This window comes from Lygodium microphyllum, chromosome 20, assembly GCF_053477565.2.
Source record: "Lygodium microphyllum isolate KBCC chromosome 20, Lygodium_microphyllum_v1.1.10, whole genome shotgun sequence".
NCBI classification, from domain to species: Eukaryota; Viridiplantae; Streptophyta; class Polypodiopsida; order Schizaeales; family Lygodiaceae; genus Lygodium; species Lygodium microphyllum.
Window position 1 is genome coordinate 34,103,791 of NC_141154.1, and position 144,179 is coordinate 34,247,969.

The window sequence follows — 144,179 nt, forward strand, 5'->3', positions numbered from 1 at the left end:
TTAAATTCAGAAGCATTCAAAACTTGGAAAGTGTGGTGATGAAAGAGCAAGTGGTAAACCAAATGGTCAACCAAGGTAATCTTGATAAATATATGGAGAAGGTCGATCAAGCCATCGACTACAGCAAGTGCACGAAATTCATGTGAACTTTGATGTGAATAGGAACCGCGGCATCGTGATGGTAAGACAAGGAGGAGAGACTTGTAGAGTAAAAGTGGAGTTGAGCCTTGAAATAGTGGAAAGAGCACCAAGGTTGGTCAACAAGCCCAAGAGAGGCGGCCCAAAAGATATGTTTACATTATGCTAGGGATGGCTAGCCTAGCCGACATCCCCAACCCTGACATCAAGCTACAAGCAAAGACAATCCATGCTCTATTCTCCAATCAGAGGTACAATGCCTTGATGAGCAGGATTGGAGTGCCACTGCTCGAGAGCCTCACGGCCAAGTCTCTAGATGAAATCAATTGGAATGGCTGCATGCATAAGACCATGGAATCCTCAATGAAAGTGCTAGCCACAAGAGCCAGAGCAACAAGTGGGGAATATTTGCCTTCCACAATGGAAACGACAAGGAAAAAGCTAGCAACTAAGGCCTCCAACATAAGTTTCAAAGAGATGTGCTCACCACCATCATCTAGAACACTATTGGGGACATGGAAAAATAGGAAGTGGTAGAAGAAACCCCCAAGCACTCACTAGTGCATAGAAGATCGCCATTGCAATCACTCAAAAAGAGGGAAGCTTCATCACCCCAAGTCCAGCAACAACAAGAGACCTCGATTGAGAGAACCATTAGTGGGAAAGGGAAGGAGGGATCAATCCCATCGAGCCAAGGCGCAAAAAGAAAAATCAAGCTAAGCTTTCCAAGAAAGAAGAAAAGCATGGAAAAAGAAAACAATGAAGTAGAAGCCACACAGAAGGAATGGAAAGAATCAGACGATAAACAGAGAAAGAAGCAAGAAGGGAAAGAGGAGCAAGTAAGAAAGTGAAGAGGAGTCAAGAAGGGTGGAAGAGGAATGAAGAAGGAAGCAAATAGAAAACAAGAAAAGGCTGAAAAGAGAAGAAGATGAGAAAATGGCCCTAGCCTTGCAGTTGTTGATAGAGCAAGCCTCACGACCTAAAGAGCTCACAAGGAGAAGCGTAGGTGATGAGCCTGGCTTTAGCACTGTAGCAAAAAAAAGAGCTCAAGGGCCCATTATATCAAGCAAGGAAAAGGCCCCCGTGAACCCACCACCACCCGCCTTGATTGCCATGCCAATCACCACCTAGAAGACCTCAGAAGAAGGGGGAGTGGACCAAAGCAATGTGGTGGCATGGGTGAAATACATACTGAACTCAATGAAGCAACTTGGCCCAGTGCCCAATGGGACGGAGCCCCAATAATAGGGACAAAGAGACCTACTGCCATGGACATAGAATCTAGAAAGAACCCAAAGAAGTCCAAGGTCAAAGCATTCATAACTTCCATATACCATTGGCCATACTGGTAGTGACCAACTACAATGAGTACATGTAGGAGCTCCTAGGCGAACTTGAAAAGATGAAGGAAGATAGGAAGGCCGCCATGATGAAGTTGGAGAAGGAAAAGGATGTCTTTGTTGCCTACAAACTAGAGAAGACAAAGCAAATAACCATCTATTAAAGGAGGCAAGTGAATGACCTAAAGAAGGAATTAGAAGCTAGGAAGAAAATGGAGGTGGAGAAGGAAGAAGAAAGTGCAAGAGAGCTACAAGTGAAAAAGGTAGAGGGAGAGATGGGGCTAGAAACGGACTTCTCAAGCCTTATACATGGGCAAAAGGATATGCAAGAGCAATTTGAACAACTAAAGAACCTAGAAGAGGACCTCACTGAGGGGCTAAAGAGGATAAAGACACAAGCCCATATAGTGCTCCAAAAGGAGAGGAGACAAAAGGAATGAATACTGAAGAAACTACAAGAGATTAGAGCCTAGAAGGACATGGAGTCAGCTAAAAAGTTGCTAGAGGTGGAGAACTGACTCGTGGGAAGCTCCAAGAGTAGGAACAACTAAAAGAAGAGCTGAATCACCACAAACATGACAAGGAAAAGATGCTTCAATATGGAAAGAACAAGAAGAGCTTGTGACAACACTATCACAAGAGTTGTGTGATTGATTAAGGCAAGATGGAGGAGAAGACCGAGGCTTGGGAAGAGAGGATCCTTGGAAGAGTCAGGGATTTGGTTGAATGCCTTGCCCTAGCAGGAAGTAGGAGAACCATTGTTGGGGGTAAAGGCGCCTCCGCCTAGCCGCCCGTGTATTACTACACTGACAGTCACTACCACTACACACTCCAGGTGGTGGGCGCCCGTCACCGTCACTTTATTCTTTATTCTTTTAGTGACAGTTTGAATAAAGGAAGGCCCGGTCACACATTGTGACTGTTAGAGTTCCCATTTCTTGTCTCTCTCTTTCTTGCTCTTGCTCTCCCGCCATAGCTCTCGAGTGCAAGCTTCGATCCTTCTCACCTTTCAACTGGTATCAGAGCACGGCTTCCTGACTCTTGAGCTTGGCTCGTGGCATTCTCAGCTTCCCATCGACTCCCCACTCGCATTGGGTCTCCTTCCAGGCAGCCATAGCTCATTCTCTTGAGCTCCCGTCACTCCCTGGCTTCCCGAGCTTCTTCCTGGCCTATTGAGGCACCATCAGGGCATTGATATTGAGGTATTGCTTCATTATTTCACAGATTTATCTCAGTCCACAGGTCTAGGTAAACAGGGTTTTCACAGGTTGTGGGCAACCATAGCTCACACCTCTTGGAGCTTCCTTCACCTGGATCTTGCTTCCAGCCTATCAAACCTTGCTGAGCCTTGGTGTAGGCCTTCTTTGGCCCCCATTTGTGCCCCCTTTCGGCCCCATTGTTGACCCGTGAGACAACAAACCCCCCTAGCCAGCTCACGTTTTTTTTTTTGGCGCCTGTTTCAAAATCTGGCCCAAAAATCACTCTTTTTGTCATATCTCGAGTATTCGGAACCCGATTCAGGCAAGGTAAGAGTCTAAGTTGGGGTTTTGGCACGCTCTAGACGCGATGGTGATGTCAGATTTGCCAAATTCTGATGACAGAATATTCTTCAACAGATTTCAGGTCTGAAGACAGCATGTATTTGTATGCCTATGGCTTATGTGAGATGCATTCGGAGATGATTTAGCACAACCATTGACTGTTTTGAACAATCCCAAATCTGTTCAAAACAGGGCGGCCATATGTTACTTCAATTTTATGCTTACAAGTCTTGGCATTTGATGCCCGATTATGCCCGATTGGTATCTATACATATGGGAATGTATGCCTATGGTTTGCCTATGGATTTAAACTTGAATTGAGCACTGATTTGCTTAGTTTACAGAGGTTATATGCTGCTGGAAACATCAGGACTGAAGCTATTTATGCTACAGTTAGATTATGCCCATTGGTCACCGGGTACTCCTGGCTACTCGGTATGATGTCATGATGTATTTGAACTATGCCACATATCTTGTTTATGCTCCGGGATGCTTTCGAGCTGAGATTAGAGTTCGATTTGGGTTTGACTGTCACTTCTTTGCAACTGGCATTTCATCTATGACATGGTTTATGCCTAGGCTACCCAGTACGGGTTATGATATCTTGGTGAATACTTTATGCTTTGGCTGTGGATGGCAGTTGTTTGAGCTCGTCTCGACATTCATTTGAGTATTCCCTTGAGTAGTTGGACATTGACTTGGATTTTTCCGTTACGACTTGGCTTTTTCCATTACGACCTTGGATACTATTGAGGCATTGTCTTGGTTACCTGTCCTTGGTACTTTGACTTGGTTTACTTGAGCTATTGAGCTCGTTTATCTGCCTTTTGAGCCAATGGGAGCATCTTGTATGCTTGACCGACATTGAGCAGGAGGTTTCTGCTATTTTGAGCATTTTGCAAATACTTGAGACTTTGGGATCTCTTACACTTAAATGTTACATGGTTCATGCACTGATATCATGGAGTTGCTTTTGACCTGAGCTTGGGCTTTGCACTCTTGTAAGCATACACCTAGTAGTGTCAAGTCTTGCCAGTGTTATGTATACTTTGCATTGTTGTCCAGGGGGTATGCCTACTCACTGACGGATGCTTTGGTGACATGTTTCGGTGTTTGCTCAGGGTCTTTATGACTGTTTGGTGCTGATTTATGCCCGTTTATGGCTGGTCATGTCTTGGCTGTTATTTATTGACTTGGTGTAGTGATTTGGTCAGTAATTGCCTCTCACAGTACCCTGCTGTCATTTATTATAGCAAGCATATAACTCCAGACTGACATGGATTTTTCATGTTGAAATATTTTGAAATGATGTACTTCCACTAGTACTTGGTGGACAGTAGCTTTGGTTACACTTTTCTCGCCATTTTCTCTCGTTTTTGGTGATTTTTTTGTCATTTTCTACAGTAAACAGCAAGCAGTTTTGAACTGTCTCCAGTCTTCCAGCCTGCATTATGACGAGTTCGTCCACTGATCATGCTATTTTTAATATCACTAAGCTTGATTCTACGGATTACTATTATTGGAAGAGCCAGACTTTACAGGTGTTGATGCAGAAATCGCAGATCAAAACATAGACGTTGAGCGGGCATCCGCCTGCAACTATGCCAAATGAGGAATGACTTGAGCTTGATGAGTTATGCAAGTCCACTATTGTATTCTCTCTCACAGAACAAGTTCATTACAATGTATTTGAGGAAGAACAGAGTGTATGGCAGTTGTGAGATAAAATCAAGAATCTCTATGACAAGAAAAGTCATGTGAGTCAGATGTATTGGCTGAAGCAACTTATGGATCTGTGCATGAAGGAGAATGTGACTATATCTGCTCACTTGAGCCAGTTCCATACTATACTCAAGAACTTAACTTCGCAGGACATCACTTTTGCAAAGGATGTCACTCCTCTTTTCTTGCTTGGTACTCTTAATGAGTCATGGGATGTATTCCACACTACATTATGTGCCTCTCCTACTACCTTGAAATTATCTGATGTTGAGAGTGCTCTTCTGCAGGAAGAGGTTAACCGTAAGAATTTGGATGCCTCTCATGTGTCGCATGCTATGACAGTTAGAAGCAGGAATGATGGATATGGAAAGCATGGCAGTGGCAGTGGCTGTGGACGGGATTCTCAAAAATCTCGGTCCAAGTCTCGTGGGAAGCCACGTAGCAAATCCCGTGGCAGGAATGCAGATGTTACTTGTCACCATTGTAGGAAAAAGAGCCATATTAGGCCACAATGACAGAGATACACTCTATGTATGCACAATGTTGGCTCTTGGACTCAGGTGTGTCCTTTCCTGTGACACCTTGCCGAGAGTGATTTCATTCATACCGTACTATTTCGGGTTTTGTGCGCTTGGGTGATGACAGCTCTCTTGATATTGTAGGCATTGGTGATATTAGGCTACAATTTCCTTCTGGCAGCAGTTTTGGTATACAAGATGTACGTCATATACTTGCTTTGACATGCAGTCTCATGTCAACTGCACAGCTTGATGATGCAGGTTATCATGTATCTTTCGAAGACTCTGCATGGAAGATCACTCGTGGTAGACTTGTGATTGCGAGAGGTGCCAAGGCTGGCAGCCTCTATCCCTTGATTGTATCCGCTTCTTCCCTTGATCATGTTTTGTATGTGGGTTCTATCCCACATGTATCTCTTTGGCATGCCCATTTGGGCCATATGTCTTTGAAGGGAATGAAAATGCTTTTTGATTTGTAGTACTTACCGCCCCTTGATTATGCATGTTTTAATTCATGTGAGCATTGTTTTTATGGCAGGCAGACTAGGTCTATGCATAAGAAGTCTGGTAGGCCACGCATGAGTGAGCCCTTGGCATTGGTACATTCGGATGTCTGTGGGCCCATGCCTTGTCAGTCTATGGGTAGTGCAAAGTATTTTGTTACATTCATAGATGATTTTTCACGGAAAGTTTGGGCTTATCCCATTAAGCTCAAATCAAATGTCTTGGCTGTGTTTCAAAGATGGCTTGCATTGGTTGAGAACCGGTCTGAATATAGGCTAAAATGCCTAAGGACAAATAATGGGGGTGAGTATGTCTCACGTGCTTTTGAGCAGTTATGTGATGAGAGGGATATTAAGCATCAGTTGACCACCCCCTACACCCCCCCCCCCAGAATGGTTTGGCTGAGCGGATGAATAGAACCATCCAGGAGCATATACATAGTATGCTTAGCCACGGAGACTTACCACAGAGCTTTTGGGCTGAGGCAATTAGTACAACTATGCATATCATAAACATATCACCTTCTAGTCGTTTGGATTTCCAGGTTTCTGAGGAGGTATGGACTAGAAAACCTCCCTCTTATGCACATCTCTATGTCTTTGGATGTGAGGCATTTTTCCATCTGCCCAGGGCAAGAGAAGTAAATTGAATCCTAAGAGTGTCAAATGCATTTCCCTTGGTTATGGAGATGCAGGCAAGATGGGTTACCGTCTCTGGGATCCGCAGGCACGGAAAGTCATCCGCAGCGATGATGTAGTATTCCATGAAGACAAGATGCATAGACAGCCTGAGAGAGTTGTTGAGATCCGCAGGGTCATATTTCAGGAGGAGTAGAGAGCTCCCACACAGCCAGTTGGACAGCCTACAGCTGCAGCAGATGCTCATGGTCAGGGTGTTGGACAGGCAGCTGGGCAAGCAGCAGAGCCTTCGTGAGACGGTCTACTACAAACAAAGGTCCACCTGATAGATTTCAGCCCTCGATGCATTATGTCTTGGTTACAAATGTAGGAAAGCCTTTCACTTATGATGAGGCTATGCGCAGGGGTGACAGTCACTCCTGGGAGAGGGCTATGCAATCTGAGATAGACTCCTTGCATAAGAATGACACTTGGGATTTGGTTTCGTTGCCTACGTGCAAGAAGGCTTTGCCATGCAAGTGGGTGTACAAGCTGAAAAGTACCCCTAGACACCCCAAGCCGGCATACAAGGCTAGATTGGTAGCAAAGGGTTTTAAGCAGGAGCATGGTGTGGACTTTGATGAGGTCTTTTCTCCTGTGGTTAAGATGACCACCCTGCGCTTAGTCTTGGCTTTGGTTGCTCAGCTTGACTTGGATTTATACCAAATGGATGTCAAGACGGCTTTCTTACATGGGGACTTGCATGATGAGATTTATATGGAGCAGCCTAAGGGCTTTGCAGAACCTGGCAGGGAGCACCTAGTGTGCAAATTGAAGAAAAGTCTTTATGGCTTGAAGCAGGCACCTAGGGAGTGGTATCATAAGTTTGATGCCTTGACGCAATCACAGGGCTACAGCAGGAGTGCTATGGATCCGTGTCTTTACAGAAAAAAACCCATGATGGTTCTTTATTGATTTTGGTACTCTATGTGGATCATATGTTGATACCAGGGAAAGCTCATGATGAGCTACATGCTCTTAAGGCTCAGCTCAAGAAGAGCTTTGAGATGAAAGATCTGGGACAGGCCTCTCACATACTTGGTATACGCATTAGACGCGACAAGCATCAGGGACTCCCGGAGTACATTCATAAAGTCCTTGAGTGCTTTTCCATGCAGGACGTAAAGCCTATTCGCTATCCATTGCCTTCTTATGTGAAGGTATCACAGGCTGATTATCTGCAGACAGATGAGCAAAGGGCCGAGATGGCCAAGATTCCCTATGCATCCATAGTGGGCAGTCTTATGTATGCCATGATTGCCACTCATCCAGATATTGCCTTTGCAATTGGCGTTATAGCACGCTATATGGCTACACCTGGCAAGAAGCATTGGGATGCCGTGAAGGGTATCATGAGGTGCCTCAAGGGCGCTGCAGATATATGCATATGCTATGGTAGCCAGGATACATGAGTCATGGGGTACACTGACTCTGATTATGCAGGACATGCAGATAGTAGGAAGTCCAATTCCGGCTATGTATTCACCTATGCTGGAGATGTTGTTTCTTGGATGTCCAAGGTGCAACAATGCACGGCCCTTTCTACTACAGAGGCCGAGTCCGTTGCAGCCCCACTGAGGCTTGCAAGGAGGCCATTTGGTTGGGTCATTTGGTTGCTGACCTTGATATTGATGCTATCCCTACACTACATTCAGATTCTATGAGTGCTATTGAGTTAGCCAAGAATCCGGTCTTCCATGCGAAGACGAAATACATTGAGGTGAGGTATCACTTCATACGTGGGGTCGTTGAGGACAAGTCTGTTGATCTTATCAAGATCTCGACTAACCCGAATCTTGCAGATCTACTCACAAAAAGCCTCTCTACAAAGTTCTTTGCCTTTCTCAGGAAGTTGATGGGCATGGGATGAGATGACGTCTTTCCTCATCCTCTTGTACATGTGTACATGTTGTACTGTCTCTTTTCTTTTTCTTTTCACTCCTCACTAGGGCAGATTCGCCTTTAAGTGGGAGATTGTTGGGGATAAAGGCGCCTCTGCTTAGCCGCCCGCGTATTATTATACTGACAGTCGCCACCACTACACACTGCAGGTGGCGGGCGCTCGTCACTGTCATTTTATTTTTTATTTTTTTCGTGAGTTTGAATAAAGGAAGGCCCGATCACACATTGTGACTGTTGGAGTTCCCATTTCTTGTCTCTCTTTCTTGCTATTGCTCTCCCGCCATAGCTCTCGAGTGCAAGCTTCGATCCTTCTCACCTTTCAATCATGGGCGGAAGCAAGGGTAGAAGCACTGAAGGCAAGTCTAGAAGTCCAGCAACATGCCTTCCTAAACATAGTACTTCATGTAACTCATGCGGGTGATGATGACCTTGTGGAAGGGCTAAAGAGTAAGTTGGAGCTCTCAAGGAGAGCCATAAAATATGGGCTCCAAGAGCACATCCCAAGAACCATCACTAGCCTAAGCCTGGCACAACAGAGGTAGCTTTTGATGCAAGTGGGGCTCTCAAGACGAAAGAGATAGAGCAACTTGAAATTGGAGAGTAGGAAAGGTCAATGCCACCACTCCTAAAGAATGCTTGATCTTTGAAGCACAAGACCTCCGACCTTCCATTACCCACTTTTTGGATGAGTTCACAGCATGCCCTTACCCCGCTTTCCTTACCACTTGTAATTACATCTGCCTCTTACAACTTTTACTAAAACAAAAACTAGTATCCTAAGAAGAGCACTCGGCACCCCTCTATTTTGATATCAATGTAGAAATAGATAGTTGTGCAATGACCCACCTAATGTTAAGGGGACCGCTCTCTTGCCAGCTTTTTGCATAAGCCTTTTGGAAAATATGAATGATAGCAAGTTCTCAAAATGTAATCATCCTTTCCTCTCTACTATCCCTCTTAATGTAAGGATTAATTAAAAAAAGTGACATGCAAAGCCATGCATTCCTTAGCAAATCTCTTAGGTCCCCCCGAAATGTAACTGCAACAACTGAACAGCATTAGGAGAATGTTTAGTGTACCTCCCAATGTATCTCCCAAAAAAAAAAAAAAACAAAGAAAACAAAGAAAGACTCACACGAAGCAAAAGGAAAGGAACAAAGAGCTTTCTCATGTAACATAAGAGTGCCACAAACACTACACCCAAGGGTTCTCAAGTTAGATGCATCCGGTGACCTCGGTCGACTCGCTCCATGCCTAATCCCCTAGCCCTCCCTGTCCTCCCACTTCAAACTTAGGGCACATCGAGAGCAGGACACACCTAGGGAGTTTTGCGCTCATCTATGGTAGACCTATCTCCCTAAGTCACACCTACAACACCTCCCCTCGTACATAAAATGAGTCCTCAAGTGTGGGACAACACCACATGCTTCCCTTTGGTTGACCCAACTCCCAATCTCACTAGTATGGACACCGCGCGCAATGCACATTAAGGTAGCCACATCCCCCAAGTAGTGCATTTCCTTTTCCTTTTCACATCCATTTGACAATCCATGACCGACCCAACCACTGACTTCGGAGGCCCCCACCACCCACTCAATCTACTCTCGGCCTCCACAATCTCGCATTCATTTTGTGATGCTTCTTCTTTCCATCCAATCTCCATAAAGCCCCATCACCAACCCACATGGAAACCCTTCAAGAGCCCCCATCAACAAAGTGCCCGCAAGTGCCATGGGACTCACATTGGGCTAGGAGGGAGGTAATGTTAATCCCAATGCAAAGAAAGTTTTTAAAAAATCAAAAAAGATGTAGGCAAAGCGAAAAAAAGACGGCTTGGCTAAAAAAATAGAAGGAAAAATGCCAAAAGCCCATGGAAAACCTTAAAAATTCACGACAAGCGCAAAAGAGAAAATATGCATTTTAAATATAAAAGTACACCCTAAATCTTTGTAAGAGAGTGCCACGCTCCCTCTTGTGCAATTTGTAAATGTAGACAGGCATGGGTGAAGGCACAATGCAAATAGAAAGGAAATAGGAAAAGAGGACCTAGGCTAAAATGAACGGGCATGTAAAAAAAGGGATGGGTGCCCAAAGGAAATTAGGGTTTTGTATAAAATGAAAAAAGTGAATGAAGAAGCTCATTCTTGTGTGTGGCCAAAACTAGCTCTCCTCCTTCTCCTCCTCCTCCTCCTCTTCTTCTTCTTCTTCTCCGTTACTTGAGCTTGTGCTTGAGAGAGGGAGTGTGAGGGACTGAGGAATTGAGTGTGTAAGGGTGAGGTACTGTGGTGGAGAAGCTCTCCATCTTCTTATCCTCTCTTCTTCTTCTCTTCTCTTCTCTTCTCTTGTCTCACGTGCGGCAATGGAGCATGGAGCTTGGAGCTTGAGGATCGAGCTTACTTGAGCTTGCACCTTGGTTTGTGGAGCTACCGGCATGCTTGACGGAAGAGGTAAATCGATCGAGCATGGAGGTAATCTTACTACACTTGTAGGCATGAGAGCACGTACAGCTATATGAGAGGTAGGCATTGCACTTGGCTTGAAACACTTGAAGCAATAAGGGATCCATGGGTCTTGGTGGCGGTTAAGCGAGAAGCTCCCACAATCACCAAGTGCTAAAGTATTTTCTTTCACAGTCTAACATTTCTCCCAAACAAATAATGTGGTTAGCTATACTACATATTTAAGATTTTTTATATGGAAAGCAAAGATAATGTAGTATCAAATGCATTATCTAGAATATGGGCATGTTTCATTTCTACTATTTCTACCCTACACAAAGATTAAATTTAGGATATTCAAGAAGAATATTTGTTGGATGAGCACACACCACCAATATAATGAGAAAATTACAAGGTAATGAATTTGAATTTCCCAATTTCAAGTGGAAAAATGAACTTCATTGGTTCAAAGGGGAAAGTGTACTTGACTCCTCATACATCATTTAAGCAACATATATTACAAGAGATGTATTCTTCTCCTTTGGTAGGGCATACTGGATTATTTAAGAACTTTGGTAAGATCCATAAATATTTTTATTGTAAAGATGTCAAGGATTATGTAACACAATGCTTACCATGCCAGTAGAATAAAGACTCCAATTTCTTGCATACTAGTCTACTTCACCCATTACCCATTCCACATTGTAAATGGATTGACATAAGTAAGGATCTTATTATATGACTTCCTACCACTAAGCAGGGTTGAAACAAGATTTTTGTTATGGTTTATCATCTTACCAAATCAGCCCACTTCTTACCTACCAAAGTCTAGTATTCAACCAAGTAAGTGGCAAATCAATTCATGGAAGGAGTTTTTTTACTTCATGAGTTATCTATGAAGATTGTCTTTGACAGGGATACAAAATTCATGGGGAAACTTTGAAAAAGTCTCTTTACTTCCATAGGAACCAATTCAACTAAGCATTGTCCATCATCTACAGGTAGATGGACTAAATTGAAAGGGTCAATAAGTGGCTAGAGGTCTATTTGAGATACTTTTTTCACGATACATAGAATCCATGGGATAATTGGATTCATCTTGCGAAGTTTTGTTACAATAATACTCATCACATGAGCATAAGCATATTCCCATTTGACGTATTGTATGGCTGCAAGGTCCACGTACCTTCAAAATTGTTTTATGATGGAGTTGTTGAGAAATATGCAATCACACCCATTTATGTCTCTTTGTATGGAACAGCTAGACAAGGAACATGTAGCTCAATCTAGGAAGAGTTGCATGTATCCCATAGGCATAGTGTGGAAAAGTGCTAGCATCATGAAACTATACAAAGCAATGTACTTAACAATCATTTGAGGGGAATGCTATTGTACTTTGTACTTTCAATCTTGTCCTTGTCTACTCAATATTGTGTTTATGAGTCCAATTCAATTAATCTTGGAACCTAATTCACTTGAGTAACAATCAATGTGTCTAGTCTCAGTCATCATGCTTCTTGTCATTGACTTCCATCCTCCATAGCTAAGTCTTGCTCAAGGATCTGTGTTTCTCAACATGGTATTAGAGCCATGATGAGCTCAATTTAGCTCCACACACTACTTTTCCAGCTCTCCTCAACCTCAGTCCAGCTAAATTTCAACAAAAGTCTTTATCTCTTCACTCCATCTTCACCCTCTACCTCTTAACCTCCGTAGCCAACAGCACCTGCCTCACTTGGAGGGTTGAGATCTCTTCAATCACACCATATCTCACCATGATTTCTTTTGTGGACATCTTCTACTCTAGACACTTCATTCTATGACTTTACATCATGACATTGTGGTCTATCTGCCCTAGCATTGTGTGCTAATCATCTCATTGTCAAGATCTATCCTTCGTCTAGTCATACAACTTGTTTCGTGTGCCTGCGATTGATCCTATCGCTATAGGGCTTTGGAATCTTGGTTCATAAGCTCTCTCCCCATCAAGTATCTCTCAAAGTACTCATCTCTATGAGTTGTTTTCAGTTTTAAAAAAAACAATCACCTACAGGAAACCCTAAAGAGAAAGCCATGGCCACTCAGCTCAAAGCTCATTTTTCACTCTAGTTTCTCACTCATTTCAGTTCAACCAACCCACTGCCACTTTGATCTACTGCCACACTCACTGTTCTAGTGAGATTGCCACATCAAATTGTTGGGACCTAAAACGGGCCCAACACTGGCTCTAGGGCTCTAGTCGCGGGTCTCCTAAGCTCACCAAACCACCCTCAAGGCCTCGTGGCCAAAGAGCGTCTAGAGATTATACACTACTCTAAATCTTTAACGTGTTTGTATCAATTGCAGTCAAATGGTCTTGCCCTTTCCGACTCCATAGAGGGAGTATCCAAAAATACAAGTGATCAACACCTTGATTTACATACATAAAGAGTTCCTCTAGTAAAATGTTGTGGCTCTTATTGCTCTCCTACACCCTGGGGATATGCCGAACAACATAACCACAGTCAAACAACTGCAACAATTCCTAGGTTGTTTAAATTGGGTTAATTCATCTACACCCAACATTGCTTTGTATTCACAAGAATTGTATCCTTTATTAAGGAAGAATAACTTCCAATGGCAAGCAATCCATACTTTGGCCGTCCAAAATATCAACACACTAATCAGCAATCTTCCACCCTTAAGATTGCCATCTGGCAACCCTCTCATCCTCTATACGGATGCTTCAGATTCAGGCTGGGATGCGTCTCTCTGCGAAGAAGAATAATCTTCAACATTGTACCCATGCAGATACACCTCAGGAATATTCTCGAGCACTCAAAAGAACCACCCCTCCTACCAACGAGAAATCCTTGCCATGATTAAGGCCATCAAAGCCTTTCGCTTTTTCATCGAATTTGTCCCCTTCACTATCAGAAGTGACTTGAAACATATACCAGGTTATCTAACCAAAACAACACCAAATGAAATAGGAAACAAAAGATTAATTCAGTGGTCACTGTTTTTTTATGCTCTAGATGTCACATTCGAGCATATGCCAGGAATACAAAATATTGTAGCCGACCTACTTTCCAAAAAACCACCCTGAAGAAAAGGAAAAGTAAATTATTCCTGATGTACAATATTCCCAGCTGTCTTTAACAAAGTCAATTCTTTGTTCCCACCAGAAGGCATCATTGCTTTATGAGATACCCCACTCCCATCTCTTTTACGCATGAAAGCTTTTTGCTTCTCAAAGTTTGCCTATAAAAGGCTCCCATTGTAACTCATTGTAACATAACAAATACAGAGCAATACAAGAGCAGTCTTCTTTTACTCAGAGAGTTCTCATTTCTTGTCTTAACATAGAAGCTTCATATCGTGTTAACGTTCTGTCTCACTGTCTCCATACCTGCACTCGTAGCTATTCTGCATCACGTTCGAGTCTATCTCCCATTCAGTGTGTTCATTACCCGTATTCATTACAACAAAGGAAAATCTTACATTTTTCCAATAAAGACTCTATTTCCTCCTTACAGAGTACTAAGTCTTCTTCTTTCATTCTGAGATGGACAGCTTTTGTTGGTATAGCATTTGGCTGGATGGGTAAAGAGATGGCAAACCTTTCTCTTTTTTCTCTGTAGACCAAAGGGTCTTCGTGCATGAACTGTTTAAGACGTTCTTGCATGCTTTGTATCTTCTCAACATATTTTTTCATTTCCAGATTTATCCAGTGTTTTCTTGCATTGACTTTGCAAGGATCAATAGCTTTAGCTATTGAATAGACTGATGTATCAATTTTGGGCAATAGAGGCAGTTCTGCCTTTTTTCTTGTATGAAATACCAAAATGGTCTAACCAAAAGGTGTAGGGCACAAGGTGCTGGAGTATGTCCGTACCTATGAGGAGGTCATACCTCATTTGTTTCATAAGTTGGATTTCAATGGGTACTTTCACTTTGCCAAAATGTAGATAGGCCTAGGTAACATGGATAAGATAAATTTTCTTGTTGTTTGACAATTCCACTATAATTGGAGTGGTGGCTTTTATGCATTTCTTGGGGAAAAGCTCAAATGGAGCAATGGTTAGGCTTGATCATGTATCAAGCAAAGCATCCATATACAGAGAATTGTGGCATGTTTTTTAGTTGGACACATACCATTGGAATGGGTCCGGCAATATCCAAAGCATTAACTTTGAATGTCTAAGATTTGGCTATTCTGCTTTGGTTGATAGGGGTTGGTGATGAAGTACTAGAAGTAAGTACTAGAAGTAGCTTTAGCCTATGAAGTAGAAGGAATATCTTTAAGTTCTCTGAGGATAGCTGTTGTTCCTTGAGCAATTTCTTTCTGGCTAGAAAGAATCCTTCTGTACACTTTGCATAGTGAATGAATCTCTTGCTGCATTTGAGTAAATGCACTTACCATTTCTTCACCAGTTTGCTGTGTATTAGTTGTTGTAGGCGAAAGGGACTGTAGAAGCTGATGTGCAATTCTAGGTTGATGAATGTTCTCCAATTTGTGTAGCAGAAACATATTGGCTTGACTCTTGGTCTCTGGACCTAGGGTTCCTGGTTTGGGTAAGTCATAAGGGTTAGCAAAAAACTCTTGCCTGAGCTTGTTTTTATGCTTCTTGTGCTTGGATGAGAACGTGTCTGATGTATCTGAATCACTTGATGATTAGAAGAAAGCAATTTTTACCTGCTTTCCTTTTGACTTCTTTGAAATGTCAGATTTGGGATAAGAATTGAAAGCTGAACTTTTCTTTCTTACCTCTTGGAAAATAAGATCCATGGGCATTAACACGATGAAAACTTGAAGAACTGATTGTGTCTTCATCTGTTACTTCAGTAGCATCAAATGTTGTATCTTTTGTTGAAGAGTCTTTTGATTCTTTTGATGTATGCCAAGATTGAGAATCTGATTCAGTTTCTGAGTCAGTGATTGAAACACTTCTCTAGAAATGCATATTGACTTTGGCAGAATTGTTCTGCTCCTTTCCCTTCTTGGGACATTTGTTTGCAAGATGTGAAGAACTTCCACAAATGGAACATTTAAGATCTTTCTTCTTTGATTCATTTGGATATTCTTTGTGTTTGTATTGTGTTTTGTCTTTTGCAGGTCTGTATGACTTTTTTGAATGTCTTGAGTGTCTATGGTCATTATTATGGTCTTGTTTGTTGAAGAATGACTTGAAATAAGAGTAATTCCTGTGATACCTGGATGAGTGTCGATGCCGATGGTAGCGATGACTATCCTTGTAAGTATTATCACAGTTGCATTTTTCGCATCCAAAGTCCATGTCAAATTTATATGCATGCTTGCAAACTAATTGTGGGAACTCCTAATTTAATTGGGTCATCTTTTGGTGATGATAGACTTCTTTCACTGTATGCTCAATTGTCCAAATTATTTGTTCCACTGTCTGTGAAATCCCTGTTTTCTATTTTCATGTTTTGCTTTCAGTAAAAGGGGATTGGCTCAAGGAAAGAATAAACTAGGTTTTCTTTCATGTGCTTCTAATCCGTCATACAATAAATCTCTCATGTATATTAAATATTCTTTGTACATGCAAAAATCACAAAGCTTTGACTTAAAGAAAGCTTCTCTAGCTTCCAATACATCGTCAAGCTTATTTCCTACTAATTCTCCCAACAACAATTCAAATAAGATTTGCACGGGATCAAGATTTTATGCAATAGCCAATTTTACTTGGGGATGAATGGATGTCCACCAATGCTTGATACCTCCCATAAAACCATGGGTAATGGCATTAAGGATACCAATCCTGCTTGTTTGGGGTTTGTCAACTATCTTTTATCATGCATAGGCATACATCATTTAAATCAACAGTTCGATTTCTTCTCATGTCTTCCTGTCAATGGACCAGATAGGAAATGACCCAACTTTCTCACGTACTCCGATCTTTTTGTAGAAGTCATTATGAGAAGTTTTGGATGTGAAAGCTGTATTTATGGCATTCAGTGGTACAATTGCAATGGCCAAAGTAGAGTTACCTGGATGATGATGATGATGGGTATTCATCTGGGCTCTAAGTATTGAAGTAGGTGATTTGTTTGATCTGTGTGGATTGATGGGTGTGAATTCTTCTTCCATCACACTTTCACCATCTTCATCTGAAGATGTGATAGCATAAGCCATATTTTCTTGAAAGTAAGCTTCATCTCAATAATACCATACAAGTATTTCCTTAGAAGGAAGATTGGGTGGCTTTTGCTCTATGCTCTCACCTAAAAATCTGGATTTTAATCTGTTGTGAACATGGCGAGTAAAATCTTCATTGTCATATTCTTCTGAATTAATGCACATGGGCATTTGATCTAAAATCGTGTTTTCTTCTATTTGTCTTCTGAGTTTTTCTAGGTCAAGATCCAAGTCATCGAAAGTTGTTTTGTAGTTAGAGTCTGACCAATCTGAAAACATGAATTTCAAATACTCAGATAATTCCATTGTTGTAGAACCTGGTTGAATAGACTTTTGAAACAATGTTGGATCCTATGGTTGATGTGGCGGATGTGACCATGAACTAGTGGGTTGGCAATAGATATCTTGAATTTGTTGTAGAATATCTTCTGGGTAATATATATCCTGCAGATTTTCATAACACAACAAATCATTTTCAAGGAGTATTGGTGTGGTAGGGTCTTCTGTAGGCTAGGTGCCTTCTCCTGACGGTATAATCTCTTTTTCTTTGCCTTTGATAGAAGTGTCCATGTTCAAGGTACCAGATGAGTGCTCGAGAATATTCCTAAGGCGTATCTGCATGGGTACAATGCTGAAGATCAAAGAGAATTGTCAATATTTTATTAGGTTTCTTATCATTCCCTTCCAAACAACAATACTATTAATAGTTAATGTAATGCAATGATACATGTTTTTCTACATATGCATTATATTATTAGATACAAAATTTGTGATCATACAATAAAGTATTAGTTATATATTGAATACGAGCCTAGTCACAAACCCAAAAATAATTGTCTTTTTTCTATTTTACTGATATTTGTAATAAAATAAATATGAATTAGATGCATGATCCCATTACTATATCTTAAATTGAGCTTGTAAAATTGAATGAACGTAAGGACATGACCACATTCCTTATGATGGACTTGTTCTGCTCAACTTGTGAATAACCCTATTGAATCACACAATTTTCTCTGTAAACTTAAAATTTACTAACCTTGAATGTACATGAGTTACATATTTTCTTAAAACTAATCCTCACAAGCATAATACCAAGTCATAACCTTCTCTAATCAATTATTTTGACTTGAAATGCTATTGGATTTAATCTTTAGAGCACAAGAATTAAGATATACAAATTCAAGTAAAATACTAACTTCAACTCCACCATCAAGAAAAACTTATGTTCCCTATAGAATTTTCTAGCCATTGCAATTCTATGTTCCCTATTTTTACACCAAAGCTCACAATTTCAACGGGCTTTATTATCCTCTTTATCAAATCCAACACATTATGCTTAACACATTAGGGCCCTATTCCATTTTGTTTCTCCCACTTAGGCCTCCGACTATTAGGTCCTATTCTTGATGACTTGGTTTGAAGGCCTGTCATTTCATAAATATGATAGCACCGCTTCTCCTTGCATGCCATTGATGCGAACCCTATAGACTTCGCCTTCTTTAGAGAGCTAATCATTATCCCATCCATCATCTTTCTTCTGTTTAATCTCAACAAAACCATCGTAGTACTTGAGGAAAGCATGGCCAATAGTATCTATGAGAAACAAATCCCAAAATAAGTAGAATAAAAAGCAAGACTTATAAGTATGTGCAATTGGTGGATACCATCACCTTTTTCAAAACTTCCCCTTCATCTGGAAATCTCCAGTATTGAAACACATCATCAGGCCGGTTACACATAGCCATGGATGCCTAGTTTCCAAAAAAATTTGAGTGTCCATTGGCTAATGTGTAGCGATTTGATTTGCTCTGCTTTTTTCGATTGGCGGACACTTCTGGGCCAGGGATCTCCCTCGCCCAAAAAAAACTTTCCACGCCCACTAACTAGATGACAAAGCCTTTACTTAAACTTTTCCCCCGCCCAGAATTTTTTTCCGCGCCCACTAACTAGACGACAAGGCCTTTACTTTTTCAAAAAATCCTTGCGCCTAATAGGATTTGAGCCCTCGCCAATGGGGATGAGGCTGATCTTTAATAACCACTAGGACATGACACTTTTGGTGTAATAAAGCGTTGCTTTGATGTGTAAAGAACTGCACAGACTTTTGTGGGCGGGCACGAGATTTAGCCCTATGTGTAACCGCCCTCATTCCAACCACTATATTTCCTAGCATGTTCGCTACCCCCTAGGGACAGCTTAACACAGTTGCATCAGATTTGCAGAAATTTCTTATGGAGCAGCAATGGAGGAGAAAGTTTTTAAATCCCTAGAAAGTTTTTAAATCCCTTAAGTCCCCTATGCAGTATGCACCACTCCTAAAAAACTAGGAGAGTTGAGCCTCCCAAACCTGTAGACACTGGCCACTAAACTAGCAACCAAATAGGTGGCTAGGAGTCTAAGCAGGGAAGAGGACTAGATAACACTATTGTATGCTGCCACCAAGAACTTCCAAGTTGTAGGATGCCCAAGGTGGAGATCAGGATACAAGGCATATAAACTCTTTAGGAAAGGAATAAGAACCTGGGGGGGCTTATGGGACAATGAGAACAAAACCTGGCTGGCTGAAGAAGAACTCAGGCAGGCTTATCAACTAAGCTAAACAGATTTGGGGCTCCTAAGGGACAAAAGGATCATGAGGGAACCCCATCTCTGTGTTGCCATTAACTTAAATCAGCCCTTCAATCACAGACGGATATGTTTAGAGGGGGACAAATCTCTGCTCCCCCTTCCTGATTTAATAAGCAGCATCTCTCCATTATGCAACAAACTTAATGAAAGATGGCATATTGAATGGAAGCCAGGAATTACAGATTCACGAATCTGTGGCCCTGAGCCATCCAACCCAAAATGTCGTTTGATGTGGGTAATAATTTTAAAAGGTCAGTGAACTAATGACAGAGCTATGAAGGCTAGAATAGGTAATGGCATATGCCCACAATGCAACATCCAGGTAGAAACTATCCCCCACCTATTTATAACATGTCCACAAAATACTAACATCTTCTGTTTTCTGCAGGTTCTGATAATGCCTTTTCACCCCACTAGATTGACATGGAAAGAACTACTGCCGGGTGAAATTTATGGAATTCCTCCAGCTGTGTGGAATTGGATGAGAAGCTACTACTTATACCTGGAAATACAGAAATAAAAAGGTGTTTTGCAACTCTAATGAAGACCCTTTCTATGGTTTTAAAGCTGATCTGTTTTTGCAGGGTGCGGTGGATTCTTACATGCTTCAGAAGCTCCATGAAGCAAACCAAGAAGACAAAGCTGTGAAGGTTGAAAAGGTGGAAGAAGTGGCCACTATTCTGCTGGAAATAAAGAAAAATTTGTTTGAATGGCATATAAGCCTTATGGGAAAATAGCTGCTTGTATATGGTTACCTTATGTTCAGGAGGTTCCCTGTTTTGAAGCATGCTCCAACTAACAATAGCTGTATAACTTTACATTTTACTTTTTAAATATATATTTTCACACTTCCTACCAAAAAAGAAAAAAAGAAAACAGAGAAAACTGACAATTCTTGCATGGTTGTAAGAAATGGAAGCACACACATGCACGCATGTGTACACACGCATGACAACGTTCTTTCAGCCTCATCATACAATTTAGTTCCAAGAGCATTTGTACATGTATTGGCCTTCAGTGCATTGTTTACACCTTTTAATGAAAGGAAAAAGATGATCCATAAGATCTGGTACTCAGACTTGAGGTGACTCATTTCACACAGCTGCAACATCAGTTCGTTAACTTGAGGTACACTTACTGCTTGGCATCAGTCTACACCAGAGCCACTCATAGCAGAGGTAGACTGATTGTTTACCTGCAGCTCCTCAAAGAGGCTTCAGATGAAGTCCCAGCATTATTTAAACCTCCATGCTTTCACTATAAGCAGCCTTACAATCTGTGATATGGTAATAAAAAAGAATGTGTCAGCCCCAGAGTCTGTATATGTTCGAAGGGCAAAGTCAGTTCTGTTGACTCACCATTGTTCTGGATCACCATTACATCATTGACTCCTCCATACACCTTTGATCCCACAAACTCAAGGCCTGATGATGTCACTATATAAGGGAATGAAATTATGTCTGATATAGGTGATTTTGCTATTTTTAAGAAGCGTTGCCCTACATAAGATGCAGGACATTGTCAGTAAGAGCCTTCAAAAAGCACTTTCTACTGTTCCTTCAAACCCCTTACATGCACAAATCTCTTTGTTCTGTTAGCTGAAAGGAGAAACAGCAAAGATGAACAGTACACATGCCATGTTAACATGTTGAACAAGATTTTAACTCGTTACTCCCCAAAACCCCCCCCCCCCCCCTTTCTCTCTCCCTCCTGCTGAAGGGATATGCCAGTTAAACATGTTAATTGAGAAAGTTAGGAGGAAACCTGATAGTGATTCCAAAGTAAGCCGTATGTTAACTGAATGGGCCCATGTGGTTCCAAGTGCAGCAGTAAGCTGCAACTCGAGGTCTTCTTGCAGAACTGAATCAGCACCTTCATCAATCGACAAAGTAATATAAAACTAGCAATAAATCTTACTTGTAAGTCAAAGGTTGACAACTCTATACTCAAATACACTTTACTCCTAATAAATTTCATTCATGTCTCCTAAGAAATATATCATGATTTGGTGAGAAGTCAGTTCATATACCTCTTATACCACTTCTTGATCTGACCTGGTTGGTAACTACCACTGGAACACGAAATGACTCAGCAATATACCTATGTCATGACACAATAGTTCTAGATTGTTTGTGCAGATTCACTGAGTTTCCAAATTTTTACTACCAAGGCTTACTTTTTCGCACAGCTGCAAAAAACTAATAATAAAAAAGTTCTACCTTATGGGACGACAGTGCATGTGGGCATTGCCCTACAGGAAGCGTTAGTAATTCTCTTGAATTTTGTATGGTTCCTTAAGCCTCAGGGTGGTCGAATAATAGCCACCTCTTGGGCTCCTCAAAGACACTTTCCACATAGTTCTATGATGGATGCATTACAGTAGATCATTCGATCACTCTATAGCTACTGTATACCCAAGGAAAGCTTATTCTTCTATGATTAACAGTTTCTAGAGTAAATCATGTACCTCCTCTTCAAGCATAGACACAAAAGACACTGCTTTGAATTGCTCTAGGGGTCTAGGGATATGGAGGAGAGCCGTCGGGTTGGTCTTTCATAGTACAGATGAGATTACAGATTTGAGAGAGACTACCTTCGATCGCACATAGAACCCAACATGTCATAGTTACATGGGATCAGAAATGGGGATCGGGATGGAAACAGGGATGGCCATGAATTGTAATTCCCTAAAACTATATAGTCACGTGAAACGGTCATTGGGTCCAGAAATGGGGACAGGGGAATGCAAAAATGGCCATTCCTTGTGATTATGCAACAGGTAGGTATGGGGATTCTCATTTCTGGTCATCATTTGGAAACACAATTGGCATGGTTATCCGTATTTCGGAAGGCTTTCCCAAAAAGAATAGACTGGGAAAAACTGTCACAGATGGGAGCTAATTGCTAGTATTATTGCTTGATCCTTTTTTGAAAAGCCAAAAAAGGTGTGACTAGTTACAATACTCAATATAGAAAACAACAAAGCGCAAATGCTCAACAATCTAGCTAAAGTAATCTGCAAATCAAAATCCACTTATATATATGAACCTTTCAAGGGGATCTAGGGGGAACTGGGGGTAGAAGGCATGGTGGACTGTAACACCACAGATGGTAGCCATCCTATAAAGTGAAGCACAGGCCATAGCCACCCCAGTTGTAAAGGAACTGCTGCCAAAGCTCCCATCGGTGCCAACAGTCTCCCTGTAAAACTACTCCCACAGGCCATGTGGGGAGTGGATAATGGATCACCAAAGCTCTACCAATATGAGATACATCAAGAAGCTCTCACCACTGGAAATCATCTGGCAGCATGCCTTCTAAATGTGCCACCCTATGATGCTCCCGACGAGTCCCCATACATCCGATCGCAATGTGGGAGACTTCAATACCTTGCCGATGGGTGAAGCCTCCAGGCCCACCACTAAACATGAGCCAACCTCAATGATGAAGATCGTATCTTGTATCTAGGCCTCATCCAATAGTTGGTGGCCCACTGATTGACTGCCAATGAAAGCAGCGTCCCCTCCCCCACCCCCCGGCCCAAAAAAAAAGAGATACACCACAAGCTAGGTACTACTCGGTAGCAAGCACCTCTCCACACTTGTCTACCTTGCATGAACATGCATTGATATACCCATAGAGAGGCACCTCTAACTCTCCCCACAACATGCATTGATATACCCATAGGTGAAAACTAAGTTACCCACCCATACCCTGGCTGCATAGGCTCTCAATCATGAGGGACTAGCGAATCCACGCCCATGTAGATTTTTCTCCACACCCTAACTAAATAGACAAGGCCAACCTCCCAACCAGCCCATTAGATGTGCATGTGCTCCCCGAGCTACAATCCCATACCTACAAACTCTAGATGACTGGTAGTCTATCAATCTTTTCGAAAACAAGAGCCCTCTGCTCTAGGACCTTCCATAACTCTACCAAACTCATAGCAAGTTGCATAGAAAGGATGGTCTTGGTAGTGTAGTTGGTGTATTACCAACATAAAACATTCAATTAGCTCTTTAAAACAGCCCCAAAACAGTAAATTACCAAACTTCCCTAGAGACTATGTCTACCCCATAAGCTAAATCCGAAATGAGGGCAAATCCACATCTATAAATAGAAGGCTGCCTACCACTCGGTCTCATCCTTCTTTTGCAAATTGCTGGTATCCAAGCTCCACTACTCTCCACCTTCGGCAAATACGTCAATTCATGGTGCATCAAGATTACCCTCAGCGCCTCAGCCCCAAGTGACCTATCCAGGCAGTCCACATTACTGCATTTTCTCCAAGAGAGTTCCTAAGCCTGTTTTGCACAACCTGCCAGCTAATGTCAGTCCTAAATCCGTATTTTCTGCTCTAGGGACCTACCTGCCAGCTGACAAGATCAGATCAGCAGTCGGTATCATCTGCCCAATTTTTCAGTGTTCATTGTCTTTAAGCTACTATCCACCTCTGTCCTTTGTTGTACATGTGTATCTATCTTTGGCGCGTGAGTATTTCTTTACATGGTATCAAAGCTAGGTACTCTCTGAAGAAACCAAAGTCTTGATCCAAAAGCTTGATATCCAAGACAAAGAACTTTGAAGAGAAGATGACCTCAAACTCGTCCTCGCCGCTTTAGTCTCATGGACAACCTTTGCCAAGAACCGAGAAAAAGCAGGTCTCTCAGCTTCGTCCACAAGATTCCACTAGAGAAAACATGCGATACAACTACAATCTAGACTCTAGTGTGTCATAGTGGCATCATGTATGTGGATACAATGATAGTAGATACATAAAAGAGAGAGACCTATGAATCTACGATGAGGCATCACTATCATCATCATCATCATCATCATCATGAGAACTGTCTGAGTGCTCATCAAGAGAGTCAGAATATGACTCCTCGGCATTGGATGATGAGACACTCTCATACTCATCCTCACTGATGAGGTTATTGGCTCCCTAGGTTGCAACTATGTAGGTAAGGGAGGGCATGTCATCATGAGGTACGAGATGTGAGCTACTAGAGCCCCGCTTTACATATGTTTGCAAGCCACTCGAACCACCCCTCCTTGATGTTGGAGAGCGCCGAATGACCATGCCCGTGCTACCACCTACTCAAACTCCTCGCCCATGAGCACGCTGACTGCGAGTGTCACGAGTATCTGTTGCTATAAGCTCTCTATAGAGCTCTGCAAAAATCATCTCCTCCTCCTCGTCCACCTCCTGATGTACACTTCAAACAGTGTCGCCCGTCAACTTGAATGTATAATCATTCACCTATACAATGCACATAAGATTGTAAATGCTAAAGTCTAAATTGTAAAGTATAAACTTCAAAGTTTAAAACAACAAATTTTAAATTTTATGATTAAGTGTTTACCTGGTTCAGACTACCCATACTCATCATAGCCCTCATCATATGTAAGTTAGTGCGGTGATACACTAGCTGCTCTAACTGTCATGTGCTAAGCTAATTGTGAATCTTTGTGTGAATGAGAGAATAGACACCTCAATTTCTCTCACATACACCTAAAGAGCCCTAGCTAAGGGCTGACGGGTCCCCAATGCGTATCCAAAGTTTTGCCACCAAAATAAAGGTTTCACAAGTATCTCTCTCCTCCAACAAGTGGGAGAAGCAAAAGCAACATGTCCTCTCTCATCCACATAACATCCTAGCCTCACTAGCACTGCATTGTGGTAATCCACAGGGACCAGAGGAGTCAAATAAGCAAGCTGGTCCGAACGGAACTCTCTATCATCCATGACCGTCGGCGACTTGTAGGCCGGATGTACCAATGCGGCAAAACCATGGATGGGCTTATGCATCCATGCCCATCTCCTCCCTACTATCTCTAAAACATGTGTACGTTGTGTTGCTGTGATCACTATACAAGCACATGTCTCCACCAATGCTGCTCTAAAGAAGTGAACGAGAAGGCCCATGGTGGACCCCTCACAATCACTCATATGTAACACTATAAAAGGGAGTCTGCCATAGCTTGCTGGTCCATCCACTAGAGCTCCATACCCAACATGGAGATTCTCTGAGGTGGATCTTCAGAACAGCACCAATTTTAAAGAAATACTCGAACACCAAAGCTAAACACAAGTGTATGACAAAACATTAAGTGATAATGGAAGAACACAAGGTGAAGTATAACTCAAAGACAATGAATGCTAAAGGATGAATAGGATGCTCAATGTAGTATACACACTATGTAGAGTAACCTCGAACTCTGGAGTCTCTGAAAGTGACGGGGGAGAGAGATTAGCTAGAGAGGTTGTCATACTTTAAATAGATCTCAAAACACAGTTGACAGCCTCTGTATGTTATCACCAGTAATAAACACAGATCTTTGTGTTTGGATTAGGTTGAAAGAGGCAGTGGCAGCTCGAAGATTGTGGGCCACAGGGTGAGGATGAAGATGATGATGTAGGCGCCTGCTGCTGTGATTGCAAAACACAGTCACTTTCTGCTTTTATAGATGAAGGCGATGGCTGATCTGATGTTGTAAGTTGGCAGGCAGGCCCATACGACAGAAAATGCAGATTTAGGGCTGATGTCAGCTAGCTGGTTGTGCAGAGCAGACTGAGAAACTGTTGGCTGCAGCAAACACAGCAGGGTGGACTGCCTGGACAGGTTACTTGGGGCTGAGGGCCACCAGCAAGGTTCTCATAGGTGGTAGGCGAGGGGAGGAGTTTTGGCTGGAGAGATCGGTCCGACAGGGCTGCCCCTTGGCCCCGTACCTATTCCTACTCTTTGCAAAGGCGATGTCTCACTTCCTCAAGTCACGTGTGAGCGGATTACGCGGCCTCCGACTTCTAGGGAAAGAGGAGACTAAGTTATTAGACTCAGAGAATGCAGATGATGTAGCACTCTACATAGAGGACGATGAGTTGATGGTGGAGAGAGTGAGGCTGGCTCTTGAGGTGTTATGTTCTGCAACGGGATCAAAAATCAACTGGCGAAAGTCGGTTGATTTTCTCACAGACCTGGACTCTAGCACGGAGTAGGGCATTCACCTGGGATTTAGGTGGGTGAGCAGAGGGCAGACCATCCGGTACCTAGGGTTCCAAGTGGGACTCGACATCACTCTCGCCCAACAGTTTCTTCCAATCCTCGATTCTATTCAGAGGAAGCTGACCTACTGGAGCACGGCTCGCCTCTCACTAGCCGGCCGAGCCGTGGTGGTTAACCAGGTCCTCCTAGCAACAGCCAAGTACATCGCCCCGTGTTGGTGCTTCTCCTCATCCTACGTAGTGCAGCTTCGCCGCCTAGTGCGAAATTTCCTTTGGTCTGGGCCAGACGGCTCCAGGGATTCCAGGGCCAAGGTGGTGTGGGCGACCATCATACGTTATCGGTCAAAGGGAGGGCTTGGGATCATAGACCTAGAGTATTAGAGTATGGCCCTCTTGGGCAAGCTAGTTGTCCGTGGCCTCACACCAAGAAGGCAGACCTGGAAGGTCCTATTGCAAGAGGGTCTTCAGGATTGTAGACCGACGCTTGGTGCTGAGTGGAGGCCGTCCTTGAGATGGATCTTCACGTCAGCCCAAATCACCCCCCTCCCCCCGATCACCTTTCCTACACAGCTTGTTCCGCGTGTGGCAGGGCCTTCGCAAGGCCCTAATCCAAAACCCCCCAAGCTGCCAGGAGGACATAGACCGTTAGCCAATGATTTAGAACCCCTAGGTCAGAGATGGGGAAGGGACACAGATTGGCAAGCACCCCCACATCCAGTGGGCTCGTTGGGAGGCTGGCCCGGCTCGTACCATCAGGACATGGCAGGAGGTGTACAGGATGATAGACGAGGAGGTGTTGCAACCAGTATCATGCTACCAAAGAGGAGTAGAGTTGAGGAGAAGGGAGATAGACGCAGCACTACTTGAGGAGTGGTTTGCTCCACCGATACGAGAGCCGATAGAGCCCAGAGAGGTATGGGTTGCTAGGTTTTCACCAAAACAGGCATCCCCCTACAGATGGCAAGTAGAGTGGGCGACGCTCCACCTGGGACTTTCTTAACCGTACAGGAGGGGAGAATGGCTCTTAACAGAGGGCAACAGGATGAGGGGATAGTTGTCCTTTCATGGAAGAGGATCTAGGTGATTGGCCTTCAAGGAAAGACATGGTGGCTGGACCCTTTTGTCTTTTGGCGGGAGCTCAAGTAGTGGCGCCTTTGGATCTCGGAGGATAGGCCACTTGATGAGCTGGAGTGGGATCCGTGAGAGTGGCTATGGCCGGCCACTGTGGTCGCCAAGAAGCCACCAAGGTTCCTGGAGTACACTGCCAAGATTGGCAGACACGTACTGATGCAAGAGGATATAGAGTGGACGCCATCACGTAGCAAGCACTGGGCGGAGCACAACATCAGGGAGCCTTTCTGATAGACCTTCTGGCACCGCCTATGGGATAGCTAGAGATCGAGGGTATCGTATTTTTTATGGCTGGTGGCACATGGAGGCTTGGCGGTGGAAAGTTAGCTTGCCCAGATGCAGAAGGAGGAGGTTGTAAACATTACACAAAACAGCCTCTAGAAAACCCAAAGCATTGCATTTAGTCGTGTGAGGTGGCACAGCTCATGTGGAGAGGAGCATGCCGCATCCTTCGCCGTATAGCACCCAGCATTGGATATATCTCATGGGAAGCTTTCTACTGGCAGGCGGTCAGCCAGGGCCGTCACCTTTTGTATGAGGCCAGGATGCAGAATACGATATTCATTATCGAGGCAAGGTCGTGTGCAGTGGTCGGTTTGGAGACTCTACCCATCCGCCAGGTACTGGAGCCCACAACAGACTACTCTGAGGTATGGGAGATCATAGGGAGTCTTACTAGTTGGCATATCTGGAAGGCACGATGTCGGCTTTCGGCAGAGCGAGACTTTCACTACACGCGACCTTAGCAGAGCTCTGGACCTCCATCATCCACTCTCTCCATGGCCAATGGGATCAGGTGCAGGGCGAGTCCAAGGCTTATTAAGAGCTTCGATGTCATTTCATGCGCACTTGGGGTAGCCAGGACCTATTTTTCATGATGCAAGCAAGCAACCCTAGATGGCGATACACCCCCCTCCATGGCTTCTTGCCACCATCCCCCCCAGACCGCCTTGAGAGGCTTGTATACATGATGCATTTGTGACCTTCATCAACTCCAACTTGTCTGTTGAGCATGAGTATGCCGTTGTAATCAATTTTTTTGAGTAATATAGCCAGCCACTTGAGTCTCCAATCTTCTTCAGTTAATCATATTTACCACCTTATGATCAAGGACCATTCATGGTTGACCATTACAGATAACGCACTTTGGGGAGTGCACAAAACTAAAGCCTGGTGGAAGCTCACAATCATGAAAGGATAGCATAACAAGATGTCGTTCAAATGCAAGGTATTCATTTGGCACATATCAATGAGGGGTCTTCCCCTTGCTTCGGCTCTTTGTCGCCAAGGTATCTCTAATGGCAACTATTTCTTCTATACTATTGCAACGGAATCTTCCCGTCACCAATTTATCTCTTGTCCTTTTGCTTAGAAGATCTAGCTTCTCCTTTCAAACATATTTGGCATGCTGTGGAGGGCACTAGGATGTGTTCTTTTGATTGGGTCTTTCGTAAGCCAAAGCATCATGGTCCGCTACAACCTCACATGAAGATTCTATTTCACTTTCTCAGATTTTGGGGCTGATAGCATATTTGGGTCACACGCAATGCATTCGTTTTTAATGTTGCATCAGGCATACAAAATTATGTGGCCAAGCATAAAGGACTTCTTCCGTGGCAACTTGATCTTATTCACCATGCCAATCCTTTGTCTACAAAAGATTTAGTACCTTAGCATCAAGCTGTCTCTTCAATAAACCTACCCTGATTTTTTTACTCCGTATTTTCACGTGTTGTTTGTAAACAAGAGTTGAGTTTATGCATGATGGCCTAGAGTCATCCTGCATCTTCCAATCATGTAATCTTGTATTTTTTCCGTAATTAATGCAACTACCTATTACGGAAGAGAGAGAGAGAGAGAGAAAGTAAGAAAGAAAGAAAGTTATATTAACGTCTACAACAGGCCAAGTTGGCCTATGAGACCAAAATGTTGCATACAAATGTCTGGGAGATTTCAAAAGTCCCAGTGAAGCTAACATTTATGCTATGTTGAACTAGATTGAGTAGGTACAAAATGATATCTGGACTAGATACAATCTAGAGGTACTCCCAGTGCGGTGTGGAACGCCTCCTGGGGTGTTCATTCTAAGATGTCCCGCATGGGTCGGTCTAGCATGGAGAGGCAAAAGCGGCAGGGCAGGGCCCTCCGATGGCGGCGTAGTATCCCTTGTATCTTCGACCAGTGTCTTCTGCGGGGGCGGGGGCCGGCGGGGCGTGGTCCTCGGGCTTTACCTCTCGCTGTGGCTATTTCTAAGGTGGTCTCCGGGGGCCGAGGGGGCGGTTGGGCTGGTAGGGCCTCGGTGGTGGGGAGGGTAGCTGGTATTTGGTAGAAGTCGTTGAGTGTGCGTTGGTTGGTGGCTCCTTGTCTTTGCTCCGTGGTTCGTAGGAGGTGGTCTCTGTGGCGTCGTATTTCCAGTAGAAAGAGCCCCAGGCATCTCTGGTCTTTGAATTCCATCACCTTGGAGAGTGGTCCGAATCCTTCGCTGAATAGGCAGTGGAAGCGTCCCCGGATTTCGTAGTACACTGGGCATTTACAGATGTAGTGTGTGTGAATGTGTGTGTGTGTGTGTGTGTGTGTGTGTGTGAGAGAGAGAGAGAAAGGTTGATGCTTGAAAAAAAGAGACTGGGGAGGTGTGGCCAAAAATGCCCTATTTTTACTTCATACGAAATCATACTAATGCGTATTGTATCATACCGTATGGATTGTACCGTATAGATCAGTCCGTACTATGTATGGAGACAACCTTACTAAAGGGATTATTGTGTCTAGAGCACCTACTACGACGGCCTTAATCAATTATGTAGATGGTCAACTCATGGGATTTTAGCAATAATATCATAAACTTATCTATATTTAGGGATTCAGAAAAAGGAACAAGGGAATGCTTAGACTTGGCCCTTGCTAAAACCCTAAGGTTCATAGTGTGCCCTCACAAATCATCTAGAGCATAGTCTTAAGATACACGCACATTATTAATTATGTGAACTTAATGTTGACTTAAGTAAGGGGACTAGTAAGGGCTTGAGTGAAAGCAAGAATTTGCAAGATTATATTACTTATGAACCTATAAACTATTGGATTAAGAACCATAGGGCTAAGGCAACCTTAGACACCTCTATAAGAAAGTGAAGATCACTATCAATTGAAAAGGCAAAGATAAGAGATAGCTAGCCCTACCAAGCCATAAGCAATAAGGATAGATATCTAGTTGGATGAAGGTCACTACAAGCATTTAAAAAGAACCTTATCTAATCCAATACCCAATATAGTTTTGCAACGATTCAACCCCTCTCTAGGGTCATGGAACCTACTTTGAGCCTTTGAGATATCGGATTATAACTCAAGCACAAGAAGGTAGGATAGGTGAGACACCTCGAAACTAGTCTTGTGTTCTTGCTTTCTTGGGTTGAAAAGAAGGATACATGGTTAGTTAGATCAAAGTGGTCAAAAAGACAAGGTGAGAGATTGTTACCAAAGCAAGTTGTAGCTTCTGAAAGAGTACAAGTCTATCCAATCTCCCAGTAATTGTGCATTTAACCCAACATTTTGGTTGTGTTTTCAGGACAAACCACGGTGCAACCACTGAGGTTCTCACACTCCTACCATGTGGTGGAATAGGAGACTTGTCCGCTTGAGTATGGATGGGATCAATGGGACATTGATCATCCATACTCATCACTTGCATGATCCGAATCACAAGCTCTCTAGCTCTAGTGAAATAGCAAAGGCATTAGCAAGAAGAAAAATTTTGATAAGAGGGTTAAGATAAGTAAATAAAATAAAAGCAACAAAGTTCTTATGACCTAATCCTTATAGCTCACAATAAATCCTTCACATCTATCTTTCCATGGAGAGACTCTTAAATGGAACTCTCGAATAACTTGAACTTCACGATTTGAGGCAAAGCCTAGGGGTTATCTAATGAAGAGTAAAAAAGAGAAAATCACTAAGGACTAGTCTATTTCCGATTAGTTCAAAAGAGAATATGAATCAGGGACTTAAGAAAAGATTTTCACATAGAAAAACCATTCTTAATTCTAGATGTTCTCTAATGAAGAGAGAACGTTTAAAGCTAGTAAAAAGAGAGTAAAAAGAGAGAAACACTAAGGACCAATTTGTTCCCAATTAGTTCAAAAGAGAGTATGAATCGAGGACTTAAAAGAAGATTTTCATATAGAAAAACCACTCTAATTAAGAGATCTGGTTCAATGCCTAAGAACACTTATTAAGACCAAACATAGGACTTTTATTAAGAGGTATCTTAAGGGCTGCTCAAGGACCTGCAAAAGGAGCTAGTTGAGGTTACTGAGTGCCTTTTATCCTCTTGTGCTTGCAAGGATGCATTGTCATGCAATGATTGGAGTGGTGTGAATGTCTTATCTTAAAGTGGAGATAGATACTTTCAAAGGACTATTTTTGTATTTCACTTGGCTATTCTTGGTTGTTGTCTATTTTGATTAAAGTGACTCTTTGAAGAGGAAGGTATTCAAGTTTGAAGACCATGAAATGATCAAACGAGTGGAGGTTGCACGGCGAAGTTGCCCTCAAGGTCCTTTGCCATGTTACTAGTGTGGCGATGATATATCCCAAAAGGGCACTCACCGCTAGGGATATTGGCCAATGGTCAAGTGGTAAAAAGGCCACTATACAGGAAGGTTGGCTTCTATGGCACCCTAAAAATGAGAAGTGTCGTAGATATTCTCATGTATGTCCCAAGATGGGGACAAAATCTTCATGGGTCCAACATATGAGGATGTAAGACTTGATTTGGGATAAATGGGTGTTAGTCCAAAGAGGACCGAAATATGAGCCTTACAAGGGCTACTGCCTATCCAAAAATGAGAAGCTCAAACCTCTATTTGTGCAAACAATGACTCCAATGCAAGAACCCTCAATATCTAGCTAGCCCATACGGCTCACCTTGCAACGATAGTCTCATGATCTCGTACATGCGACAGTAGACTCAATCCAACTGAGGTGCACACACCTCCTTTTCAACCATGGGTGTCAATGCAACAACTTGCAAAGGTTGATTGGAGCTCTTATCGAACAATTAGCTTCCTAGCACCTTAATGGTTTGTATGCAATCCAAGGTATTGGACAGATTCCCATTGTTACAATACATAGGAAAATTATCACGCTTGAAAATTATCATGCTTGAAAAGGTTTTGTATGTGTCTGGCATAAAGAACTTACTTTCAGTTTCGACCATTGCATGTGTTAGTTTTGTGGTTAAATTTCAGATGGATCCATGCCGTGTCGACAATTGTAGTAATAGGAATGTATTAAAGAAGAACTTATATGAGAGGAGAGCATCAAAGGATGCATTATAGGGTGATATCACCATCATAGATGACATGGAGTTATGGCATGCTCAATCTGGATGTCCATCTTCATTGTAGCAGTTTGTTTCGCTTGAGAAGCAAAAATATGGTGCTTGATCTCCCTCCATTGAAACCCCCTACTCATAATGTACGTGAGAGTTGTGTGCTGGGCAAAATGAATCATGTTTTGTTTCCCAAAAATGGATCTATGCGAGCTGATCAATAATTATAGCTTGTGCATAATGATGCTTGTGGACCCATGCATGTCAAATCCCTCTAAGGATACTTGCATTTTGTTACCTTCATTGATGACATGACCTGTCATTGTTAGGCATATGCTTTGAGGCACAAATCAAAATTTTTTGCATGCTTCGAAACCTTTTTGGCAGAAACTACCAAAATACAAAAGTCACAAGCAACATTTGTAACAGTAAAATCTAATTTTCATAAAATACAATGATAAATAATATGATAAAGCATCCAAGAATTGTTGCTGCAAAATAGCCCTTAATTTCATGAAGTTTGCTTGTGGTTACTTACTTCAATGCTGCTGCCTGATGTCCCAGCGTAACCTGCCTTTTTGATAATTCCTCTTGCATATATTGACTACCTCACCACAAAATTAAGATCAAAACTTGAACTCTCATTGCATGATAGAATCAGATACAGAAAAGTTAAACCATGAAGTTGAGCTTAGCATATTGGTAAAAAGAAAAACGAAACCTACCTCTGCATAAGTGCTGCAATGCTGTCAATGATAACCAGTTTAACTCTCTTTTCTATAAGAACTTCTTCAACTGCTGCTAAACTGACAAAACCAATCTCAACAAAATCAGAGGAAATAAGAATTAGCAACAGCATGGGCTGGTCTTTCTTACCTTACCATAGATACTCTATGCACCTTGATACAAAGTCTTCCAGAGAATAGGGATGATACACCAAGACACGATTAGCCAGCTGAAAAACATGAATTCACAGCAGTTACGTATGCTGTTTGTTACTATTGGTGTCATTTATTAACACCAGTTGGTGAAGTATGAAAGAGTGCAAAAATTGACTTAAAAGATAGATGCTAAAATAAGCACAATGGGCAGTATATTATATGATAAGCATTTGAAAAAATGCTGACTGTAAGTTACCCTAAAGGAATCTCCAAATCAAATCTTGAGTAGAACTTCTCCATGCTATCCTGCACTAATGCTCACCCACTCTGTAATTTCTCAACATCAGATGTTTTTCCTGAATTTCCTTCAGTTACATCCTTTGTGTCGTGTGCACACCCTGAACTTTCTTGCTAAAGTTAGGAAAATCAAAATACATATGTACAAATTTCAATAGATGTTCACAGTCTACACCAGGTGAAACTGAGTTAAACAAGTATGTGCACAAGATTTTATAAGATAATTGCTATCATCCAACCCTGATCATCTCTCATCATAAAGAATCACTAGATGGTCTCCTAACACAGTAATTGGGTAATGAGATTTGTATCCCTTGTTTGCATGCATTTTTCATTTCTCCCAAGTTCTTCATAGTCATTTGCAGCCTCATTATAAGTACCATCTTCAAGAATCAAGCTGCCTCCACCTAGCAATGAGCAGCCTGATTGTAGAACCCAAATGGCCTATACAAAAGACAACTTATGAGTCGTGACTCTGCTGACATCAAACACTTGCTGCACTTCCTCAATGCAACATTCCATCAAATGCATGGCTGAACTTACAGCAAATAACAACTGAAACTTCAAAAACCATAGTTTCTCTAAAACAACAATGTCAGATTGAAACAGGAATTGGCCCACGCCCATTTTGGATTATCACTTGTATTAACAAAAGGTCTAAACAATCTTTCAATAGTGTCAACAAATCGCCAATTTAAGCACAGATTGTGCTCCTCAAGAATCGTCATTAGTTCTTTACTGGCCACCCGTGGCATCTTTTCCAAAATGCTCAATGGTGGCTGTCTCAATCACATGTTAAGCATCTATTGTTCATTCCTCTATCAAAAATTGTCACTCATGGGACTCTTTCAATGTCAATAATATCAGCTGTCACGATCATCTCCTATTTGTAAGCCCTTCATTGACATAGTGAGGGACATTAGAAGCCCTTTCCAAGTTGGTCCAGTCCACTTTTAGTCACTATCCATATTTTTGGTCTGTTCACTTTTCTTCTGGATCTCAGATACTGGTGAGGTCAGGAAATAGTCAAGGGCCGCCAAGTTGTGTGCGTGTTTATTGGGACAGCCTATCAGATGGGCAACTATGCCTTGTTCATAAACTTTTCTGATTGTATATTGCCTTCATCAGCTCCAGTGTTTCAGAATCTATTCACTCTCTCAGCTTCACATGCATTTTGACACGGTTATGCTAGAGTGCAGCAAATGCAGAAGCGTATGATCAGATTGAAAAGGACATGAACACACACACACACAGAGAGAGAGAGAGAAGCAGTATAACGCTGAAGACTGCAGACTATGAATGCTGAAGAATGAAGAAGAATCTATATAACGGGCTGTTGAAGTATCACCAGCTGGAGCTCTCTCTCTAACATGCAGAAAACTGAATGACTGTGACCAATGGGCTGAACTGCCTAAATAGGCAAAAAGTGCAACATAATAACAACCAGGTCGTCCAGTCAAAACTGGCCATCTGCTGCCAAGTACAACCGACTGCAGCCCAAAACTGGCCGACTGCACAAGAGATGCAGCAAACAACTGCATGCCACATGGTATGCCTTTCCGCCCTGACTGGCCTGTCCAAAACACTGCCCAAATGCTGGTGACTGCATACAAACTGTCCAACTACTCCAAACTAGGAAAATCTGTCCTAAACTATCTTGACACAGCCTGCGCCCATGCTGGGGATGGCCAATCTATAACACCCCCTCTCAGATCCTAGACGTGGCATAAGCCTCAAGGATCTGGAATGCTAACAAAGAAAGGGCTAAGGAAGCGCTTTAGGTAAACAAATCTGCCACATTAATCCTCAATCTTACAATACTCCACATCTATAGTTCTGTCCAAGAGCTTCTAACAAATGTAGTGATATTGTATCTCTGTACTTCATCCTAGCATGAAACACAGATTCCATGCCAAAGCTATGCAGCTCTCATTGTTGCACAAAAGTGTAGTAGCTCCAGGCTATGAACAACCAACCTCCTCCAACAACCGCCAAAGCCAAATGGTCTCACAAGTGGTAATACAAGCCGTTCGATACTCGACCTCAATAGATTATAGGGCAACAGCGGGGTGCTTCTTGCTATGAGATAGCACCTGTACCCGAAATGAAGCAATAATCTATCATTAACCACCTATGGTTAAATCTCCAACCCAATCTAAGTTTGTCCAACCTTGTAACACCAAAGCCGAACCATTTGCACTTGTTGGATAAAATAGACCAAGTTCGAGAATCCCCCTCAAGAACTGCAATATTCTCAATGCAGCCTGGCAATGAGCCTTCTTAGGTTCACTCATAAAGCCTCCAAGTGAACCAACTAGGAAGCATAAATCAAACGGAGTATTCAAAAGCTATATCAACAACCCAACCAACTATTTCTAGCGAGAAACATCCACCAATAGTGAATCTATATGACCCATAGCCTTCTAATTCAAATCCATAGGAGTAGAAGCATCTCAAAAGTAGACAAGAGCTCCTGCACATGAGAACAATCCCCCTCTTAGTTTGCTATATCTCATGACCTAGGAAGAAATGATCTCAAACTTCTAAGTTCTCATGGAGTGTTTCCTTAGTTTGCTTGACCATCTAGGCATGGTCACCTGTCAAGATGAGATCATCCACATAAAGCACGAACACCACATGCCCTCCAACTAACATATGGACATGCAAATTTGGATTAGATGTAGATCTTTGATACCCTAATTGGTTTCAAAGGAATGAGTCCCAAGCACAAGGAGCCTTTTTGAGTCCACAAAGGGCGCTCTTTAACCCGTATACCTTACCATCTTAGGAAGAAAAGTGAAGAAGCTTCTCTACATAGATCTTTTTCTTTAAGTCACCATTCAAGAATGTAGACTTCATACTCAACTTCTAAACCGGCCATCTCCTATGGCTAGCCAAAGCTAACACTGTCCGAATGATGGTATATGAGTTGTGGATGCAAAAGTATCATGAAAATCAACATATGGCCCTAGGCATCATAGAAGATGAGATGGGACCTCTGGGAGAAGTTGGTATGGCATACAAGGACCATGTAGAGCCTGTCACACCACTCATTGGGAAGCTTTGCTTGCACATTTAGGGACATGTGGATAGTGACAAGTTTTTCATTGCATCACTTGAGGGTTGTTATGTCTTGCTTGATATGCCCTAGTACCATCGTGTGCATGCAGTGATTGATTCCCATGATAAAGTGATCATTATTCAGCATAAAGACAAGACCCATACCTTGAATGTAATATCGAAAGGGAAATCTATCCTTGTTATATCGGTTAATGCCATTTCTGAAGTAATGAAAAATCACCTCTCAACATACTTGGTTTTCACTATGGATAAGGTTGATAATGAAAATGTTGGAAACATGTCTAAGTCAGAAAAGAATTGCATGTCATTTCTAAAAATATATGTTGATTGCCTTTCTTTGTCATTACCGGGGTAACTACCGCTTGAAAGGCCAAAAGATCATGCCATAGATCTCATTCCCGGAAGTAGCTCTCCTAATAAGCCACCCTACAAAGTAAGTGCAGCCCAGCAAGAAAAGATTATGAGTAAGGTGAATGAGTTGTTGGGAAAAGGGCTGATTCAGCCCAACTCATCTCCCTTTGGTTCTCCAGAGCTTCAAGCATAGAATCCAAAACTTCTGCCAAAAACCCATAGAATGCATCTTTCAATAGCATATATTAACTATTTTGGCCAAACAACCATAGCAAAGCATTAACTGCACATAAACCATAGCTGAACTATCAATGTCATTCATAAAACATATTGTTGTCCACAAAAAAAGTTAAATACCACTGAGTATTGATGATCATCCACACTGAAAACTAGTAACTGATAATCAACCTTCGATGATCATAGATTGATGCAAACTAATGCATATCAATGCAAATGTATAGTTGTAGAACTATAACCTATCACGAGGACATGAAATTTTGAGGCTTTGCTTAGCATTTGATTAAAGAGTTAATCAGATGTGCAAATGTGACTTGCACACGTGAGGTACAGGTTAGTTGTTTCACAATGTGGGACCTCGGACCCTAAGATATCAATTGGTCCCAATGCAAAGGTTGTAATAAGTTATGCATAACAATTACTAGGTGGTACCCAGTGTTAAATTTTGGCCTAGACCAACCTATTGGCCATTAATGTCAATGGTTACATTAAAAACTAGGTATTAATTAATTAATTAATGCCAAACTAGAGACTTAATTATTGGCTAGTGAGATTATTTTTCTAGTCACTAAAATAATTATAAATCAATTTTCAAAATTCTGAAAATTAATTTAATAAGCTAGATATTACTGAAAAATGGAATTAGAAGGCTGCTACTTGACAAAACTTGCCCATGCAAATGGGAAGAAGGTTGTTGGAGACTGGTGGAAAACTATTCCAATAATGGTGAGTTGGGAGAAGGTTGTGAGAGAGAGAGGAGATGCCACTAATGTAATTTGCAGCCGCCACAAACTAGCAACAACTTATAAGAGGGGGCAATAGCATTTCAGGTGATACTCATCTGTAAGCGACAGATTCAGGCTGCCATAGCAGGGCAACAGCAGATTTCTCCTCTTCCACGTGAAGAAAATCAGAATTTTCTCTCTCTACAGTATTCTTTCTCACCCTCCAACCATTTCCCAAGTTATCAGAACAAAATCCAGCCATTTGAGCATTTAGAGGTGGAGATTTTCATAAATCTCTACTGTAAGCCCTAATTCACAGCAGAAATTAGGATTTGACAATTGCCTTAAGAGAAGCATGCTTAGAACTAAGGGTCTAGGACTCAAATTTGAGCAGTTGAAATTGAAGGATTTCAAGGAGATTTAAGAGACCAACCAGCCAATATCAAATTTGGGGCTAAATTTGTCTCTCAAGGAGTAGGGTGAATGCCAATCCCCGAGAAAACTAAGAGGTAAATTGGCTTGAAGGCTTGTTGGACATTTATGATAGGAAGGGGCACTTGGATTAGTAGAAGAGATTAGTGAATCTCACTTGTACTCCATCCAATTGCAATTAAAGATAAAGAAATACTGCAAGGGGTGCCAGTTTTGGGGCCAAAAGATGTCCATTGTCCAAGATTAATGTAGTAAAGTATGCATTCTAGTTTATGTGATTTATTTACTTGTTGTAACTATTGTTAAATTAGATTATTACCACCCTCTTCGGAAGGAAGGCTAGTTTCAACATCCCAAATACTACTTTGTAAAAGACACCTCATGCATCTACAATGGTTCTCTACAAACTAGTTTACATACATTGGACTTGAGCAGATCATGGGAGGAATGTACAAGGGACTCAGCAGATGACCATACATAGATCAGCCATATATGCATTTCCACACACCCAGCCCCAATGTAGACCCACACTCAACTACTCCCCAAAATAGATGGTATGATAATGAGTGCAAAGTTAGTCATGCTCACTTACAGAGAGAAGTAGAGCTAGGCACTCAAACACATCACCAGAAAGGATATTCTTCAAATGCCTTGTGCAAAAGAAAAAGCGAGACTACTTAGCGAAAGTAATATTTTTAGAATAGGATAGTAAGAGTGCATGGAAGATATTTCATGAAAGACAACCCCCCATACAAATTACATCATTACATCACCAAATGCTTGCCTTGACTATAACAAACAATTGTATGATTTTCCAAGACAACCACCTATACAACCCCCACAAGCATGTAGACCAACACAATGGTCTTTCTTCACATGGAAAATGGTTAGGGATGGAATTTATAGATTACAAAACCAGAGGGCACTGGATGAGGATGGGCTAGTGACAACATTTCTCACATGCCTACGACATACTAGCACCCATACTCGCACACATGTTCAATATGGCAATATGTGAGGGCTTCCCTATGAGCTAGTGAAACAATACTATATTCCACTCTTTAAGAGTGATAATCCTTTGATCCCTAACTATAGGAATATCATGATCGACCATACTTGGGCCAAGATATATGGATATATACTGGAGCATGAACTCAATGAGTGAGTTGAGATGCAAGGCAAGAGAGCACAAGGAGAGGCAAGTTTCAGACGTGGATATACAACACTGGGCCATATCCTCACACATAGAGCCATTATCAAGGAGGGTCAAGCTCAAGACAAAAGAGGATCTATTGCTACTTTGTGGATTTCCGCAAAGTTTTTGATAGAGTGCCTCGTACACACATTATGCAAAGACTATAGGATATTGGAGTACCAAAGAGAATACGATGGGGTATCTATGCATTATATAAGACAATGTCAGGTCACGTACAAGCACCAAGGGGGGTATCAAAGAGGATTGATAGTCCCATAGGAGTCAAACAAGGATGCTTGCTTTCACCCACATTCTTTAGTTTATATATAGATGAGGTGTCTAATTACATTGACTGAGGAGGAACCAGCCAACCCAGCATGCGTACTGATATGGATATTATTGCATGCACATGATATTGTTCTCATTTCCGATTCGTTAGAGTGATTGCAATGCCACCTAGGTGCTTTGCACATCTTTTGTAGAGGCACAAACCTCATAGTAAAACTTGGGAACACCAAAACCATGGTCTTCAATGCTTTAGTAGTATCGCTGACTAGATCCATGTGCCAATTCACATTTGGAGGAGAAATAGCAGAGCATGTGAGGGAATATGTCTATGTGGGAGTCACCTTCTCTAGGCCACAATTTGCGTTGAGAGGAATAGTAGAGGCACATCTGCCACAACGCTATGCAACAGGGGCACTTGAGAGTCAATGTGCTCACATACACTTCTAGGAGCCTTGCACCAAACTATGGTTGTTTAACACCCTAGTCACACCTACACTATTATATGGAGCAAAGGTATGGGCTTGTAGCTTGTACCACTTGTGTCTTAGCCCACTTACTAATCAGACCGTAACAAACTGACTATCGAGATGGTTGGGATAGCATGGAAAGGCCATTGATCATGATGATAGCAAGTATGATTAGGAGTAAACCCTCCAATCCATATCCCATTGTCAAAGCAAAGTCAGCACCTGTAGTCACGGAGGCACTCTTCAAGGAACTGACTTTTTGGCACAAATTACAACTCTCCCATCATACATACTCCAAATTGACACTAACTTCATCTAGAAAACTAGCAACAAACATCGAGAAGAACTATTGACTTTCACAAATGACTATTTGAATGAGCCTACATAGTCTAGAGATTGACCGCCTTCCCCTTTCTAGCCACAACCTTGACTACTCTACGCTTTTTCTCAATCAATCACAACTGAACCAAGTGATCAAAGGTGATATCTTGAGGACTAAGATAGCAAGGATATGGATCCATCCACCACTCCCTCTTGGATCGAGGATGGAGTTCTACTAGAGTCGCTTCTTGTGTCTCTTGTGAGAAGGTGGAGAAGATCGAAGCTCAGCTAACAATGGAGTAGACAATGTAAAGAGTGAAAGCACGACACCCAATAAGATAGACTGCAAGTGTAAGATGAAAGTACAAGATACAACCCTTAAACCTTAGGGTTGTAAGAGGATGTTCACACCCGAAGTCTGTGCAACACAATAAGTGCCTAAAAATATGTAGCATAGGCACATAAAATAAAGAGAATAAATCTGAGAGGAAAAACCTCTCGTACAGAGAGTAAAAAGTGCCCCAGTGTCCTACTGAGATCACCAACACTCCTCTGTGAGCGTAGGCATGAGTGAAACCCAAAAAACCCCCCTAGAGTGAAGAGTGATCAAAGACAAGGGTCATCTGCCACCAAAGGAGATCAAATTTAAAGCATTGTGAAATGCTTCAAATTTGTCATGAGCAAGAGCTTTGGTGAAGATGTCTGCCACATTACTGCTAGTAGGACAATAAAGAAGGTTGATATCTCTTGCATGTAGCCTCTCTCTAGCAAAGTGATAATGTATCTCAATGTGTTTCATTCGTGCATAAAACACTAGGTTCTATCCCATTGCAATGGCAATCTGACTATCAGTGAACAAAGAAATAGGTTGCATGACAGATAATATCCAAATGAGCTAGCAACCGTCTAATTCATACACATTCAACTATGGTAGTGAAAGTTGCCTTGTATTCAGCTTCACATGACAATGTCCGTGGACTATTTCTTGCTAAGCCAAGATATGCAAGATGAGCCAAGAAACAAACAATTTCAACTAGTAGAGTGACGTGAATCATAAACACCAACCCAATCAGAATCATTGTCACCATGTAAGTGCACTAGCCCCCCCTTCGCGTAAAGCATCCAAGAGATCTAGTACCCTACAAGTAACAGAAGACACGCTTGACAACTTGCCAGTGTGACATGCATGGCTTATGCATATATCTGCTCAGGGCTGAAACTGCAAACTTTATGTCCAACCTAGTGTTGCATAGGTAGATAAAGCATCCAACTGTTGGAGCATATGTGTGTATATCAAACAAGTCACTGTCATCATGCAATGACAGCTTTAGTCTAGGTTCCATTGGTGTACAACAGACTGGCTTGCAATCCTATAAGCCAAACCTCTCAAGGCATTTACCAATGTATCTTGACTATAATAAACCAATACCTCTAGCATCATATATGAACTGAATAGCCAAGTAATAGTGGAAAGAACCAAAGTCTAACATCTCAAAAGTTTGCTGCAAATTTTGTTTAAACGCTGAAATCTGATCAGCATCTATCCCTGTAAGCAAAAGGTCAACATATAGACAAATGATCAGCATAGATCCCCTCTCTTTACATACATAAAGAGTAGACTCTAATGAGTTGTTTATGAACCCTTGGCTGAGTAAGAAGGCATCCATCTTTGCGTATCAAGCTCCAGAAGCATGTTTCAAGCCATATAAAGCCTTTTTCAACTTGCAAACCAAGTGTTCGCATCCCTCAACTACAAAACCAATGGGCTGCTGTACATATACTTCTTCATGAAGTTCCCCATGTAAAAATGCTACTCTTGCGTCATTTCTTGCATCTCTCTGATGATAGTTTCACTATTCTGCCAACATATATGGACACCCATCTCTCCCATAGCGTATGGGTTGCTATCGGACAGATTCGCACCTCCTCACATAGGCTTCAGATAGAGACAGGCAGATGGACAAATACCCTAGCGGAGGATAAGACTTGCCACCTTTGTGGTCGAGAGCCTGAGACGGAAGAGTACTACATCTGCAAATGCACAATATACTATGACATACAAGGACGGTACCACTACCTCTTCCGTGATGGATTTGGACCCCTTCGTTGCGTCATGGAGTACGAGGACTAGAGATGCCTAGGTCTTTTCCTCCTAGAGCTCGAGAGGCGCCGAACTACACTACTGCGAGACAGGAGGCTAGCTCACCTAGAGGGACACACACAGAGAGCAGTGACAGACTTCTTCTACAGAGCCAACCCTACTAACACTACCAGCCTGCAGAGATAGAGCCACCCTGCCAAACACCTTACAAGCCACACCGTGGAGTCACATTGGATAGAGCCATTTCCCTTCGTCGAGCACGAGGACCCCATCTACCAGGACCACGTCCAAGGAGGCCACACCACTGTCGGATTAGAGCCATTATCACGAGACACCGAAGACTCACCACCAAGCATATCAGTGAAGCAGCTAGGGACCGCATCATAGCTAAGATCATGTGCAAATCTTGAGTTCAGCTACAGCCCATAGTCTCCACCACACTTTTGTACATGGTTCTATCAGATCTGGTTCTCCTTTCCTTTCCTTTTCTTTTCTATCGATGGAACAATCCAGACTATTGTGCTGCCTGCCCGAGAAAAAGCCCCTTTCCCAAATATGAATTTGGAATAAAAAAGTAACTTCTATGCCAATCAAGAATATGAAGGCACAATCACCAAGGTAGCAGTCTAACTAAATGAAAAAAAGAATCTAAAAGTGCAGTAAATGATGGTTAAATGATAAATGCACCTCAACTGAAAGGAAAGAAAGACGGATGCCAAGAGAAAAAGAATGCCCAAGACCCAATCTAGAGAAAGAAGTTACTATATTTGTCTCCATGCTAATGGAGACAATACTCACCAAGGCAAGAATCAAAAACAAAACCTTCAGCCCAAATAGGACCCGTAACATACCTAAAATATTAGTCCTTATTGAAATACAAAACCCAACATAAAAGAATTAAGAAAGAAACTTAAGGAAGTGTGCAGCAGAAGACTTCAAAAAGCGCAACTAAGCTGAAAGGAAGCTAGCCTAAAGTTCCTAAGGATGACCTCAGATACCTAAAAAACTAGCCTAAGGGTAGATAATGACTGAACCAATTAGGGATGCCATAAGACACTCACTACGGGGAAGATCCAAGATCCATCGCACCAATGGCCACCACTGAAGTGAACAGAGATCCAAAATGAGCATCAAAGATTAAGGGTTGTGGATTGAAAAGGGGACAATGGGTTAATGCCAAGTGGATCATGTAATGGTGTGCTTAAAGCTTAAGTGCTCCTATGAATCTTGCATTGAATAATGGAGAATTGTACACTGATCAGTTGAAACTAGTCTGGTGTCAATTACAAGGCTTTCAGCTCAGTCTCTGTATTGGTTCACTTTTAAATTATGTTAACAACCTCCTTAGACATTATGGATGCACAATTGTTGTTAAAAAAACCATGAAACAAGCAATAAGCATGCTGCATCCTGTAAGAAATCCTGCAGCTCAACACACTAGGACAACCTCAGAAAAATCCAACAAAAAACACACACCTACAGAACAAAAAGATCTCATTTTCACAAGCCTAAAAAGACTCCATTTTCTTTTTGTAGTTCCTGTTACATATTTTTCAGTGCAAGATGCAAGGTACAAGAAAAGGTCTATGCGAACTGCTCTATCAACTGTATAGCCCAAATTGTATGTTTCTACATCTAACATCCTCAAATTGAAGCCTCCTTAAACATCCCATAGCTCCTCATTTAAGAAAATTGGAACAGTTATCTAACACTTTGATCTAGATAAGTATCAATAGATTTGTAAAAAGCCATTTCATTTTTGCACTTATGCAGGACTGTGAAGGTTCTATAAAAACTTATCTACCTCCCAAAGTGAACCTTCACTGTTGAAGATTTTTGGATAGCTGGTTCGTGCAATCTCTACCAACCTTCAAATTCGATCATGCAATATCCAGATAAGTCTTTCACCAATAACTTAAACAAAAGGTAAAAAATAAGGAAATTTTACCTTCCAGGATGGAACTTCCGTTCTGTATCAAAATAAATCACATTACCATCAAGACCGCCATGCCCTTTTGGTAAGGCTGACATTATACATAACATGAGACAAAACTGCATGGAAGTGATAAAAAGTCACCTCAGAATTTCTCTGACTAGTAGAAAAAGGATCAAATTTACAATTAAGTATGATGATTGATTGTAAGACTTCTTACTTGAGTCTTACCAAAACCTGCAGGACCAACCACTTCTGTTACAGCACCAAAAGGGATTCCACCATGAAGGGCCTCATCAAGCTGGCATAAATTTGTTTTTATATGGCCACAACCTAACTCTTCTTGTCTTTCTTTCACAAGGGTTAAAACCTGACTAAAATATTTTCATATTAGATATAAAAAGGGGTAATACCATTTGTAACTTGAACCTCTACACCAAAAGCACTTAAATTCCTCAACCAACTAGAGTATACATGTAACATTAGAAGAGATTTGAGAAGCATACATACTGCTACCTCCATAGCCACTGATGCGCATGTGGCTTCAAAATGTGTCCTTCACCATGGCTGTAGCATGCTGGAAATAAAGAAAAATAGCAGCAAAAGGGGAGGCAAACTGGCTCTAATGAGTGTGGATAACAAATGACAAAGAGAGGAGAGGGATAGCTTGTTGGAAACAATGAAAAACAGCTGCAAATCTGAGGGAAAACAGCTGCAAATAGTGTGGACAGGCAAGCAATAAGATTAAGGAGCAGAAGAATGAAGGGTTTAGGTTTGAGGGTTGTAGACAACGATAGATCTACAGTGGGAGAAGTGAACAGCGAGGCTAAATAGTAAAGAGAACAACTGAGAATAGGCAGAAGCAGCACGTGCATCTTGGGAAGTGAATAAGCAACCCGAAACATAACTTTACTTTTCCTGTCCCACAACGCATTTCACCACTGAAACGTTTTGGTCCATTTCCAATTCCCTTTTGTGACCCCTGAAACAGCATTTTGGGCAACTATGCGCTTATGACCTCCAAATATGTGGAAAGTTCCGGCACCTTTCCCAATTTGACCAGAGGTTATCTCATGTTTCCAAAGAGATTTTGCACTGTTGCAGCTGCAACCTGATTACTTAGCACGCCTGATTCATGGGTTTTAAAGTTTGGACCAACTTGTTCCACCCACAGTCATGTAACTGAGTCTCATGTTTCAAACTGTGACATCCTAGATGTATTTGCATATGAGTCCTCAGATCAGTACACTTATATACATTGCATCAATCTGTTCTTCCCTTAGTCTTCTCAATGTCTGTGTGTGTCATGGCATGTATTTTATTGAGTCTCTTAATTGATTCCTTTTGCAGGTTTGTGACCCCTGTCACATGGGCAACACATTACAACTGAATGCTAGTCTTCAGCAGTACATCCAAGTTCCCTCCATTTTCCAAAACTCTCATCTGCTTGTGCGGGTTGCAAATGGGGCTATTGCAAGGGAGAAGGATGGATCACAACAGACCATTAAAAATATTGGACCTCCATCTTGTATAGCAGATTAGAGTTCCAGCTTCTATTCCCAGCATGTCAGGCCTAGGACAGATGCATTTTAGTAGTTCCAAGCTTGTCTGCCCGGAGAGTCCCAATAGATCTATCATCTACAATTTTTCATTGAATAACTCTAGAAACCCTCAAATGGCCTGCACCCTTGCACATCCGCTTCAGGACAGCAGCCTGCCTGCTTTCACTAATGACCATGGTTATCACTTCCAATGGCGTCCAATTAGCACCATCCAATACTATTACGGTACTAATCGGACTAATAAATCTCGGATGTTAATCCAATACAAAAAATTTATATGTATAATTTAAATCCCATACTCAATGTTTGGATTTAAAACACAATAGAGACTCAAGAGAGGTTGAGGGAGTAAAGAGCCTGGGATGGCAAGAGAGTATTATCATCTACGAAAGGCCAAGGTGGCCTATGAGACCAAAACGTTACATACAAAATGTCTGGGAAACTTTCCAGGTCCCAGTAAAGCTACCATCTAATGCTATGATAAACTAATTGACCAGGTACAAAGTGGTATATAGGTTGGGTACGATTCATATGTGTTCCAAGTATGGTGTGGAACTGCTCATGGAGCTTGGTCATCCTAAAATGTCCCGCATGGGTCTATCTAACATCAAGAGGCTGAATCGACCGGGCAAGGCCTTGCGGTGGCGGTGTACTATCCCTTGTATCCTCAACATGTGACTCGTGCAGGGGCGGGGGCCGGGGCCGGTTGGGCGTGGGTGCCGGGCTTTGCTTCTTGCCGTGGCTATGGCTAGGGTGGTCCCCCACGGCCGGGAGGTCAGTGGGGCTGGTGGGGGCTCAGGGGTGGGGATGGTAGTTGGCTCTCAGTAGAATTCTATGAGCAGGCGTTGGGCGGCTCCCTATCTCTACTCTGAGGTTCGGAGGAGGTGGTATCTGTGGCGTCGTATTTCCAGCAAGAAGATCCCAAGGCATCTCTAGTCCTTGAAATCCATCTCTCCCATGTGTAGGCATGTAGCCGTAGCCAGGTCTCTGTTCGGGCATACCAGCATTTAGTGTCCCCTTACGGTGCTAGCTGTTTGGACGACTCCAGTGCCAATCTGGGGTACCGATGCCAGGGCAAGTCCCATAGTCGGTGCAAGAAGGCCACTGTTTGGAAGAGGGCCTCACCTACGATGGGCAATGCCCCCATCTCTGCTCTGATGGTCTAGTGTGGCACAGAGGGCATGATCCGGATCATCTGTGAGATCATAATACCAGGGATCTCTCCATCAGCTTCCGTCCCTCATAGGTGGCCTCCTCCTAAGACAGTGGTTGGTCCTGTGTGGCCCTCCTCGTGTGGTAGAGATTGGATCCCCATATGGGAGCCCCGTACAAGAGTGTTGGTGTGACTAGAGTGTCAAATAGCCAGAGCTTTGTATGGGGCTCCTGGAATTGTATGCGGCCGCATTGGTTTTCCATGGATCCGATGGCTGCATAGCCTCGTGTCAATCTATCTTCTGTTGCCTTTCTCAAAGTGAATCTCGGTCCTGAAAATGTAATCCCCAGATAGACGTATCTTTGGACCATTTCCACAGTTTCCTCGTCATATGTGAAGGGGGGTTACTGACCGTCGAATCCATTGGGTTGAAGTGTTGAACACCATGACCTTGGTCTTCCCCAGGTTCACAGTGAGGTCTTTATCCTAGCAAAAGGCCCGTACTGCCTTCAATTAGCATTGTAGCCCTTCGGGCATGCTGGAGATGAGATTTATGTCGTCCGTATATAGTAAGATGGGTCAGTATCCCTCCTAGGCTAGATCCCTCCCCTCCCTATCTATCCATGTACTCTGATATCTCATCAATGTAGAGATTGAATAAAGTAGGTGAGAGTGGGCATCCCTGTTTAACTCCAATGGTGTTGGTTATCTCCTTTGACAACCCCCCTGGCGTTCAGACTCAGCCTGTGACCGATTCGTATAGTGCCAGTATCCCCCAACACATTTCAAGCGGGACCTCCAATTCTTGTAGTCTCTACATGAGCCTGGCTTGTAGTATCGTGTCGAAGGCCTTGCGGAAGTCCATGAAGGAGCAATATACCCGCCTCCCGTGTGCCCCGCCCTCCTCTATAATGGCTCTAAGTGTGAGGATATGGTCAAGAGTGGAGTACCCCCTCCTGAACCCTGCTTGTCCAATCGCCGGGTGTTGGTGTTGCTCCGCCCACTTGCTCAGCTCAAGGTCCAGGATGGATCCATAGAGCTTGGCCAGTACATGGCCAACCATGACTGTTCGGTAGTTCGTGGGGGCCATGGGATCTCCAACCTTCAGGATAGGTATTATGGTGTTGGCCGACCAACTGGCAGGGAAGCCCTCACATAAGGCTTTGTTTAACATGTGGACCAGAAGGGATGCAAGTACATCCCAGGCATGGGTCAAGTGCTCTGCTACTAAGCCTTCATGGTCCTGGGCTCGGCCATTATGTAGTCTATCAATGGCATCCTGAACCCGCTCCGTTCTAAAGAGTGTAGATGACTCGGGCCTGCTTCCTCGTAGTCGGGGCAACGGGGGCTGCTTGGGTATTTGCTATAGTGAGGTCGCATATGCATGCCGTGTGTCTAGGGAGGTAATGGGTGTCTGAGCACAAGGCTCTTGGAATGCCTTTCATGCCTCCTTGCTATCCTATCCCAAGAATAGCTAGTAGAATTCGCGTTCCACTTTGGATAAGTAGGCCCATTTCTTCCTTCGTACGAGGCGACGCAAGATCATGAGTGCCTATTTGTGCGTGTGTACTCCCTGTGCTTCATCCTGTTGAAGACGAAGCCGGTTTTCCTTGCACTCTGCGTTGTACCAGCTATTCTGTGGGACATTCTTGTCCGAAGGGGAGGGATTTTGGGGGGGGGGGGAAGTACTTGGTTGCTGAGGTGTGGAGTGTTCCCGCCAGTTGTGCTATGATCTCCTCCAAGGGTGAGTAGAGGTTCATTTCCTGCAGGCTCCAATAGAGGTGGTTGAAATAAGCGCTCGCAGTTAACTTAGTGAAGTGGAACCTGGGGAATCTTGGGAGGCTACTTGCTGGGGGGGTAGGGTCATGTCTACAGGCGACATCAAACTGCAGGTAGGCATGGTCGGCCGCCACTGCGAGCGGGCGGGGTGATATTCTGAAGGACTCGATGTCAGGGATAAGTGATAGGGGCCCGAGTATGTAGTCCAATGTGCTTGCTCTCAGTTTGTGTGTAGGTGCTCCTGGTTCGAAGTACTTGGTTGTTGTTGAGGTGTGGAGTGTTCCCGCCAGTTGTGCTGTGATCTCCTCCAAGGGTGAGTAGGGGTTCATTTCCTGCAAGCTCCAATAGAGGTGGTTGAAATAAGCGCTCGCAATTAACTTAGTGAAGTGGAACCTGGGGAATCTTGGGAGGCTACTTGCTGGGGGGGTAGGGTCATGTCTGCAGGCGACATCAAACTGCAGGTAGGCATGGTCGGCCGCCACTGCGAGCGGGCGGGGTGATATTCTGAAGGACTCAATGTCAGGGATAAGTGATAGGGGCCCGAGTATGTAGTCCAATGTGCTTGCTCTCAGTTTGTGTGTAGGTGCTCCTGGTGCCCCTCGTTTGTTGCAATTAGCCGCATGCTTATATGGGAAGCATGTGAGGGCGTCCAGGCCCTGTACAACCCGTTGAAGATGGCTAATTCGTGCGCGCTCCCTAGCGCCAATAGGTGGTCACCATACTCGGTGCATTCAACTGTATCTTGTGATGTACGGTTGACCCCTATCTCCTCCGGGGCTATCTCTTTGTATATGTGGTCTTCGCTCTCGAAGAAGGGAGTCTGGTCTCTATGTTATGCAAGCATTGAAGTCTCTGGCCAACATGACATCCCCAAATTGGAGTAGTGCATGATGTCCTCATACAGTGGTAGGTATGGTGACTTCCCCTTCTGTGGCGCGTATGGGGAGTGTGCTGGGGGAAGTAGCACACCCCCATGTAGATGTCTCGAGGGCGATCTGTGTGTATCCGGATCCACATGAATCCGGCCTCCTCATCTTTCCGCGTGACTTGCACCATGGGCTGTAACTCCTCCCTGTACAACACTACAACTCCTCCTCGGGTCCCTCCTTTTGTTCGGGCTCTAGGGCGGCATGCCATCTCCCATTTGTATCCCCTCACTTTGGATAGCTGGGCTCTGGTGGGTTTCTATGTATAGGATGATATCCTTGTCGATGAAGGTCTCTTGGAATAGTCCTGCGTCTATCTTCATAGCTCCATTGCAGTTCCATACTGCAAATCTCAAGTGGGTCTCATAGGCCACGCCCCGTCATTGGCGTTTATCTATGATGATGACCCAATCATCTCGGTATACTGTCCATTTCCCCGCTTTGCGTGCTTCCAAGATTTGTGGCATGCATTCCTTACGGTGTGCCACCCGTGCGGGTGTGAGGTCATCCTCCAAATAGACCTTTTCCCCTTTTAGCACTGTCCTTTTAGAGAGGAAGACTCGTCAAGATTCCAGGTTGGCGAATTTGAGGATGAGAGGTCAGCTTTTGGTGAGGTCTTTCCCTACATGCCATGCGTTCTCCACTATTGTGGGGTCCTCAACTCCTAGCTTTTCACATATCTTCTTGGCATCTGCCAGGGGGTTGTCTCCCTCCGTCCATCTTACCACCCAGATGTGGAGCGCTCTAAGTTTTCTCCTTTTCTTCTCCTCCAATGCTGCATTCACAAATTCCTCCTTCGTTGGTGCCTTCTTCACTACTTCAATCCACTTGGAGTTCTCAGCCACCTCGGCTCGCGCTTGTTTCACTATGCTTGCCCATGTGTTGAGCTCCTTTGTCATGTGTCTTCAGCTCATAGATCTCGGTTTGCACCTTTGTAGGAGTTGCTTCGGTAATTTCCCCTTGCTCCTTGAGGAGGTCAAGCTGTTGCATACGTCTCAGAGGGCCTCCATGCTTTTCCTTGTGTGGTAGTCTGTCACCTTGTCGATGCTGCTCCAGATCGTCGAGTATTTTTCATTTTTCTCCCCTCTTGTGCGGTTGCTCCAGATCAGTCCACTCGTCTTGCCTAGCGGGTTGGGGTCATGGGCTGTTTGGCCCCATTGCGGGTGGATGGCGGGCTGATCGAGCAGTGGCGGGAGATGGTGGGGTTGTTGGGGTGTTGGCTGGACCCGGAGATGGCGTGACTACTGGTCGGGAGGGTGACGGGTCCAGATGCCGGGGGGGTGATGTGTCCCCCCTATGGCGGTTCAATTCACGGGGCCGTCCGAGTGGCGGGGGATGGTCTGAGTGACGAGCATGGGCGGGTTCTTGGGCAGCTGGTGCTTGGCATCCAACTGGGCCCTCTGGGCATCCAAGTGGTCCCCCCTTCATCTGAGTGATGACATAGATCGGACGAGTGGTCCAAATGTCGGGCGTGACGTGGCTGTGACACAGAGAGAGAGAGAGAGAGAGAGAGAGAGAGAGAGAGAGAGAGAGAGAGAGAGAGATGTTGGCAGACCTGTTTGGCCAGCCAACTTTTGACCTGCGGCAACGGTTGACTGCACACAACCAGAAGAGTCCATATACAAGATTGGATGAGTAGTACAAAATGGGACAGATCGATTGGATCAACCTGTCCATCAGATGTGGACAACTATAATGATGAGGGAGGCCCCCTATGGTCACCCAAGGCAGACCTTATCAAGGTGTGCAATGTGCATGGTAGGCATGCACAACATGAGGGTCTGCAATTGACACTCAAATCTTGAAATACTGCTGGCAGGGGAAGAATGCCGGTTGTAAAAATGCTCCTGCACAATCAGGAGAACTTGGGTTGAAGACTAGAAGAGTTGACCTGGCCCTGGCTGTCTTCCCCACTCGATTGTTCCCACCCCTGCCTACCCTCACCTCCCTTTCCTGCCTTTGCCACCTGCTGCTCCCAGTCCAGCACTGCCCAGTGTCACCAAGATTCCACCAACACCACCCTGTTCCTTCCCATCTTCACTGGCCACCCCTCTTGTGCTGCTCAACACCCCCTCCTCCTGCATCACTGCAGCACTCCACCACTTCCTTGTCTCCCCTACACAAGGTTAGATCAGTACATCGCATTATCTGTGCCACACTGCAAGTGGTGCTAACTTCTCCTCAAGTGTCATACCATATAAAATAGCCATAGGTCTCTTATTTGTAATATATACAATAGTAGCAGTGCTTGAGCTCAATAGTAACGAGGCAATGTCTTTAAGAAATCAATGCTCGAGCCACCTCTGCAATATGCATGTTTTTCCACTTAGTGACTCCATTTTACTACAGAGTGTATCTATATATAAACTACCTCTAGCTACTATTTTTCCGTGAAAATTTAGAAAACTCATTGGAGAAATTCTCTCCTCCTTCATTCGACCCTAGGTATCTGATATGCAATATCAGGATAACTGGTAAAAGGAGTGTGGTAACTGCTCATGATCCTAGGCAAGCAAAGGATGCTCAAAATGCTCAGCTCGATGAGGTAAAAGCAAATCATACTAAACAATGCATGGATCTTCACTTGGAGGAATGCCTACAATCGTAGGTTTTCATCCGTTCCAAATGCCCAACATGTATACACAATGCAAAGGTCAAAGGATGATGCATAAAAGGTATGTTCGTGCATCAAGATGCAACTTGGACAATGCCCGCATAGGGGAATTGTTCCCTTGCCTAAGTGCCCATTTACAATAAAGACTAAGATGCAATGCAAGGGTAGAATCTCATAGTCACAAGAAATGGCTGTTTCCTAGCCTTTTCTTGAATATCCCATGCGGGGAGAGCAGCCCCTCAAACCATGGATATCGATGCCAAAGGAGAAGTGTTACATCCTTGGACATCTAGATGGGTGCTAGTAGCATCGGTTACAATGATCATGATGTGAATGTGCTGAGGACACTTAGGGTTAGGGTAGTCAAGTCCTATTTATAAGACTCAAGGCCCTATTGTGCACATCATTGTGTGATCACCACTTTGGACTCTTGGCCAATAGGCCAATGCAGCATAAGGCTCAAAGGGCCTTATGCCGCATCCCGGATCTGAGTTTTTCTCAGTTTGGGCACTATTTCCAGCTGTCGCTAGTATCCGGGCAGGTTTCGTTGGACAGGACACTACCACCACGCATGCATGCTAGTACTTTTTGCATTTATTGCAGCCACTCAGTCAGCCAGTTATAGCACCATTTGGCCAAATTTGGCAGGTCAGCCAAATTTGGCAGTAGTTAGGCACATTTGGCTGGCCAACCTACCCTATTTCTCCTCTCTTTTGTTAGCTATATATAGCCCATTTCAACCGGCCCTTCCTCAGTTGGTCATTACAAGTTGGTGGGAGAGATCCAACTGGAGGAGATACACCAACAGCCCTTGAACATCTGCCCTCTTCATCTCAGCATTCATTGACTGCAAATTCTGTGTTCTCCTGTCTCTTTTCTCTTATGTTTTAGATATATCTTGTGTTGTGTCTCATGTGTAGGTTGGATACTAAATGGATGTTTCATTGATATCGAAGCATCAACCTGCTATCTAGCACAAGACTCAATGGCATGCACAAAACCATTGTTGCTCACAGGAATGTGATGGTTCATACCTAACAAGTACGCCTTCATCTCATAGTGGGTGATATAGGATGGTACTAGCCAGAGGGGCATTCACAAGGGGCATGTGTTGCAGGTCATGGATATGAAAAGCTATGTTTCTTCTCTAGTACTCATGTTCAAGATTGGATTGAGGTGGGCGCAAGCATCTTTGGTGCTATTGATGGTTGAAGCCCAAAGAGCTACCACTTGAAGGCCATGGCAAATCATCATTAGTAGTCAAGATCTTGTTGCTCAAATTTGTATCAGCAATTTTCTTTGACAACTTGTATTTAATGTTAATGTGATTACTACCAAATTTTTAATGTTAATGTAGGATCAAATGTCATTGTATCATAAATATCAAATGTTCATGTTGATGCTATTGTTAATTCTAATGCTAACATTCCAGTTAATGTTGAGACTAAACATTAGAGTTTATGATAATAGTATGATTAAGGCGAAAAGGTTGTGGTGCTGAAGAGAGAGAAGAGGATCTTGTGATGAAAGAAATTAACTGATGTTGGGAAGGGAGAGAGTCCTACCAACAATGAACATTCCGGAGAAAGTCATGCCAAGAATTAGAGAATATGACAAAGGAAACAAAGGTTGTGTTGTGTACAAACTAGTGAAGCAGCTACAAATCATGGGATTGTCAATCATTAGCAGCAATAGAATGACCCAACATGGCCTGTAGACCATTGGACAGGCCGTGTGGCATCATGTGGCTTCTAGTAGGGGAAGTGAGGGTTGCCTCTCAAGGCAAAGGTCCATGGCAGCCCTCCAATCAATGGACATGTTTTTTATCATGATTAACACGTTTTCTTTTGATATGGCAGGATAGATTCAAACCTTCGAACTGTCATATGATTTAATCGACTTTGTTTAAGGGCTTAATAAAACCAACCTTTCTTCTCGGATAGGGTGGTAAATAACCTAATTTAACACTAATTACAGCAAGTATAAAATTCACATAAACTGAAAGCGCAAATGTTACCACTTAATCTTGGACATTGGACAACCTGTTGGCCCCCAAAACTTGATGCCCCTTGCAACATTTCTTTAACTTGTATTGCAAATGGATAGAGTACAACTAAGATTCTTCAACCTCCTCTAATCCAAGTGCCTCTTGTTGTGAGAAATGATCAACAAGCCTTCAAATCAAGTTGCCCATTGATTTGCTAGGGGATTAACCTTCACCTATGCTCCTTGGAAAATAAATTAGCCCCGAATTCAAAGTTGCCTAGCCAGTCTCTTGAAATACACTAATTTCACCTTTGCAAATTCAAGTTCGAAACCTTCAAATCTCGGCACACTTCCGGAGGTGGCTCTCTAACCCTAATCTATAAATTAGGATTTACAACAAAGATTCACTAAAATCTCCATCTCCAATGGCTGGATTGCTATAAAACTTGGAGCAAAGCTAGAAAATGGCTAGAGAAAGAGAGAATGTTGTAGAGAGAGAAAATTCAAAGATTTGTTGCAAGAATTTGGTGAAATTGAGCTACTGGCCTAATTTTCCAACCCCAGATGGATTCACCAACAGCAAAGGGAATATTAAAGGCTGATCTTCAAGAGAAAGTGCATCAACCGTGATCATTAGCTTCCCCCAATCAAGAATATACACCCGCCTTCACCAAAATCGTCTCCAATGGTTTAAAAATGGCCCCAAAGGCAAGTCGCAAGCAACCCAACCTCTCTTCCTATAGCTCCAAAATGCAAAAATAAAATTTCCTTCTTCCTTCAACCCCAATCCAACTTTCCCAAACTTACAAGGGCAAGTTTTGCCAACTAGCAACCTTCTAAATTGAATTTTCAGCATTATCCAACCCATTCAATTAGTTTTCAAAATATAAATTCTAAAAATAAACTTGATAATTATTTATGTAACCAAAAAAAATCTAACCCACCAACAATTAAAGTGACTCAGCCAATTTGTCAACCAAGTGATCTTGAGCACTCATTAGCCTAGAACTGGCATTAATTAATTAATTAATGTCAATTTCCTAGTGTCACCACTAGCACTAATGGCTAATTAAATATTATAGATCAAGTTCTGACACCCGATATCATTAAATACCTATCAAGTATAACTTTTTGCAACTTTTTGCCTTTGGCATTAACTGATATCTCAAGGTCCTAGTTCCCACATGGTGAAATAATTGACTTGCACCTCCCATTTGCAAGTCCTCAATTGCACTACAATATACCAAATTAAAGCATACTACACTCGAATTTTCCAAAAGGCATCATAGTAAAAACAGCATTGGCCATTGTTGTTGAACCATGCTAATAGCAAACACCTACTCAAAATTTCCAACCAACATTCATAAGACATAAGACTCATAAATAATCCAATATTGCAGCCAGAACCCCATAGAATGCATTTCTCATAAGCATATTTCAACTGTTTTGACCAAACAACCATAGCAAAGCACCATGGTTGAACTATTAATGGGATTCATAAAACATGTTATTGTTCACAAAATCAATTGAATACCATTGAAAATTTATTATCGTCCATTAAAAACCAGCAACTGATAACCATTCTCTAATGATCATAGATTGATATAAACCAATACATACTGATGCAAATATATAGTTTCAAAGATGCAATGAAAACCATACCCATCTACATACCAAGTTCAAGTGACTAGTACACTAAATAGTGACCTCATGGCAGACATACTATTAGCATAGTACCCTAGATGCACGCTAAATACATCCGAGATCCACTATACACAAGAGCTTTCCATCACTAGAGAAGTGGAAGTGATATCTTCTCCTTGAGTATCAAATAATGGTTTAGACCCTTGCAATGTTGAACCTAGCTAAGCCCAATCCAAAGGCGGCTCTAACTAAAAATCCTCAAGGTAAAGCTGCAACAACTAAGGATGGTCTACCAAGCAATACTCTTACATCCACTTAGCATCCATTAGTGAATAGTTTTCAAACTTCACCAAACATCTTTTGGAAACTTTACCTTTAATCTTTCTCTCTTTATTTACCAAAATCTGCTAGAGTATCAAAATATCATTCGACTTCTCAATCTCTTGTTGAATTTCGATAGATACATCCTTAAATAAATCACCATGAAAATGTCTCAAAAACTGACATTAAAAAGGCATTCTTATCCGTCAATGTGGAGGCAATTTGAGTCTATAAGGAACATTGTTGATCCTCTCCAACACCGCCCATAATATCTCATACTCAGCTTTGGATAGAACCTCTCTCTACCTTTCATCTTTTTCAGCCTTGCCTTTTCAAAATGTAGCAACACATAATCGCCCTTTGCAAACTACAAAGTACATCTATGGTAATCAGCTACCTTCTTTTGCTTCTCTTGGGCCTTTGAAGAGCATACTTAACCTTTGCATAGGTTGCATCCATGTTTTCCACATAAGCGACACCTTTTTGCCACCTTCCACAACTTCAAATGGAGCTTTCCAATGGATCTATGCACTATATTATTGTAAGCAAACTCTGCCAAAGACAAATATCGCTCCCACTATGACTTATGCTCAGATATATAGCATCTCAAGAGATCAAACACTAAAGAATTTGCCTCTTCTAACTAACCATCTATTTGTAGATGAAAGGACTAAGAAAATTTTAGCATGGTACCCATATTTTCCAATAGCCCCTTCTAAAATAAACCGGTTATCTGAGAGTCTCAATTACTAATAATCGACTCTAGCATGCCATGATACTTAAATACGTGCTATAAAAGTAAGTATGCTATATGATCAATACCATATGAAGCATTTATATAACCAGCACTCTTTCCTTGAGCCCCAAAAGCACTAGGGTGTACAAATGCATTAACAAAATGTCACTTTGTGCCCCAAGCACATAGTGATAGGAAACGGTCAAAACGGGCCCCTAGGATGCCGAAATGCTGTTTTGGACCGAAATCTGTTCCAAATCACCTCCCTATTGGGTGGGACGTTCCTTGTCACGTTCCTAACAAGGAACGCATTCCCTGCTGTGTTCCCTATCAGGAACGTGATAAGGCACGCCCAATGGCACAGAACTTACCTACAAAGTGACCAATCGATTGTCCCAATTTACCGCCTGCCGAATCATGCACTTGTCTTCCGCCAACATTGCATTTATCTTGTCTGTCTCTCACTCACCTGCATGTCTTGGCTCTGCCTACGGCACCACATGAATTGATTGAAATATTAAATTGTCATTGTGGATTATAGACCTTGGCTTTAGTACTCCACATGAATTATGAATGAAATATCATTGTTTTAATTAATTTTAAAATTTTTAATGTCATTCATGTTCCCACGTCCCCATTCCCTAAGTTTGGCTTCCCCGTCCGTCCCCATCCCCGTTCCCCGTTTCTGTTCCCTGTTTCATGTTTCTATGCCCAAGCATCATGGAAATACTGCCATACGTTGGGTTATACATATTACCTGTTGGAGCTCAGCTAGGGATATGCAACAATTCGAGTGAGAGTGACGTCGAGAGAGAGAGAGTGTGTGTGTGTGTATGTGTGTGTGAAAGTACAATTAGATTTGAGTGTACCAACAAAATGTGTTGGTACACAAAGAATAAAATGTATTTATACTTAGGGCATATAAGGGTGCATTCACATGTGCAATTAAATTGTGTGTGTGTGTGTGTGTGTGTGTGTGTGTGTGTGTGTGTGTGTGTGTGTACTATACACGGAAGTCAAATGGGCCTTTATTTACCCACATTGAGTGTCGTGCTCTCTCTCTTTTTTTTCGTAAAAGGTAATTGTATTAATTACGAAAAAAATACAAGATTACTGGATTACAAGATACATGATGACACAAAGCCATCATGTGAAGAGGTTTTCTCTTTCTCTCTCTCTCTCTTTTTTCTGATTACAAGATACACGAGGGCCCTAGGCCAACGTGTGGGGAAGCCCCGTAATAATGCACTGAAAAGGTTACACCAATCATGGCAACGAGCCAGAGACAATTGCCATATGCCACGGATGCAAATCCTCCCGAGGGAGCAAGTCGGAGTGTCGGATGATATCTAGCTGCCAATGCAAGAGCCCTTTAAGCCTGGCAATATGTCGCGGTACATTAGAGGCCGAATCAAAGAGAAAAGCATTGCGCGTGGTCCAAATGTGCCAGCATCCCCAATATCTGAAAAAGTGAAATAAGATCTTCTCATGCAACTGTGGCGGTGCGGGATACTTCGGGCGCACAAAAACCCAGTCGAAAGGAGTTAGCGAGGACCCCACCACCGCGCGCCAAATGTGCGACAAGAGTGACCAGATATTCTTGGCGAGCGGGCAAGAGAGAAAATGATGTCGGGCCGATTCCGCCGGTGTGGTACAGAAGAAACAATTGCCATTCGAGATGCGACGCTTGGCAAGGACCGAGGCCAGAGGAAGACCACCAATCATCACCCGCCAAAGAAAAACCTTGCATTTGAAAGGTGTCTTATTTAGCCAGCCCTCCATCAGCATTTTCTGCCACCATGACAGCGATTTCCGCAGTCCCCAAACAGTATTAGCTTTCTCTCCCAGCCATTGGTGATCTTGAACAAGAAGATGATACACCTGATTAGTAGAGGCCTTTTCCAGACTCAGGCGGCCTGCAAGGTCCCAGTCCTGCCAAGGGCGATCCACAGTCAAGGCAGGAAAGGGTTGCCGACCCTGAAGCTCCGACGAAAGATGCTCCCATAAATCACGGTATCCACGCGGGATCTTGAAGAGTCGCCGAGCAGTCCGAAACGATACGAGGACATTACGAGTGGCAAGGGTAGCATCTGCAACCGACGTCACACCTAAACGGGCCATGCGATTAAATCTTGGTCTGAGTTGATGTTTATCTTCCCATGAAAGGAGTCTCGATACTGCCAACAATTCCAGCTGAAAGGAGTTAGTCTGCAAGCGGTCCCCTACTGGGTGCCAACGGGCCTTTTGGAGCACCACTTTCCAAGAGCCGACCAAGTGCAGTAACAAAGAGGAAGAGGGACTGGAAACACGAGTCGTGCTCTCTCTCTCTCTCTCTCTCTCTCTCTCTCTCTCTCTCTCTCTCTCTCTCTCTCTCTCTCTCTCTCTCTCTGTGTGTGTGTGTGTGTGTGTGTGTGTGTGTGTGTGTGTGTGTGCTGAGAAACTGTTGTACTTGTCTCGATCCTTGCACACTCTCAACAACAGCTTACAAACCAAATGCTATTTCCCTCGAATAGCAAAACCTTCCAGTTGTTTCATGTACAACTCTTCGTCCAAGTCACCATGAGCAGTCTCCATATCCATCTAATCCATCTCTAAATCCAAGGATACAGTGAGAGCAAACAAAACACGGAGCGTAGTCATCTTCACCACTGGTTAAAAGACCTCCCGGAAGTCTATGCCTTCTTTTTGTGTATAGCCCTTAGCAACCAAACATGCCTTGTACTTGGGCTTTCCATCAATACATTTCACTTTGTAAACCCATTTATTAGAGATAGCTTCCTATCCTTGGGTAAAGGTACAAGCTCCCATGTGTTATTTGCATACAAAGACTTCATCTCTTCTTACATAGCAAGCTCTCACTTTCTCTTGTTTTCACATGACTATCCCTCTCTAAATGTTAGAGGCTCACCCTCATCAATCAACAAAATGCAATCCAAAGATGGCTGAAACTCTATGGCTGCCTTCTGACACGTATAGGCCTTCTTACCCAATGATCTGTATTGTCAAGTAACGGGCCTACATCCTCATGTATTTGCACACTATCACCAGGTGGCTGATTTTCAACATTTCCTTGCTGCTGTAACCTGTTTTCAACATATTCTCTTCTTATAGTCCTATTGCATCCTATGCATCTATTTGTTGTTCATTATCTTCTGGCTGTAGCACAATGGGTTGCTGCTCATTTTCAGCATCAAAAGGAACAAAATCTTCAACTAATGGCTGCTGAATGGCTGGTTGTTCATGCTGAAATTTGACCTTTTTTTTGCCAAGGTTATCCTATGTACTATGTTTCGCAACTTTGCCTCATTAAATACTACGTCTCGGCTACGTACTATCTTCTTGCCTTGAGGCCAAACTCTATAACCTCTCTCTCCCTAAGCTCCATATCCCATGAGGATGCCCTTGATGGATTTCATGTCTAGTTTAGTCCTCCGATCTACAAGAACATGCACAAAGGCATCACAACCAAAGACACGCAAATGGTCATATAAAGTAGGTTTCCCAGACCAAACCTCTTCAAGAATGCCATTTTTCAATGCACGATTAGGAGAGCGATTGCATACATGAACTACAGTTTTAAGAGCCTCTCCCCAAAACTGCTACGGAAGATTAGCTGTGGACGGCATGCATCTAACTCTCTCACAAAATGTGCAATTATATCTTTTAGCCATGCCATTTGATGCAGGATTATAAAGGGCTGTCAACTCCCTCTTAATGCCATGCATCTCACAAAACTTTTTGAACTCATTAAAAACATACTCACCCCCATTATCCACTCTTATAGCTTTTAACTTGAGCCCTTTCTGTGTGGTAACAAAAGCACGAAACCTTTTAAAAACATCGAACACTTCCTTTTTGCTCTTTAACGCGTACACCTATGACTTTCTATTAAAATCATCAATAAAAGTAACAAAGTATCGTGCACCCCCATATGAATTAACAAGCATAGTGCACACATCAGAGTGTACTAAATCAAGAGCATTGAACTTCTTAAAGACACCAGAGTAATAAGGAGACTTCACATGTTTTCCATATATGTAATCATTACAAAATTCGAGACCAGAGCCTTTTACATCAAATCTCCATAAAGAGAAGAGAACCCATAGGCCTTTCTGCCTCATATGGCCAAGTCTTTTGTGCCAAAGTTCTATCTTTAAATGAACTTCAACCACACCCAAGAACTTGGCAAGTAATGCTTTACAATGCAAATAGTACAAAGTCCCCTTTTTGCTGCCTATAACAACCAGTATAGAGCCCTTGTAGACCTTCCAAGATCCACCACCAAAGATAGTAAACTATCATCTTGTATCAAGCTGCCCAACTGACAATAGACTTTTCTTTATGCCAGGTACATGTCTAGCATCCTGTAAAATCAGCTCTTGGCTATTTTCAAGGGCCAAGTGAATGGTACCTACACCCTCCATCTCACATGCATAGTTGTTGCCCAAGTAAACCTTGCCTAGGCAACCTGTTGTATATTCCGAAAATGACTCCAAAGAGGGAGTAACATGAAAAGAGGCACTGTTGTCCACTATCCATGATTGAAACAGCCCATCACATCAATTACCTCCTTTCTGGTGATCTGCATATCACCTGCTACTGCCTTAATATCTACATCATTGCATGAGGCTGCAACAAGTATCTCTAAAGTGTCAAAGAGCTCTTCAATGACCACACTAGATGCAACATTTGCCTTTGCAACTTCTTTTAAGAAAGCTATCATCATCCTTTTTATCATCCTTCTTTTCCTTTCCTTGTTGTTTCTTTCTTTCTTACTCTTTCTTGTAGTACCGGCAATCGAGATTTTTATGCCCTTTACGCCTACACCGATAACAAGTAACATCTTACTGTTTGCCCTTGTTTTTACTCCTACTTTTGCCTTTATTTGTTGCATTATCCTTGTTCTCTGACCCCCCTCTAAGATGATAGACTAAACCACTGCTTTCTCCACTGGACTTTCTTCTAATCTCCTCATTGAGAATAGAGCCCCTAACACCATCAAAAGCTAAAGCAAGATTGTTGCTAAGTGAAACAACCAAAGACTCCCATCTATCAAACAAAGTCATCAACAAGAAAATAGCCTTCAATTTACCATTGAATCGTTGCAAACCAAGGTCTTGCAATTGACTCAAAGTGAAAGCACTCAAATGCTTAGATACTGCCTTAGACTCATCAAACTCCATGTTCACAAGCTTACGCATGAGATGCGCTTGATTTACTAGAGTTGTATTCTCATAAGTATCCATTAACTTTTTCCATATAGCATAAGTTGTATCAAGACACTTAATGTCTATAAGTACATCATCAAATCCAACCATTTTAATATATGCACTGGCCTTCTTGTTGAGTCTAGCCCAATCCTCATCTATCATGGCTGCAAGCTTAGTTTCCAAGAGAGTATCATCACTGTCCTTGAGAAACAAAATGCCTTGCATCCTGTCCTTCCACAAATCAAAGCCAATACTATCAAACCTATTGACTTCAAGGAGGGATTTAGTGTCACTACTACTAGAAGCATTAGTGGCCAATTTTTAGCAAAGTGCCAAGTACCAATGTTGTATTTGATGATAGCAAATAATACGCTGAATATTCAGCTAATTTCAGCCCAAATTTTCAAGAAATAAGAGCAAGATTTGTTGATGACCTTTTGCTTACAAGGACACATACTAATAAGATTTCAGCTTTTAAACAAAATTTGCAGCAAAATTTTGAGATGTCAAACATGGGGTCTTTGCACTATTACTTGGGTATTCAATTCATACATGATGCTAGAGGTATCGGTTTATTACAATCAAGATACATTGGTAAACTCCTTGAGAGGTTTCGCTTACAGGATTGCAAGCCAATCTGTACACCAATGGAACTTGGACTAAAGCTGTCGTTGCATGATGACAATGACTTGTTTGATATACACACACATGCTCCAACAGTTGGATGCCTTATCTACCAATGCAACACTAGACCGGGCATACAATTTGCAGTTTCAACCCTAAGCAGATATATACATCAAACATGCATGTCACATTGGCAAGTTGTCAAGCGTGTCTTCTGTTACTTGCAAAGTACTAGATCTCTTGGATTGCTTTATGCGAAGGGGGGGCCAATGCACTTACATGCTTACAGTGATTCTGATTGGGCTGGTGATTATGATTCACGTCACTCCACTAGTGGAAATTGTTTCTTTCTTGGCTCAGCTTGCATATCTTGGCTTAGCAAGAAACAATCCACTGCTGCCACATCGTCATGTGAAGCTGATACAAGGCAGCTTTCATTACCACAGTTGAATGTGTATGGATTAGACAATTGCTAGCTGATCTGGATGTTATCTGTCACGGAGCCTACTTGCACATACAAAAAAAGAGAATATGTCTGGGGGGGAAAAAACCTCTCATACGGAGAGTAAAAAGTGCCCCAATGTGTTACTGATCACCGACACTCCTCTCTGAGTGTAGGCGTGAGTAAAACACAACATGCCTAATATGTGTATTGCATATATATGTGCCCAAAAGTACTTCTAATATACAAAAAACCACCAAAATTCTCTGCAACTTCTTCAAAATCTCACAAGCGGCAAATAATAAGCTCGAATCACACTGCTTACAGCACCAAGATTGCAATGTCCCCAAAGTGCATTTCACACATCAATTTTTCCAAAACTCACAAATTTCAGCAAAAGCCCTAAAATTTCGTTGACCGATCTGCCCTGATTGTAGTAATATATGTTCCCAAGAGCATAGAACAAGCAAATTTAGCAAATTTTCACAAATTTTGCAAAAGCACCAAATTTCTTGCATCCAAATGTGCAAGAATGTCAATAAATTCCGCTCAAATGAGAAAAGTTTCACTGATACATGAAAAGCCCCAAAATTTTCAAAGCCAATGTGCATAATTTTTGCAACTTCCGAGTCAAATGTTACCGTTATGCATGAACAGCACCAAATCTGGAAAAAGCCCCAAATTTTCAAGCACAAATGTGTGAATTGTGATTACACATGTGAACCCCCGTCAGTGAGTTGGGGGCTTGCTTGCTAAAATATTTGTTAAAAATAACGAATCTAGTCTACGCTGCATGTGACTCGTAGACGTGACCTGCAACAACTAGCATGGCCTACCTATCGCTGACTGCCGCCTACTGTCGCCTGCCTGCAGAAGTGATGACCTACTATTCTCTTCATACGCGCGAGCTAAAGCTAACCCATAGACCTCAGGAAGCACACACACCTTAGCTGTGGCTTTCACACCAGTCTAAAGTGGATAGAGCACAATAGAAGTGCAGGTCAAAAGTACGAGCAGCAGTGTTGAGTGTGGGAGAGAGTGAACATCGAGATAGCTGTACCAAATTGTGATGGCATACAAAGAATAAAGGATGTATTTATATGTTAGGATACAATAAGGGTGTGTTCACACTCGTAAAAATTTATACACGAGGACGCAGGGACTTTACACCCAACAATTCAAAGATTTATCATTGCATTTTTCCCTTCATTATGTGCATTTTCAAAATGAGATACATTATCACTGCTTGATCCCATTTCACTGTAAGATGATATATTTGTTATAAATGTTGAGCTGAACAAAATTTCAGCACTAGAGCAAAACTTCTGACCTTCAATCAGGTGCCTCAAGCCCACAAAGTCAAGTGATTTAATGGTATCCTGACAGTGGAACCATAAAACCAACCTTCTTTCTTGGAAAGGGTGATAAATAACCTAATTTAACACTAATTACCACGCGTATAAAATTCACATGAACTGAAAATGCAAATGTTACCACTTAATCTTGGACATTGGACAGCCTATTGGCCCCAATACTGTCAAAAGTGGCACAACAATGGAAGCATAGACAAGTGCTGAAATAAACTGTTGAACACAAGACAAAAGGAAAAGAAAACGGAAGAGCACTGCAAAACAAAAAAACTCGGATGTGCTTGGGAAATGGAATCCATATACCAAACAAAAGAATGACACGTACTGCAATGAGTCATTGGCTGCATGGGCATCGGCACCAGCTCCTCTCTCCAATAGGAAGACCAACTAAAGAATGATGATGAGTAAAGAAGAGGAGAAGAAGCCCTTGAATAAATAGGCCCAAAATATGCCAAATATAGCAGCCGGTCAACTAGCATAAAATGCCAAAAGCCACATCAAATAAACACTAAAATAATGCTTAAATAAAATGCAATGTGCCCAGCCTTGATAGGCATGCACAGACTCACACATGAGCTTATAAACCTACCAACACCCTCTCTCAGATCATGGGTGATCCAATCTAATGTTGGGAATAAAGGGCCATCGTGCCTTTTATATGAGCACAGGTGTGAACATACCCTTAGCACATTTGTACTTTCACACACACACACACACACACACATATATATATATATATATATATATATATAAACAAAAGAGGTACACTCGTCATTGTACCCAAGAACGTTGTGCTCACTCTCCTCTCTAGTTTGTGAAAAAGGTTGCATGGTTTATTGTTATATACATTTTATGAAAGGTTGTAGAAGATCGGGTAGAAGATTTTCTTATTCTTTAGTAGTTAGTTTTAACATAATGGCTAAGAGCAGTAAAAATCCAATTATTGAGAAGCTAGAACTAGTCATCATGAAAGTTTTGTGTGATGAACCTCCTTATTGGAAAAGGCCTCTTTGAGTTTGTTTCAAGTAAAGAAAAGGAACTAGAGCTAATTAATCCTATGACTGCAAAAGAATTAAAGGATGAAAAGACTGGAATGCAAAAGATAAATAGGTAATGTATTGGCTATCTACATTCATTTAGAACACTATGTTAGGGCATATCAGAAATGTAGAAACCTCACATGTAGCTTGGACAATCTTCGAGATTATGCTTTTAGTAATTACAAATACACAAAAGATTCAACTCAAGTAGGAGTTGGATAACTTGAAGAAAGGAGTGATCTATCTAAATGAGTATGTTTTGACCAGTCGTCAACATTTGGCACGTGCAAGAGAGGTGTCGCTGGCGAGGAGGTGTTGCAAGGTTGCAAGGTGGCAAGTACTGCAAGAGTCCCACGCGAGCTCGACGAGCAATATATGGCAGTTTGCAGTCGTCACTACAGGGCACACGACAGGTCGTGGACGGCGGGTCACGCACCTAACGCGCGACGATTGACGGGCTGCGACTGGATGAAACGGCACGCAATGGGCTAGTGATGACAGGCGGAGGCAACGACCTGCAAGCGATTGGACGATGACGGGCATGTGGTGACGTGCACGGCAGGTCAACGGACCCCCTCCCCATCACGTTTTTTTTTCTTTTTTCTCAAAAAAAAAAATTTTATCCTCTTTCCTAATGGGGGTTTACGCGCATAAGCACAGAGTTTAGATTTGTGTAATCTTGGCCCGAAAATTTGGGGCTTTTCTCAGACTTCGTAATTGTGATACATAACAATATCATTTGTCTCAAAAATTGCAGAAATTTGCAGCATTTTGCCTTCGACATTTGGGGCTTTTCATGTACATGGAAGAATTGGGCTGAAATTTACCCAGTTTCTCAACATTGATGCACATTGGACCCCGTGCAATTTGGGGCTTTTGCTGTTTGGACGAAATCTGTGCGCCATTTGGTCATTTTATGTACATGCGGGTTTAATTCCTTGCAATTTGGACATCTAGCACTTGGAAAAATTTGGGGGTTTTGCTGAAATTGCTCTATTTTGGTAAAATCGGCCTATTTATGCATGACAAAGACAGTGTAGATGTATAATTGATGCTTTGAGCACAAAAATTTTGGGGCTTTTGACAGTGCGTGTCAAATTTTGTGCTTGTGGGTGCATATACAACAGAAATTGCAGCTAAAATTTAGGACTTCTCATATAATGTGATGTATTTGCCCTTGGAACAGCTGTAATCAGTTGTGGAGTGTTGTAGCACAAGGTTTAGTGCTTCTAAAAATTTATTTGCAGGTCTGAAATTTCTGCTTCTACGTGGTTATTTATTGCTGGTTGGTACTTGTTTGTACCTTGGTCACTTGTGTGCAGTTTGGGCCTGCATTTACTGAATTTTTTTGTCACATTTGGACTGAAAATCATAGCTGGCAACAGTGACAGCAATTATCTCATGCACATTAAGAAGCTTGAAGGAGCACATAACTTTGTAGTCTGGCAAAAACAGTGCTATAATATTCTGTTGCAAAAGAAGCAGGCAAAGAGATTAAGACCAAAGGGACAAAACCCGCAAATATGGAACAGGAAGACTAGGATGAGTTAAATGAGCTTGCACGCTCAACCAACGAGCTATCGATTTCTGATGCCTTGTTGTTTAACATTGAAGCTTTGGATTCCGCCTATGCTATTTGGACTCAACTGGAAGAACTGTATGCACAGAAGAGTACTACAAGCATAGTTTATTGGCTGAAAAAGCTTATGGATTTGAGTATGAAAGAGGGTACAACAATGTCTACTCACTTGAGTCGGTTTAACTCCATTTTCAGCCAGCTGGTTGCCTTGAAGTTCATGATTGATGAGGAATTTCAAGCTACTTTCTTGCTTTGCACTCTACCAAAGAGTTGGGATACAATCAGGGTTGCTATGAGCAATTCTAATGCGATCCTTTTATATGCTGATGTAGAGAGTGCTCTACTCATGGAAGAAATGAATCGGCAAAACAATGCATCCAGTAAGTCTTCCAGTGCTTTGCATACTAGGGGTAGATCACAACAGAAAGGCAAATTTGATAGCAAGGGACACAGTAGATCACGTGGAAAGGATATTGAATGCCATCATTGTGGCAAGAAGGGCCACTTTAAACATGACTACTACAAATGGAAGAAAAAGAAAGGAAAGGGCAAGAAGACAGATGATAGCAAGGAAGAGAAGAAAGAGAGTCAACCTAAGAATAGCAATGTCAAAATCGAAGAGGTGAATGTAGTCACTCATGACAGTGACAGTGGCAATGATGTACTCTTTGTCTCTTCACACTTTAGTACACATGCTTTACTTGCAGATACAAATGATGACATGCATACTCGGATTCTCGATTTAGATGCTTCCTTTCATGTCACCCCTCATCGTGAGTGGTTCTCTGACTATACTCGGGGTCGACATGGTGTTGTCCATCTTGGGGACAACTATGCATGTGACATGAAAACTCAAAAGAGCTTGGCATTACAGAGTTACATGTTCTCCATTACAAAAGGAGTTTGTATGGGCTGAAACAAGCACCAAGAGAATGGTATCGTCAGTTTGATACATTTACAGTTTCATAGTAGTCAAGTGGATCACTGCTTGTACACCAAGAAGGTACCAAATGGAAACCTGATTATCTTGGTTCTATATATTGATGACATGCTGATTGCTGAGAGAGATACTCATGCCTTGAACTCACTGAAGCAAAGTCTTCGTGGCAGCTTTGACATGAAGGATCTTGGTGATGCAAATCACATTCTTGGCATGCAAATACTTAGAGATAGGTCAAAAGGATTACTCTATCTATCTCAGCAAGAGTATATCTCCAAGGTTTTGCAGTGTTTCAATATGCAGAGGGGGAAACAATTGGGGTTCCATTGCCTCTGTATGTGAAACCCAGTGCAGAGGACAGCCCTACATCTGATGATAAGAAGGCTGAAATAGCCAAGATACCATATGCTTCAGCCGTTGGCAGTTTGATGTATGCTATGGTTGCTACACGTCCTGACATTGCCTTTGCAGTGGGAGTGGTTAGCAAATACATGGCAAACCCTGGTAAAAAGCATTGGAAAGCACTGAAAGGTATTATGAGATATCTCAAAGGCACAAAGGAGTTGTGCATCTGCTTTGGAGAGCAGAAAGCATCTGTTGTTGGCTTTACGGATGCAGACTATGCTAGTCATGTGGACTGCAAAAAGTCCACTTCGGGGTATGTGTCTACCTTCACAGGAGGAGCAGTCGCTTGGATCTCCAGGCTACAAAAGTGTGATGCATTGTCTACTACAGAAACAGAGTATGTGGCTACCACTCAGGCATGCAAGGAGGCTTTATGGCTTTCACATCTGGCGAGAGAGCTTGGCATTACAGAGTTACTTTCACATCTGGCGAGAGAGCTTGGCATTACAGAGTTACCTGTTCTCCATTGTGATAGTCAGAGTGCTATCACGCTAGCACGGAATCCTGTCTTTCATGAAAAGATGAAGCACATACAGGTGAAGTATCACTTCATTAGAGATGTAATTGACAGCAAGAGCATTGAGCTTGTCAAAGTGCATATAGATGATAATCCTGCAAATCTTCTCACGAAAGGTCTTCCAGCAAAGCGGTTCGCTCATTGCCAACAGATGATGGGAGTTGGATAGATATATGTATTTCAACTTTGTACATACCTAGACTTAGCTGGTTATTTTCTCCCCTTAAGGCACATTGCCTTTAGGTGGGAGGCTGTTGGAAATAAAGAGCCATTGTGCCTTTTATATGTGCACAGGTGTGAACACACGCTTAGCACATTTGTACTTTCAAATATATATATATATATATATATATATATATATATATATATATATATATATATATATATATATATATATATATATATATATATAAACCTAAAGAGGTACACTCGTCATTGTACCCAAGAACATCGTGCTCACTCTCCTCTCTACTCTGCACTCTCTCTCTCTCTGTCTCTCTACTATGAGAAAGCATTGTGTGTCTCGATCCTCGCGCTCTGTCTTAACATCTAATACAATGATACAATGAGAAAGGCTAATCATAGTCCATACAACAAAGAACCACCAAAGTAAAACCATGGATACCCAAGCAGTGGGTGATCAAGCCACCACCAAGGTGCCTCAAAGAGAATCTAATGTCGATGTCCATCATACCAACTCCTGAAAATAGAGAAGATTCATAACGAATCTTTGTGTCCATTAACAAGGTCTCGCAGTAGCATACAAGAAGATCCTGTCAAAAATGCCTCTGAACATATGCGACCATGGATTCTCCACCTTTGGCCAAGACCACCAAAGTGTCCCCTCATGTGCGCTCAAGACTAGGAGGCAATCCCGCTTGCTGTCAAATGACAGTGTCATGAGGACATGTATTTTTAAAACCTCACTTAACATGAGGATAAATTTTTAATCACATGGTTAAGCAAATGTTGCACATGCGAGATGTAACTAGGTTAAAGTAAATTTACTAGCCCGAGACCCAAGAAAATCACGAGATATCAAAGGCAAAAGTTACTCTAAGTTATATTGCACATATACTTAGTGGTATCTGGTGCAAATTGTTGGTCTAGGTCATTCATTTGGCTATAAGTATCAATTGGTGACACTAGAGAAGTGACGTTTAATGGTACCTAATGTCAATCTGATGGTCAAAGATGGCACAAAGATGCTCGGGAATAGAAGTCACCTGGTCAATTTAATTATTGGCCAGTCAGATAATATTTCTGGACACCAAAATAATTATTGAACTAATTTTCACTATTTAAAGACTAAAAAGTAATATTTAATTATGGATAATGCTCACAAAACCATTTGGAAAGGTTCCCACTTGTCAAAAATGCCCATCAAGATTGAAAAGCGTCTTCAGAGGCTAGAGAGAGGCATTTTAGTACATTCAACCTGCAGGTGAGAAGAAGGAGATTGTGATAGTCCAATCTGCAACCATTGAAGGACCTTCTGAGGCAAGCAGGGGCCGGAGAAGACCAATCAATAGCAGGTGATAGCATCTGCAAGCTGTTGAGACAAACCAACAACAGTAAATGACTGATTTTCTTTAGTTCTTCTCACGAAGAAAGTCTGAATTTTCTCTCCTCAGCAGTCTCTCTCATCTCCTAGCCTTTCTACAGTCTTGCTCCAAAGATTATAGCATTAAGATCACCAGAGGCTGAGAAATTTCAGATTTCTCTACTATAAGCTCTAATCTAAAACAAAAATTAGGGTTTAGCAACAACCTCGAGAAGCATGCCAAAAATTGGAATCTCTAAGACTTGGATTCAACAAGCTTGAAACTATTTTCACTCAAATTCGAGCGGAGGGACCAGAAAATCAATGAATTTGGGGCATTCTCGATCTCCATCAAAGTGAGTGAAGGCCAATCGACCGCTCGAATCAAGGGGCAAATCAGATTGAAGACATGCTGGTCATTTTGGACAGCAAGAGGAGTTGAAATACCAAAAGGGATTAGAAAAATCCCATTATACATCAACCTCTTTTTCAAATAAGTTAAAGAAATACCAAAAGGGACACCAATTTTGGGACCAACAAGGTGTCCATTGTCCAAGATTGTAAGTTAATTTGCATTTCTTAGTTTTGTAATAAATGTTGTTGTTATAACGAAGTTGTAAGCAAAAAATTACCGCCCATCCATGGAAGGAAGGCTGGTTTCAAACAGCCCATCATGAACTGAATGTCAATCCCAACTCCAAGATTTAAACCTGTCACACTTCGATCGATGCATCAAGGACGTTCCTCTCCAAAACCTATGCCCATGTATACATGTATAGATGAGGCTCAACTACCCCATCTCACCACCCTCTTACACTGTCTCTCTGGCACTAAAAAGTCATGAGGAGCTACTGCATCACATGGACTAGAAAGCAACAGAGGAAGGGGCAATTAAGCCCTTCCCTCAATCTAAAGACGCAGATCCCTTCAACGCCGTGGACTTTTTCTTGGCCAGAGGATCAGAGTAGGAGTCTGAGGAAGAGGATGACTCGGAGGAGGAGTCTGCATCCTGCTTCTTTTGCTTCTCCTTCTTCTTTTGTGAGACTACTAACTCCTCGCAGTCCTTCTGCAAGTGGCTCTTCTTACCACAGTGATAACACTCGACCTTCAGTTTCTTATTCTTGTCACCCCTCTTTGAAGCTATAAAGGCCTCACTCGAACCCATAGTAGCAGGAGAATATCATTCCATTCCCTTGGGAATGTGTGGATACACATTCCATACCAAAAAAATGCTAAAGGAATGGGGGAATACTTGTGAAGAGAGGAAACAGCTTGGGGAATGTAAAGGAGAACGTGGATGCTGCCATTTCTCAAAGGGGAACGTTGGAAAAATGATAGGTGGTGCTGTCGAGACTATCGAAAGGGACCCATGAGGTGTCCGAACTGTGACCAGTGGGGTGCAAACTCTCGGACTGTCGGGAGTAGGGCACTGTGTGCTACAACTTGCATGCAATCATTTCAGCCTCTAGGTAAAAAAAACTATCCTGCGGACTGCAATCTCTCTCTCTTTCTCTCTCTCTCTCTCTCTCTCTCTCTCTCTCTCTCTCTCTCTCTCTCTCTCTCTCTTTTTCTTTTTTTCGTAAAAGGTAATTGTATTAATTACGAAAAAAATACAAGATCACTTGATTACAAGATACATGACGACAATCCAAGCCATCATGTGAAGAGGTGCTAAGTACTACAAGTTACAATTTCATGGCAAGGATGCGGCGGAAATTGCCATATGCCAAGGACGGAAGTCCTCCGTAGAGAGCAAATCAGAACGATGGAGAAGAGCCAACTGCCAATACAAGAGGCCCTTAAGCCTCACAATATGCCGTTGAGCATTATGGGCGGAGTCAAACAGAAAAGCATTTCGAATGGTCCAGTTATGCCAACAGCCCCAATATCGAAGAAAGTGATACATGAGCTTCATATGTGGTTGTGCGGGAGTAGGGTATTTGGGCTGGCCCAAAACCCAATCAAAGGGGCGCAGTGTGATACCAACCACCCTTCACCAAACGGCTGACAAAAATAACCAGACTTTCTTAGCGACGGGGCAAGAAATAAATCGGTGGCGGGCGGATTCCATAGTAGTGGTGCAAAAGAAGCAGGTGCCATTGGAGATTCGTCGCTTGGAAAGAGCCGAAGCAAGCGGAAGACCCCCAATCATCACTCTCCAAAGAAAGACTTTGTATTTAAAGGGTGTCTTGTTGACCCAGCCCTCCATCACAGTTGCCCTCCACCATGACTGGGATTTGCGCAATCCCCATAAAGCATTCGCTTTAGTAACTAGCCATTGATTATCTTTAATCAGAAGATGATACACTTGGTTAGCAGAAGCTTTGCTCAAATGCAGCCGGCCTTGTAGGTCCCAATCCTGCCAGGGATGATCCGAAGCAAGAGTAGGAAAGGGTTGTCTGCTCTGGATCACCGTCAAAAGCTGGTCCCATAAAGGCCTGTATCCACGAGGGATCCTGAAAAGCCGCCTAGCAGTACGAAACGATATAAGCACATTGCGACTGGCAAGGGTGGCATCCGCAACTGAAGACAAGCCCAAACGTGCCATTCTGTTGAATTGTGGTCTAAGCTCATGTTTACCTTCCCACGAAAGTAAACGCGAGACTGCCAGTAATTCCAATTGAAAAGAGTTAGTAGCCAAGCGATCCTCCGGTGGGTGCCACTGAGCCTTTTGGAGGACATGTTTCCAGGAAGACACCAAATGAGTAAGCAGCGATGAAGAAGAACTGGAAAACCGCGAATCAGCATTCAGAACGTGCCACCAAGAACTCCGGATTTGAGTATTGCCATGCCGAAGCCCATGGCCCTCGAGGAAATAACGGGCGATAGCGACCCACGGATGATGATCATCCGAGCACATGGCGCGGAAAAGGGACCAACGAAGTGCCTGCATGTGAGTTTTGGCATCTAAAATAGCTCCGCCACCCATGCGTTTGGGGGTGCACGCATGTGACCAGGAGATCCAGGAAATACCTGCATGCAATGAGTCCTTCTTCCATAGCATGAAGCGGATAGACTGAGTGAGAGCATTCAGAGTCGTAGGAGTCCAGGGCAACAATGGCAAGAAATATGTGAGCATTGGCACCATAATGATCTGGGCTACTTTGAGACGAACATGAAAAGGCCAGGCCTGAGACTTCCAATACATAAACTTGGCCACCATTTTCTGAGAAATCCACTGCAGAAGCTGCGTTGGGGGGACATCAACACCCAAAGGGTATCCAAGATGCCTGACAATGGAACCTCGAGGGACAACCAGACCCTGCCAGTCCAAGGACTGCAAATCCGACTCCATGCAGCTTAGAATGGCTGATTTGAGCGCATTGATACGAAGGCCTGACGCCTGACCAAAGAGACCCCAAACATCCAATGCTTTTCGAAGGTTATCCTTGTCTGCACGCAAAATCATAAAAGAATCATCCGCCAGGGATTGGCTAATGAAGTGTTGTCCTATAGGAAGCGACAGTCCGGCCAACTGGGAGGAGGCGGCCATATGTGATAACATGGAGAGAACTGGATGTGTCGCAAGGGCAAAGAATAAAGGGCTCAAAGGGCACCCCTGTCGGACAGAACGGGCAAGGACAAATGGCTCCGTAACACCTCCGTTCAGCATGATTCGCGAAGACGCCGCAGCACTAATGGTGTAGATCAGACGAGACATCCGAGCACCAAAGCCCATAGCAGACATAAGGTCAGCAACGAAAGACCAGTCCAGATAGTCAAAAGCCTTTTCCAGGTCCAGTTGAATCAGTACCACCTCCTGATTAGAATGCGGGGCATAATCAATGGCCAATTGGGCATTCAAAACATTGTGTAGAATATTTCGGCCCTTAATGAAGCCATACTGGAGGGGGTGCACAAGGGCAGGGAGATGCTTATGGAGCCGATTCGCCATTACTTTGGAAAAGATTTTGTACATTGAACCCATCAAAGAAATGGGGCGCCACTGTGTCAACTTAGATGGCGAAGGAACTTTTGGAAGCAGTTTAATAAGTCCTTGTTTCCATGAGGGAGGCATGATCCCCGTTTCCCACACCTGCTGAAACAAGGCCTGCAATGGTTTCGCCAGTTGGGTAGCGAAAGCTTCAAAGAACTCATTGGTGAGACCATCCCAACCCGGACTTTTATCTTTGGGCAAGTGTAACAGGACATCCATAACCTCTGCTTCACCAATATCTGACTCCAGAGTAGCTTGCATGTCCTGCGGAAGCTGATTGCGGACGAGGTCATAAAAAACCGAACGGGCCTGAGTAATTTGGGCGGAAGGTGGAGAAGCGGAACCGAGAAGGTCACGGAAATAATTCCTGCACATATACACAATAGTCTGTGGATCCATGATAAGGTGGCCTTGTGCATCCTCGAGTCTGGTCATATTCTCTCGAGCAGGAGAGGCGTGGAGAGCTCGAAAGAACTTATGGGTCTGACATGCACTATCTTGCAAAGTCTCTGTCAGATGTTGCAATTTGGCCTGCTGATACGATTTTAACTGGAATTCTTTAATAAGATCGGCCACCCGCATGGCCAGTGCAAGCAGAAAGGCATCTTCCGGAGTGTCCACCAGCAGGGAGCGAACCAAAACCAGCAGGTCCTCCGCTGCCTGTCGACGGCGCCGACAAAGAGAGGCATGATAGATCCCATATTGCCGAGCAACCCGTTGCACATTAGAGAGCAATCTTTCAAATGACGCAGTGCCCTGAGAGGAAAAGTCCAAGAAGAATCTGTCAAGCAATTGCTGCATATAGCCCTGGAAAATTGTATGCTTTAAGTAGGACGAGTTGAAACGCAAAGGGAGTCTCTCCAGAAATTGCTTGAAAGGGGCAATGGGTTGTGCAAGCAACTCGAACTGCAGAGGGAAATGGTCCGACAAGACATATTGCTGCAACACTTTTATTTCGAGCATCTCAGGCAGAAAATCATCATTCTGCATGATATATATACGGTCCAACCTCGACCATGTTGTGGCATACTGGGCCGAATGGAAAGTAAAGCCTCGAGAAGACGGGTGTAGCCAGGACCAAAGATCTTGCTTAAGAACAGCAAGAGCCAACTCTTGCCACATACGACTTTCCGGCGCATCCATGACCGAGTGTTCCGATGTAGACTGGGAAGAATCAACACACATATTGAAATCCCCCATGAAGAACCCCCGTCTGCCAAGTGAGAGGGAAGTCTGCAAAGTCTGCCAAAGCTCCCGGCGAGACAACGAATCATTCGGAGCATAGAGGCCAAGTAACCATAGGATTTCCCCTTCGAATAAGATTTCAACCACCAAAAAGCGGCCATGAACATCATTTTTAATAAGAACAGGCTGATATTTGGCATGTACAATCATGAGCACACCCGAGTAATGCATGGCCTGTGTTCCTGCATAGAACAAACGAAAGCCATGGCAATCCACAACTTTATCGGCATCACCGTGACTCTTGTGCTCAACAGCGCACAGGACATCCCACTGATTCTCATACAATGCAGTCCACATGGCATGTTGCTTGTGGCGAGAACAAATTCCTCGCACATTCCACGTGGCTATTTTCATGTGTATACAAAACACAATCAGGTACGAGGCACAGCTTGCCTCGATTTGACTTTGTCGGCGAGAATGTCCAGGACTCCCTCATCCAAGAAATCCGCCAACACCGCAAAAGAGTTCTGAGGACCAGATTTGGAGGTAGACGGCATATCTGCTTGCTTGGGGTTGGAACGTGGGTAACGACGGTCCCACGGAGTAATGACGTTGCCTCTGGTATCAAAAGCCAGCTGGGCAGGTGGACCCTTTAGACGATCCGAATACATTTTCCTAGCGGGATGATGACGGGGAGCTGAAGAAACCATAGCAGGAGCAGAGCGCTCGGAAGACATCATTTCCTTCCTGCGCATATAGGTTCGCATGGAAGCTTGTGAGGTAGTAGGCACAGTACTCTCCATGCCAGCACCAATCCTGTTGCCTTTTTTGGGACGAACTTCAACCCAATCAGTGGCACGAGAATCCAGACCCGAAACCTGTTGTTTGCCTTTGGCCAGAACTTGGGGCGGGTGGATAGTATCCAACGATGGAGCATCACACACCATATCTTCCATGGGCGGGGCAACATGACCCGCATCTGAAACGTGTTGTTGCTCTGGGCATTCAGCCATAAAGTGCCCCAACTGTCCACAGGAAAAGCAATGGCCTGCAAAATTGCCCCATTTCAAACGAAAGTGTAACGGATGCATACCAGAGCAATTGAGGCGTAACCACGCCGGCCGTTTCCTTGCAGTATCCCATAACATGCACAAGCGGTTGCGATTCACGGCCCTGAGACTGGGAGGGACCAGAACCATGCCCACAGCTGCCATAGCATCCTTCAATAGCGGCCAATAAACAGCCGGACAATTCTCCACTTCTACCCACACAGGGCATTCACGTTGCAAGAGGCGCTGGAAATCTGCCATCGGGCGCCATGGAACCACATGAACCAACCGACGATCAAAAAACAAAGGCAGTTTAGACAGGAGAGCAGCACGGTGCGTCTCTGTTTTCAAGAGGACCTCAAAAAAACCTCGGGATCCAACAAAAATCTCTTCAACACATTCCCCTTGTAGCAGACTCTGCAGCCATTGGCGAATACGGGAAAGCAGCGGGATGCGACCAGTGAAAAAGAGTATCACCGCGCGATCATAAAATACGGAAAAGGAGCGTAGGACAGTTTTTGGGTCAACGGTAGCTTCCAGAACATCGTCTGGAGCAGAGTCAGAGAAGGCTTCCTGATTATGTTGAACATATTCACCAAGCAGAGTGTTGGCAAATTCCAACAGATGCTCCCAGTCCACCTCTTGAGAGTCCACAGAATCCGAAGCAACTTGCGCATAGGAACGATCCGGAATAACACCTATCTCTTCCGGGGTATGCTTGGTACGTTTACCCGCAGGCTGGATGTCAAGACCCGGGGGCAATTCTTCAGGACACGGAACCATATCCTCTGGTTCCTCAGCATCAGAGTCCGGGCCAAGTGCTGCCACCGTTTGATCTATGAAATCTAGATCCAAACCAACCATCGTGTACGACGGGCTGATCTCCTGTCTCTCTCTCTCGTTCTTTTCTGTACCGCGGCGCTGTCCAAGGGCGGATTCCACAAGCACAGGCGATGAAATTTGAACTTTACCTGTCAACCTCAGTCGTGGCCTGTCCCAAGAACGCGTGTGGCAGGGCGGAATCCCAACAGAGCAGGGGCCTGAGGGTGGAACAGAGGGCTGGCAGTTGACGGCGGTGTGGGATAGTCGAGGGCGCAGGGCAGGGGCCTCGCCCGCAGAAACCCTAACACACAGGGCAGACGGACGAGACGCAGGTACAGAGCCCGCAGCTCAGGAGGGCGATGGCAGGGCGACGGACGGAATCGAAGGACCCACAGGCAGCCAGGTGAGGGGCTCAGCCGCAGGCGACGGGCTTGCAGGCGACGACGGCGTCAGAGGAGGCGACGGGCTGCAGAGGCAGGCGACGGGCCTGGCGGGCACGGGCGTCGACGGCGGATTCTGCGCCGCCACAGGAAGGCGCCCGCGTGCAGGAGGGCGCTCGTAGGCAGGCAGGCAGCGACGAGACAGGCGATTCAGGGCGTCGTCTGAGGGCGCAGGGGCAGGACGCGAACGGCCGCCATCTCCACGCTCTCTTCGTAAATCTCTCTCTCTCTCTCTCTCTCTCTCTCTCTCTCTCTCTCTCTCTCTCATGTTAATGCAACCTTTGAAGAATCAAAATTGCACGTGAGAAATGCATAATCCTCCTCCACAAAGTTGGCTAAAGCATCATCATCAATAGATTTGTTGGCTAATGTCTCCTGGACAACCAAACCGGAGTTTTTTTTTACCAATCTCTTCCTGCATTCATCAATAAAGTGACTAAGCTTCTTGCAATAATGACATTTATCTTCTTCTTAGACTTTTCTGTGTCTAGGGCAGCCTTATTTGATGGCTGTCCAAGATCAACCTTTTGCTGATTTTTAATATTTTGTTTGACTTTTCCTTTGCCTTTGTACTTGGAAAGCATTCACATCACCTAAACGCAATGCAAATCACATGTGACATAGTCCCACAAGTCCTTTGCCACAAGAAGGTTGCAGAACATCAAACTCCACAACAGGTAGTTCATGCCATCAAGTTTATCCTCTTGAGTAAGAACACCAAGGACGATACTCTAATCGTTATGCCCTTAACGTGCCATTCTATAAATAATGCAAAAAAATCAACGACCAAATACTTCACAACTGAAGTATAGAGTATACTCCTTGGAGTACCAAAAATCCCCACCGGATTAAGATACAAGTACCACACTACCACAAAGATGCCAAAGTGTGTAGCAGAAAGAGAGGACTATGTGGCCTTGATCCAGGAATTCCGTGATATCTTTGCCTGGAGTTATGATGAGTTGAGAGGCATTCCTCCTAGTCTTGCTGTTCATACAATTCCGTTGAAGGAGGGCAGTCGTCCTGTACGGCAGAAAGTAAGGCGTATGCCTTTTGAACTGAGGGACGGCCTGTTTGAAGAGTTACAGAAGCTTCGAAAAGCGGGTTTGATTTTTCCTGTGCAACACACGGAATGGTGTTCGCCAATTGTGATTAGAAAGAAGAAGAATAATCAAATCCGTTTATGTGTAGACTTTAGGGAGCTGAATAAGCAGACAGTTAAGGACTATTACCCGTTGCCATTTATTGACCAGATTTTGGATCAATTAGCGGGTAGGGAGATATATTCGTTTATGGATTGCTTTGCAGGATACAACCAAATGGCAATTGCAGAAGAGGACAAGTTGAAAACAACTTTTATCACTGTATTTGGTACTTTTGCGTACCATGTGATGGCCTTTGGTTTATGCAATGCGCCTGGTTCGTGGCAACGAACAGCCGATAAGACATTCGGTGACATATCCCCTGAAGAGTTGAAGGTGTTTATTGATGATTTAGGGGCCGCCACCATGAGAGAAAGGCAGTTGATCATTTTAAGAAAATGCTTTGAGCGCTGTAGACAATTTTGCATCGCCCTAAACCCACGGAAGTGTGTTTTTGGAGTACCTTATGGGCTATTGCTGGGTCATGTAGTCACACAAATCAACACTCAACCTACAAATAACAGCAACGAACTTTTGTACCATACATGCCTTGAGATGCGTGCCCACAAAAGTACAATTTACAACAACTTAATATTGAGTCTCAACAAAATTTACTGATTTTTTCTATTTTTTGTTGAATCTAATTTTAACAACAATTAGATGTTGTTGTACCATCTATTTCTTGCCTTGGAATGCGTGTCCAGCAAAAGCCCAAATTTCTTTACAAAATTTCAAAGAAATTGAAAATTTTTATATCTTATTGCTCGATTTTCTACAAAAATGTCTCCCAAGGATGCGTGTCAACAATGAATAGTAATTGGATTCCGACATGCATCAACCTCTAGACCAAAAAACCCAAAATTTCTTGCACAAATCTTGAGAAAATTGTGCAATGTTGATGTCTTTCGGTGTTGATCTGCATGTTGGAAACCGAATCGACAAAAAGGCCCAACTTCTAGACACCTTAGAAAGCATGTACAGCATATGGGACTCAGTGGTAGCTCAATCAACGTCAAAAAGCAACAGGCAAGAGCTGATGGCAGTGCAAGATAGTGAATCAGACAGGTTGGTAGACGACGGGGTAGCAAGCAACAACCAGAGCAAGCATAGGGCGATGGCCAAAGGTGGTGTTCATCAGCTATAGGCAATGCAAAAGGCTGCATAGTGGGGCCTAGCGGACAGGGGGGCAACTGGCGATGTTTTAGGCAGTGTTGCACAACGCAAGAGACAGAAGATGGTGACATTGTTCTGGCGAACTACTACAAGGCGACGACAACTAGCACAACTAGTGAGCAGAGGTTTAGTGGTGGTAGGCGTAGATGGCGCTACCTCAAGCAATTGGCAAGCAAGGTGCTGGACTATGTGGCAAGGCTTGCACGAGCAAAGCGCAGATCCAATAGGAGTGAAAGCAATCACAACAATTTGTTGAGGTTTCTAAGGAGGAAGACCTTGGGCCTTGGTACAACACTCCTCATCCACATGGCCTAATCTCTAATTGTGTGTACAAACCCTATTTTTCTTAGGGAGTTGTTGCCAGATGGATTTTGTTTCTTTGTTTCCGTCAAAGGAAGGGTGTCACCCTTGTTTTGGCTTGCCTTTGCATCGTGTGAATTCTTGCCACCACTAGTTTTCCCTTACGAAGAATAGACAACCAAACCCCTCTCTAAATAAAAGTATGTGAAAGACTTCTAGTGAATTTGATCATATAGCCTCGCATAACAAAAGAACTAACACTCAAAACTCATAGAAGGTCAGCTATCAGGGCAATGAGATAATGTGCTGAATGAAGTGGAAATACTTTTTAAAAAGCTTGTTCAAAAAATTGTAACTTGATCGTCATTTAACTTCAATGAGCCAATAGTGGCAAACTCAATGAGTAACCACCAATATCTAGCCAACTTGACTTTCAAATCATTCCCTTCCTTAATGGAAAACTCTTGAAGCTCAAAGTCGAGGTTTATACGCCCAATGCGATCTCATGCTACATAGCAATCAATGAGATGACTCCAATGCTCACATGCGACGGGAAAATGCTGTAATTGAGAGTGGAACTTAAAAAGCAACCCCTGCATAAGCTCAACATTGACAATGGCGCTACGACGGACTCAAGATCAACTACTAGATCCCAAAGTCCCTAAGATTCAAGCACTTATTGCACGAAATTCAACCAAGTTGGTGAAATCCGACCCATTGAAACAAGTCCTATTTGTAAAGGTATTCTTGGCCATAGCAACAAGAGTGACAATATTGTAAGAAGGATAATGTGGGTAGGGTGGATAGGGTGGGTAAGGTAGGGGATTGGAGTACACTTAGGAATTAATCCCAGAGTGCCCACCATGCATGCATGAAGTGTGCACACCAAATCCAAAAGTGGGAATGGATTGACTAGACATAGGTATGGTGACCACATGAATAGTCCATGGAGGAGAAATAGGGACATATGGAGCAAAAGATGAAAATCTCTGCATAGGAGTGACCCATGGAGTGTGTGATGATAAACCATAAGCAAAGGATGGGAATCCCTACATCTAGAAGGTCAATAAATGGAAAGGTGAGTGACCAAGGGCAGTGAGGGAAACCCCCAACACAACTGTCCAAGGTGAAAAGAAGTGCACACTTACGGGAATGTGGAAGGTACAGTGTTAAAGGGTGGCATTCCCCCTAACAATGCACCATGGTGCAAAGGGGTAGTGAAGTGAGGGTAGGTAGAATATGGTGTGGAGAAAGAGAGAGTACTAGGAGTAGAGATGGAGGATCCAGCTCCTAGTGTGTTGGATGTGAAAGTGGAATGCAATCCGAGGTTTTGGGATGAAGAAGAGAGAAAATCAAGGTGTGAATCAAATAAGGGTGGGATGGGAGGGATTTGAGAAGATTGGTTTATACATGGAAGGATCCTCCCAAATTAAGATTTTCCATGTGGGACATTGAAACTCTCTAGAACTGCTCCCTGTTTAATGAAACTTTTGCCAATTTACTGTTTTGGGGCTGTTTTAAACAGCTAATCAATGGATAATGAATTTTTAGCTCAACAACACAAGTATGTTATATAACTAGTCCATGTTCCCACAATAAGGAGAATCAAACAATCAGCTACTAGAAGCCTCAGCCATCCAAACTTTTTTTTTTGAACAACAAGTTTCCATACTCGAACCTTTTGAACAATGGTGCATCCCTTAACCAGTTATGCATGTTTTCTTCTTTTAGTTCGTTTGACTTTATAACCCTCTTAACCCCACAAAAAACAAATCATGGAACAGCAAAGCAAATAAACACACAACTCCAAAGAGCACTGAAGCCTTACTGTTCGATATGGTGGACAGGCATCCATACTAATCTGAGCAATGGCTGTCTTTATTAAAGATAAAGGCAAGTCCAACAGCTCCATCAATTCCAACTCTGTTTTACAAAGCGCATCCTGTAAAATGAACCAAACACGAAAATAAATTTAATAATGGTTATGGGGGCTATAGCTAAACATTCACTTCAAACTTTCATACTTTCTTTATGGACCATGCTTGATAAAAAGCTAGAAGCAGTCTAATTAGTAATAGCATAGAAGAACCAAAGAATGTGCATAATGGAAAAAACAGAAAAATATCTCATTTACAAGAAACTCAAGGATAAATGGCATGTACGTTTAGTAGGAGGGCAAAATGAAGATGAACCTTCAAAAACCTTCTTCAAGTTTATTTTGGACACAAAAAAGAAAGTAAAGCAAACTCCAAATGACTTGAGAGAGAAACTGTTTCAATATAAAAATAACTGCCACCCACCATTCCCTAGGCCATCACTTGTGCACACCTTCTTTCTCACTAAGCCTGCCATCTCCACCTGCACTGCCTAGATATGCAAACCTGCAAACAGGTTGCAAACCTGCCTTGCCTAGCTGCACACCCCGACCTCATTTGTTTCCCTCCATCACCCCCCCCCCCCAAAAAAATCGGCTTAACAACCACCGCTCCCTCCCTTGTAGCAGCTTTCCCCCTAGGTGTCCAGGGGCAGGAGATGCACGCAGTCTTACCGGTCTTAGCCCTAGGCGACACAACAAGGAAAGGGATTGTAGACACAAGGGCGGGAGTTAGTGTACTGAGCCATGCAGTGCTCCAGATTTGGGGCATCCTACTTATTGAGACTACTAGGTTCAATGTCACATTAGCCAAAGGAATGAAAGTGAAGCCATTTGGGGTGCTAAAAAACTGGCCGGTGAGAATTGCTAGAGTCCAATTCTCAGTCGACTTTATAGTCATGAAGGGAGTGGACTACGATGTCCTATTGGGCTGACCCTGGATGCGCAATGCCAGAGTGATCGAAGATTGAGGAATGGTTTCATCTTCCTAGGCAATAGAGCAAAAGCCGTAAGGGTAGAAATGGACTCCTGAAAAACTGCACCACTTGACCTCGACGCCATCTCCGCGATGCTTATGGGTCTCAAAAGGGCCTCGGCCAAATATGCATCAAGTTGGCCAGCTGAATTAAATAATAATAATCAGGTCGGCCAGCATAAAATGACCAAAACCTCATAAATGAGACACCACAAAATGCCTAAAATACTCTATTGTGCCCATCCCATTGGGACATTTCTAGACTCACACATGAATTGACATATCCACTGACAACTAGGATTAGAGAATTGTCCACCAGCTCTTGTGTAGTGTCCATGTTTGAGTTACACCAAACCTAACTGCATTCTTTTCACTTTGTGCTATCGTTGTACAATTGTGGTTGAGTTTTTGTGTTAGGGCATTTCTCCACATGGTATCAGAGCCAGGTTCTCTTTGGAGAAACTTAAACCTTCATCTAAAAGCTCTTATCAAAAGCCACGAACCACAGTAGGTCAGATGACTTCGAATGCATCTACACCGACTCAATCCCCAAATGAGCCTATGCCACGAACCGAGCAAGAGTGGCATCCATCCACTGCTAACTCCACAAGGTTCCCAACACAGCAAGAGATCCTTCTAACCATAGTCGCTAGGAGTTTTGGAAATTGTGAAATAGAAAAAAGCCAACACCACCGTCACATGGAGCCAATGCATCACACGAGGTTGCAACCGATCCCCTACCACCACTAGGGGGCTCCAATGCAACCTGCCGCACACACTCAACCAATATCTTCCCGCCGATTCACTTCACTCCAAGCATAGGACTCAATCCACTCAGCTCTTACCAACACTCATGTCAAGGTCACACGTGTGGTACCCCTAGGGCAGGGGTGCTTCAAGCTCCACTTTGGCTCACCCAAGCAGATGGAGGCAGCACTTGCTCCTAGCTTGCTTGATGTTAGATCAACATAGTTAGAAAGATGAATTGAGGGTCGGGACTACACATGATGGCACTGCTATCACCATCTCTTTTCCAGGCCTCAATGAGTACTTCACACCATATCTCTCTAAGATTGGCAATGCATTCGGCCATGTCATACAGAGAGAAAGGACCTTTGTGTAGTGACACGTCAAGCACGAAGATCGAGATAGTAGGTATTACTTAGGCGCGGAGAGACAAAGAGTATGAGAGAGAGCAGAGTAGAGAGACAGAGTATGAGAGTGAGCACGTTTATAAATACAATGACGAGTGTGTACTAGGTATTACTTAGGCGCGCAGAGACAAAGAGTATGAGAGTGAGCACTTTTATAGATACAATGACGAGTGTGTACCTTTAGGTTTTTAGATAGATATATATGTGTAAGTACAAGTGCTAAGGGTGTGTTCACACCCGAGTACATTTAAAGGCACGAGGCCTTTGTTCCCAACAACCTCCCACCTAAAGACAATGTGCCTAAGAGGAGAAAAGAATCAACTAAGTCTAGGTATATACAAAGCTGAAACACATATATCTATCCAACTTCCATCATCTGTTGGCAATGAGCAAACCGCTCTGCTGGAAGACCCTTCGTAAGAAGGTCTGCAGGGTTATCATCTCTATGCACTTTGACAAGCTCAATGCTCTTACTATCGAGTACATCTCTAATGAAGTGATACTTCTCATGTATGTGCTCCGTATTTGCATGAAAGACAAGATTCCGTGCTAGCGTGATAGCACTCTGACTATCACAGTGGAGAATAGGTAACTCTATAATGCCAAGCTCTCCCGCCAAACGTGAAAGGCATAAAGCCTCCTTGCATGCCTCAGTGGCAGCCACATACTCTGCCTCTATAGTAAACAATGCAACACACTTTTGTAGCCTGGAGATCCAAGCGATTGCTCCTCCTGTCAAGGTAAACACATACCCCAAAGTGGACTTTTTGCAGGCCACATGACCAACATAGTCTGCATCCATAAAGCCAACAACAGATCCTTTCTACTTTCCAAAGCAGATGCACAACTCCTTTGTGCCTTTGAGGTATCTCATAATACCTTTCAATGCTTTCCAGTGCTTTTTACCAGGATTTGCCATGTATCTGCTAACCACTTCCACTGCAAAGGCAATGTCAGGACGTGTAGCAACCATAGCATACATCAAACTGCCAACGGCTGAAGCATATGGTATCTTGGCTATTTCAACCTTCTCATCATCAGATGTAGGAATGTCCTCTTTGCACTGAGTTTCACATACGGAAGCAATGGAACCCCAATTGTTTCCCCCCCTCTCCATATTGAAACGCTGCAAAACCTTGGAGATATGCTTCTGCTGAGATAGATAGAGTAATCCTTTTGACCTATCTCTGAGTATTCGCATGCCAAGAATGTGATTTGCATCACCAAGATCCTTCATGTCAAAGCTGCCATAAAGACTTGCTTCAGTGAGTTCAAGGCATGAGTATCCCTATCAGCAATCAACATGTCATCAACATACAGAACCAAGATAATCAGGCTGCCATCTACTGCCTTCTGAGGGTACAAGCAATGATCCACTTGACTTCTATGAAAACCTTGAGATTGCATAAATGTATCAAACTTATGATACCATTCTCTGGGTGCTTGTTTCAGCCCATACAAACTCCTTTTGAGTTTGCATACCATCTTTTCTTTCCCTTTTTCCACAAACCCTTCAAGCTGCTACATATATATGTCTTCATGCAGATCACCATGTAAAAATGCAGTCTTTACATCCATCTGTATGAGTTCCATATCTTCAACTGCAACCAAGCCCAAAATGGTTCTCAATGTAGTCATCTTCACTACAAAAGAGAAAATCTCATCAAAGTCAATTCCATGCTCCTACTCGTACCCCTTTGCAACTAATCTTGCTTTGCACTTTGTTGAGGAACCAAAAGTGACCTTCATCCTGTAAACCCATTTGCATGGAAGGGTTTTCTGCCCTTTAGGCAACTGCACCAAGTCCCAAGTGCCATTTTTCTCAACAAATTCCATTTCTAACAACATGGCTTTATACCATTTCTTGCTGTCTTGTCTATCCATTGCTTCCTTGAAGCAAAACGGCTCACCACAGTCTGTCAACATGACATAATCAGCCACATTGTTTGCACCAAGAACAAATCTATCAGGTTGCCTAGTAGCCCCAGACGATCTCCTAACCCAATGATCATTGTTTACTGGCTATTCCTGCAAATTTCCATTTTCAGCGTGCTGTCCTGGCATTTCAGCTTGCAAATCAGCATTAACAGCTTGATGTCTTGGCTGTTCCTGCACATGCAGTGGCTCATTATCATGGGCAATAGCTGGCTGATCATTTCCAGCATCATTTTCTGCATTTACAAGTTCATTTACAATAGGTATTTGCTGCTGTACAACGGGCACATTTTGCTATCCAAAAGATATTTCTTCCCAGAATACAACCCTACGGACCTCCTCAGTCTTTTCGGGCTGTTTATGCATGTGATCTTCCCGGAAGATAACATCATTGTTGCGTACTACTTTCCTTTTCTCGGGATTCCACAATCTATATCCCATTTCACCCTCGTCACCATATCCTAGGAAAATGCATTTACAAGACTTTGGCTCAAGTTTCTTGTGTTTTTCTTTACGAATGTGCACGAAAACCTCGCAACCAAAAACTTTCAGATGAGCATATGAAGGTGGCTTGCCCGACCATGCTTCTTAGGGAACTCCCCCTCCCCCAACAACCTGTTTGGTGACTGATTAATCAAGTGAACGGCTGTCATAACAACCTTTGCCCAAAACCCATGGGGTAATGCAACATGAGACAACATCGTACGGACCTTATCCTGTATGGTCCAATTCATACGCTCTGCAACTCCATTTTGGGGTGGATTATGAGGGGCAGTGAGCTCCCTCTTTATCCCTTTGCTATCACTCCATCCTTGTCGAGCACTTTATCCTTGCTACGAATAGGGTAAACCCATACCTTCCGTGTAGCATCATCGACAAAAATAACAAAATATTTCTTTCCTCCTAAAGATAATCCTGGCATTTGACATACATCTGAATGTACTAACTCTAAAGGAGAAGATTTCAAAGAAAGAGACTTTTTATGAGACGTCTGTGCATGTTTGCCATAAATACAATGATCACAGTGCTCAAAATCAGCATAACGAAGACAAGGCAAGTAACCCAAACGAGAAAGCACTTTCATTCCTGTTTGACTCATGTGTCCCAACCGGCCATGCTACAAAGAAACACTTGGCTGCTCGGTCAAGGCAACAACATGGTCACGCACACTAGATACATGAAGTGAATACAAAGTATCACTCTTGCAACCTCTGGCAATCACTCTTGATCCCTTACAGATCTTCCATTTGCCATCACCAAAGGTGGTATAAAAACCATCATCATCTAGCTGCCCTATGCTAATCAAGCTTTTCTTGAGCTGAGATACATGCCGTACATGCTGAAGTGTAAAGATAGCCATGCTGAAACTATAACTGCACACTGCCAATACCTGCAATTTCACATACATAGTTGTTCCCAAGATGGATAACACCATGTCGACCCCCTGTATAGTCAAAGAACCACTCACGATGAGGGGTGACATGCAAGGAAGCACCTGAATCAAGAATCCAAGTATGCATGTCATCATCTCTATCTACAAGTAAAGCATGTGCACCAAATTGTGGAGAGATAAAGAGTATGTCACTCCCACTATCACTGTCATGAGTGACTACATTCACCTCTTCAATTTTGACACTGCTCTTCTTAGGCTGACTATCTTTCTTCTCTTCCTTGCTATCATCTATCCACAATGATGGCATTCAACATCTTTGCCACGTGATTTACTGTGTCCCTTGCTATCATATTTGCCTTTCTGTTGTGATCTTCCCCTAGTATGCAAAGCACTGAAAGACTTACTGGATGCATTGTTCTACCAATTCATTTCTTCCATGAGTAGAGCACTCTCTACATCAGCATATAAAAGGATCACATTGGAATTGCTCATAGCAGTCCTGAATGTATCCCAACTCTCTGGTAGAGTGCAAAGCAAGAACGTAGCCTTAAATTCTTCATCAATCAAGAACTTCAAGGCAACCAACTAGCTGAAAATGGAGTTAAACTCACTCAGTGAGTAGATATTGATGTACCCTTTTTCATACGCAAATCCATAAGCTTTTTCAGCCAATACACTTTGCTTGCAGCACTCTTCTGTGCATATAGTTCTTCCTGTCGAGTCCATATAGCATATGCAGAATTCAAACCTTCAATGTTAAACAGCAAGGCATCAGAAATCGATAGCTTGGTGGTTGAGCGTGCAAGCTCATTGAACTCATCCCAATGGTCCTGTTCCATATCTGCAGGCTTTACCCCTTTGGTTTTGATTGGCTTTGCCTACTTCTTTTGCAACAGGATATTGTAGCACTGTTGCCAAACTGCAAAGTTATGTGCTCCTTCAAGCTTCTTTATGTGCATGAGATTACTGCTGTCACTGTTGTCAGCCATGATTTTTAACCCAAATGTGACCAAAAAATCAGCAAATGCAGGCCCAAACTGTCACCCAAGTGACCAAGGTATAAACAAGTACCAACTAGCAATAAATGACCACATAGAAGCACAGATTTCAGATCTGTAATTAAATTTTCAGAAGCACCAAACCATGTGCTATAGCATTCCACAACTGATTACAGTTGTTCCCAAGGCATATGCATCACATTACATGAGAAATCCCAAATTTTAGCTGCAATTTCTGTTGTACATGTACCCACGAGCATAAAATTTGACACGAACAATCAAAAGCCCCAAAATTTTTGTGCTCAAAGCATCAACCACACATCTGCATTTTCTCTGTCGTGCATAGAACAGGCCAATTTTGCCAAAATAGAGCAATTTCAGCAAAACCCCCAAATTTTTCAAGTGTTGATGTCCAAATTGCATGGAATTTAACCTACATGTACATAAAATGACCAAATGGTGCACAAATTTTACCCAAACTGCAAAAGCCCCAATTTGCATGGGGTCCAATGTGCATCAATATCGAGAAATTGGGTAAATTTCAGCCCAATTTGTACATGTACATTAAAAGCCCCAAATGTCGAGGAAAAAATGTCACAAATTCCTGCAATTTCTGAGACAAATTTACTTGTCCTGCATCACAATTCCCAAATCCAAGAAAAGCCCCAAATTTTTGAGCCAAGATTGCACAAATCTGACCTTTTGTGCTTGCGCGTGCGAACCTTGGTTAGAGGGAGAGGAATTTCAAAAGATTTTGAAGAAAAAGAAAAAAATGGATGATGGGTCCGTTGACCCGTCAGTCGTGCGCCGTGAGCCCCGCTGCCGGTTCCGTCCATCGCATGCCTGCCGTCGCGCACCTGTTCGTCAACCACCACACGTTAGTCAACACACCGTCCGTTGCTGCCCGTCGCATGTAACCACTGCCCGCTTGTCGTCAGCGCTACAGTCATCTCCTGGTCGCATGCGCCTTCTGGCGCCTGGTCGCGACTGCCCGCTGCTGCCATCACGTCGGCTACAAGTCGCATGCCCCCTATGAGTTGTCACCCATCATCCAGCAGTCTCATCGACTGCCTACAACTTGTCTTTCACACTTGCCTGACTGCACTAATGACGTTTTGACCTACTCGCTACTTGGAAATATCGCCTGCTTCTGCCTGACTGCCTGACTGCTACTCGTTTCCTGTCTGCCAAAGGTCACACACTCAGCAGATATACATGAGTTGCCTTTGACCTCGGGGAGCGTGCACTCTCTGCTCTGATACAAGTTTGTAGTGACGGGTCAGGCATGAAGATCGAGACAGTAGGTATTACTTAGGCACAGAGAGACAGAGAGTGTGAGAGAGAGCAGAGCAGAGAGTGAGCATGTTTATGAGTACAATGACGAGTGTGTACCTTTAGGTTTTTAGATAGATATATATATGTAAGTACAAGTGCTAAGGGTGTGTTCATACCCGAGCACATTTAAAGGCACGAGGCCTTTATTCCCGACACTCTGCCAATGCAGCATCAAAAGGCCCACACAGATATCCATTAGTTCGAGTCATTGTTTCCACAGAGTCCTTACATCCTCCTCCTCAAACTATCAAGATTCCCTCTGTCCATGGGGATCTTCTCACCCAACCTCTCACATAAACAAGATTCCGGAGGCAGTGATTCGCTTGAAGGATGATCAAACATCTTGTAGCAGAGTATCCCAAGAGTTGCCAACGCCAAACCTCCTTCAAAGATGAGGGAGGTGGTAGACACAAGGCATGAAGGAGTGGCACAGAGCACTAGAGACGGCGCAATGTTAGGCAGCGCCAACAACAGCAAGAGCGCAAATACAAGGGACAAGGGCAAGAGCAAAGAGGCCCAGAGTTGAAACAAGCAAAGGGACGATGGAGAGTGGTTAGGGACCTTAGACCACCAACCCATACAACACCACCTCAGCCTCCTACGGCTTCCACAACCACTCCCTCAATTATCTAGGAGCTAGTGATTCCACAATAGATTACAGTAGCACCACGGATAGATGCAACACAACCCACAGAGGTAGTGATACCAACAGTGACTCAAGAGATGCAACAAGTTGCAGATACACCACCGTCTCCTAGGCTTCTACATCACCAAGTGGCAATTCCAAAGCTGATCCCATCTTAGATACCTAACACCCAACAGGGTGTGGAGGGCGAGGAGACACAGAGTGAGGAGATAGAGGACTCGGACACATACTCCGAGGACTTTCCACCACTCCACCCCGCAGCAAAGATAGCAGAGAGGACACATGAGAGGGTTTATGCTAGGAGACAACAAAGATAAGCATGGGGGACAGTCTGGGAGAGGCAAGACATACTCCATGAGGATACTCTCATGGAATGTACGAGGCTTTGAAAGGACGACACTTCAGGTAGGGCTAGAGCCTCATGAGACAGGATTTACACACAACATTAGTAGGAGCAGTAGTTAATTTTCTCACGCTACAAAAGCACCATCTCTCAGTAGAGAGGATATCCCATCGCTATGGCAAGCTATTGCCAAGCCAAAGTCATACTTATTCGGCAGCAACTATGAGAGGTGCAAAGATCTGGAGTTTGCATCTATATTGGGGAGTAGTGGACGTAGTCTATACAGGACCGGGGTATTGTGATTCTAAGAAGAGCTATGTGGGTCTCAATAAGAGTGAAGGAGTCACTTATTGGTTGGTTGGTCATTTATACCCCGAATGGCCAACAAGATAAGAGACAATTTTGGACTACCCTTAGTCAATCCCTACCATAGATGAATCATTGGATAGTAGGGGGAGACTTAAATATGGTGGAGGCTCTTGAGGATAGAAGAGGAAGATACATGGAAACTATTAGAGGAGGAGAGCAAACTACCTAGGAGGAGTTACTTTTTCAGATTAAAGGCCAGTACCCGTGGTTCACAACAAAGTTTGGCAGGTCCACAAGCTCACTCCAGTTCTCCAGGAGAGAAGGGGCAATGGAAGCCAGGACTTTCTCTAGGATTGACTGATTTTATGTGGACGATTGGACCTGTGAGACGGGCAGTATAGTAGGCATCATACCTGGCACAACCCTCTCAAACCACTCACCTATTCAACTATTTCTCTTTGAGAGAGCCGGAGGATCCCACTCTATTGTCAAGATTCCAAAGCACTTGTTTTATTAGGACAGTCTTAGAGAGTCAATTACACAAATATGGAGATCTAGACCCTTCTCAATTGAATGTGCAACTAGTGACTTGGATGAGAGCTTACAGGAGATTAGTTCCTTCTTCAAGGAGGAGGCCATGAGGAGGAGACAGGGCCTTTTAGAGAAGGAGAGATCTACGAGAGCATCATTGGCTGCCTTATAAAGAGGAGAGAAGAGACGGCCAAGGTGCAAATGGATAGCTAAGAGGATGCACAACACCAAAGCAGAGATTGATGCTATGAAGGAAGCCAAATCACAATAAAGGTTTCATGCGAGATCATCTTTCTAGACTCAATCTCGTGATAAGGTTAACATAGATTTTTTCCATACCATAGGGCCAAAACACTCTAGACAGAGGCTGTTAGGAGACTTACGAGAGCAGATGGATCCATTGCACAAGGCCCTTTGACGGCAAGACAAGTGACTACATAGTACTACACAGCTTTACTCGAGTCCACTACTAGGCCCCCACACTATGAGAGGGATAGAGAGACAATATGGTAGAGCACAAAAAAGGTGATTACAAATAGGATGAGCACATACTCAATGGCCCATTTTACAAAGGAGGTGCAAAAGACGCTTCTTTTGGCACTACCCTCAAGCAAGTGTCCAGGAGAAGATGGATTGGATAAGCCCTTTTTGAGCTGTTGGGATCTAATTAGTGTAGGCCTCATCTCAGCTTTCCAAGAGATTAGGGCATCAAGGGTCATGCCAGAGAGACTCTTCGAGAGATTGATACACCTCATTTCCAAAGGAAGTGGAGACAGATTGGAGATCACACAATGGAGACCAATTTATGCTTAGAACTGCCTATAAGATTCTTGCAAACTTCAAAGGTGATCAATCTCAAATTAGCCCCATTGATGCCAGGTATCATCCACCCCACATAGACAGGTTTTATCCAAGAGTGCAACATCTTGGACAACATCTTTACTTTTTGGGAGTCCACACCTTTGGCTCAATCTAGGAACTAGGACCTTATCGTGCTACTTCTCGACTTTGAGAAGGCATCCGACCGTGTCAATTGGGAGTTCTTAGAGGGTATAACGCTGAGGATAGGATTTCCAGAGCAATGGATCAAGGGAATAGCGGCTCTTTACTCAGCTCATAGCCAAGTTATGACTGGTGGGGCACAGGGAGACACATTCAGCATTTAGATATCAAATAGACAAGGCTGCCCACTAGTCCCCCTTCTTGTTTGTATTTGTAGCAGAGACCATGAGCTCCTTCTTGAGAGACAAATCTACAGGTATCACAGGCATCAGGTTACCCATCCTTGAGTTTGAGGAGCTTTTGGATGTGGAATTTGCGGATGACACAATAGTCTATCTAGACGAGGATAAGAGTAACTTTCCAGCCTTTGTATCAACTGCCATGGAGATATTTTGTAGCATTAGGAGCCCTATTTAATTGGCACCAATCCTATGGATTTTGGGTATGTGACAGTAGGCAGCCAAACTGGCGATCGCATGAGGATTTCACGTGGGTTCCTCACAAGACAACAATGAGATATCTTGGATGCCATGTGGGGATTGACATTACCTCAAAACAACAAGGCACCTCTTCTCTTGAGCATAAGACAGAACCTTCTTTATTGGAGCTCAACAAGAGAGTAGTGGTAAACCAGGTCCTCACGACTATGTGGTATATTACTTCCTATTGGGCATTCTCCAGGTCATGTATCGGCCAAGTGAATCACCTTATCAAAAACTTCATTTGGTCTGGAGGAGATGGGAGTCCTATTGAGCTAAAAAAGCATAAGCTTGGCTTAAATAGCCCCAAAACACGCTTAATTAATGAAGAAAACCTCTTATTTTAAAAAGAAACATGATCCTACAGAGTTACTGTGTCCCACATGCAAAACCCTAATTTGGGTTCCCCAAACTTTCTATAAACAAGCATGCAGCCCACCACTCTTCCTTAATCTCATTTTTGCAAGTTTCAAGAGCCATCTCTGCTACTCACACACTGTTCACAGAGCACATCGCGGTCAGGATCTTCCCCCAACTATCTGCTACCATCTAGCGCCTAATTCCAGCCTTCACCTCCTATTTGCAGCTGTCACCGTACCGTGGAGTTGTCGCCTACACTTTGCTGCTACGTTTGATGCTAACGTCAACATCTGGTGCTGTCGCCATCAACCTAGAATTGTCACCCTGATCTTCTCCCTCCTCTGAATGTTACATTTTCAGTTTCTAGCTGCCGCTCTGACATTCTCCTAACCCTAACTGTGTTCTGTGTTTATCAGTCTATGCTTTTTTCGTACGATTGTTTTTGTGCTTTTTGCATTTAGAGCATTTCTTCACATGGTATCAGAGCTAGATACTCTCTAAGAAACCTTGGCCTTTGATCAAAAAGCTCATTCGCGAAAGCAGGAATGGCAGAGGGGTCGGATGACTTTGAATACATTCGTAACACCGCAAACCGCTTCAATCTCCACAACCAAACATGGACAAAAACGATCAGGAGTGGGCCTCCCATCTCGCTACTGCTCGATCTGACATGGGTAGAGAACCATCGGACTACCATGGAGTCCAAAAGATCATATCAAATTTCTCCCACTGAGTATGATCTCATCCTTATACATAGGGCTCAACAGGAGGTTGAAGGTAAGCATGAGTCTTCTCCTTTAGATTCGGTGCACATAACTAATGATCTTGCAGGACCTTCGAAATCTCCACTACGGACCGGCCATCCACGAGTGAAACCTGTGGCTCGGATTACACATCATTTCCACAGTACTTCTTTTCTCCAATGCCAAGTACGAACCCTATTATTTTAGATTCTATGCCAACTGATTCTCTATTTTCTGTTGGATCAAGAGATGCTCATTAAGAAGAGACTCTCCAAAACAAACTTTGGTTTGTGAGTAATGAGGAAGACAAGTATTTCTTTATAAACTCGAAACTAGGTAAAAGCTAAGAGAAGAACTTGTAAATATTCCTACCCTTCTTTTTCTTTCAAGAGATTTTTTTCTCATGGTCAATATGGAGAAGGTACATCTTCATCTAGTGCATTTAATGAACAAAAGAAACCAACCATATTTCCCATAGCATCCATCACAAATTCATTTGGGCTCCCACCCATTCCTCCAGCTTCCATTGCACCTTCCTTTCCACTACCATTAAGTGCACCACATTATCCACCACACACCACACCGGGGGGTTCTACACATTTAGGCACAACCTTTAGGACCTCTGCATACCCATTTTTGGGTGGCGTACCAATGACGAAGGCTCAACCTCCCATACACATACTTTTAGGTTATCCCTTTAAGGGTGCATCCTAAACATACTCAAGTATGGATCAATTGGTATCACAATTTGCCTCTATGGCATTACCTAGTGGACCATCCGATCATTATGTTGTGCTCCAATCGACATTTGAACAAGGCTATCATGTCCCAATGCCTCCATCTACACCCATGGTATCATATGGACCTATGTCCATTTTGATACCTTCACAGCAATCGACACTCATTGGACATTAGCAACCTATTTCTGCCTATTAACATTTACCCCCTCCTACTTCTTATCCACCACCATCTTATCCTTCATCTTATCCCATCAATCCATCTTCACAAATACCTCATGGTTCTAGTTCCTCATCCGCCAAGCATACATTTAATGACAAGACTTGTTTCAATGCGTCAAACTACACTTCGTCAAATTTGATCAAGCATGTCTTAGACTCTCAAAACCTATGGGATTTAATACATGGGTTGGAACCCCAACCTGATCCCACCCTTGTTTCATATGAGGTCGTCCGCTCATGGAAGGCTTGTAACGCCTCCGCTATTGTCGAGCTTATGCAAGGCTTGTTACCTAAGTTTCACTCTCAGCTTCAGCAATTCGACTTAGCATTAGAGCATTAAGCACACTTGACTGACCACTATCAGCTCAAGATAGGACCCATTGCATAAACTTAAATCGTGTACTTCAAAATTTCAAAATCACAAATAAGGATGACTTGAAAGTCAAGTTGGCCGAGTTCTCAACCATTGGGACTCCTAAGTCCTCTGACGATCAAGTCACCCTGTTTCTTAACAAGCTGCCATGAAAATATTTCCATTTTGTACAGCAGGTGATATCACAACCTAAGATATTCACATTTTATAAGTTTGAGTCTCAACTGTTGCATTACGCACGGTTGTTCGATCAATTTCATAACACATTGTCGTGCCGTTACACGGACACATGTAAAAAACCTTGGAGTGCATCATCATCCGAATTTCTTATTAATCTAGAGAATCAATGTCATATTAGTCATTAGCGTTAGTGTCCATAGTATAGATGGTCCAAAAATACAAGATTTTTGAACAATTTTAGTCTATTTTTTATATTTTGGATATTATTTCTTGTAATTATCTTAAAAATGTGTAGTAAACGTCTAAAACAGAGTGACATACAAAAAGCAAGTGGCTTTTTCAATCAATTTGGAAGATCTCATGCAAAAAAATGACTCCGAAATCCGCACAACGCGCAATCACAGTTTTCGAGCAACAAACAGCACTCTGGTTGAGTGGAGAGAAAAAGTAATCTAAGAAAATTCTAAACAGGCATCTTAAGTTTTATCCCCCTTTCGAAGCCAACAGAACCATCAAATTTGCCATTTGAGCAGCAGAGAAGAAGCTAATATTTGGTGCACGTTTTTGGTATAACAAGGAACTCCAAGAGATCTAATGCTTGGAGATTACTTCCGAGTAGTAGTAGACATTGTCTAGATAATCCAAGAACCATTTATCTTGAAGTTTAGCCATCAAACAATCAGCTTATAACTACTGTAATGATTAGAAATACAAAGGGCTGAAGTGTATTTGGAGTTCCATATAAGGATTTTGTTTACCTTCTTAGATTCTATCAATATATAGTGCTTTGAATCATTGAGCTTTGACTTTATATTGTGTAAAGGCTTTGGCAAACTTGGCAAAGGATTTTATGATTGATTCATGATATATGGATATGTTTTGAATAAAACTTTATTTTCAACATTCTTAAGATTCATTTGAATCTCCTGTCTATTCTTTTTCTTCTCTTTAATCTCCTAATCTCTACTTCCTTCTCTCTCTAATCCCCGATAGATACAACCTTTCAACTAATACCCCTCCGTCATTGGTGAAACCAACGTGAAAGTTCATCGAAAGGAAAGGCAGGATGGTGGGAGAACCTTCAAGCACAGTTTCTAGTGATGTTTTGCAACAATTAGTGCAAAATATAAACATGCTTATACGAGTACAACAACAGGTGATGCATGCTTCTACTCAAACGGAAACTATTGTGATGAATGTTCTACAGGCAATAGAGCGTGAGATGAAGTTGTTTAATGGTAGAAATGTATTTGTATATTTACATACCTATACTCAAAAGATGAAGGTCTTTGGGATGGCTCAACTTCCATGGAGCCAGTATTTTGTATGGGTCACTGTACATGAATTGAAAGCCCAAGTTATTAAACTGTACATGCAGGATGTTGACTGGATAGCTTTCAAAAAGACACCTGCAATTCTTTTGCGTTCAAGGCAGCCTGCTAGGGCTCTTGTCTCTGAGTCCCGAACCTTCTTCAGGCGCCGGAGGCGATGAAAAGGTAAAATCTGTACTTGAAGGCAAAAAACACAGCCTTCTTCCTTCTCTAAGAGCAGAAAAGCAGCAGCAACTTCAGCAAATCTTCTCTTTTCTCGCATGCCCACGCTTGCCTTAGCCTTGTTCTGATGCACAGCCCACTTGCTCACACTTGAACGCTGAAAACGCAGCCTTGTGTCGTGCTGAAAACTCCTCTTCAGTTAGGTCCACCCTAGGTCAGAGTCCTTCAATGCTCTGATACCATGTCAGAGTGAAGCAATGCGGAAGCGAATGACCATGATAAAGAGTGAAAGGAGAGAGAAAAGAGAGAGAAAGAGATAGTGAAACATAGAAAATCTGCAGTGATGAAGAATGTTGTATAAGGATGCAGAATTATACACGGGTGCAAAGAGAATATCTGTGTATGTCTCCGCCTTGAGGACCTCGATCTTTGTTAGCCCCGAGTGTTGTCTCCGTCACCAGCAGGCTGAAATCTGTCAAATACAAGTGATCAAAACTGCTGGAAACTCAGCCTTTAAAAGGCTGAAAAGAATGCCTTGTAAAATGCCAAAATAGGCAAGTCGACTGATGCAACCAACTAACAGTCCAACTGCTGCCACGTGGCACTGTTGACGTGGTAGGGAGCTGATTGCTAACAGCTTGTGTGAGAAAAATGTCCTCAATAGGGGTCATGTGATGTGTAGCTCCACTGTGCACAATCCAAACAGGAGTAGAAGTGCTTGATTATGAAGAGTGGGCCTCTTTAGTCACCTAGTCAAGAGATAACTTGTAGACGTGAATGAGACTCCAATCCTCAAATGTTTGCAAAGAGACGAGGTAAGCATCAATAGACTTGTCAAACAAGCCCTTTGGTGTTGAGAATGAAGTCAACTGTGATGGTTAACCAATAGCAGTGTGGGTCTGACCACGTCATTGCCCTTGATTTTGGTTGGCACCACCTTGCCTCCCTTGTAGGGGGTTGCTTGACTAAGGGGAGGGGGTTTGAACCTTTGATTTTGGCTATGTCCCTCTTGTGTTTGATCGACACTTGTTGTCAAAATGGCTAATCTTTTGACAATGTTGACAATACTTGTTTTTATTAGGTACATTCTAATTTGTGCCACTCAGGTTTAAGAGAAGATTGGAAGGCTCCATGTGACTCACTAGCTTGGTTTTGATATTGTTTTTGCTTTTGATTTTAATTTTAAGTTTGGTTTGGATTTTGCTTCTCTTTCCCTTGTTGCTTCTTTTGAGAAGTGGTAGTAAGAGCTCCCTCTAATGACGTAAGGCTATGAAATTGATCAAAGAGCCGAGTGTAGTGTAGTAGTTGATACTCAAATTCAAAGAAGGTGGATATGGTTGGCGGTGAGATCACATGTTGCGCAAAAATAAAAGTATTTTCATGGCAGCTTGTTTAGAAATAACGTGACTTGGTCATTGGAGGACTTAGAAGCCCTCGTGGTAGAGAACTCGGTAAGAAGTTGCCGATACTCAGTCAACTTGACCGTAAGGCCATCCCGATAAGTATTTTTGAAATTTTGGAGTTCATGGTCAAAGTATGATATGATGGATCTTATCTCAAGCCGTGTAGACTACTATAGTGATTAGTCAAAAGTGTCCATCGCTCAGATGCTAGGCCAAAGTGCTGTAACTATGAATGAAACTTAGGGAGAAGACCTTGCATCAACTCAACTATGGTGAAGGCATTTCTAGCCTTCCATGAACGAACAACCTCAATGGGTCACCTGCAATTCTTTTGCATTTGTGCAAGCATTGCAGGTGAAGATGTCTACTGAGACTGACATGGAGTTCAAGGCGACCATGGACCGGAAGATCCCTATCTTACCGGCTCTTCCATCAGATCAAAAGCTCGATGGTAACAATTACTGCATATGGCGTGTGATGATGTTGGCCATATTGGAGTCTTATGATTTGGCGAAGCTTGTGATGGAGGAGATCAACCGGCCCTCGGTGAGACATGAGTCCAAACTCTCTTCAAGATCTCATGCGGAGTTGACCAAGGCCCAATCTCATTGGGACAAACAGAATGCTAGGATTCGTTCTTTTCTTTTTCTATCTTGTACAACAGTCGTGATAGCCCATATAGAGCACTAGACGGTGGCTCGAGAGATATGGCTAGAACTTGATCAGATGTACAACCAGATGACCCTTATGAAGAGGGTTTCTTTGGAGGTGCAGATGCGGATCTTGTCCGTGAATAAGTCTTCTTCGCTTCCCGGAACACATCAACAAGCTTCGACAGCTTCAGATACAAGTTCAAAATGCGGGAAAGTCCATTTCCTCCGAAGACATGGTGATAACTTTATTATCCCAATTGCCGCCACAATTCGGTATCTTTTATTCCGCTTAACTCTTCGATGGGAAGAGTTGGTTCCTATGGTCTTGGACCAAGAGAAACAATTGAAGGGACAGAATGCTTCCAAATCAGAGGCATTGGTTGGTCAAGCCTCTCAGAAGAAGGGGAAGGACCAAAAGGAGGACAACAAATCCAAGAAGGACAAAGAGAAAGAATCGACGTGCCATATTTGTAGTAAGACCAGCCATTGGAAGAAGGACTGCCCCGACAAGGACAAGAAGGACACCAAGAAGAAGGATACGAAGGATTCTAAAGCGGTGGCTACACCCTCGTCAACTGCTTTTCTACACTTAGCGGTCATTGAGGACCCTACGCCAAAGACTTTTGATGCTGTGATGACAGCTCCTCAAGCTCGAGAGTAGATCATGGACAGTGGTGCCTCCCAGCACATGACTCCTTCGACAATAGGTGTTGCCCATTTGCGACCATCACGTGGAAAAATACTCATAAGAGACAACTCTTCTGTGTCTATTGCTGCACAAGGTAAGATGCAGCTAATTCCAGATGAACATGGTGGTACCCACACTTTCGAGGTGTTGCATGTGCCAGGTTTAGGGTATCATTTACTTTTGGTACATAAGATTTGTTCTCTTGGTCTCTTGGTGGAGTTTGACAGTGATGTTCGCGTTCTTAATCGTGGATCAAGAAAGATTCTCTCTTCAAGGTATAAGAAAAATGGCATCTACAAATTCAAGTCTTCTTCTGCTCTTACCTCTCTTCTTCTTACTTCTCATACACAATCCGAGCTATGGCATGCTCAGTTTGGCCACCTGAACTATGAGTATCTTCGGAAGGCGTCACGTGGATCGCTTGTTTGAGGTTTGCCGAACATAGTGGTAAGCCAGCAGCCATGTGTCTCCTGCATTCATGGGAAGCAACATAGGGATGCGATTCCCAACAAAGCTTCGAGACAGTCTACTTTACCTATGGAGCTTCTATCTACGGATCTTTGTGGCCCGATGAGGAATGAGTCCCTCAAGGAAAGCTTGTACTTCATGTTGATCGTAGATTACTATAGCAAGATGACATGGGCCTACTTCTTGACATTGGAGTCGAAGTCTTTCTTCCACTTCAAGGATTGGCTTCTCTTCGAGGAGAACCGATCTGGCCGGAGATTGAAGACCTTATGCTTAGACAAGGATGGTGAATTTGTTTCTAATGAGTTTGCTCGTTTTTGTGCAAATAGGGGCATTCACCAGGAGTTTGCTAATACCAACACTCCTCAAGAAAATGGCATTTTGAAGCAGAAGAACCGAAGTGTGATCGAGATGGCCCGCACCATGATGGAGCACCGACAGATACCTCAATTTCTATGGGCCAAGGCAATGGCTACAATAGTTCACATCCTGAATCGACACCTTTTGAGGCTTACTTTGGGACTAAGCCTGATGTCTCTTATTTCAGGATCTTTGGGTGTGACACTTATGTACACATCCCGAAGACGCAGCATGACAAGTTTGAGACGGCTTCCCGACGACACGTCTTTATTGGCTATAGCTTCCAATCCCAAGATTATCCCTTGTTTGATCCCATCAAGCGAGATGTCTACACGAGCCGAGATGTGCGGTTTGTGGAAGTTCCGACCACAGAAGGGGGTAAGAAGCACCCCGTACTTGGAGATCCAGGTGAGAGTTGGGCTCCTGCGACAGTTCCTTTGAAGCCAGAGCCTCTTGATGGAGATTCTTCCTCAAATTCTGAATCTCCTCTTCCACCGGCCACCCTAGCGGAGATTCCGCTAGTGGATGTATCTGAGTCTTTAGTAGATGGAGAGCGTCGAGGAGAGATTTGGCCTCCTCTTGGTTGGGCCCATGACACCCTCCGAGATTCAGGGATCGAGGGAGTCCCTGAGGAGTGGGAAACCACAAGATGGACCGTAGAGGTTACGGAGGCACCAGGCGCATACTATGGAGCTTTTTGCTCTAACTACTGTTTAATGTCCCATGTTATGCAAGATAGACAGCCTACATCAATGAAGGAGGCTTTACAATCTGATCATTGGCGAAAGGCGATGGAAGCGGAGTTGGAGACTATTGAGCGGAATGGCACTTGGTTTCTTGTATGTAGGGAAAGGATAGGCACGGAGATCGAGGTAGACAGACCTTACGCACAGTGAGAGAGACAGACTGCGAGTGAACAGAGTAGAGAGTGAACACGTTTTTCGGTACAATGACAAGAGTACCACTTTAGGTTATAGATAGATATATGTATGAAAGTACAATGCGCTAGGGGTGTGTTCACACCCGTGCACATATAAAAGGCACAATGGCCCTTTATTCCCAACAACCTCCCACCTAAAGGCAATGTGCCTTAAGAGGAGAAAAGAATCAGCTAAGTCTAAGTATGTACAAAGCTAAAATAAATATATCTATCCAACTCCCATCATCTGTCAGCAATGACCAAACCGCTCTATTGGAAGACCCTTCGTGAGAAGGTCTGCAGGATTATCATCAGTATGCACTTTCACAAGCTCAATGCTCTTGCTGTCAAGTACATCTCTAATGAAGTGATACTTCACTTGTATGTGCTTCTTTGCATGAAAGACAGGATTCCGTGCTAGCATGATAGCACTCTGACTATCACAATGGAGAACAGGTAACTCTGTGATACCAAGCTCTCCCACCAGACGTGAAAGCCATAAAGTCTCCTTGCATGCCTCAATGGCAGCTACATACTCTGCCTCTGTAGTAGACAATGCAACACACTTTTGTAGCCTGGAGATCCAAGAGACCGCTCCTCCTGTGTGAAAGTAAACACATACCCAGAAGTGGACTTCCTGCAATCCGCATGACCAGCATAGTCTGCATCCGTAAAGTCAACAACAGATGCCTTCTACTTTCCAAAGCAGATGCGCAACTCCTTTGTGCCTTTGAGGTATCTCATATTATCTTTTTCTACCTCCCAGTGCTTCTTGCCAAGGGTTGCCATGCATCTGCTAACCATTCCCACTGCAAAACCAATGTCAGGACGTGTAGCAACCATAGCATACATCAAACTGCCAACAGCTGAAGCATATGGTATCTTGGCCATTTCAGCCTTCTCATCATCAAATGTAGGGCTGTCCTTTGCACTAAGTTTCACATATGGAGACAATGGAACCCTAATTGTTTTCCCCCTCTCCATATTGAAACGCTGCAAAACTTTGGAGATATACTCCTGCTGAGATAGATAGAGAAAGTCTTTAGATCTATCTTTGAGTATTCGCATGCCAAGAATGTGATTTGCATCACCTAGATCCTTCATGTCAAAGCTGCCATGAAGACTTTGCTTCAATGAATCCAAGGCATGAGTATCCCTACCAGCAATCAGCATGTCATCAACATACAAAACCAAGATAATCAGGCTGCCATCTGCTGCCTTCTTGGTGTACAAGCAGTGATCCACTTGACTTCTATGAAAGCCTTGGGACTGCATGAATGTATCAAACTTATGATACCATTCTCTTGGTGCTTGTTTCAGCCCATACAAACTCCTTTTGAGTTTACATACCATTTTTTCCTTCCCTTGTTCAACAAACACTTCAGGCTGCTCCATATATATGTTTTTGTGCAGATCACCATGTAAAAACGCAGTCTTTATATCCATCTATATGAGCTCCATATCCTCAACTACAACCAAGCCCAAAATAGTTCTCAATGTAGTCATCTTTACTACAGGAGAGAAAATCTCATCAAAGTCAATTCCATGCTCCTACTCGTACCCCTTTGCAACCAATCTTGCTTTGTACTTTGTTGAGGAACCAAAAGTGACCTTCATCCTGTAAACCCATTTGCATGGAAGGGTTTTCTGCCCTTTAGGCAATTGCACCAAGTCCCAAGTGCCATTTTTCTCAACAGATTCCATTTCCAACAACATGGCTTTAAAATCAGCATTAACAGCTTGTTGGCCTGGCTGTTCCTGCACATGCAATGGCTCATTATCATGGGCAATAGCTGGCTGATCATTTCCAGCACCATTTTCTGCATTTACAAGTTCATTTACAACAGATATTTGCTGCTGTACAGCGGGCACATTTTGCTATCCAAAAGGTATTTCTTACCGGAATACAACCCTACGGACCTCCTCAGTCTTTTTGGGCTGTTTATACATGCGATCTTCCCGGAAGATAACATCATTGTTGCGTACTACTTTCCTTTTCTCGAGATCCCACAATCTATACCCTATTTCACCCTCGTCACCATATCCTAGGAAAATGCATTTACAAGACTTTGGCTCAAGTTTCCTGCGTTTTTCTTTACGAATGTGCACAAAAGCCTCGCAACCAAAAACTTTCAGATGAGCATATGAAGGTGGCTTGCCCAAGCACGCTTCTTGGAGAACTCCCCCCGCCCAAAGACCTATTTGGTGACCGATTAATCAAGTGAACAGCTGTCATAATAGCCTCTGCCCAAAAACCATGGGATGAGAACTCAGATGTATACTCGGAAAATGAAATCCATATACCAAGACATGAGACAATACAGATACAATGTGAGTCACCGGCTGTGAAGGCACTGGCACGTGCTCCCTCTCTCCAAGGACTATCCAGTGATAAATGAATGTGGAGGAGGGAACCAGACAATATATAGGATAAATAATTGCCCAAAATATGACAGGTCGGCCAGCATTAAATGCTCACCGACTAGCTGCAAATAATGCCATAATCTATGTGCCCAGCCTGCTGAACCACAAGTCCAGACTCAACCATGAGCTGACTAATCTACTAACACCCTCTCTCAGATCATGGGTGATCTGATACAATACAATGTCCATCATAGTAGAACCATGGATACCCAAGTAGTGGGTGCGCAAGCCACCACCTAGGTGCCTCGAAGAGAACCTGATGTCGATGTTGATCATACCAGCTCCTGAAGATAGAGAAGATCATAGCAACTCTCAATGTGTGTCAACAATGCCGCTGAAGTAGCACATGTGACCATCCTGTCACCAACGCTGCAACGCATAAATAACCATGGATTCTCCGTCTTTGGCCAGACCGCCAAAGTGTCCCCTCATGCGAGCTCCAGACGAAAGCCACTGGCTCTCTGTCAAGAAACCAGCCCATCATGAACCTGGATGTCAATCCTAGCTCCAAGATTTGTACCTGCCAGACTTCGGTCGATGCGTCAGGGATGTCCCTCTCTTGATCCTGTGCATTTGTATAGACATATAGATGAGGCGTGGTTGCCCCATCGCACCACCCTCTCACACTCCCTCCCTAGCACTGGAGAGTCCGGAGGAATGACCTCATCACCACCACTAGAAAGCAGCTGAGAAAGGGGCCACTACGCTCTTCCCACTATCCGAAGAAGAAGATCTTGTCCGCGCCTTGGACTTCGCCTTGGCTAGAGGAGCCGAATCGAAATCTGAGGCAGATGATGACTCATCGAAGGAGTCCGCATCCCACTTCATCTTCTGTTCTTGTTTCTTCCTGGAAGCCGCTAACTCTTTGCAATCCTTCTATAAATGACCTTTCTTGCCAGAGTGATAACACTAGGCCTTTCTATAAATGTGCACACTTCGAGGGAGGTTGTGTGTTATTTGTTTTGTATATTGATAACTTGATGATTTATTTTGTATATTGATGATCTTGCAAATTTGTTTACGAAGGCACTTCCCCAAGCTTTACTTCATCGACATTCCAAATCCCTACATCTGCTGCCTTGTCCAAGAACTGAGAGGGAGTGTTAGCAATCGGCTCCCTGCCACGTGGCAGTTTTGCCATGTGGCAATAGTCGGACTGTGGCTACATTAAATGTAGCTGACTTGCCTATTTTGGCATTTTACAAGGCATTCTTTTCAGCCTTTAAAGGCTGAGTTTCCAACAATTTTAATCACTTGTATTTGACAGATTTCAGCTTGCTAGTGATGGAGACAAAACTCGAGGCTAACGGAGATCGAGGTCCTCAAGACGGAGACAAACGCAAATATTCTCTCTGCACCCATGTATAATTCTGCATCCTTATACAGCATTCTTCACTACAAATTTTCTACGTTTCACTATCTCTCTCTCTCTCTTCTCTCCGCGCTCACTCTTTATCATGGTCATTCGCTTCCGCATTGCTTCACTCTAACACAAGCCCCTATAGTCAAGCATATCTCGTTCGAAAATAACTCCTTCGTCAAGATTTCAAGGTCAAGGTTGCATCAATTTTGCCACTAACCAGAGTCTAGATCTCATTACTATGGACGATGTCTATCATGCCCCCCCGACTTGGGGTGAACTTGTTATCTATTCAGCAGCTTTGTCAGTTGGAGCAAGCAATCTTCTTTGCAATAACCACAGTTGAGGTCCTTGACTCTCAATTTGATTTAGTGATTGCTCGCAATGAGGCATAGTCTAGCAGCTTGTACCACATGACTCCATTTCTTTCTCAGCCAACAACAACAAATGAGGGCTTCTATGAATAGATAGAATACTCTCCCACTCAATCAGTCTCGTTTTTGTGGATCGAAGGTCTCATAGCTTCATTATCCACAACCCTTTCATAGAGGACATCTCAACTGGAGTTGCCATCATCTCCTACCATCTGGCATCTATTTACCAACCCTCCTTTGCAGTTTGCTGCCCTTATCAGCTATCACCTGCTGCAGTCAACCTATCCCAAACTTTGTGTTTGCTACAACTGGTGGCCTGTTTACTGCACATGGCTACCGCCAACCTACCATGTCACCATCAGCCTATTGCATTTGTAGATTTTCTCTCTTCTCTACCCATCTGACATTGATCCAATTACCTACTGTTGTATTTGCTATTGCCAAACACTGACCGAGACTACCTTACTGCAATTTGGGATCTGTCAAAGTATAACAACCTCTCCAACTCATACTCTCTGCCCCGGTCCTTGAGACATTGGAGTCCAAGAGTCAATATTCCTTCACTACATAATCTATTTGCTACATGAGCATTGTATTATTCACATTCGTTCAGTTGGATGACATACAACTAGACCATGTTTGATGAGCAAGTGCACACATCTCCTCATAAAGCATATTGTAGATATCTATCTCCTCCTCTAGAATGGTGGGAATATCTTTCACCGTACATATATCAATCTTATCTATATTTACCTACTTTGGCTCAAGTGTGTAACTTAAATTCTCAATCAAGCACAAGTTAAAATGGCAAAAAAACAATCTCTCAAGCTAGGCAATCTTCAACTTCTTCTTTTTTTTGTATAAAACAAAGCCCATGTGCTCTAATTTCTCTTAGCAAAACCACTACCACAATCTTGTGAGAGAATACAGATAGCCATTCTTTTCTACCAAATTTCAAAAAGATTAGAAATTAAAATTAAATTTTAGGATTCAAGAAGTATTAGCTAAATTCAAGCCCTAAAACAAAGAACAAAAAGAAATTCAATATAGTTATTTATATTGTTTACTTACCAAAGTTGGAACATAATTTTTATACTTCTCCCACCAAGACACAGACTAGAGCTATGTCTCACGTAACTCTTCAGTGGAGCATACAAATGAAAGAGTATAATTATAAAATTGAAAGAGATCATCCTCAAGTTACGTAATGATGGAAGCATCTCTATCAACCCACTTATTAAAGTAATCTTGTAGCCCCTCTTCAAGCACCTCACTTAATTATAAATGGAATGTCGAAGTATCTCCTCGAGCCGATCTCTCTCTCCACCACCTGAAATGACAAGTGAGGAGGGCATGCAAACTGCCTACAATATATAGATCGAAATAATGCCATAACCATATCAAGACAACCAAAAACTAGCCGACCATGTCATGAATGTTGCCAACTACTGCAACAAACCATAAAATAATAAGAGACAACCTCTCGGTGCCACATGGTATAGCCGCCTGCCTACAACCTATCCAAGAAATGGCGACTCCATCTAATGATTGTTGAAAGTGCCCAAAACTGATAGGAAAAATGCATAACTCTACCTAGAGAACTGGCTGCACCAACTATAGCCTAAGAATGCTAGTCCAAGGAATGACTAATCTCTAACACATGAACACGAAGAGAAAAGGAGAAGAGAGAAGACAACAGGAATGAAAGAGAAATCTACACTAAATAAAGAAAAGATGATGAATACAACGGAGGACTAACTAGTCCCTACACACAACCCAAAGCATCAATGAGGACACCGGATCAGACTACAAAATAACGACTACACCAAAGTTGATGACAATGATGAAGATAGAAACAAAGTGCGCAGCCCCAGCAACCCTTGCAAAATGCCAAAGAAAAACAGCCAAGTCAAAACGTGCACTTGAAATAGGAAGAAAAGAATGATCTACCCCAAGTGGAGGACTAGCAATATATAGCCAAAGACCTTAAAATTGGCCAACCAACAGCCTTAGGTCTCAAAAATGTTGTTGGCCAATTAAAAACTAGCCAAGCAGCCCCAAATAATGCACCAAATGCTGCCACCTAAGCAAAATAGGCCACCCTGCTCCAAATGTACACATACTGAATGTTGGCTACTACGAAGCTGAGAATGGTTGCATGCACAATGTGAATACAATTAAACCAATTGAAAAATCAATGAATACTCTAGAAAGAGCTACCTCCTCCATCAAAACACATGATAGACATGTCAAAGCTCCTAATGTCCCCATCTGACTCAAACCAAGGCTTATAGGCAAGAGATGATAGTGCATGACAAACATGACTGCTAACACTCACATATGCACAACTTAATAATGCCAAAGCTAAGCATAAAAAATACACATCCCCATGACAAACCTCTCCCTTGAAATCCTTGCAACTATCCCCAATTGCACTGCAATGACATAAGGACATCAATGACCAATAGTCAAACATGTGCACCTATTGCTTAACCATGCTCATGCCCTCTACATGTCTAAAATTCCAACCACTTAAAACTAGTGATGATCTACATGGATGAATCATAAGCATTGTTAGGATCATAAGGGATGCACTCACATGCCAAAACCCAACACTATTCTAACCACCAAAGTAAAGAAATTAGTAAACTAAGCATAAACAATGCCTCATAGTAATGATGTACCACATGATGCTCATGTAAAGCATACATCAAATACAAACCAGATATGTCTTAGGCAAATCTACTCCTCTTGCATGACTTGCAAATATACATTGCATACCATCCATGTGTCACAAACATGCCTTGCAAATATACATCATATCTAAAGATGCATCCCACATACTCTATACATGTCAGTAGCCTTACTAGGTGCAAACAATATACATTTGCATTCCAACTCATAATGACTAGTATATTGAATAGTAATCCCAATGGCAAAAATACTATCAATATACAATACCTTGTATACAAATCAACTACATCCAAGATCCACTAGATAATTGAGCTATCCATCACTAAGAAAATGAAGGTATAACCTTCCCCTTGTGCATCAAGCAATTGGCCAAGTGCATCCTTCTATAGGTGAAATAAGAAATTTCACCGAGTAGCACATGGAAAATTTACCTCTGACTTCACTCACATCAAAACCTCCACTAGGTTATAGACCTTTGTCCAAATTGGCCACATAGATCCTTAGAACCGTCGCATTGTTGCCAAAAATGGTACATTGGCTACATTTCTCTCATGACCAGTATTGTACGACACTTATACATGACCAATAGTAGTACAAAGAGCCTCAAACACACTGGGTTTAGCAAATGCATTTTCAAACATGTCACTTTGTGTCTAGGTATCATGCCAACATTATTATGCATGGGATTTTGCATTCCACTTGCCATAACCAAATACATTGGGCCTTTCATTTAATGCGTTGCTTGCTAAATAAAAAGATTCAGACCATGCATCCTCATAGATGTTGCATGGAAAATAGATGCATCTCCAAAGTATCCTAGGTGCCCCACATTTGCATGCATCCCTTGCTATCCAAAACTCATTGGATTGATACTCCCAAGATGCCCTTGCATTTATGTAGCTTGCCCCACTAGCATCATTTGCTTTAGGTCATTATCAACATTTAGTGCATCTTGAGGCTGAACTACTTCACTTTTTGGCTACTCATGATATCCCAAGGCTCTAAAAGATAACTTCTTCTTCTTCTTCTTCTTCTTCTTCTTCTTCTTCTTCTTCTTCTTGCCGGTCATCAACATTTTGAGGCCTTGAGAAACCCACTTCTCGATCAAAACCAACATCCTCAACATGTTGCCCATGCTATGTGCTCATTCCAAGATCGGGCATTGCATATCCCCCAATGCTCTATGAACCTTCAAACTATGAAGCATCATCATGATTTAAACCCATTTCATTTCTTTACATAAACTTGCAACCAAAAAAGGATAAAGTTTCTAGGCAAAGTATTGCTTGCACATGTGATTGTGAATGCAAATTCTAATGCACAATTGAAAGGCAAGGAAATATTTGTTTCAAGAGGTTGGTAACCCCTAAGAAACACATTTTACTCATTAAAATGGATTGCAATATCCCAATCTAGTGCAAATACATAACATTTAGGATCTAGCTATTGCACAATCCACATCAATGGCAATGACTAGGTTGTTGTATGACATCCTTTGCATATACAATGTTCAAAGCACCAATAAAATGTGTCACGACATATGTGGCCTTTGTGATCCACATAAGTTAATGTGCAAGAGCAGCTCTTTATACGCCTTTGAAAAGTGTGTGCTAATTGGAACTTAGTAGATAGGCAATTCCTTGTGACAAGGAAGCTACACTGGTGTGGAATTGTTGATTGTCCTTTAACATCAAAGAAGCTGTTCTTGTCAGGGAAAAGGATCAAAATTGTGAGCATGTGAACAGTGAACTCATTGAAAGGAAACATTTTATCTTGTCATCAATCTAAAGAAGATGGCACTTCAAAGTGCAATACAGAAGAACATGACAGATGATTAGAATGCCCTCCAAAATCCATGTTGAGAACAGAAAAAGGGATGATGCATTGAGCAGGAAAAGGCTAGGCATTTTTTGAAGGCCCCGTGCTCCCCCTTTCAATAACCAATTTACACAACGCCTGATCATAATCAGACATTCGTTTCTGCAACACTAGCAAACCAGAGCGTTTCTTTTGTTGGCACTATAGTAAGGGAACAGACTCGGTTAGAAAGCTTTTAACCTAGCACATTTCCCTTGATGTCCATGCTGCAATAACACCATGGAGCATTTTTGGCAGCGTTGTCTCGACAGCACGGATTCTCTCGAAAAGTTATCTGCTTGGCTAATTATCCAGAAATTCACGATGCAATTGAATGTTGAATTATTATCCACTTTTGACACAGCATTTTCCCCTCTATTTCCATGGCTGCAATGGAAACATGGAGCATTTTATGGCGGCGTTGTCTTGAGATCATTAGATTCTGTCAACAAGTTATCTGCTTGACTGATTATCAAGGAATGCATCACACACTTGAATGATTGTCCGCTTTCCCACTGCACAAAATTTTGCGTTCTTTGGTTGCACAGCATGGCAAGGCTTTCCCATTCCGAGACATTGCATGCGAAGAAGAACGTAGGCCTGAGGGAGGGAGCGAGGGAGCTTTACCTTGGCAGTAGTGATGCCTCGAGCATTGAAGACGTTGCAAAGGGAGGCATCCAGCTGCATCCCGCTGATTAACCTGCTCGCCATCGCCCTCCCTTTCTCGCGCGGGAGCGCTCAGAGTTAAGAGAATCGTCATTTTTCAAAATACTTCCAATGGTAAAATTTATTGCAAAATTTTCCGAAAAACCTTCCAAATTTTAGGAAGAAGGTTTAAAGCCATGAACTCTTCAAAATCTTTAAATTTAACATTCTAGTTGAAAGAACCACAAAAAATTAGTTTGAGAGTATGTGAGCTGACGGAAAAGCCTAATTAAGGGGAAATTAATTATTGCATTATTACTTAATACTCGTGTTCATTATTACTTAATACTCGTGTTCATGTGGCTGTGGATATATCTCAGCACGGGCCCCACCGATTTTGACGGGTTCAGCCCGTACCAGGTAATTATGGGTCCCACGGATTAAAAAGGCCCCTAGAATGAGGTTTGGTCTCTCCTCGACTGACTGCCCGGTTTTCGAACCTTGTTCCGTGTCTGCCACAGGCTGACCCTCAGAACCATGCGCCCGCGTGAGAAGACGATGTCAAGCTTATATTATCCAAATGTAATATTCAAATAAATATAAAAATTTAAACTACCGGCAAGTCACCGGGAAAGAACCGACACGTCCGCGAAAATCTGGGACCCATACTGATATTTATCTTCGGCCTGTTCATGTGTCCATACGAACACGTTTCGCCATCTTCTTGTGCATGCCGCATACAGTGTGATCCATCGCACAGACGATTCTGAGTCAAGCTCGGGATGTGAGGATGCGCGCATGGAAGAAAGTGAGCACATTTCAACAGAGCAGTCTATGTCACAAGAGTGTGTTGCCTTCGTAGTAAATCGTAAGAGGAAGAGAGAGGAGAGCCTCACAGGGTTTCTGCATGCAAAAGCCGAAAACACCAGTTGCTCTGTGCAGGGTTGCCCAAGCTTGAGGTAGCAGACAGCAAACTTTCTAGCTCTTGTGAAGACTACAACCTTCAGCTGGAAGCCAACCCTCAGAAGGTATCGGTAATCTTGGTTGCAACTCTTCAGCGCAACACGGAAGAACATGTCCTTGGAGTGGCCAAGAAGATCAATTTGGATGGAGAGAAGGTCTGTCACAACGTCATTCGATTCAGCGCACGAGCAGTGCTGGCTTTTTTCATGAGTAGGGTGCCGAAAGCAATGGATGTCACCTCTTGGTTTAATGTTATTCTCAAGGATGATGGATCGATAGGTTGAGCAGATCTATTATTATGGTGGACATGGCCTTTTCAAAGTGGTATTCAACAAGAAGGAAGCCACTAAGAAGATTTTGGCATAGGGAATTTATTTCTGGGGGCTTGAACTTGTGTACATCATACCCTGGCAGCCAATTGAGGCAAGACGAAATTCGCTTAAGCGTAAGTGTCCTACATGGGTGGAGATACCTGAGTTGCCTACGTACCTCTGGAATTTCTATACATATATATTTCTAACTCTTGACACACACAACTACAATGCTTTATATTTTTGAAGTGCACTATATTGAGAGAGAGAGAGAGAGAGAGAGAGAGAGAGAGAGAGAGAGAGGATCATACACAAAAGTAAGGGGTTTTGCCTAAACAAATACATGTTGATTTGACTAAAAGAGAAGACGAAGCAAATAGCATGCCAAGTAAGTCTCCATGGTAGGTGATTCAATTGCAATGTACACAGAGAGAGAATGTGTGTGGGTGTGTGTATTTATGTGCGTCTATTTGCCATAAAGGGAGAGAGTGTGTAAGTACCTTTTATTATCATAAAGGGAGAGGTTTGGGATAGTCTAGGATGTTCATTGAGATTTTCTAAATAGTGACATGCAAAATCATAAATAATAAAAGGTTGCATCACCTACACATGTCAAGCCTCGCCCTATTCTCCCAATTCCCACATGGCCACATAGTTGGCCAACATGACAATACCTAGTGACCATCTTATATCTTTTTGGCATGTGGACCACCCACAAGTTAGTTGTCTTCTTTAGGGTACACATATAGAGTCACCCTACGAGCCAATTCAATGCTTTAGGTGACACCTAGTTACTCCCAACTTTTTCCTATGCCATCCACCTATCCTCCTACTTTAGCAATCCATCCATCTTCATCATCCAAGCATGTGTTACAGATAAAACTCCTTTCAATGGGTTTAGCTTTACCACTTGGTAAAATTTGATGCAATGTATCTTGGACTCCCAAGGCTTTGAAGAAACTTGTTCAAGGGTAGAAACCCCAAATTGACCCTTGATGGTTCTCCTATGAGGTAGTTTGGTATTGGAAGAGTAGAAATATCATGGCTATAATCTAGTTGATGCAAGTTCTAATGCCTACTCTCAACTCTGACAATTTGGCCTTGCATTTGAGTGTTGGGCACATCTAGCCAACTATAACATGGCTTGTGATTATATCTAATGTATTCACCTTGACCATGAGATCCAAGAGTTTATAATCACTAAGAGGGATGATTTGATTGTCAAGTTGGTTGAATATGGATGATTGCCACTAAATTCATCACTAGTAGCTTACCCAAGTTAGTAGACGATCAAGTCACTTTGTTCATGAATGAATTGCCACAAAGATACTTCAAATTTATCCAACAAGTCATCTCACAGCCCCATTACCCACCTTCTACTAGTTTAAGTGTCAACTACTATGTTACACTTGATTATTAGGTCTATTTCATAAGAAACCCAATATTTGAAGGGGGTTATGACTTCCCAAAAGGTGAAGCAAGGTGGTAGAAAGAACAATACCAAGTTTGAGTCGAGTAGAAGAGCAAGGTGTCTCCCCTCTCTAGGATTGAAAAGGTGTTGCAAAATGTCCCAAAAAAGAGTAGGTAATGTCAGCATTACCAAAAGACTAGCCATTTTGATGATAAATGTCACTCAAAGACCAAGGGCAATGCATCACCCGAGACTAGACCTTGTTCCCTTAGGAACTCAAGTATGTCATGCAAAGAATACTTCAGCCCCACCTCCACTACTCACATGGTGCTAGGACCATCTACCCTACTTCACTAGAGTGGTTATCTAATCGGTCCACCAATGCCATTATTTTGGACTTTGGTCATGAGGTACTCCTTGCCTCCCCCTCAGGGATAGCCTTGATGAGTCATCTTCTCTGTTTGAGCTACCCTCTACATCGAGTGTGTAATTAGAACTAGTTGATCCCACATTTCCTCAAGATCCTTTGATCCAACAAATCATGGAGCCTTCTACTCATTCATATTAATAAAGAAAGACATCACGGCATCCTCCAACATCATGAAGGCTCAAGTTCAAACTTGTCTCCAAAAGGGGCAGCAATAGGCTTGCGGTCTTTAATACCAAATCTCTTCAATAAGATCTCAATGTACCTCATTTGACATAAACTAATACCTCCATCACACTACTTGAACTAAATGCCCAAATAATGTTGTAGTAGGCCCAAGTCTAACACATCAATAGTTGGATTCAACTTAGTTTTAAAATCAACAATATGTGTCTCGTTAGGACCAATGAGCAACATGTTATCAACATAAACGACAATGATTAGAGGCACATCACCCTCATGTCTGACATATAGTATACTCTCAATGGGACTATATTGAAAACGACATGCAATCAGCTATGCACATATCTTCTCATACCAAGCTTGAGGTGCTTGCTTCAGACTATACAAAGCCTTTTTCAATCTACATGCTTTGTTTTCTTGCTCTTTCTACACAAAACCAAAAGTCTAAAAAATATATACTTCCTCACATAAATCACTATTAAAAATTGTAGTTTTGATGTCCAATTGATGTACATTTCAACGACTATGAGCTACTAGTGCTTAAATGCTATGAATAACTTTCATATGGCAAGTGAGAGTAAAAGTTTCATCAAAGTCAATGCCCTTTTTTTAAGCATAAGCCTTTGCCACAAGCCTAGCTTTGTAGTGACCAACACTGCCATTTGTCTTGCACTTTTAACTTGTAAACCCACTTGATACTACCAATGGCCTTCTTGCTAGAAGACAAATCTGACTCAAATTGCATAGTAGCCATCCAATTCTTTGAACTTTGTGCCTCTTCAAAACACACAAGCTCATCCTCATCACATAAAGTAGAAACATCCAATGCATAACAATTTGATGCATGAGAGGTACCATGAGAGGCCCAACAAGTATGATTAGCCAGCGGTGCATCCAACATTTTGTCAATGTTTGCACTATCCATGTCAACATGATCCTAGACTACTCAATTTCTATTCTCTCATCAAGAAGTGCATCATTCACATTTGTGACAATAATAGGCTGATTTGTGTTATGATAAGAAACTTGCATAGGTTGAAAACAAAATTGCATTTTACAACCTTGTTATCCAACTTCTTGCATTGTTGCACTGGTGTCAAAGCATAAGCCAAGCAACCAAAAACATGTAAGTGATCCATATATATCTTTTTATCATGCCAATCTTCATATGGAGCTATAGACTCCAAAGCCTTAGTAGGACACCTATTAAATACATAAGCTACACATAAAGCAGCTTCAAGCCAAAAACTATGTAGCAAAGCTTAACTCTTAATGTGTCATCCCCATGAGTGATCTGTGTTCCTCTCAACTATACCATTTTATTGTGGTGAATATTGCACCGTACATTGGTCTTTTATCCCATGTTGAGCCAAATATGCATTGACCTTAGATACATACTCTCCCCCTCAATCCGAATGGAGAGTGCCCACTTTACATCCCATCACATTTTCAGTCATACTAACAAATAACTTGAAGCACAAAAACACATTAGACTTAGCTTTTAGACCATATCATGATTCGAGAACCTTTTTCTAGTTGCAAATTGGGCTTGATACTTAATGCTACTGCTACAATACTACATGGGTTGATAGGATATTATAAAAAATATGTGAGTGCATGTGCTTACATAAGGTTATATATAAACACAGAGATATCTTCTCCTGCTCCATGGTTGAGGGACAAAAAATATTGACAAAGTTAGGGAAATATATTAAGTATGGAGATAGCTTCCCTTACTCCATGGTTAAGGGACAAAAAATATTGACAAAGTTAAGGAAAAGGTAATCCTACAAAGAAGAGATCAAATAGATAATCATTAGGATTCTATCTAAGTGCCTCCATGGTGACTCGTAATTAGTTGATGTGGTAATTGGTGAATGAGAGATTTTCTTTTGATACATTGTCCCTTTTGCCTTGATACTGTGGGTTCATTCCTTTGGCCCCACTGTGGAGGATGCAAAATATAGGGGAAGAAAAAGTGCAAGTGACCCGTGGGGTTAGACCTGACATCAAGCAAGCAAGAGCTTCCTCCCTTATGGTGCATTGGGTATGCTTGGGGCTAAAGGAAGGTGACTTGGTGGCCAAAGATGGAGTTGGTCAATCAAGGCCACCAAACATCTCTAACTTGAAGACTTATTTCTTTTTGTTTTTTTTCTCATGTCTCTTTTTTTCTTTAAAGTGTCATATAACATCATTACATTAGGCTTCTAGCCTCACTCACATGGAATTGGAAGCATACATGCTAATGAATGTGAGATATTTGACTTTCACACTCCATCACATGCACATGATTGCATGCAAGAATGTGAGGACAAAGATAACTTTGATAGGAAGTTTTTAATAATGACAGTATTGTAAAAGGAGAACCAAGCTCACTATAAATCTTATCAATGAAGACTTCAGAGCTGGTTGATGAAGCATTGGGTGATTCATCTTGATGAGTTTCAATGCTAGGTGAGGTGGATTGTCAAGGTACTCTTTGCTTGAAGGATGTGTAAGGTTGGGTTGAGTTGATGGGTCTTGATGACTTCTTCCTTAAGTGGCATGAAGATAGAATGTCATAATGGTTTGATCTATGAATATGGGTTTGCCTCCTCCTAACTATAACCATAGCTTCAAGCAATCAAAGACCCTTATTGTTTGTTTTCCTATGGATATCTTTAAGCATTTTCTCTTGCAAGTTTGTCACCTGATCTTGGCCTTTGTAGTCACAAAATTAAACTCTACTTGAAATGTGCAATTAAGTATGCATTGGAAAAATGATCATCCTAAAGATTATTTTTCATTTTGTCTTTGTCATCATGAATGCAATTTTAGTACACAAAGTTTATATTGATTTTGGAGTGCCATTTTATTTATTTAAATGGGCATTGGTTTAGAATCCTTTAGAATTTAAGCCATTGATAAAAGTTGGGATTGTACTAAAGATCTACATAAGGGTATACTTTCATTGGTATGACTATCAATCATGTGATATACACTACAACATCAATCAAAAGGTTGTCAAGGTATAGGAATTTAGCAACCAACAACTCCTCTTATGTGAGGGTCTTATCTAGAAGAGCATGGTGGTAGAGTTCTTAGGTCAAGGGAATTTTGGCCATTGCTATGATCATTCCAAGATATGCTAGTTCTATGTATGAAACATCATATTTGGAAGTCTTGATGGCTCTACATTGCTTAGCAATAGTCATTAGTTAACTTCCCTTACAGCATATGTGGGTTACTACTGAGCTTAGCTTAGCGATGGAGCTAAATAGTGAGAAAGAGTAGTAGATGTGGAGGGAGATAAAAGCACTACTAGTTCATGCTATTGTTTTGGCACCATTTGTGGTGTGCGGTTAGGTTGATTTAAGCCCTCTTCAAGGTGAGAATAATGAGGATTATAGCCCTTTTTAGGCAAATAAAAATGATGAGGATTGTCAAAAGAATGAAGAGGAGGAGGCTTTGTTGATTCTGCTGCAAAATTCTAACCACCATGTCCATGTTTGTATATTGGTCATAAGTTAGCTTCTGACCTAGAAGGTGGATAACTTATGTTTTGTCCATTTTTTAAACTTTGAAGAGGAAGTATTAAGGTATTTTAGCCATGTGTAAGAGGTTTTTCATATGTGATGAGTGTATTGGTAGTGGATGGGATATTGATGTTAGAAGAGGATATGTAGGGTCCAATATTTATAAAGTGTGGTGGTTAGTGGATGAGAATGGAGATGTGGTGGATTCAAGGGGTGCAATTGGATAGAGGGTAAGAAACAAAGAATGAGTGGTGGATAAGGATATTAAAAAAGATATTTAGTTCATGAAATATTGCTCTTCGATCATAAATAAAGATTTTGTCGTGGGATCAAAAAACATGTAGGCTTTGTGGCCATAAGACTTACTGTATCTAGTGAATACAAGTTGTGTGGCTCTGGGTGAAATTTTTGATTTGTGGTCGGTACTAACTAGAACGGCCATGCATCCAAATATCTTGAGATGTGATAAGTTAGAAGGGTGGCCAAACCATAATTCATAGGGAGTGTGATTGTGAAGAGAAGTAGAGTATAACTTGTTTTGGAGACAAGTTGCAGTGGCAATTGCTTCTTCCCAATATTCTTTATCAAGATGCACCATAGATTGCATAGCTCTTGTTGCATTCAAAAGAGTGTGGTTCTGTTGTTCAACAACTTCATTTTATTGTGGATGATATAGTATGGTAAGCTAGTGATGAATTCCAAAGGCTTTGCACTAATCTTGAAACTCATTGGAGACGTACTCTCCTCCATTATCCATCTGTAGAGCCTTAATTCATAACTCGTGCTTATTCTCCATTGCTTCTTTGTGCTCTTAAAATTTTGAAAACGCTTGTGACTTCCTTATGAGAAAATATATAGTAGTATATCTACAATAATCATCTATTAGCACCATTAAATATTTTGCTCTAGTGAGAGATGCTAGATAGATAGGACCACAAATGTTGGTTTGTACTAGTTGAAGGGGTTGAGATGTAACCAAGTGACATTTAGAGTAAGGAAGGTGTGTGGCTCTAATTAGAGCACAAGCTTGATAGAAGGGAAGATGAGAGAGAGATGATGGGATGCCCATGACCAAGGTGAAAGTGCCATAGAAGAGAGTCTTGAGATGAGTTTGAGAGTGAGGTGGAATTAGAGAAGCATTAGCAAAAGGTTTAAGATTTGAGTAACCAAAAGTGTAAAGCCTACCTAATATTGGATAAGTGTATTGAGAGAAGGCGAAAGTAGCTGGAGAATACAGTGGTCCTTAAAGAAGTGAGTAGTGAGAGAGGCTTGAGGAGTGAGCTCACGGACGCTTGGAAGATTCTTCTTGAGATTTAGAACATAATAAACTTTGTGTACCTTAATGGTGTTGTTGAATGGAAGCTCCACTTGAATGGTACCATACCCTTTAGCTTGCTAGATGTTGTTGTCCCCCATGGCTATACTATTCTAGGAACCATATGTATCCTTATTTGAAGTCTTGATGAGGTACCCAAACACTTGTAGCTAGGCTAATGGTGGTGTTTGATTGATCGTATGTGTCATAGTTTCCAATGCTAACAAAGTAAGCCTTGTTGAGTGATTTTTATTAAATCTGTATCTTTGCTAACAATATTTTTCTATGTGACCTTGTCTTTTACAAACATTGCATATGAGATTGTAGTGAGGATTTCTAGAAATGGATGAGGATTGAGATGATTGATGAAAATTGGGTTTATAATGAGGATTTCCAAGGATTCGTTTGAAGTTAGACCAAGGAGAGTTCTTGGGCTTTTTGTGAAAGGTGTGAGCTCTTTTGTGAATTTGTTTTGGATTATAGATAGTTTTAACTAGAGCTTTGGTCGATTAGGTAGAGGAAGTGGAAAGAGTATCCCTCATAACTTGTTCTTGCTTGATTCCATTGATGATGAGAGGTTGAAGCTTGAGTTTATTAATGGAGATTTGAGTGATGATGAAGGCTCTCCAGGATAGAGACAAGGAGGAGAGATGAAACATTGCTTGTAGTTCTTCAGAAATGACTAAATTAGATATTATGGTTTCATCCAACAAAGATTGACATTGCTATAAGAACTTAGTGGTAGGCTAGCTTTCTGAACATGGTCATTTGATATATAATGTCTGGGTGTTGTTCTTACTAGTTGCAATTGTCAATCTCCACAATGGATCAAAATCTCCATCCTTGCAATTGCATCCCTTTGTATCCAATCTTCTTTGCCTTGTCCTTCTTGTTCATGGTATTCTTCTTTGTTGTTGATGATGTTAGAAAGGTTAGCTTAAGATAGGTAGAGTTCCATCCTCAACATCCAAACTTGATAGTTACTGCCATTGAGTTTGTCAATCTTGATGTGGCAGTTGTATGAAGTAGTGGCATTGAGGTAAAAAAAAGATAAGTGGTTTGTGATTTTGGAAAAAGTGGAAAAGATATGATAAGCTAGACAACTTGCACTAGTGCTTTGATACCATGTACCAAAAATGATAGATTAGGGGATAACACGACATTGTGCACAATGTAAGAAGAAAGATAGAGAGAGTATGAACAGTAAAGTGAACTACAATTTTTTATTTCATTGCTTGCAACTGCATATATACGTGGTACATAAAATGGGGTAGGTGAGCTCCTACTCTAACTATATGTGATATTTACAACAACGAGGGTCGTTATGGGATCCTTTTGTCCACATGTTTCATATCCTTATCTCTTTATAGAAAATATATTATCCTAAAAAACTAAATGTCAATTTGGTGCTTTTTCCTATGATAAGTGTAAGCAATGCCACACATAGCTTATCATTGATGACTTTAACCTTGGCAATGCTTGGATAGATGATAATGCAAAGGAAGATTTTTTGTAACAAGCAAGGCTAGGCACTTCATACCCTAAGCACACTCTTATTCAAGCATTTGGAGATCCATGGGAAGACTTTCTTGAAGGGTGTTTGTGTTGATCAAGTAGTCAACATGAAAGGAATGACCCACTAGGTGAAATAATGTTGTTAACCAAGGAGGTATAGTGAATCCACAAGTATGGGGGGCAAAGAAAGGTGCTTTGGATGAATGATGTTATCATTAAATTTGTTCAAGAATATGGCTTTTGAAAGCAAGATGCTCAACCAATCAAACAATTCAAGCATAAGAAATAAAAAATAGTGCCTACTCTTAATGGTTCTATAAAGAGGATATGCCCATATAAAGTTGAGTTCAACGATGCATGGGTATATACCAATCAGCCACCATCGATGTATTCTTACTACAAGTACATTGACAATGTCTTAAAATTGAGGTTAATTCAAGCTTTCACGCCTTGAAATTGCTATAATCAAAAAGCTTATACAATATATGATCACACTAGCATTCTCCCAAGTGCTTTATTTGATGGCATGCATAACAATGGTAAGTAAATAATGTAAGAGAGTGATTGAAGTAGCCCTTGAGGTAGTATGGTTGTAAATACCTTGAGGATATCCTAATTGTTAAGATCAAAATATTTTTCCCTTATATGATAATGGAAAACAAAAAGAATGTAGCTCTCAAGGTCTAATAAGCATTAAGCAATACTTCTCTCTACACAAATAAGAGTCAACACATACATGTCCAGTTGTTGCCCATATTATATTAGATGACAAAACTTTTATATTTTCATGTTCATTTATTTACAAATTTTTTTCCTAATCTACACTTCCCTTCTCTAATTTTTTGTCTGTTTACTCCTCATTGCCTACTCTAATCCTAAATGGCAATGCACATGCTTTAGAGTAGTAAAATTCTCTAAGAGAGAGCAACAGATCACGTAATCACATTCAAGCAAGCATGGCCTCCTATTGTGCCACATGATGGGTAAGAAAACACCTTAAGTGAGGAGTTCTAACTTAGTCTAACTAATAGAGCCAAAATGTTAGTGTTTACACCTCAATCTTGAGACCTTGCTTGATGTAAGTTGCACCCTCATGTGCTTGTGTATTTGATTTTACTAGATATAGCTCTAGTGGTACTCATGTTATGCAATGCTTGATGATGGTGCAATTTAGTGTATACTCCTCCCATGGCATGGAAGTATTAAAAAAAGGGGATATTCGAATCCCTAGTGCAGTGCAAAGAAACTTGTGCTCAGTGTAGTGTATAGTGTATTCCCCCCAATGGGTGCTTAGTCCAAGAGTAGGAAAAAAAAACCTATTTGTAACTTTACTACAAGGCGCTTCCTCCACTTAATCTCCACATTCCTACAAAACTTACATAGAAACACATGCTTTAGTTGCTCACAACCTCTCCTTCTCTTCCATTGAGTACTAGTAGCGTTTTCCCCCTAGAATTTAGATTATTTCCATGATGTGCCATCCATTTTCTTCTAGGCTGTTAGATAAAAAAATCATCTAAGCCAAAAAAGCCCTCAATGGCATGTAGAGGAGACAAGCAAGAGCAATCCAACAAAGGAGATAGGCGTACAAGAATTCTTGAAGAGTGAAATAGACTCTTCTTTTGTTGGAGACCTTCCACAAGCTATGCTAAGATGAAGTTATGGAGCCATAGAATCAATCATATTTACATATGCTTGTTGTTAGAGAAATTGGCTATTTGCTTATGTTAGTACTTTGTTACATGTTTTTTAACTTACTTGAACCATGTAGACATTTTACCCTTGTATTGAATGACATGATATCTATTTTTGGTTGTGCACGTCACTAGGTATGGTCTAAAGAGCAAGATGAGCCGTCGATAGTACACAGATGAGGAGCTACATGAGATCTTTATGCATACATCCCCAGATCAGATATCACATTTCACAAACATAATAGATGTAGAGTTATCTCATTTGACATCTCGGCATTTTGCTTTAGCATTCTTTGACATGTCAATCTCTAGCAAGTCGAGTCGATGCTCCAAATTGGCCATAGAGGAAGGCGATTCAAGTATGTCTCACTTGACTAGTGGAGGTGGTGACTGTGGTGGATGCTTTGGGGAGCCACAAACTTCCTCTCCTCATGGTATTGGGAGTGCTTCTATGGGGTGCTATGGAGATATAGGGGGTTGATACTCCTTCTACCATCACATTTCTAGAGAGGGTGACTCTAATGCTTGTTGTGGAGACACTGATGCAGGGGAACACTGATGCAGTGTTCCCTCCTGTCAATAAGTGGATGCTCATGGCTACAGTTATAGGCACTTCCACTCTTATGATGCCATGATTAGCTCAACCATTTGCTAGTGCCACTCTTATAGGTGCCACTTCTATAGGGATAGTAGATATATACAAGCCTTCTAATTATGCTCAAGAGTGTGGTCATAGGTGGAAGAGAGTCTACATTAGATATACCCCACTAGGTTACATGTACTTGGTGGAGTAGAGCACTAATGCCATATACATGAACGATGAAGTTGTGCATGTAGGTTTTTAGGCACAATATATTGGATTGCTAGAAAAAATTACATGATAGTATCAAGGACTAGGTAATAGCATCATTGAATGGGCAGTTTCGAATACATATTGCACAACTGATAGTTTCTCCATAGGATATATGATGGAGTTGATGTGTACCTACATGTCCCACAGATGATCTGATGCATGAAAGGCAGTGAAGAGTGGCACAAGGAAGCATGAGTGGCAAGATTAAGAGGATTGAAGGAGGCTCAGAGGGAGGTTGTGGACCTTCTAGGGCTATAGTGGCTGTAGTGAGAGGTTAGGTTGCATACTCCTTTTAATGGTTCATTATATTGAGACAATTATCGAATGGTAAAATTGGAGCTTGGATTCATGGAGCATCCTTCTCTTTTTTGGCATTGTGCTCCATATATACTTTTTTTGATTGATTGTATTTAGCTTTCTTTATACATTTTTCCTTTGTTATATGCAACTGCCATTGAGTGACTTTTATAAACACTTTTTGATATTATTGTTTATTTTCCCTATCATTCGATATAGTACTATGGATGGATGTTAGCATTGTATTTGTTCATATATTCAATCGATGGATTTCTTATTTTTGGTGAATCATGATGTATAACATCTGATATGCTTACATATTTATGAGCGACTTCCCCCCAGTGAGAAAAGTACTAACATACAAAATGGCATTATATTTGAAAACCTTATCATCCCCACCATTATGTAAACTTCAATCTTGTAAGAAAGGCCAACTACATTCTTCAACTTCCAAAACATGACCAATAAGACCATTAACAAAAACCATTTATCCTCCATTAGATTACTCCATTCAAGTCCCAACATTCTATGTCCATGATGTACACACTATAGCAAAATATCTTTAATAGTGAGTCCCTTGTCTAGGAGGAGGCAAACATTAACCAGTTTCATGAACTCATAAAGATACTAGTTGTTAAAAATGGTATATATAGTTTAGGTTTTCATCTCTTGACTAGTCCATAACATTCTAGGATTAGTTTCCAAAATAGACATAGCACTTAGAGATGCTTATTGTAAAATCCAAGTGCTAGTCTCACTCCTATGCATATGAACCCATGGGTAAAATTAAAAGATCTAGTAAGCTTTTGTATGTTGAAATAAATTGCATCACAAATAGAGAAATCCTATGCATGTATTTCTAATATCCTATAGTAGAACCACAAAGCACCAAGCATTGTAAGTGGAAAGGAGAGGAAGAAGATGGTTTAGGATGCCTATCAAGAAAGAAGGCCTACATATATCATGTGTAAAATTGAATAGAGAGATAATTATTATTTGTGCAAACTTGAGAGCTATTGCTTTTTCTCTCCCCTTCTTTCTTCCGATGTATCCAAAACTTGAGAAAGTGAGTGGCTGACTATAGGAGAAGATCTCTTCTTCATTCTCATGCTTCCTTTTGTCTTTTCCTTTCTCTCATGCACATGACCATATGGAGGGCTAGTGATGACTATAGCGTTCCTTCATTGACATAGAGAGGGAGAGAACAAGTGAATGAGAGAGAGGGACATGGGAGAATCCTTGATCTCTATCCTTGCTTTCATTCTTATTATTCTCAAAGTGGTAACTTGGACATGAACGTTGAATTGGACTGAAGGTGACAAAGAGAGCATAACTTGTCTTAATAGTATTTTGTGAAGGCTAAGGTCAAATATAGTCAATGTGCAAGTACTAGAATTAGTTTTGAAGAATATCATTTTTTGGAGTAGGTAAATGTATTATTTTTGGGTACTTGATGGGACCTAAAATGGGCCGGCACTGGCTATGGCACTAGCCGGACCTCGTGCACACAACAGACAACCCCACCACATGGCCTCGCGGGTCAAGAGCGTCTGTAATATATCGATGTACACTAGATAGACTTAATTATGCCTTTGTAATTGATATGTAGTCCAACGTTTATATTCCCTTCTCCTCAAAGGGAGATCCCAGACATATAGGCATAGTGCCTTGTAACACAAACATCAGGAAGCTCCTCTCGACTGATTACCGCGGCTCCATTGCAACTCTCCTACACCTCGGGGATTGGCCCCAAGATGCATCGCTCCAACATATAAAACATTAGATACAAACTCCACTCTTTTCTTGTTTTGTACAATCTAGGAATATGTAGATCCTCAACCAACAATCCCAAGGAAAGTGTACAATTGACCTACAGCAAAGGCTCCTTTCCACTCCACGTATAAGTCATGTCCTAGGAAGACAATTGTTATGCAATCCAGGACTAATACCATGTCATGCGTCATGCATAGTGCATATGATCCTAGTGCGCAAAAAATATTGATCAAATTAGCATTTTGTGATGTGGAAAAACAGCCCTCTCATGATATTCACTAAATGTATGCTTCGATGTATGGAGACTAACACCGATTCCTCATGCTACTAGCCCCCTAAACTGGAATATCGCAATTCTAAATGAAATGCACAATCAAATATTTCAAAGATTCATATCCTCTCAGCCCTCTTAATCTCTTATCACCACCCTTTCCCTCTAACGTTTAGGTTATGCTGCGTTGCATAGGTGTAGGTTTGTATTTTGTATGTATTTTTTGCATAAAACAGAAAAACCATGAACGATGACACATAAACAAAGCCAAACTGAATCCAAACTTCATGCCTCAGTCTTGTTATACGGCCACAACCACGAATCATAATTTTCTAGATTTTTATAACACGAATATCTTTTTCCCCCTATTTTTAGCTATTTTTCTCTATTTATTTGTGCATAAAAGTAGATTATTTTCTGATTTATGATTAGTGACTGATTACGATAGCTGAAAGATGTTTTGTCTCAAAATTTTATCCCATGCGCATCTCTTTTTCCCACTCGAAACTGATAAAACCTTCATTTTTACACTAAAAAGGCGCTTTTCGGGCTATAATTTAATTATTGCGACTATTTATTATTATGGATCTACATTTCTTTTATGTACAACCCTCAATCATAATGCAACCAAGCTCCAAACAAATTTTTGTTCCATATGAATTCCATTTCAACCATCAAACATCAACAAAGAAGCAAATTTCCTTTGTAAATGCTAACGGATCGACTAGCGGCAAATCTTCAATGCTGAACATCTCCCCTCAGCCTCCTCTTGATCTTGGAGCAATCCGGTTCATGCCAGACAAGCATTCGTCACAACTGGTCTTCATTCTTCTTCATGTGCATGAACTGCCCCTTAAGGGGAGAGAGGGAGGAGAGAGAAATATTAAATTATGATCTGGCTATCCGGGCAACCATTGCTCGTGCGAAGACCGGCGATGGAGAGAGTGGGAAACAAGAAGATCAAAGATGCAATTGGTTTATGGGGTTACATTGAGGTGCATAGCCCCCTCTCCCTCTCTCTTCATCAAATCATCGTTTGCAGCCACCTCCCTTTTTTTTTCGCCATGGGGAAAAAAAACGCCCCCCCTCTGCAATTGCGTGAAGATTTTGGGGGAGGGGGGGTGGCCCCAAAGGTCACACCCCCTTAAGTCCCTTTACACTTGGTTTATTTGGTCTTTGGACCCGGCCGGGCACTTCCCAGAGTCTCATACGATAGTCGGAAAAATTATGAAAATTCCCGAATTGTCGCTTGGTGGGTCTTTAAAGCACTTTTGGGGCTTGCCGCTTAAAATTGTACTGATTGCAGCTATCGCATTCGATGACGTCTATTTTTCCCTTGAAATTTGGATTTTTTGGCTATTTTGAAGCTTCATGGATATGACATAATCATGGATATATTATTCTATGAGAACTAGGCTCAGTAGACTCATGCACATTCTAATATCTTATTTAGTTGTATTTGTCAAACATGCAATTGTTGTGTGGGTTACATACATGAATTTCTAATCAGAGTAGTGTAACCTAGGTCTGATTAGGTTAAGGTAAAAGTGTGCATTGAGGGGAATAAGTAGCCTAGGTTCCATAAAATGGATAGGATGCCCAAAAGAGGGCACAAACGCTAATTCATAGTTATCAAAACACTAAAATGCAACAAGGATGCAAACTCTAAAACACAAATAGAGTGCCATTCTAAAGAATGGCTAACCCTAATTTTGATAATTGCAATAAGGGTAGGATGTATCACTTGTATTTACTCTTTTGGTATATCCATATTATGGAAGCTCATCAATGCAACTATTGAAGCTTTCTATTCACTTTTTCTATTCTAATATCTAGTTCCATTGTCCAGCGAGAGAGAGAGAGAGAGAGAGAGAGAGAGAGAGAGAGAGAGAGAGAGAGAGAGAGAGAGTGACTTGAGTGAGGAATGGTGAAGCTCAAAATGATCTTCTTGCTTTTCTTCTTCTCCATCTTCTTCTTCCAACATTGGTATGCTTGGTGGTAGATGTGAAGGAGTGACAATATCATCTTGTGTTGCTTGGGTCATAGAATTGTATTGAAGCCTTCAAGATTTTAGGCTACAATGTGGGAAGGTAAGTTGGTGACTTCAATACACCTCAAAGCTGGTCTTGTATCCTTGCTTTCTTAGGTTGGAAAGAAGGATGCATGGTTAGTTAGAGTGGAGTGTTAAGAAGATAAGGTGAGAGATTGTCACCAAAGTACGTTGCTACTTCTAAAAGAAGAGAAGTGCATCCCATCTCCCAATTGTTGTACCTAAAGTCAAATATTTTGGGACATAGAATAGTGTAACTGCCAAGGCTCTTGCACTCTTATTGTGTGGAAAAATAGGAGGCTTGTCCACTAGAGTATGGATTCGATTGGTGGGATATTGATCATTTGCACTCATGACTTATAAAGCACATGTGGCTGGGTAAGGAAGGTTTGTGAAAGGCAGAATAAGAAGAAGAAGAAAAAAACTCTTTGAAAGATTAGAGGAAAAAACAAAACTCAAAATATGATGGGTTAAAAAACACAAAAATTTACATTTTTGTTGAAATTCAAGCTCATGATCTACACTAACTTAGTCCGTAATAATGAGTCGGTTAGACTTAACTCAAGTTAGAGGTGTTTGGTCAGTTAGTAGTGTATGTGTGACTTAGACTTAGTATCTTTTGTGTGTTACATAATGAATGAAGAATTGAAGAAGAGAGTATGTTGCTCTCTATTCATGGCTTCCATTCTTGTTTGTCTCTTTCCCTCTCTTTGAATATGGTATCAGAGCTTGACTTTGTGGAAGCTAACAGAAGCCATATCTTGCTATAGAAATGGATTTTGAGAAAATGGCTCTCTATTTTTCCAACCATTTCGACATGATCTACAATTTTGTAGAGCAGGTTTTTTAAAATTATGCACAAGTTTTGAGATATTCAACATAGACATGTGCAAACTGGCTATTTACTATAGTGGACATACTCATGCCCAGATGATGGTTGTTCTAGGATGCTATCTGAGATGCTTTGAACATTGGATGCTCAATTCATAGGTGTTTTATTGCCGGTATAATAGGTCCATTGACTGGCTATTAATAAGAGGGTGAAGGCCCTTCTTCATGTATGCATGTTGAACATGAAATTAGTGATGCTCATATGGATATGTTTTGACTCCCAGATGTTATGGCAAATGTTTGAGATACTATAAAGTTCTACTGAGCCAAGAATACCTTATTATACACTTTTTCATTGTTGCTGGTTATTACAGACTACTTATTTGTCGTTGACTGTGAAAGGGTTCATTGTATGTTAGCATTAGTTCTATGCATCTGTTGGTGCTCGTATGGACATGTTTTGATGCTCAGATGTTATAGTGATGTCTTAAGATGTTTTTGAGCCGATTTGGGCATGAGTTGAGCTAACTTTAATTGTCATTGTATTGCTATAATACAATTTACATTAAGCACTAATTTGGATAGGTCATCCCCACTGATCCGAGAAAATCACAAAAAAATGTGTGTCTAACACTTTGTTGATTTTTTGTACATTTGGAGGTTTGAAATAAAGAAGAGAGTGGAAAAAACCTCTTGGAAAATCCAAGAAATTATTGGATAGAAATATCTCATGGATTGGTTTACCAAGGGGGGGTGAAGAGTAAAGATAAATGGAGGAAGGTGAATGAAAAATGTGTAATGTGAAAAGAAAAGACATGAAATGGATTTGGAGCCATCTAAAGGGCATGTGAGGCTCATAATGTCATGGCTTTGGAGCCTTATGATAATTCAACCAAATGGGACCTTTCTTGGAAGCATTAGTGGAAGAAAAATCAGGCACATGATTTTGTAAGACTTTTTAAAAATACTTTCACTCCGATCCAAAAAAACTTTTCAACATGAAAGTTGTAGCCGTGAGCTGAAGTTTTGGGTTTTGGCTGGTATTTTTTTATACTTTTTTGGAGCTATGAGTTGGGAGATATGGCCAAAATGGTGGACTCCAACTTTTTCCAATTGCGGTGGAGACCACCTTCCAATTTTATACACACCCACACTTTCTTCCCCACACTTAACACTTTCATAAAACATCATTCATTAGACTCTCAACCCTTTCCCCTCTCTTCTCCTCTCTCTCAAGCTAATAAACCATTAGAATTCCCCTCTTAAATCATCCTCGAATCATCCTTAATTGTAGTAGTAATGTATGAATTCTCACTACTTTCTCTCCATTATTGCTAAATATGATCTTATTTTATGAAGATTCTCTATATTTCTTTATAGGAGAGCTCTTGGACTCAAGCTATGGGGGGGAGAATGGAGACAACTCACCTATGATGGAACTTGATTAAGTACAAAATTGGTCAACAAAACATCTAGATGGAGCTTCCACATTGGTGGAACCGCCTTAATGTAGCTTTGGTAGTGTTAATTCCTATTCTATCTTAACCTCCTTCCTAAACACCCTCAAGGCCTATATAAAGAGGCCTCCTCCTTTATAATTTGCAAGAGAGAGCTAAGAGGCCTTCTTCAGCCCTATTGAGCCTTTCCCATTCTCTCTCATGAGCTTATGCAGTTCATTCCCTTACTATTATGCATACTCTACAGTGTAATAAGCCCATACTATTGGTGTCCATATTGTGTATATTGGTTATGTCTTGAGGGTTCTCCATCTCTTGTGCCCTCTTAAGTTTTATTGATTCATCTATTTTTTATAGTTCTCTCTCTCTCTCTCTCTTTCTCTCTCTCTTATAGTTTTCCTCTCTTCTCCCTCACAAGCTCCTCTCCCTCTTGCATAGCGTCCTAGTCCGCTCTTCCATGACCAGGTGGTGCCCTTACCTCATTCACTTTGTGGCAGAAGGGAGTTTGGCATAGTATAGAGGCTGCCATACCAAAATTCCTTCATCATAAATTGGTGCCCCCGCTGAGGACATTCTCATCCACAATTCTCTACCTCCTTATGCGGGACGATACAACACACAGTGGTATATCCTCTACAACAAGTGCTCCAAGTGGCTCTTCTCCAACACCTTCACTAACTCTTTTTGAAGCTGGTCCAAGTCCACGGCTCCCACAATGGTCTCCCAAGGAAGTCTAAGAAAGGAAGTATGCCTATCGGATGACGGCACCTATGCGGGTAAAAGGTGTTCACCTTAGAAATTCCATTCTCTCACAAAGGAAAAAATCATGTTGCCATCAATTGCTAGGTTCTCATAATTGTGGTGAGTGTTTTGCAAACAAAGTGAAGGCCCTTTTGGGAGGTCCTCGTCTCCAAATCATCAAATCCCTCTCTCTCTCTTTGGCCTAATCCACATCAAAGGAGGGCAACTATGCATGAATGGTGTGGAGTTTTGTAGAGGTGCAAAGTATGGAGACTACCTTCAACTGTTGCTAGCTTGAAGGTTGGGTGTGGTTGAAAAGGTGGCCATCACACCTTATGAAATATATGTCACCTAGGATGGACACACTAAGGCAAGAACAATCACTGGTAAGAAATTTCTCTGTATAGAAAAGTTGGTGGGTTCCAAAAAGAAACACTTTGGGAAAAATCCTTTATAATTCAAGAAAGTGCATTCCCTCTACTCCGTTAAGTAGTCTCCACTTATAAATAATAATAATGGCCCGAATTTCTATACCTTCCACTCTGTATAAAACATTCGAGTTAATGTATGCATCAGTAGAAATATTTTCTTCCAGTAGCATCTTGTTATGTACTTTGGGATTGAAAGATTAAGGGAGATTCTTGTATCACCAGAACCTATAATCTTCCCAATGCTAGACTACAATGCATCCTTCAATGTACATGTCTTTATTTTATTATAATAGTTTCTCATGAATCACTGCGAGTTGTATGGACCAATCCAACCTCTCGCTATGCAAACTGTGCATATTGTAGCCATCACAAAGCTTAGATTCCAAGGCATTATTAGAAGCATACTGGGGCCTAGACGTCTTGCTAAAATCAATGCATCTATGAACCCATTCATCCTTCCCCTCATAAAATACAACTTAAGTCTAGATGCGTTCATCTTTGTACTCTACTAAGGCAACATGGCATTTCCAAGCTTCTTTGGACGCAATGGAAAAAATGTAGTGGATTTTTTGGACAACCTTGAGATGGCCTTCCTTGTCTCTGGGAGGGATGATGAAGCATTAAAGTTGAGGGCTTTTCCTTTGGTGCTCAAGGAAGAAGCTAGAATGTGGTTCCAAACTCTAAATCTGGCCCAAAGAGCTGAATGGGAGGGATTGAAGGTAGCTTTCTTGCAGAGATTTCAACAAACTAACTCAGCTAAAGAGTTATGGCAACAGCTTTTGGCCCTCCATCAAAGTGATCCTTATGGTTATGCAACTTATGAGTAAGGGTTTTTGAAGCTTTGGGAGTAGTGGTCAGACTCACTGAATCCTGGTGAGAGAGCTCCAAACTGCCTTCAAAAGGATCGATTTATTTCAGGTTTGTACCCGTTGCTTTGGGAGAAGGTAAAGGTGAAATTTCCAAACACTTTTGAAGATGCTTTGAGAATCACTAGGGAAACAAATCAAAAGATTCTCTACCAAGCCCAAGCTAGCCAAATAGTTCTGGGAAACAACATCACAACTATGGAGGCCTCTCAAGTTTCCCTAAATGTATCTAATGCACCAAGCCTTGTTAGAGGTCAAGAAGACATGATCCAACAAATAAACAATCTTACTAATCTACTAGAGGGTTTGAGAGAGTGAATCTTGTGCAAGGTGCAAGAAAACCTATCGAGGGGAATGGTGGGAATCGACCACAAATGTGGCGACAAGTAAGGGAGATATTGTGTTACAACTGTGGAGAAAATGGACATGGCATGTACAATTGTCCTCACAAACATACATCGATAGTGGAGCAGAGGTTTTTGTCATGACAGAAAAGCTTATGCATCAATTAGGCTTAGAAGTAATGGAATCCTCAACCTTTAGGGCAAAGATGGCCAATAATGATGCGCTCACATGTGTGGGTGTAGTGAAAGCTTTGAGAGTTTCTGTTTTTAGAATCACTGCAGCAGTGGATGCTTATGTGATGCCAGTAAAGGGAGAAGAATATCCCCTCATCCTAGGGAGACCTTGGCTTATGGGCATCAGAGCTAGGCAAGATTGGGCAATAGGGGATCTGGAATTGAGGCCAGGTAAGGTGGGTGGCCACGATCAAAAGATGGTTTACAACTTGAAGAGTAGGCATCAAGAGAACCTTGAACTAGAAACATTTGCCGATGAGTGGAGTTCAAGTGGAAGTTCCTCATCGGTAGAAAAGGAAGAGAGTTCAAGTGGAGAGAGTGATAGCACTCTCAAAGTTATGGGCGTCACCTTAAAGGAACCTACCTCATCAGAAGACAATCCAAGAATCCAAGGAGAAGATGTGTGGGATGTTAGCCTAGAGAAGATGATATTCAAGGATATAAAGGATGAAGAAAGGGAGGGTTATGTGAATGTTCTCAAGAAGCATACATCATTGTTTATTTCTGATTATACTCACATTACAGGTGTCACTGCAGTGAAGCATCACATCCAACTCAAAGAAGGAAGCAAACCTGTAGTACAAAGATTGAGAAGACTGGGAGTTGTGCAATATGATGCACTGTTGATAGAGGTGAAGAGACTCTTGAATACAGGATTCATATACCCAGTGGAAGATTCAGAATGGATCTCCCCAGTAGTAGTGAGGCCAAAGAAAAATGGTAAGTGGCGAGTATGCATAGACTACAAGCCACTAAATGCTGCAACAAAGAGGGACCACTTCCCTCTCCCATTTCAGGATGAAATCTTGAATGAAGTAGCGGGACATGAGCAGTATACAGTGTGTGATGGCTACTCTGGCTACTTCTAGATTCTCATTGCAGAGGAGGATCAAAAGAAGACCACTTTCATCACACCATGGGCCTGTTTTGCCTTTCGGTTTCATGCCCTTTGGTCTCACAAATGCCCCAGTAACCTTTCAATGATTCATGAATATGGTCTTCCAACCTTACTTTGGTAAGTCCATAAGGGTTTTCATAGATGACTTTTGTATTTACAGCTCAAGGAACATACATCTACGCAAGGTTGACGAAGGATTTACCCGCTTAGCTAGGTTGGGTGGACAACTAAATAAGGATAAATGTCACATTGGGGAAAGCAAGGTTATACTACTAGGGCATGTAGTGTCAATTGAAGGAATTGAGGTAGATCCAAAAAAGGTAGAAACATTGCTAGCTCTACCTTCCCCAACCTCCATCAAACAATTAGTCTCCTTCTTACAAAAGCTAAGATATTTGGGTAGATTTATACACTTACTCTCTCAGGCCATATATCCCGTCCAACAAAACTGACACACCAAGAAACACTTGTATGGAGTGAACAAAGTGAAGGACATTTTAAGGAGATAAAAAAAATGTTGGGGTCACTTCCTATAATCCTCCAGCCTTGTTGGGAAGAAACATTCTTTGTAAACCCTAGCATGGGAGAAGAGGCCATTGGTGCTGCTCTCCTACAAAAAGATAAAAAAACATCCTTCATGAGGCATGTGTATTTTGCCAGCCGCCTCATGAAAGCCTCAGAGAAGGCTTACACCTCTATGGAACAACTAGTGTTGCCGTCATGTTTGCAGTAACCAAATTTCGGCCATATTTGCTTCCAAAGAGGTTTGTGATCATCACTGTGGAGGATATGTTTCCCTATGCACTACAACATATGGAAATTTTTGACAAAATAGCAAAGTGGGTGGTCCGACTTCAAGAGTTTGATTATATAGTGCAAGTTGAAAAAACAACTCGAGCATGCCTGGCTGATATTTTGACAAACAGGTGCTATGAGAAAAATCTCAGGGTGAAAAGAAAGGACCTTCCACCACCCCCATCTATAAAGATTCTTGTAGATGCGTATAGCCTCTACTTTGATGGTGCATATAAGAAAACTAAGGATAAGGCAGCCATAGGCATTGTTGTTTTCTCTCCTTTAAGAGATAAAATCTATGGTGAAGGAATTATCTTGGAAGGTGTCCACTTTAACAATGAGGCAGAATATCAAGCTTTAATTCATGGTCTTTGTTGGTGTCTTAGTAATTCAATCGAGAGGTTGAATACTTTTGGAGACTCCATGCTATTGGTAAGGCAGATGCAAGTTACATGGGCATGCAAAAATACAAACCTCTCTAGTAAAATGAGAGAGGCCAAATCTCTTATGAGAAGATTTAGGGAGGCACAAGTACATCATGTGCCAAGAGACCATAACAAGGATGCCGACCATCTCGCATCATCAAAGCTGAATGAGTCAATGGTGGGAGCAGTGGCTATCAAACCCCCACTTCAGCAAGGCAAGGAAGACTTAGAATATATTCTACACCTCTTAGAGCAAGGAGAAGCTCTCAAATACTTGACTAAGGGAGAAAGACAGTGGCTAGCTTGGAAGGCTATAAGATATCGCATGGTAAATGATAGTTTGTATTGTCTTGGTAAGGATGGTGTCCTTAGGAAAGTGCCTTCAAAATGGAAAATTGAAGAAATCTTAAAATCCTGCCATGATGATGTGTGCGGAGGCCACTTTGCACAGACATCACAAGTAGAAAGGTTCTACAAGCCGGCTTTACTTGGCCCAGTCTACACCGAGATGTCAAATATTGGTGTCAAACATGTGAAGAATGTCAGAAATCAGGACCACAACGGCTCATAGTAGAACCCCAAACCCCAATCAAGGTCTATGGACCCTTTGAGAAGTGGGGTATTGATGCCATATGGCCTCTACCACGCACTCCAGCAGGAAAAGAGTATATTATCATGGGGGTAGATTACATGACTAGATGGGCCGAGGCTATGCCAACTAGAAGAATCATTGCTAAGGAAGTGAGTAAATTCATCTTTGACCACATTTGTTGTAGGTTTGGTACCCCTCTTGAAATACTATCAGATAGAGGACCAGGGTTTAGAGCTAATGTGGTGGGTGAACTCATGCAAAAGCTAAATATTCAACGACGACACTCTATCCCTTACTACCCTCAATGCAATGGATTAGTGGAAAAGGTAAATGGAATGATTTGTAAAATCATCAGCAAACATGTACATTCAAGGCCCTAGGATTGGGACAAGCACCTTAGTGGAGCTCTATGGGCTTACAGAACCTCCTTCAAAACCATGTTAGGGTTCACACCTTTTCATCTAGTTTATGGACAATAGACTCTTTTGCCTATTGAGGTGAAATTAGCTAGCCTTCGGGTATTAGGTGGCACAGTAGGCTCTCAAAAGGAGAAGTTACATCAAAGATTACTGAACCTAGAGAGGCTACAATTGGATCATGAAGAAGCCATCAACCACTACTCCCAGGAAGCTGAGAAGCATAGAGAAAAGTTCAACAAGAAGCTAACAGATAAAAACATCAAGGAGGGATCTTTAGTGCTTCGATATGACATTCGCTTTGATAAAAGAAAGGATGGCAAGTTTCTCTACTGATGGGAGGGATCGTTTTGGGTCATAAAAAAAATTCAACAATGGCTCCTACAAACTTCAAGACATTGAGGGAAAAGTGTACAAGACCAGGGTAAATGGATGGCACTTAAAACCCTATCACATCAGGGTGGGGTCAGCTCAAGATACCAAAGAGTGTCTAGGGGGGGCTATATGATCCGAGAAAATCACAAAAAAATATTTGTGTAACACTTTGTTGATTTTTTTTATATTTGGAGGTTTGAAATAAACAAGAGGGTGGGAACAACCTCTTGGAAAATCCAAGAAATCACTAGATGGAAATATTTCATGGACCGGTTTACCAAGGGGGGGTGAAGAGTAAAGATCAATGGAGGAAGGTGAAGGGAAAATGTGTAATGTGAAAAGAAAAGACATGAAATGGATTTGGAGCCATCCAAAGGGCATGTGAGGTTCATAATGTCATGGCTTTGGAGCCTTATGATAATTCAACCAAATGGAACCCTTCTTGGAAGCATTAGTGGAAGAAAAATCAAGCACATGATTTTGTAAGATTTTTAAAAAATACTTCCACTCCGATCCAAAAAACTTTTCAACATGAAAGTTGTAGCCGTGAGCTGAAGTGGGTGTATTGAATCTATGGGTGTATTGAATCTATGGGTGTATTGAATCTATGGGTATCATGTACATGCATGGAGATGTTTATGGGCTTTTTTGAGTTGCAGATTTGAACTACATTTGTTATCTTGGAGCTTGGTTACACTGTGGTAAGTACACTTGGTTTATGTCTTGAGTAGTTAATGATATTTGCAGTTACAGCTAGTAAACTGTAATAGGATTGTGGAGACTATGTGAATGCATTGTTGTTGCCTAGCTAAAAAGACATTGCATTGTCTTGAACCGGTAGCATTATGGCTAATGCAACAAGAACTGATAATATCACTTAGATTGTGGGGGAGAAGCTTGACAATAAGAACTTTGTTTTATGGAAGTTCAAAATGCAAATCTTCTTAATTGGAAGAGGTTATTAGGATTTATGTACTAAAGATGAAGCTGAACTGAGATTGCTCTAATATAAATCCTACTCCTGAGTAGCAGAGAGCTCGTAAGTAGTGGAGGGAAAGAGCTAGTAAAATTTTTCATTGGTTCTCCTTATGCAGATTAGATGCTATGGCCATGCAAATCACTAACTGTTGGACTCCAAATGATGCATGGGAGTTTCTTATGAAAAACTATGGCAATGTCACTCATGCACCAAAAATTCACATGAAGCGGTAGTTCAATAACATGTCAAGAAATGGCAGAAGCATGTAGGCTTATACCATGGAAATTAGAACTATTATAAATCAGCTTTCTTCTATTGGATTGAAGGTCGAAGATGATAGCATGATTGTAGTTGCTCTGAATGGCTTGAGTAAGGAATAGAAAGCCTTTGACACATCAATTTTGTATGACCAAACCCCCCTGATTGGGATGAGTTTCTTGCATTGCTGCTAGATGAAGAAGTCAATCTTGGTTTGAATATATGTTCGAGTACCTCTCAAAGTAGAGATACCATCTTTTACTCTAGTCAAAGAGCTAGAGGTGGTAGGGCAAATGGAGCCTCTTGAGGTTGTGGTGACCCTCAAAATGCTTATAGATAACATCAATAAAATGCTTATCAGAATCAAAATGAGCAAGGTCAAAGAGGATTGGGATCTTTTAGAGGTAGGGAAGATCCTAGAGGAGAGGTGGTCCTTGATAGTCTTATGATTAGTCAAATGGAGACAAAGAGTGTCATTATTGTGGTAAGTATGGACATATAGCAAAAGGCTATCATAAAAAGTAGGCTAACATGAAAGAAAAAGGCAAACAACTCAGTTAGGAGTTAGTTAGATAGGCTATTTGCTATGACACATGTATTGAAGGGTATGCCTAAGCAAGGCAAGGCTGATGAAAAGTGGTACATTGACGTAGGTGCCTCAAATCATATGATCTCACATGGAAAATGGTTTGATGGGATGACTACAGGCTCTCATGGCTATATATGTAGTATTGATGATGATATGCATCATGACATCAAGTATACAGGTGTTGTATCACTAGTCATGCATGATGGGAAGAAAAAGAGTCTACATGATGTGTTGCATGTACTGTCTATCACTAAAAATTTATTGTGTGTTGGACAAATGGTAGCAAAGCAAAATCTATGAGTCAAATTTAATAGAGATGGCTCTTTTATTGAAGAGTATGGAAATGGCTACAAGTTAATTGCTAAAGGCAAAAGGGATGGCAAGATGTTTACCTTGGATGCTACTATTCTTGAGTTAAAGGCAGCCATGTTTGCTCATGACATTGGAGTAGTTAGAGATGTGAAAATCTGGCATAAGTGCATTGGATATGTAAACATACAATGCCTGAAAAACTATGCAACAAAGGGAGATCATACTTACTTTGCAAAAATTCAAGTATCTAGAGTTAGGACATGTATGCTTCGCTTGCCATTTTGGGAAGCAAGCAAGACTTTTGTGCATCAGATGTTAGAAATAGTACTATACTGTTGCAGTTGATGTATTTAGATGTTTGGGATTCGATGCATAATACATCCTTAAAGTTGTGCAAAATATTATGTCTTGTTTATTGATGATTTCAATAGATATACTTGGTTGTGTTAGGGGTAAAGGTGCCTTGTTAACCCCAAGTCGAGATGGCAAAAAAAGAAGAAGGAAAAAGCAAAAGGAAGATGGAAAAAGAGCAAAGACACGTAGGCGGCCTCTAAAGATGAATCGGGGCAAAAAGAGCAACTTTAAATAAAAAGGCGCCTCAAAAAACTCGAAAAACTCTTGTAAAAGAGCGCCAGGTTCCCTCCTCTGCCAATTGTAAAATATTAGATGGGTGTAGGCTAGAGGCACAAGGCTAGAAGAGGGAAATGGAAAAAGGACCTTGCCACAATGGCCGGTCATGTAAAAAAGGGATGGGTGCCCATGGGATTTTAGGATTTGTATATATAAAGTTCAAAAAGTGAATAAGAGATCCTTCTTTGGTGTGTGGCAACAAGAGTCTTCTTCTTCTTCTCTCCTTCTCATCTTCTTGCTTGTGTGTGCTCTTGAGAGAGGGAGTGTGAGAGTGTGAGGGAGTGAGTGTGTGAGAGTGAGGGATCAAGAGGGTGAAGCTCTTCACCATCTCCTCTTCACTTCTTCTCTTCTCTTATCTCTTCTTGCGTGCACGGCTATGGAGGATGGAGCTTGGAGGTGGAGGAGGCTTGAGGATGCTTGAGCTAGCATCTAGGATCGTGGAGCTACCGACATGTGTGAGAGAGGAGGCAACTCATATCGGTTACTAAGGCAAGCTCACTACACTCATAGGATCGGCGGCGCGTCGGCTAGATGAGAGATAGCCATTAGAGCTCGCTTGGAACGCTTGAAACAATAAGCAGTCCGTGGGTCTTGGTGGTTGAGCGAAAGCTCCCACATTTTGGTTTTGTTGCCGGGACAACAGATTCAAGCTTGAGCACTTGCGCGCCTCATATCGAGCATCGAAGTAAGGGATTCATCCCCGAAACAGAGCTTGAGATAGGTAGGAAGTTGGATGTTTTTGATCTTCAAAACAAGTAAGTATTTTGGGTTATTTTGTTTGTTTGATGTGATTAGGAAACATGGAGAAAACATTTCAGTGTTTTGCTTTCGATTCTTGTTGCATTTAGAGTAGGTTAGGATTAGGAAATCGCATCGGAGAAGGGTAGGGTATACTGTTGCAAAACAGGGCAAAAATGGTGCAAAAATGGCAAAAAGCTTGCTTGTGGTGCCCAAGATCAGCAACAAGTGAGTGATTGGGGGTATCAACACCATACCCGAGAAGGGGTATAAGAGCCAAGTGGCAGAGGAGAGTGAGAGAGTCAGAGAGAGAGAGAGAGAGAGAGAGAGAGAGAGAGAGAGAGAGAGAGAGAGAGAGAGAGAGAGAGAGAGCTATTTCCCGATTCGATTCGATCGCACCAACGACGAGCCCACCACTCTATCCAGGTATATGAATCCCTTCTCTTACCCCCTTAGGTAGGATCTGGAGGTTTGTGCCTGATACGATTGAGTAAATCACAAGGAACGATCGAAATCAAACTCGCATTGTTGACGTGCGCTGCGCTCGGCCCATCCGAACGGTCACTTCTGGGCCGAGTCCCAAAATCGGCCCTCGGCCCCTTGCCATTCGGCCCATTCGGCCAAAACCCTAATCGGCCAACTCGGCCCAAACCTACTCGGCCCGTCTGAGTCTACCATTCGGACCGTGGACAAATTCGGCCCTCTGCAACATGTCAAATTTGACCCTCGGCCCACTTCCCTCGGACAGATTGCCTCGGCCTGTCCGAGCGACCTCGTCCGAATTAACCACTCGGCCCGTCCGAGCCAACCCGTTCGAGTAACTTCATCCGAGTCCGCTCCTCGGCCCGTCCGAGCCCACCCTGTCCAAGTCACAAATTCGGCCCTCGGCCCATGCGCCTCGGCCCGTCTGAGTGACCCACTCGGACCCTGCAATTCGGACCAGTTGGGCTAAGTGTAGACTTTTACCAAATTTTCAGAAATTTGACCTGACCCGGCTAGAACTCAACATCGCAAACTGTCGAAAGTCCTTAGGATGCTCAGAACTTGATTTTGGCACATGGAATAGGCAAAATAGTAGGGCGCCGTCACTTAGCAGCTAGAAGTAGACAGTTGCGAGACCCAGAGGCTTAAACGCAAACCACTGAGTTGTAAAGCCTGATTGGAATGAAAACGAATGAGGCAACATATTAGAGAAACCCTAAACCCTGCCAAGACGGCCAGAAAATGACCAACAAGCCTATTAGGCCGAAACAACACAAGAGTGTGTAAGACGCCTAGAAATTGGTTGCTGCACTCACCTTGAGTTTCTGCACTTGAAGTACACTTAAGAAAACTGAAAGCCTGATTGAGCACAAGTACACAGGGAAAGAGACACACATTGAGTGGCCATAAATTGAGGACTATATTCAATAATTGAAGGAACTCACCCAGATAAACCACTCAAGGAATCCACCAGTAGGAGAGGACCCAAGACATAGATGAACCATCAACGCACAAAAGTAGGACCAAGCAAGGGACGCCGACGAAGTGGATTTGACAAGTCTATTAAACCTGATCGATAGCTTGGTGGAGCACGATAACTCGACAATGGCAGAAGAAAGTTCAGACCGCAGATCTAACAAGGAATTCGACTTAGGAGCCTTTCCAGATGCTATTCAGCAGAGCTGGTCAGCAATTATGATGCTCATGCCCCGTATGAGCACCCCGGTAGGACAGCAGACGCTATCATCGCAGATTTAGAAGAGGAGAGAAAGCTGGCTTGCAAAGCATTGCAAAGCATGGCTAAATACAATAGAGATCAGCAGGCTAGGAGCCAAAGGCAAAGCATGGAGTTGCGAGAGGTGCACCGGGTGCTGAACCTAGCTGGCAGAAATCGAACGGACCATGAGAGAGCATTAGAAGGTGACTTAACGCTGAGTGAGCTTCTCATGAAGCGGCTGCTCGATAACACGGCTGTAGAGCAAAGTGCCACGGCTCTAGCGACATTGCTGCTTATAGGATTAGGAGCAAACCAGGGCTCAAAGAGCCAGTCCAGAATCCCTATTGTTGCCAAGCAACTCAATAAGTACCAACCCCATGACGATCCATACAGCTTTGTTGAGCAGTTCGAGCAAGTCTGCGAAGCCAACGGCCTCAACGACTTGACTCAACGCTCTCAAGCGTTTGGGCTTTGCTTGGGCGATAAGGGTAGGATGTGGTATACGAGCTTAGATAACGCAGAGCGAGCCAACTTCGATGGCCTCAAGGATCTCTTCATTAAGAGATTTGCCGAGCCCGGATACTCCGATAATCTACTAGTACGCTTGATGAACGTCAAGCAGAAAGAGAAGGAGGACATTCACAATTACATGACCCATGTGCGGAGTCTCTTCAAGAGAATCCCTACTGGAGAGCGGCCGACTGAAAGAGCAGTATCAAATGTATTCATCAGCGGGATTCAGAATGAGGAACTATATAAGGCTTTGGCAAGCAACTTGAGCTTGCAGCGAGACACGCTAGCTAGAGTATTTGAGGAAGCCATCCAAGTTGACGATCGGCTGAAGGAACGAAGCTCTAGGAGCTGGAAATTTGAGCAAACCAACTCGCGAAATTCAGAGAGAGCATCAGCCTTGAGTGAGCAATCAACCCCATCATCCCAGGATAAGGGAAAAACCACCGAGACAAACCAAGACTTGGCTGATGTTAAGATGGAACTAGCCAAGTTGCAAGACATGTTGAGACGACCAACGCGCCCACACATCCAACACGTGTACTATGGTAGAAACCACTTGCCAACTGAGTGTCAAGACCCTAGGTCATGACCTTGCACTAACTGCAGTAGGTTCGGTCATGACGTCGCGCATTGTAGGTTGCCAACAAGACTTCCATACTCACAACCATATGGCCAGCCTTACCCAGCAAACAGGGCGTAGCCATTTTTTGGAAGGGGAGCCCCATTGGCCCTCCTTGCGCCTAACGACATTAAGCCGGCTATCCCTAGGATGGAAATAAATCCT

General features: G+C 42.3%; 1 protein-coding gene across 7 annotated transcripts; it reads right to left on the bottom strand.

Annotated features, from left to right (window-relative positions):
• Positions 1-20,445: 20,445 nt before the first annotated feature.
• On the bottom strand, positions 20,446-113,017 carry RAD51B (DNA repair (Rad51) family protein). 7 transcript variants are annotated; one of them, XM_087701102.1, is made up of 12 exons: positions 112,677-113,017; positions 83,596-83,709; positions 45,549-45,698; positions 45,344-45,447; positions 45,200-45,263; positions 33,919-33,974; positions 33,745-33,825; positions 33,558-33,623; positions 21,583-21,653; positions 21,318-21,413; positions 20,912-21,052; positions 20,446-20,829 (listed from the first exon to the last, which is right to left on the bottom strand). In XM_087701102.1, exons 1-12 carry the CDS (start codon positions 112,758-112,760, stop codon positions 20,792-20,794), a joined length of 1,065 nt encoding a protein of 354 aa, XP_087557228.1. In that variant the 5' UTR covers positions 112,761-113,017; the 3' UTR covers positions 20,446-20,791. The 7 variants fall into 7 exon arrangements, with proteins under 7 accessions (XP_087557228.1, XP_087557227.1, XP_087557226.1 ...); XM_087701101.1 differs by having other exon boundaries at positions 21,318-21,425; XM_087701100.1 differs by having other exon boundaries at positions 33,901-33,974.
• Between the last annotated feature and the right edge of the window lie 31,162 nt (positions 113,018-144,179).

Bases quoted from the DNA above. Each gene is read 5' to 3' on its own strand.
- RAD51B (XM_087701099.1), bottom strand. From the start codon at position 112,760: ATGGCGAGCAGGTTAATCAGCGGGATGCAGCTGGATGCCTCCCTTTGC. The intron at 45,448-45,548 runs GTAAGAAGTCTT...ACTTCCATGCAG, and splicing joins CAGGTTTTGGTAAGACTCAA to TTTTGTCTCATGTTATGTAT. The intron at 21,654-33,557 runs GTAAGTAACCAC...GTCATGACATAG, and splicing joins CATCAGGCAGCAGCATTGAA to GTATATTGCTGAGTCATTTC.